Raw genomic sequence first — 144179 nt, 5'->3', positions numbered from 1 at the left:
AATAGGATTTTTTAAGATGATTTTAGGATGTTTTAACAATGTATATTATGTTTTAAGTCAGTTTTACGTATTTTATATTTACTGTTGTTCCCCACCTCGATTGGAATGGAGAGGCGGGTAAGAAATATTTTTTATTATTATTATAATTATTATTATTGGCTGGGTGGAGAAATTATGCATCATCACTTGTGCGTTTTGGCACAGACCACAATTTAAGACGCCTTTCTTGCTTCTTGAGCAGAAGACGTGCACTGACTCTTCTTGTAACAACTGCGAACGTAGTTTCGCCTAACACAGCTATCCTATCAACGTCCGCTGGGAAATTAAATCCCATGGAGCTCAGTGGGATTTACTCCCGGGTACGTGTGCATAGGATTGCAGCCTAAGGGCGCAATCCTATGCATGCTTAGAAGGGGGACAGTCCTTCAACTTCCCAACACTGAGCACTCCCCAGGCAGAGGGAATTGTAGGAGTTTCCCCGCCCCCGGTTTAAACATGCATAGGATTGCGCCCTAAATGTACTTTCGGATCGCCAGTAAGGTCCACTGAATCCACGTGAACTATGAAATCCGTGGGGCGGATATGTTAGACTGGGATGCTAGATAAAGTACTGCCCCGAAATACTTAAAATCACTCTTCCTGCCGATCCAGAACTGAGGCAGGCTGGAACCTGTCGCTGGGAGCCCCTCTGGGATCCGCACGCACGCCCCCCCCCCAAAGCTCGTGTGCGTCAGCGCTTCATCCTCCCTTTCCAGACGCCTACCAGCCAGCCATGCCTTTTATCCTTTGATGCCAGCCCAGTTCACACCTACACGTTGCTAGAAGGCCAGCCATTGTCCTAGAAGAAGAGCAGCCCTAACAAAAGGACACCATGCAGGGATAGGGGTGGGGCACACCACACGCCCTACCCCTCCTTTCGCTTTCCTTTCCTCTCTGGAGAAAAGGACAAGCGCAGAAGCCGAGCGAAGGAAAAAGTGGCATAGGCTGCAATCCTATATGGGAGTCAGAGTCCCATTGAATTTAATGCGGCTTACTTCTGAGTAGACAGAGAATTTCACCGCTAAACTGAGAACCATCTGCCTGTCCGAAATTGTCCTGGGCAGGACTTCTGCAAAGTTTCCCATGAGTCTCCAATACCTTGCTGCTCTAGTAGGTATAACTCAGCGACGAGATTATGGACTCTCACTAGTTTAAAGATCAAGAGCAACACAACTATAACTAGCTGCACCTCTCCTCCCAAAAATTGTGTATCATCATCTGTGCTCATCTAAATTCATCTTTCCCAGGTCTCAATTCATCTTTCCCAGGTCTCAAACGCACTTCCGCCCACAAATCCACGGATTTGAAAAGGAAGCTACATGTGTGTGTGTGTTGAGGGTAAAAGGAGGACAGACGGTCAAACCCAAACAACAACAACAACAACAACAACAACAACCACCTCTTAAAACCAAAACTGGATCACAAATGTTAATGTGTTTTCTATATGACAGTAAAAAAAATCTTAGGGGAAAGGGGGAGAAACTGTTAGTGCAGTTATATAATGTATATTGTGAAATGTAATTTTAGTGGAATTTTCTGACTAAGGATACTCCCCTTTCAAGGAGAGAGGGAAAGTTAAGCATGTGCTTAACTCTCTCTTTTAAAACAATGTGACATTACCATTTACTTAACTTTGATTTGTGTGTAATGTTTATAATGACCAAGCAACAGAAAACCATACAGTTTTTCCTAACTCTTTATGATTTTATTATGGTCTCTGCAGAAATAAAAAAGCAACAACAGCAAATCATTTTTAGATGCTTAAAAGAAGTTGATATATCTTATTGTTGTGGAGACAAATACTAAAATTGAGGATGAAATTAAAAACCTTAATTTATCCTTTTAAAAGTCACATGCTTCATCTTTTTTTAAAGTAACTACCATTATTTCAGATGGAAGGCCTTTGTCTCTCTCTCTCTCTCTCTCTCTCTGTTTGTGTGTGTGTGTGATTCTGTATCTGGTGAGCTTTTCTTGCAGGTTAAAAGAAAAATAACAGTAGTGAAAGCTCTGCAAATGTAGGCATTAAATATGTTAATAAGTTAAAAGAAAAAGGTTTTTTTTACTATGTTAATTATAATGTCACTTATAGTTAGTATTCCACTTATAGTGGAATACTATATAGTTAGTATTCCAATTTATAGTTATAGTTATAGTTAGTATTCCAATTTATGTAGGAATAAGGAACTTTATTTCAACAGATCATTATTGCAGCATTATATTGCATAAAAATGATTTTTCACATTATGAATATTAGTTCTCCCATTACCTGTAAATTCACAATGTTCCACCAATATGCTTGCCCCTGCCATGTTGGTGAAATGTTAATAACAGAATATTTTAATAATTCCCCACTCCTTTCTATAAAGACTGCTATCCTGTAAAAGTAATTCAAAGCCAAATTTAAAGTTAGATTTCTCATGAGCAACAATTTGCTACAAAATATTCCACAATTGATAGACTACGGGGTAGCCAAAGAGAATTGTCAGAAATGTAGATCAAAGGAAGTCACGAAAGAGTACATCACAGTCACAAAAGAGTATATTAGCAACAAAGAAATTTAAACACAGCAAAGCAACCTGAATCATCTCCTCCTCCTCCTCCTCCTCCTCCTTCTTCTTCTTCTTCTTCTTCTTCTTCTTCTTCTTCTTCTTCTTCTTCTGAGAAAATATGTTGTATTAATAATACAAACATATTATATTAGAAGCTCCTCACAGAAGCTGGATAAATTGCAGGAAATGAAGATAATTAATATATTATCTGTAATCACATATTATTATGAATAAAGCATTTTTGTTATGTGTGGATCTGGATTATGTCTTAGATTCTAAAATAAGTTAACTTAAGGAAGTTCACAGAAGAAAGTTTTCCACCTCCTTGTGAACAATGTGGGATCCAGGATGATGGGTGTATCATCAAAATTCAGGCTCAGATCATAAAATAAAGTAGTTTATGGAAGTAAATTTGCTATTCCTTCTTCTCCTCTGCAATCCACCACAGCTCATCCCAAATTGTTCAAGACGCCCCATGAAAGTTTGGGGGATGGGGGGAGGAAAGGATGGGAAACTATAATTGTATTAACACACCATAGGATCCAAGCCATTAGGAATCCGGTGGAAAATTTGCTGAACATGTCAGTTGTGTGCTACAGCAAAAGAGAAAGAAAGAGAAAATAAGTTGGAGGAGGAAGCAAGCTAAATGTTTGGAATCATTAGGAAAGAGATTGAAAATAAAATGACAAGTTTATATAAAAAAGCTATGATATTGCCACATTTAAAATATTGTGATCTCAAAAAAGGTGATGTGAAAATACAGAACGGGGCAATACAAATTGAAAAGGCTTGAAGCCCAAAGAGGATCCAGCTAGGTCTGGGCCTTGGGGCTGAGGGCCAGGGCATCACAGCCCTGAGGACCCCTAAAATAAATGTGCAGAATGTGACAGGGGATGGGAAGAGGGGCAAACAGTTCTGGTGTCAGCACCTGGGCTGGCATGGATGTGTGTGTTTTTCGTATTTTACAAAACGTTTTATAGTCAAGGGCCAGCCAGCCAAACATGTACATGGTTTAACTTTTTAAAATATATATATCATCCTTTTCTACAATGAAATGAACTTTATTCCCAGTTAATGTATTTAAAATCAGGGCAGCAGAGGCAAAATTCACTTTATTCCTGTTATCATGATGGTGCCATGATTTAAGTGAAATATGAAACTGCACACGTTCAGGGTGGAACCTACCTAAAGTCCTATTTAAAGAACACCTATTGAAATGAATAGAGCATAAGTCCTCCGAGTATTTATTTTTTAAATCACACTTGGCAAGCAGTTTTGGGACGGGGTTGTTCTAACATGTCAGATTGCAAAGTATGGAATTGTGTTGTGGGGCGGGGGGGGGGGGGAGAAGAGAAATGTTTGTTGTGCACTTCACAACCAAAGTAATACACATGGCCATTTAACTCCCCCCTTCTGCACACACACCATGAAGTCAAGGGTCAAAAATTACCTAGCTATAACATTGAGCACCTTTCTTATCAAGAAAACCTAATGTGCCTTGATGCTTTTTAGTTTAGGACAAAGGTTGATCAAATTCAGATTTGTAAAAATTATTGTCATTCTCCCTCCAATGCTTGTCTCATAACAATAGCACTTGGGATTGGGATCACAATTATTCATGGAGCTACAGACATTCGATTCAGGACTGAGAAAAGGAAGTATTTGTTCACATGCTGCATAAATTGTGAAATCCACTCCAAGATGTAGCATTGACTACTAGCTTAGCTTTAAAAGAGTCTAGAAAATTCTTGTGATAAATGTCTCTCAACAACTTTAAGCCATGATAGATAAATGGTATGGAGGCAATATACCTCTGAATTAGCATCCAAATATTACATTAATTTCACATATGTTCAGTCTTAATTCTTCAAGAACCATATTTCCATGCAACAAGTTTAGGATCAACCCAGATGCAATAAGCATTTGTTTATTGCTGTAAATTAAAATGTGTATGTGTGTGTTAAGAAGTAGATACCCTGGTAAATGATTGGTCTCCTCCTTTTCCTATCCAGAGTAGACCCAATCCCACTATCTTGCCTTATGATGCATTTGGCTATCCCTGAAGCCAACTTCTTTCTTAGGTAGGGATAACAAAATGGCACCTGGGAATGGAAACAGACTCTGACTGGGGAAATCCACAAAAACATAGAATAAAGCAGAACAATGTATTGTGTTGTGTTGTGTTGTATTATAATTTTAGGCCACTTTTCATCCCAAGTGCTTTTCAAATGTTTATAGGTTATAAAGATATAAAATCCAAGATCAAAACAGTCAAACAAGATAAAGCAAATGAAGACTCGAGCATAGCAATTTAATGATTCATTCTTCTGGAGCAATCTAGGCTACAATTCTAAACACACTTACTCTAGAGTAAGCCCCATAGGACACAATGGGGCTTACATCTGAGCAGATATGTATAGGATTAGGAGGGGTGGTGGATCTGATTTCAGTGGGGTGGGAATTGCATTCTGAGTTTTAGTTACAGCCAGCCAGAAATCTAAAGGAGATACCCAAGGTGAACACTATTATTTATTTATTTATTTATTTATTTATTTATTTATTTATTTATTTACAATATTTATATACTGCTTCACATCCAGAAGTTTTTGGAATAGTAAACAACAGATAAAATAATAAAAATAAAAACACAATATTAGAATTACTATTTTTAAAATAACAGAGTTCTGATAAAACCCAATCCCCAAAATAAGTCCAGCACCTTGGTGAGCTCTTTTAGACTTCTGGCTCATTGTAACTAAAACCCAGAATGGAATCTCTGCCCCACCAAAATTCGATCCACCAGCCTCCCCTGATAGGATTGTGCTGCTGTTCTCCACATTTCTTAAATCTCTCATGTTCTAAGTTTACAGCCAGCTTGAAACTGAATGGAAATATTTAATGTGCTTGGAAACCCATTTTCTTTTCTTTTCTTTTTCTTTCTTTCTTTCTTTCTTTCTTTCTTTCTTTCTTTCTTTCTTTCTTAAAAACTCTTCCCTGTCCTGTTTTGAGGCTTCATATAAGCTGCTTGTGTTTCCTTTGCAATGGGGTGAAAGGTCCAGTCTGAAATTGTGGAGCAATAGGAGTGCAAGATAAAGGAATGGCTGTGCCAGAGGAATCTTTCAGCACAACAACAGGTTGACAGTGAACGAAATAAAGACAAGGAAAACAGAGATGTCTTTGGATGAGAGCCGTCTTGGTCACATAAAAGTTCAACTCAAGCCTGGGTAAACCCAGGACAGTAAACTCTGAATTCTCAAAGCCAAAATCCTGACTAGCCAGACCACAAGCTCTGAAAATGGAAAATGGTATATCTTAGTAATTCCCATTTTTAGATTTTCATGTTCCAACCACCCAGACACAAAGAAGACATCTTTTCCAGAGACACAACAGGATCATTCTTATTCCAAAGAGCAAGACATCCAGCCCTAATGATGTTTCTTAATCACCCAGAATGGGTAAAATAAGTGATACCTCACTGTGACCAGACTACCTGGTAGTAAGCTGGGGGAAATCATGGGAACTGGTGGAGCATAGTGGCTGAAGAACAGAAAAGACTCCACAGTGCAAAGCAGCCACAAATGGCTTCTGAGTGGAAGATGTATGACTAGTAGGGAATGTACACTTTGTGTCAATCTCTTAAGCCCCACCTTTTCAAGATGGTGTATTATTTATGACCCTCTAGCCCTACCCCCTCTAGAGTTCCCACCCCTCCCCAGAACTCCCATCTCTGGAGGTCCAACCCCAGATAGTGAACACCTGATGGTGGAGTCATGTGACTCTTCTACAACCTCAACATGCTGCCATGGACCTGTAGAAAGAAGTTTGAGAACCCTACCATAAATGTGGGTGGTAATGACCATATAGGGATCATTTTCAATCTTCCCTTGATTGGCCCAGTGGTGTCATGTGACCCCCTCTATGAACATGCCCCATCACAACAGACAAATAGGAAGAGGTTTTAGGCCCCTGCATACCCTGTGGGGTCATTTGAAACCCCTCCCTGAATTGGCCCCTTAGGGGCACTCATGCCCCATCCCACAGACCAAGAGTAAGAATTTTATTCCCACCAGCCAATCATAAAAGGGGCAGTCAGATTTGAGAGAGGCAGCCATATTCCTTGCCCAGACAGTTTCTGAGGAAAAAGCATGGAAGTGTCAAGCAGTCCTACAGACCTAACTACACCTCCACAGGTTGCAAGCCTACCCCTGGAAATGAATGCAGCTCTGAATGAAAAGTTTCCACTGCCTAAACTTCTACATGAGGAACAGGATGAGATCTCCCAAATGTGGCACAATAAGTTGAAAGCCATTTCAACAGAGAAGCTGTAGTGCAGTAAAAGTTCAGTTGTTCCCTTTCCCTGGGGAGGATTGTGGGCTGTCTGAAGATTGCAAAATAGAGTCTTAAAGATTTAAATTACTAATAAAACATTTTCTTAAATTTCTAGGAGCTTGCTGTGAATACTGCAGCGGCACAACATCCTGGAAGGTCTAGTGAAACTAATGCAGGGGCCCTTTCTACACCTAAGGATTATCCCAGGAAAATGGAAGGATCATCCCTGCCTGCTCCTGGGAACCCCTTGCGTGTCATTTGGATGCACAGGGATGATCCCAGGATAACTGGCTGGTGTAGACACGGCCAGAGACACCATCCATGATAGCATTGTGGAAGATGGCTTCAATAGGAGATGTTCAGGTACAGTGGTGTGCGTGTGTGTGTGTGTGATTATTTCTGACACCTAGCATTAGAGACATGTTCTGTACTTTTAAAAATAAACATTTTAAAGTATTTTCTTAAATCCTTTCAGGAATCTGCTGCACTAGCAAGTAACTAGTAAAGTCCTGTTACACTGAAAAACATTCTAGGGTTGCAAGATGATGAAGCACTCTTCGCCAAGAAAATGCTGTACAGCAATATGATCCATTGGGAGTGTTGTAGGTTTCGGCATTCTGAAGCACTACTTTTCTACATGATACTTGTATTGGATGTACATTCCAAGCTCCTGGGGAGCCTTTGTAGGATTAACCCATTTTCTTCTCAACCATTTGTCTGCTCAAAACCTCCCATCCACCAGCTGCTTTTCTTCCTGAGACATAAAACATATCTTGTATGGCTTGAGGAGAAAAGCAGAAAGCAGATGGGGTTGAGGGTGAACAGCAGTCAAATGCCTAGAACAGAAAGGGTTAAAGACACACACACACACACACACACACACACACACACACACACAGATGGCTGGACCTCCACTCACTCTAAAGGCACCTGCAGCGGCTTCACCTGATTTTTCCTTTAAAAAAATGCTCTTGCAGTGGATGAAGGGTGGGGGGATAATCATGTAAGAGTCTGCTGTAAGAGCATGGAAATCCTGGTTCCAGTCTTACCTCATCCATGATCATACTAAGCAGCCTTAGGCAGCCCATCACTACTTTTTAGCCTCAGCTCCTACACTGGCACCATAATATTACTGACCAACCTTACAGGGTTATTTTAAAGCAGGGGTGGGCAGCTTCGGAGGGGTGGGGGCATTCCATAGATTGTTCCCCCCAGGAACCCTTTGGGGGCTGCATCCGATTGCTGCTAGACACTGGAGGAAGTGGTAATGAGCCAGGATCCCATCGATCATGCTGGGAAACAAGCAGTTTGGCGGACTGTGAGGAGCCTGATTCTGTTGGGGAAAATGAGGCCTATACTCCCAGAGAGCCTTGTTTTCCAGCCGAATTACTGCAGCATAATGGTGGCGATTTACAGAAGTAGGGGCAAGGCCATGTGTTGCCCAACCTTATTTTAAAAATTATTTATTTACTGATTTATTAAATGCTTCACATATTTAGGCAATGTACAGATTAACCAGTACATATTAAAAGTCCAACAGACACATACCAGCATAATACCATAAAATACACCATAAATTACAAAACCTGACCTGGGCCAGATCTACACTACTGCTTTAAAGCGCTTTACAACAGTTTTGATAACTGTATATGAACTGTGTCCTGGGCCCCAACATTTGTCAAAACTGTTATAAAGCACTTTAAAGCAGTAGTGTAGATCCTGCCATGAACAAGATTTAAAACCAAAGGGACTAAAATGCAGAACTTACAAACCTTGAGATAACAGAGATATCTTTGCCTTGTGGAAAGGTGCCAGGTGGGCTTCCCTAGGGAAAGCATTCCAAAGTTGTAGGGCCACCACTTAGAAAGCTCTCTCTCTCTCTCTCTCTCTCTCTCTCTCTCTCTCTCTCTCTCTCTCTCTCTCTCTCTCTCTCTCTCTCTCTCTCTCTGTGTGTCTCTCGGCCACCATTTGAATTTCTCATAGAGAATTGCTTCGTAAGAGATTTAAGGCTGCAACTGCCCTTGAAATCCCAGCAGAATCAGGCTCTCAACAGATGGTTTCCTTGCAGAAAAGAAAAATAAGATGCAATGGTGATGGAGAAAATGGCTACTTCACTGCCACAAAGTAGGCTCAATAATGGGTTCTTCCTAGTGCCTGATAGTATTTGCTCTGAGTTTTACTCTACAATCATTCTAGATGCCTCCAATCTGTATCATTGAGCTGAGTTCACTAGTATACCAAAGAACAAAATGGGGTCCTGCAAAGCAAGAAAATGTGCTCAGGAGTGATCATGTCTACTGTCCAGGTCATCTCTGCATTCCATAGATTGAACAGATCTTTGACAGGAGTGCCACCCATACTAACTGAAAAACCATCAAGAGCCCTCTGGAATCCATTAACTGATTAGTGTGGCCCCATCTCATAGAGGTCCCCCAGCCCTGCAGAGGGAAAGAGTCCTGCCAGTCCAAATCATAACAAGAAGTTATTTGATCATGATCAGGAAAAAGCCGTAAAATCCCCCCACCCACCCACCTTTAGACCACTATTCTCCTGCTCAGTAGAGAAAACAAAACCTGAAGTGTGCCCTGCTTCATGTGTTGGGCTGATGACATGTTGGATCAGCCCTGTGATTATCATGGCTGCCACCATGGGTCTGGCAGCCTTAGAATAACTGTTGAGACACCCACCTATCCAGGAAAATCAACTTGGGGGTCCTCCAAAGACTACCCCTATCAGCTGAAGCAGGGAGACCACTAGACAGGAAGGTGGGTGGTACAGCAGCAGAATTCCCAATATCACCCAGAACACCATAATGCACAAGAAGCACTTTGAACAATCCAAGCATGTTACATAAATACCTTAGACTACTGCTACAACTACCGCTACTTCTACAAGCAATAGCAATGGCAGTAGAATCCTGAAAGCTACTGTTACTACTACTACTACTACTACTACTACTACTACCAGTGGAGGCTGGTAGCGCCTATTTCAAAATGGTTTCAGCACCCTGGATAGCTCCTTTAGAGTTCTGACTGAAATACAAAGTGGATTCACCACTCAATTGAAATAGGACCCACAAGCCTCCACTGACCACTACTAACATCACATAGGAAAGAGAAGAGGAAGGGCAGGGCATGATCAAGCTTTTGTCATCTATAGCCTGCTGCTTCAATGAGAAAAGCTGGTATGCCACCTTGCTGAGGCTGATTCAGACCAATCTCCTATGCAGGGGGGGTGGGATTCTTTCTGTGCAAAAGTGACAAATTCATCAAAGTGTGTATCCAGTTTTTGCAGTCTCCTTACAGAAGAGATCTACATGGATTCCAGTCTTGTAATTTGTTCAGCATGTGGTCTACTTGCAGTTGTATTACTGGATACTGAACTCCCAATAAAATAGGTTACACAGGGGGTCTCCACAAAACAATGGCTGCAAATGTCATGTTGCATTGTGGGGGGGTGGAGACAATTGTGTGAATCCAGTCCAAACTCAGGTCTCATTATCAACCCACAAACTCTACTTTTTATGAGATATGCTGTATTTGTTATGTTTTGTTTGGGCTAATAACTGCTTGTCCCAGAGGAGTAGCCAAGTGAGCTTGTTCTGGCAAAAAATAAAAGATTCAAATGGCAACTCAGTGATTGTTGCCAGAGAGCCCATTTTATCAGATGCATGATATGGGAATCTCAATGGAGAAGCACATATACAAAGAAAAGAAAGGGGGAGGGGATGTTTTTACAAAGTGAGGCCAAAAGGCCAAGCAATGCAATAGATATGCCACCCATTACTATGCAGAACACAAATGAAAATGAGATCCAGTCTAAAGTGGAAATGATTCAATAAGAGGTGCCATCTGCTCCCAACTGGTGATGAGTTGGCAAAACACCTAATATGGGACTATGACTTTCTGTGAAGACAAAAGCAGTATTGGTGATAACAAGTCACTCCAGCATTTCTAAGATAACACATATAGTGGGACGGAAAATCATTGTCTCTAATCATGCCCAAACAGATAAAATCTCGCTTCTTGATAAGTTCTAATTCAGGAGTTTCATGCTGGAATCTCCCTTAAACAACCCTTACTTTTTTGTAGTGAGCAAGTCAGCCTCTTCAGCCACATCCTTGCTTTGCAATGGAGAGGTTTAAACCCTCATGAACTAGCCTAAGCAGTGTTCTCCCAACCTCCTTTTGCAAGGTACTCTCCTGCATAAGAAACATGGAGTGCAAATTCTGTTCTTTGTTAACACAGTTGCCAAACAGATACCCTTAGTACCACCAGAGGTAGACATCTGAGAACACTAAAAAAAAAATGTCCTCAGAGACAACAATCAATAGATACTGTTACACCCCCAGCCACACCTACTGCTGGAACATCCTAGAGGGAAGGCTGCAAGAAGACTTAAGCATACCACGTACAAGCAGTCATAGGAATTTGCCTGTACATTCCATGTTTATCTCAGACAAGCAATCCCTTTGTTCTAACCAGAATCTCTCTTTCACAGAGGACAGACCAATGGAAAAACCTAGAGAGGGCACCATATCAGCAAAAGCACAGGTCATTCATGGACGATAATAAGGCTATCAATGGCTGCTAGTCAGGATGGCTATATATTAGCTCCAGGATCAGAGGCACTATACCTCTCAATCTCAGTTGCTGGGGAAAATGAGCAAGAAGAGATGATTATACTCATGTCATGCTTGTGGGCTTCCCACAGGGATCTGGTTGGTCACTGTGAGAACCAAATTAGGGTGACCATATGGAAAGGAGGACAGGGCTCCTGTATCTTTAACAGTTGTATAGAAAAGGGAATTTTAGCAGGTGTCATTTGGATGCATGCAGCACCTGGTGAAACCCCCTCTTCATCACAACAGTTAAAGCTGCATGAGTTATACTAGGGTGACCAGATAGAAAAGGGAGCAGGGCTCCTGCAGCTTTAACTGTTGTGATGAAGAGGGAATTTCACCAGGTGCTGCATGCATACAAAAGACACCTGCTGAAATTCCCATTTCTATGCTACTGTTAAAGATACAGAAGCCCTGTCCTCCTTTCCATATGGTCAGCCTAACAAATGCTAAACTGCACAGATCTTTTGTTGAATCCAGCCCTTCTCTTCTTAACAAAATAAATCTGGCTGTCCTAATGTTATATGTGAGACACAGTCCTACTTAAGTAACATAAAAACAAACAGAACTACAAAATAGCCATTCTTATGCAGAGAACCCCCCCTTCCCATCCATACACACTGTTTTCCTTACATTTATATATGAACTCCTTAACTCCAGGCTACAACCTGTCAGCTCTGAAGTAGCGTTGTGGTCTTACCACAAAGTGCATTGATACAGAGACTAAATGTAGCCATTCTCAAAAAGGCTTGCATGTGCCCCCCAGACTTTTAACTTCCTTTCTTGAGACAACAGACCTCCATGTCATATCACAAGAGCTTTTGATATTTATTTGGGGGTGGGTGGGTTGAATGCAAGGCTATAAGCAGTGTGTTATAACTGCAGATATCCTATGTAGAACATTTCATAGCTCCAGAACGTTATGTTTTTCTGGTTCTTCTCATACTGCAGTGAAGCAGATGAGATCTAAAATGCAGCAGGCAGTTGCCAGATGTTTGCTTACAGGCTCTCCTGCTATGCCTATGTGAATTCTCTCTGTGGGGAAAGTTTACTTTGGTGGGAAGGGTTAGATGGGACAAGAAAGATGACTTGGAAAGACAATAGAGCCATAAAAATCCACCGATAACTTTTCCTTTTGGTCTCTTTTATTACAGAAGAGAGAATTATGTTTGGAAAAGTTTGTTCATGAAAAACATATACGCCCTTTGTGGTCCTACAGGAGAGCATGTTGTACTATACAAAGACTTATAGAAAGAAGTCTCCATACAACTAAGCTTGGCCATTTTGTAACTTTCCCTTCCTGGCTGGATAATGAACTTCAATACAAAGTTCTTTCAAAAGTAGTCCCTATCTAATGTCACTTGAGAATAATGGCCACATAAAAGTTGAAAGGTTAAAAGGATGTATTACAGTTCAGAGAAGCAGCCATTTGAAACAAACATGTTTCATGCACATGTTTAAGGTGAGATACAAATAGAAGAGTATGGTCTCGTGGTTAGAATGTTAGACTAGAATCAGGATGCCTAAAATCACTCATTCATGAGGCTCCTTCTCACAACATAACCTACCTTGCAGGGTTGTTGTGAGCACCAAATGGGGGATGGAAGAAAAATCTTATGCTATTTAGAGCTCTTTGGGGCAGGATGGCATACAATCTAATAAATAACTTTTAAAAATCTAATCAGATGTAGATTCTGACCAATATAGAATGGCTATGGTCCTCTCCAGATGTTTTAGACTACAAATCCCAAGATTCGTTGCCAGTGATCATGCTGGCAGAGACTGTTGGGTGTTGAAGTCCAAAATAACTGGAGAGCACCTGTGTTATCTTGGAACTTTGAGATACAGACTCAGAAAATGCTTTTAGAATGTCATGTGTGAAAAACCCCTTAAAGACAAACAGTATCTGTATGAGCCTTCCTTGTTATAGTCAAGGCTACTGCATTAGCACAACTGGGAATACCAAGCTCACCTATTGCCTTAACTGCAGTATTTCCCCCAGTTTTCATTTTGGCTCCCCCAGTTTTTATTTTGTCTTTCTTCCTGTCACCACTCTAAAAAACATTTTTTTCTGAAGTCAAATGATGCATCTCTGCAACAAAAATAGAGCATGGAACCAAGCATTTTGGATGTGTTAACAGTAATATTGAGTATGCTTCACTGCCCTTGGCAAATTGAGGCCTCTGATTCAGTTAGCAGAGATTATCAAATTAAGTTCCAGGAGGTTGTCACTCTATCCTGGGATCTTATAAATTTTCCCCTTGAATAAGAAGGGGCTTCCCTCATCTTCTGACCTCATTGTAGTACTCATGTTATCGGTAGTAGGGAACAACTTATGGCTTTGCTTCCAGAATCATGATTTTCTGGTATGAAATTAGTAAAACAAACTGCAAATCTAAAACATGCTCAGCTGCCTCCATGCAATTTCCAAGGTTTTCTTAGGGTGCAATCCTACAACTCCCAGCATTCCCCAGCCAGGACTTTTTTCTGGTTAAACGTGCATAGGATTGCACCATTAAAGTCTAAACTATATTCTACCACTTAGTACCTCTGAATCCTTTCATCATTGATGCCACAGACCAGCCGATCCCTCCTTGTGGCATTCATGGTGGCCGTAGCTAGACCTAAGGTTTATCCCAGGATCATCCCGGTTTCGTCCCTGCTTGAGCACTGGATGCCCTGTGTGGCACTTAGATGAACAGGTTTGACCTCAGGACAATCCTGGGATAAACCTTAGGTCTAGCTACGGCCGGTGTCTCCAAACTCACAGGCAACACAGTACTGCCACATACATCCCAGGAGAACATGAGAAAGTGTTAAATGTCAAATCACTCTACAATTTCCAGTGGTACGGGATTGAGACAACCTCAACAAATTCCTCAAAGGATTTTGCCCTGGGCTGTTCAGAAGCTACTAAACTTGTAATCACTTCTTGTTATCATCTTGATATCATTAGCAATGAAGTAATGGGGGTGGCTCTCTGAATATTGCACCTAGGCCTCCTGATCGGCATCAAAATCTTTCATAATCCCATAAGTAGCCATTTTCTAGATATGTTGTTACTTACAATGTGTGAGGAAACAAGGAAGACCAGTGTATAATCCAGTTTACCTTTATTACCAGTAAAACATTTGTAGGTTACCCCAGTAAAGTGAAACAAAGCTTTCTTGGTTTCTTAGAGTGACCATATGAAAAGGAGGAGAGGGCTCCTGTATCTTTAACAGTTGTATAGAAAAGGGAATTTCAGCAGGTGTCCTTGGTATGCATGCTGCACCTGATGAAATTCCCTCTTCATCACAACAGTTAAAGCTGCAGAAGCCCTGCCCTCTTTGTGCCTAGTCACTAAGGTAAGCACAGCAGACATTTACAACAACGTAGACAAAGCACTTCAGACAACAGACATGCAATTCATTGCTACAAGGTGTTCAAATGGCTATTAGCATATACATTTTGAACAGTTAGATAGTTTCATGGAGATAGGTCTAAAAGTGTCTGCTAACATGCAGCATCCATTTTAAGAGGTATAACTTAGACCAGCCATCCTCAACCTGGCCATGCTTGCTGGGATGATGGGATTTGTAGTACAACACATCTAAAGGACATCTGGTTGGGGAAAGCTGCCTTGGGCACTGGCGATCAGCGACAGGAGTTGTGGATGTTCTTGGTTCAACATCCAAGCACAAAATCATAAATGGAAGAAGAAGAAGAAGAAGAAGAAGAAGAAGAAATACCATGTGACACATAGTTTTTTATTCTGGCATTTCTCTTTCTTCCATGAGGTGTTGTGTGGATTAGTGGGATCATATGCTACCTAAAAGACTGCATTCTCCCGTATGAGCCTGCCTGGGTTTTAAGATGTTCTGGAAAGGCCCTGCTCATGGTCATGCCACTATTGGAGGCATGTTTGGTGGGGATACGAGACAGGGCCTTCTTGATGGCTGCTCCCAAAGTGTGAAACTCCCTGCCAAGAGAGGCTAAATTGGCTCACACTTGCTGTCCTTCTGCTGGCAGGCAAAGATGTTTTTATCCAAGCAGCCCTTTGTTGGGTATGCTGGTCTTTGGCTGAAGTGGATTCTACTAGGTTGGGTGCTGTTTTATTTATTTTTATTGTGTTTTTAATCTATTTGTTTTCATGGTTGTTTTAACTTTTCATTTTAATCTTTGTTTTATTATGGTTAACCACATTGAGTGTCATTTGGGTAGGGTGGAAAACTGGGGTAAAAATCAAAATAAATAAATAAATAAAACAAAGCACTTCCAAGGCCGGAAAAAGGCCAGATGGAGATGTCCTCAGAAGAGGGTATGGACATCACCAGCCTGCCTTTTTGGTGAGCCTCCCTAGGGACTATCTGTTTAATCACTGATAGAGAAGTAATGTTGAACCAGATGGAACTGGTCTTTCCCAATACAGCAGAAGCATATTGTATTGTGGGGACACAGAAGAGCTTGTGATACACGAGTGCTTAGCTAGGAAGTATTTATTATTACAATCTGCCTAGGAAATCCAGGAAAAACCCTTTGACTGGGGCAATGCAAAACAACAAACACTTATCCCAATTTATCTGTGGATTCAGCTCCTCCTGAATGAGTCACTGCCTCAAAACAGTTGTGCACGGTATATTGAAACACAGAGTGTTATCCGATGGGGGGAGCGAAATCGCGTTTTCCGACTGTCGCTTCCCCCTCCTGCTTCTGTCCTACAATACTTCCTCTTTCTTTCCATGGGGAAGAAAGAGAAAATAAACAACGACCACCTGGCCCATTCAGGGGGCGTTTTTATTGCACTGCTTTTCCTGCACACAGCAGGAAATGGTGGCACATTTCGCTTCTAAAACATAACGGATTTACCGGGGTCTTATTTGGTCACAGAAAGAAGACCAGAAGAAGCAGGAGACGTGTGGGAGGTGGACTGTGTCATCAAAAGGACCCGCAAAAAACTGTGAATGAGCATGCGATAAAACGCTCGTCTGATGATGCTCACAGTGTGGTAAAACTGCTGCAAAGCTGCTTGAATGCAGTACTGCTGACATGAAGCGTTCTGCCTTAAAGCACTCCTGACATTGAAAAATGTAGTGACAAACACACACGCCCACCAAAGCAATGGGCTGGAACTCAGAGAAAGCCAAGGAAGACTTCTCCCTTCTCCTCCCACACTTGCTTGTGACTGAATCAGTGCTGCTAATCTATTTGTATATTTGCAATGAGGTGAATGACAGTTCTTTGCCCACCAAATCACAAATGCAATGTTTCTAGTAGTTTTCCAGTGGTTTGCTCAGGGCAGCTTCACCACAAGGCCTCCCAGATTTTCTACATCTTCTCAGGGTAAACCCTTCTGCAAACAATGTCTGCCATTAGACTACCCTCTAAAAGTCCTTGAGCAACACCCCAACCCCCTTCGCTGATTACAACAAAGCGAATCAAGAGGTAGAAGCAAACCAAGCAACCTTCTTGTCGTCCTAGAGCCAGATGTAGCTGTCCTTTCTTTAATGTTTTACAACCAGTCAAGGGCAGATTAAAGAAGAGACTTGAGCCCCTTGGCTTCATAATCCCATGAAGCCCTGATGCAAGAACACGCATCAGTAGAAGCAGAGATCAAAGCAAGCACAGAATAAAAGGAAAGGCATGTTTGTTTGTTTATTTATTAGCTTTTATTTATGCTTTTAAAAGAGTTATCAAAGTGGTTCACATAGAGATTGAAGTATGCTAACAATCAAACACATTTAAATAAAAAATCATGAAAACCAGCAAAAAAGCAGATTATATCATTTAAAAAACAATTGTTCAATCAAAATGCCTTCTGGAATATAACATGTTTTCAGTATGCATGGATTTTTGGATCTCCTTAGGGAGAGAGTTCACCACTGAGATCCTTGGTATCCACCAATTAGAAATCATCTGCTAAAGAAATACTGGTGTGTCTGGCCTCCAATGCTGGACTCAAAGCTTGGGCAAGTTCATATGCATAAAGGCAATCCTTTGGATAACCTGGTTCTAGGCCAGAACTTTAATTTGAGCCCATCAACAAATTGTTAATCAATATAATTGAAGGAGGCTTGATGCAATATACTCTGACCATCTTGCTCTTTTGATGGCTGCATTTTGTACCAATTGCAATTTCCTAACCATCTTTAAAGGCAGACCTTGCAGGGAGCATTACAGTAATCCACCCTGGAGATAACTAGAGCATGGGTAACTGAGTCCAGATCTACATGCCCAAGTAGGGCTGCATCCCCCAAATGTGTACTCCATCCTTCACGGGCAAGGCAGTCCCTTATAGGACAGACTGCACACTCCCACCCAGACCAGTAGAAGCAGAACCCCTTGAAGCAAGAGAGTCTGGGGCTCTACTTTAATTTGGTTGGCTGGCTGACCAGCACAGTAGGTGAAGGAGCAACACATGTGTATGCTGTCTCTGCATGCACTCTGCAAAATGGCACCAGCCACATTAAGGAGCCTCTTATTAAGGAGACAAGCTCAAGGTGTGCATGCATTTGCATTTATAGCACACATACATGTGCTACATTACAAATGTAACCACTACCCTCACGCATTGCCTGAGCATGCATGTGCATGATCAGCCTGCTCAGCTGGAATTCGCCCATCCCTGACTTTAGCATCTTCCAATTCTGGCCACTGGCTAGGAGAGTAAAATTCTGGCCATGTCTTTACAGTTTCTGCTGGCTGGTTGAGAACATAAGAAGGGTCATGGTGGATCAGACCAAAGGTCCATCTCGTCCAGCACTCTGTTCGTACAGTGGCCAACCAGCTGTCGGCCAGGGACCAACAAAGCAGGACACGATGCTACAGCACCCTCCCACCCATGTTCCCCAGCAACTGGTGTTACCCAGAAACCAATTCCCATATGAGTGAGTGATTGAGAAAGGTAGAAGGAAGATCTCCCAAATGCCTGCTTGTCTTCCATAAGTATAGTTTCAAGGCTGGCCTTAGAAATTTTGACACCCTTGGAGAAAAGGCGCTCCCCACACTCAAAAAGCTTGGACAAAAGCTATTCATTTACCACTGTGCTTACATGCATCCTATCCTAACTCCCATGCTTGTTTCTGCTCTCAGATAAGTCACTCTAAGATAATTTACTTGGGTTTTATACCTGGGGGATCCAGTCTTATGTGCCTTTGAGTTTAATTGTACGGTGGATTTTGTTTTGTTTTTTATACGTTATCCTCAGAAACCTCTTTTGTTGGATTCATAAAAGTGAGAGAGTGAGAATCCAGAAAGTGAACAGGTAAAAGAGAGTCCAAGCTATTGAACTGCACACAAAACTCTGAGAGGAATAAAGTAGGAAAGTCTTGGGATGCTAAATGTTTAGTCCAATACCCTCTGGATGTTTTGGACTTCAACTCCATCAGCCCCAGCCAGCATGGCCAATGGTGAGGAATGCTGGGAGTTGTTGTCAAAAACATCTGGAGGACACCAGGTTTGGGGAGGCTGTTTTAGGGCAATAAAAGATATCACTTTCTCTGCAATACTCAAGGCACCTTTTGCTATTTCTGATATAACAGTGCCACCGTGTGGGAACTGAGAACAAAACATTCAAGTCCATGCTGGGTGACCTAGGATGTATGGAATGAAGGCAATGAAAATAGCTTGGAGGTCACTAGTGGCAGTCGTGACAGCCGTCATGGAGTTAGTTTCCCTCCCTAAAATGTGTTACATTCATTCGTAAATGAGCTGAACAAGAAAGAGTCTGGGGCTTATTCCAGATGATACTGTTCGTTGGTTGTTTAAAAATTATGCCCTGCTGTTTTCAATTAAAATAAATGTCCAAAGTAGTTGTTCATATCAATAAAAAAACACATTCCTAAAAAGGGCAAAAACGATATACAGCATTTTAAAAATACAGCACAGAATGCTTAGAATATAATTGCCTCCATGCATCCTTTGTGTTAGAAAACATAAATGTCTTGTTCTTGGCAGAAGTAATGTGTGAAGTGAGTTTTAGGGCTTATCTACACCATCTTCCAAAGAAGGGGGCCCAACTGTCCTACACTTATTCCATATATTCCTGTGCTACCCAGCTCACAAGAAAGAAACTTCTCTATGACAATAGTGCATTATCCTGTTCTCACAACTGTAATAAACATACACTGAGTGGGTCATGCTTTCCGATGGGGAGACAGGGGGATGACGACGATGACAGAATTATTGTTTTGCCACTCCCCAGTTCCTTCATCCCCTGACTCCTATAAAATCTAGAAGATGAAGCCAAAGAAGCCAACTGTCAGGTTGAAGGTGGTGGTGCCAGGCAAGGCACAGCTTCAGGAAAAGGCACTGGTAAGCACCAGTAGCAAGTCCCTTGTGCATCAGAATGGAGAACTGAAGAGATCCAGAGGATTTATTTAAACAAAAAGTCTAAGGACTGTCTCTCTCTGTCTCTCTCTGTATGTCTCTCTCTCTCTCTCTCTCTCTCACACACACACACACACACACACACTGTCATCAGATGAGCATTTTATCACACGCTCGTTACTGGCCACTCACAGTTTTTCACAGGTCCTTTTGACAACACCATCCGCCTCCCATGCATCTCCCACTCCTTCTGGTCTTCCTTCCGCAACAAATAAGATTCCAGTAAATCCTTAAAAAAAGAAAAGAAAGAAAAAGCGAAATGTGCCGCCATTTCCAGCTGTGTGCAGTAAAAGCAGCATGATAAAAACAGCCACTGAATGGGCCGCATGGTCATTTTAAAATCACTTCATTGGCTACCAATTAGTTTCCAGGCAAAGTATAAAGTGTTGGTTATTACCTTTAAGACCCTACATGGTTTGGGTCCAGGTTACCTGCAGGATTGCCTTCTCCCGTACAATCCGCCCTGCACACTCAGGTCCTCTGGGAAGAATTTACTTCAGTCAGTGAAAACTAGGCTGACAACCATTACCCAGAGGACCTTCTCTTCTGCTATTCCCAAACTGTGGAATGACCTGCCGGTAGGGATCTGCCAACTCAATAGTCTTTCTGAATATAAAAAAGCAATAAAGACTGATCTCTTCCGGCAAGCCTACCCAGTTGAATTTTAAGATGTCTGGCTGTTATTTTAATAATGTATTAGTTTTATATGTTTTAATCAGTTGTATGTATTTTATAATATTTTGTATTCTATGTTGTTTTCCACATCGATCCAAAGGGAGAGGCGGGTAAGAAATCATCATCATCATCATCATCATCTTCCTCTGTGTGAAAAAAAGAGGAAGTATCCTGGGACAGAAGCATGGGGAAAGCGATGGTAAGGAAACATGATCCCCCCCACCCCATCTGAGGACGCTCATAATCTATCTCCAGAGGCAGCTTCTGCCTGGACTGTAGTACCTGTGGATACCTCTTGTGATCAGCAGGTAGTGCAGGGAGTAGGGAACTGACACCTACTTCCTACAGGGAGTAGGGATTGATTGACTACTCCACCAGCATCTTTAGACTCTCATGGCACCTGACATACATCTAAGTGATACCTCTATCTCTCTCTCTCTCCCTCTCCCCTCTCTCTCTGTATAATGAACTGAACTGAGGGCAGCGGAGAAAAGGCAGGCATAAGAAATTGCACATTTTCCAGAATGATGAGACTACAGAACATGGACAACTGCTACTTAGGCAAGGAACACCCAAAATGATAAAACATCACAATTGCATTGAGAATTGTGGAGAAATTGGGCTTGTGTTTGAAAATGCACACAAATATTTTAGGTACTGAAACCAAAAAAAGTATATCCAAAAAAGGCTCTCCACAAGAGGATGCTTAATGGCTCAAGCACCAAGCACATGACCTTGTATAAAACATCAATACTAGAGACGAGGGAGTGTGGGTATGCCCAGAATATTCCAGTCTGTGATGGACTACAGGTGAGCAAGGGATGGGTAGGTGGGAGAAGTGTTGCTGCCCATCATAAATTATGTCCTCATCATACCTATGACACTTGCATACCGACAATCCACATCACCATCACCAAGGCAATGCATTGAAGTCCTGCATTTCCCCAAATAACAAACCAGAGTTCCTTGACTGCTGGGTGGTGGGGCGGAGGAGGGAGCAGAATGGTATCACTATTTTTGCTTATACAGTGCTTATACAGGTGTGGATCCAGTCCTCCAGTATCCACAGGCACTTCCAGTATTAGATGCAGTCACAATTTCATGTAAAAAGTTGGGGGATGCTGGTCTACCTGTATAAGCCTGATCATTGGCCATGTTGGCTGGGGCTGTTGGACGTTGTAGTATGAAACAGCTGGAGGACACCATGTTGGGGAAGACTGATCTAGTTGGTGGGGGTGCTACTCATCACCCCCAAATCTGTATTGGTTTTTAAAGAAAAGGAGAAAACATTGTGTGCAAAGGTCCTTTGTGCACAGCCATGTTTGAGGATAAGAGAGATGACACCAGGGCAGGATCTACACTACTGCTTCAGAACGGTTCATAATAGTTTTGACAACTGTTGGGGCCCAGGACACACACCATAGACAGTTTTCAAGCTGTTTTCAAAGTGTTATATCCTGCTTGGTGTAGAACTGGACTGATTTTAATGTGAACCATGATGAAGACATTGCTTCAAGCAACCGATTCCAGAGGAGCTACCACCCCGTCTCTATTTCAGCATGTCATTAGATAAAAATAAAAATCAAGTCTATAAAAGGGCATATGATCTGGGGCACCAGATCAAGTTTCAGGAGCTCTCTGGGGCAGTCAGATTTTGGAAGAAGAAGGAAGGAAGGTTCAAAGGCCTGTTCATATTTACGTCAGGAAAAAACTTAGCGTATTTTAAGAGCATTTATTATGGTTACATTTAAAATAAATATCATGGTAACCAGTGATATGGTGCTTCTGAGAAATTATAATACATGATCAGAAACACCAGGGAGGGTGGCCGCCCTCTGCTTCAAAAATGCCACTACACCTGATAGGAGCATCTTTGCCCCTTCCTCTTTACATGCAAAAACAACTTAAGATCATCAGTAGATGACAGAATACTTTGATCTGAGATTTTAAGACTTTTATTGCCATCTATCATTCCCACTGACTTTCATAATTAATCCATTCACTGGTTGACCTTACTTGTTTGTAATACTCACCTTTTAAACGAGTGTGGGCCAGCAGTTTAAAAATGTGCTATTGAGTTAGGAATTGATAGCGATCTTCTGAGCATGGGCAATCTGTATCTAAGAATACCATATCTATGCATGTGCTGCATTGGTTAGATTAAACATTTCCTTGCCTAATACAGTGCCACTTCCCTTCTTGTGGGGACTACTCTGGCTCCATGAAAAGGAAAAGGAGGACTTGGATGAGGACCCCTCATCCCCACTCCTGCTAATTTTTTAGCTGTTCTACAGTCTTTTTAGCACTTCCCTTATCTTTTCTGCCACCATCACTGTTCTGGCTCCAAGGAGGCCCTACACAATTCCAAATTACAGCTCCTAAGATGCACTTTGATATTGTGGATGTGCAAAAGCTCATTTACACAGAATTAGAATTCACCTTGAGGGAGAACTCTTGTCTGGGACTACATGAGTGAGTTCATTATTTTCTGAGTAAATAATGAACTCACGCCAGTTACGTTCGCCTATCACTATTATTAGGGTGAGCATATGAAAAGGAAGACAGGCCTCCTGTATCTTTAATAGTTGTAAAGAAAAGAGAATTTCAGCAGGTGTCATTGGTATGCATGCAGCACCTGGTGAAATTCCCTTTTCATCACAACAGGTAAATCTGCAGGAGCTATACTAGAATGACCAGATACAAAAGAGGGCAGGGCTCCTGCAGCTTTAACTGTTGTGATGAAGAGGGAATTTCACCAACTGCTGCATGCATACCAATGACACCTGCTGAAATTCCCTTTTCTATGCAACTGTGAAAGATATAGGAGCCCCACTGTCCTCCTTTCCATATGGTCAAACTACTATTATGTTTGGCCTCATCTCCTCTAGAAGGCTCTGTCCTATGCCAGCACATTCCAAGATGTACTGATGAACAGCTTCTCCCTGATGTGCTGACGGCAATGGAGGCGGCCCTCATTTCAATCCAAATCAAAACAATGCCAAGTATTTGGAGCACATTGTTTTCATTCCTGCAATCAAGTCAGTCAGATGAATTCCTTCTGCCCTTCTGCTTAAGGGGGCCAAAAGTGGCAATCAAAAAACCAAGTAAACAAACAAAAAGCAGAGGGAATGCTTAATGCCTATCCAAAAGGCCTTACACGCTCTTTGCAAATGTGTAGATCAGCCTTCCCCAACCTGGTGCCCGCCAGATGTGTTAGATTACAACATTCACCATTCACAACCAGCATGGTGCCAGGCACTACGTTGGGGAAGGATGATATATAACAAAACTCTGATGGCTTTTCAGAGAATCAGAGAATAGTAGAGTTGGAAGGGGCATCGAGTCCAACCCCCTGCTCAATGCAGGAATCCACCTTAAAGCATACCTGACAGATAGCTGTCCAGCTGCCTCCTGAATGCCTCTAGGGTGGGAGAGCCCACAACCTCCCTAGGTAATTGGTTCCATTGTCATGCTGCTCTAACTTTCCTGATGTCCTACCTGAATCTGGCTTCCTGTAACTTGATCCCATTATTCCTTGTCCTGCATTCTGGGATGATTAAGAAGAGATCCTGGCCCTCCTCTGTGTGACAACTTTTCAAGTATTTCAAAAGCAAGGAGGAGGAGGAAGGAGAGGACACGTTCTAGGAGCAAAATGAGAGAAAGAGAAGGTGCTTCAGTTCTCTACCTGCCATTTTTCTGCTCCGCGTCTCCCTGTATCCATTTGCAGCCTTTGGGGTGGGGCAAAAACTGATGAGGCACTGAAAATATTAAATAATCCCCCCTGCCCTACTGCTTCCCCACTCTAAATCTCCTCCTCCTAAAATTACTTTTCCCTTTAAAAAAAAAAGCTTGCTGGATTTTTATTACATGCATTTGAGTGTAGTTAGACACAACATCATGCAGTATTCTAAAATGGAATACCGAATAGCCCACATACAATGGTTATTTGACAGCATATGAAAGGGCTTTTTAATGGTCCTGGGATTTTTAATTGTTGATTGCTAAATGTTTTTATATTTTTGCATGTATATATAGTCCTGGCATCAGGAGTTGGCATTGATAGGTAGTAATAGGTAGCTGCCAAAGGCCCAGAGGCTTGAGGGGCCTGCTGCTCCCACCTGACCTTCCTCCTCCCACACCCCCGGCAATCCCAGGTTATATTTTGAGCACCAGCAATATGAACCAATCAGACACTGCCTTTGGAGGGGTAACTTGGCCAATCAGGCTACAGGGCTGACTTTACATTGTCCCTGTGCCATCACTGGCTGAGTCCTCCCAAAGAACCATCTGTTTGGTTCAGACGGCTGATACTCAAAACTTAAGTAAAAATAACAGCAACAACCTTTGAAAGAGTCAAGTTTTCAGAGCAGCTGGAGAAGCTGCTGCCATCACCCCCGGTAAAAAACAACAACCTGGGTGAGTGGGCAAGGGGCTTTGTTGGGGGGGGCAGTGGTAGGTGAGTTGGGGATGGCTGAGGATGAGGTAGAGCTGTAGGCAGGCTGTTGCAGCTGGTGGAACTTCGCCTGCAGTGGAGGGGTGGGTGAATGAGGGGCTGCTGCAGCGAGTGAATGTTTGTGGGTAGCAGCAGTTGGTGGGAGGGTGCTTTGGCTACAGTGAGTGAGCAAACAGATGTGGGGCAGTAGCTGGGGGGCTTCAGAGGCAGGGGGATGGAGACGCCTTCAGCAGCACTGTGCCAGGAGACCAGGGGACTCTGGTGCTGGCTCTGGGTATATATTATGCCTATATATAGTGTATTTTTAGGGTTTTTATCTTTGTAAACTGCCCAGAGAGCTTTCACTATTGGTTGATATATAAATGTAAGAAATGAAATGGTTAGAGCTAACAAGTGAAATCCACTCTGAAGGATATGAGTAAAGAAGCCAAGGAAAGGAAACCATCATTCCCCACTGGAGGGCCTGAAAAGTAAAGTTCTGTGGCACCCCTTAAGACTAGAAAATGTATTGTTCATAGGTAAGATGAGCCTACATAATCAGATGTATGTGACAGTAATGCTGAATATTATATGCACAAATTGGTCCTGTGTATGTGTAGTCCTGTCTCTCATTACCTTCTCCTGGAAGGCAATGGTGATTTATTTAGACATTTTATTTATGGGCAATAGAGATAGCTAGATATATTGATAGAAATAGTGACTGTGATAGCGATGTTGCCATCCTGACAATAGAATGACCATATATATGAATGTCCAACAGGATTGACTCACTAAGGCCACAGCTAGACCTAAGGTTTATCCTGGGATCATCCAGGGTTCACCCCTGCCTGAGAACTGGATCCCCTGTGTGTCACCTAGATGAATAGGTTTGACCCCTGGACGATCCAGGGATAAACCTTAGGTCTAGCTATGGCCTAAGACTTTATTCAGAAGTCACAAAATTTGATCTCCAAACCATTCCTTGGAGATTGGGAACTTGTGAACTCTCATGCTTCCAACTCCCCTCTCATGTGCTATTTTTCACTCTCTTCTGTGGAATAACCATGCTTTGCCATAATGTGCAAATTTAATAAACAGGATTAGCAGCACCAGTTAGGAAGTGCCAACAATTATGGTTTGAAACCATAATTTGAAGGAATGAAGGAATGAAGGAATGAATGAAGGAAGGAAGGAAATCTTTATTGCTAAAAGCTATTAGCCATCACAATTTGATGTGATTGGAGAAAGATGAAAAAAAGTGACGCAGCTAGATTAGAAGGACTGGGGCAGAGTTCTCAGTGCCTGTCCTGAATTACTTCTTCCCCATCTTGGGTTTGTATGAATCATCAATAGCTTAGTTAGTAAATAGTTAATCTTTCCAGAATGTAAGTGGCTCCAGATGTGCTGAAATGACTGGGTGACCGGAAGGCGCTGCTATTATTATTCACACTGGAGTCGGGCTGCTGCTCTGAGAACATGGATTCTCCCACCAAGTTTGTTATGAAAAGCACTTCAGTGAAGAAGAGTTCAGGGAGCAGGGAAGTCCACAGATGGAAGGGCAATTCCAGATGGTATTCTGCCGCAATATATTATTGTCATTGTCATAATACTACAAGAGTAAGGAAACTGCTTTTACCAGTAAGGGAGCAGAGCACTCAGATCACCTATCATGATCTAAGTGTTCTGCTCTTGAACCCTCTGCTTTTGAACCCTCAATGGGAAAGCCTCATTCTGAAAGCATGGGATCCTTACAATCTTCTCAATCAGGGGCTACAATTTCGAGTTCCAATTCAGAAGTAACACCTTCTTTTCTCTTGCCCATGTAAACAAGTGATATATCTTGTTAGTCACTGCTGGTAACAAAATGAGTGCTGAGCTGAAACAGGAAGGGAATGTTTCACAGTCCTTTTTGCCTTAGCAAAACGTACCTCCTTTGTCTGACCTTTTGCACCCCCTTGTGAAAGGATGCAAAGCTGTTTGCAAGTGGGCATTACCAGGACAACTGGACCAATGTGCTTACAGTCCAGTCCAGCCATGCATAATTTACCAAGTGGGCAGAATGAAAGAGGTTTATCTATTCAGATTTGCATGTTAAGGCACATGTCTACCATTAAAAGTGAACATCTGTTTATATATCTGAATGCCACCCATCCATCCACCATTACTTACGGCGGGATGTGTATTCAAATGTGCATCCCTATTGCTCCTGAACTATGCATGACTATAGCTGGACTTGTTTTTCATTGCTTTTGGGAAATAAAACCACCAGTCCAGTGCTGCAAAACAGGGATTGCCCATTGGATGGCCTGGGCAATAGGGATACATTTTGTCTTCCCCGCCATTCACAGTGAAGGCAATGGGCTGGTTCTGTATGCGCTCAGTGACAGTGTTTTGTAGCCAGATTTGATTGGCTACATGACATGGTGAATTCATTATGTTCACTATCTGATCCCTGATTGGCTGCAAACACACAGCCAATCACGCTTTACCACAAGGGTGTGGTAGTGTATGGTAAAGTTAGTAAAGGGTGCTGGAGCAATGTCAGGTAAAAATAATAGTTGCAAATGGATAAGAAAGAAATTGTGGAAAATTAGACTAGGGGATATTTAATTAGCTAGGGGGTATTTGTGACCCCTACAACCACCATCAGCTTACACATTGTACATTGAATTTATATTGCAAATTTCAGCATGTGGTGAACTTAAAACAATGTCCTGTCATGAATCATATGAATAAAACCAAACAGATCCTGACTGAGGGTTACATAGAACAGCTACTCCACGCTAACTTCCATCCTTGTAAAAATAAATGTGTAGAATCCTTTTAAAGATGTGCTTGGGACAATCTTGTAAAGCACAAAGAACAATGGCTTTAACTGAGACCATGGTTTCTTAGATAATTACTTGTTGTAATTACCTTCTGTTAATCAGTGTAATCTATTCACATCCCTGTCAAAAGCCTATTAAAATTGCCCTCCTGTCTACCAAGTTTCTCTTAAAATATTTACATTTGAATGAGAATTGACTGTGTGAGGAAACAGTTGACAGTTTATTCTACCTGATACCACCAACACCATCACCACAGGATGCTGTACAGCAGGGTTAGGCTACTTGAGGACCCCTATTCTCTTGTGTACCCCCACAGTGTCACCAAATTTGTGGGTGGCAGCAAAAAACAAAAAATCAAACCACATTTGTTTTCAAGCTAAATTTAGCCTTTCTAATAGGGATGTGCTCCACTCCGATTAGGAGCGTAGAAGCAGTAGCGGATTGGCCTGCTCCGCCTTACCCAGAGGCGGAGTAGGAGCGGACCGCGGACCCCCTAGAAGCAAGGCGAAGAGAAGCGCCCATTTTTCGGAGCTCCTAGTTCAGGCGGAGCGCTCCGGTCGCCATCTTGAAAACATTTCGCCATAGGATTGCATTGCGGCAAATAATCGTGCATAACTACGTTGTTTTTGAAGCTATCATTCTGAAAATTCTTGTGCACAGAGAGTCGTGGATGGGGGTCATTTTGAGACCACTCTCACCTCTCTGCGTTGTCTGGGTCACGTGCTATATTTTTGTGAAAATCGGGTCAACCGCGCGGCTCAAACGGCGTTTTCGGCTTTTCGCCCATAGGATTGCATTGAGGGAAAGAATCGGGGATAACTGGGGGGGGTTTAAGCTATCATTCTGAAAATTCTTGTGCACAGAGAGTCGTGGATGGGGGTCATTTTGAGACCACTCTCAACTTTCTGCATCGTACGGGTCGCGCGCTAGAAGTTTTTAAAAAATCGGCGGGAAAAATACCTTTTTCAAAGGGCTGAGGGGCAGAGTCAGCTCCCGGTCATGATGATCCCAAAGTTGGAGGAGGGCATAGGCAAAACAGGTAACTTGGGATTCTGGGAAACTTCTCTTTCTTCATCTGAACGGGCTTTTCCCCGTGTTTTTTAACACAGTAGCCCCACCAAATGCACAAACACAACCTGAAATCATATACTAAGCCAAGAATAAGAGATAGAAACACAGCACTGCTCCCCACCCTAACCTTGGTGAACAACTGAATCGATGTGGTGCAAGGGGATGAGCTCCCCTAGGGCATCTCATCGTGGACGTGCCCCCACTCTCTCCTGCACTGGAAGGCCATTAGAGCCTTCCAAAGAGAGTAAAACGGTGGAGCAATGCCTATCATGAGTTGAAGTGAATGGTCACTTTTCAGTGGTGGAGCAATGCCTGTTATGAGTCGAAGTGAGCGTTTTACTTCTTCTCAGAGCTGTTGGTGGCTGTCAGTGTCTTGAACTGGCAGCTACTTCCCCCTCCCCCGGGCACGTCCCCCTATTGCTGGTAAAAGACAGATATAGCCTTTTTTAAAAAAATCTTCTTGCTGTTTATTGAGCAACACTGCTGCTTTTAATTCCACCCCTCCTTTGTTTATTGATTGATTTATTCCATTTTATATGCATTACTGGCTTATCCTTGGCTCACTTCCTTATGCCCCCAGAAATGCCAGCTGCATGCCTGCCTGCCTTCCCTCCCTCCTCCCCTGCCCACCTCGCAGGGATGTTGTGTGTGGGGTGCCCGATTTTCAAAAATTCCCCAAAAATCAGGGGATGATGGGATTGCTTTGAAACTTGGCGTGCGTGTGTATATCCCCATGAGGTGTCATGGTGCCAAACATGAGGTTTCTAACTTGAACAGAAAAAAAGTTGTATAATTTTTTAGCTTTCAATGCAAGCCTATTGGGGGGGGGGAAACGGAGCTCCGGATCCGGATCTGGAGCTCCGGGCGGAGCGGAGCGGAAGTGGGCGGAGCGGGGGCGGGGCGAAGCAGCCCGATCTGGAAAATGGCGGATCTGCAAGTGAAGCGGAGCGGGGGGTCCGTGCACACCCCTACTTTCTAAGGCCCTGTGATAGCTTGCTGCTGAATTTCATCAAACTGCCATTTTGGGGCGCTGCCAGCATGCTGCTGAATCTGGCAACATGGCAGTAGCTGAGGTGTGGTCCACAAGGGTGAGTGTGTCCAGGGGGTGGAAAATGGTCCCCAGACCACCTGAAGTTGCCTGCCCCTGCTATAAACTATGGAACATAACATGAACAGTGACAAAACTCTGCCCACAGGCAGACATTCTTAATAAACAGTCAGAACAGGGAAAGGAAGTAAGAACCCTCTAGATCAGCGGTTCTCAACCTGTGGGTCGCGACCCCTTTGGGGGTCGAACGACCCTTTCACAGGGGTCGCCTAAGACCAACGGAAAACACATATTTAATTATGTTCAATTTGTAACAATGAAAATGCATCCTGCATATCAGATATTTACATTACGATTCATAACAGTAGCAAAATTACAGTTATGAAGTAGCAACGAAAATAATTTTATGGTTGGGGGTCACCACAACATGAGGAACTGTATTAAAGGGTCGCGGCATTAGGAAGGTTGAGAACCACTGCTCTAGATGGTTTAGACTACAATTCCCATCACCACTAACTCATTGGCCTTGCATGCTGGGGCTGGTGGAAGAATGCCCATCTCACAGTTCCATATTTGCCCTCCTCCAAAGCACAGTGATTGGAGCGCCCCTGGTAAAATGCCCCGTGAATAGAAAATGCCCCGTGAATAGAAATGCCCCGTCACTCAAACCCCTCCCCACCCATATCAGCATTTACCAGGAAGGAAAGCAGAAGGCACTATTTTTGGTCTCATGTCCTTTGCCTTTCTTCATGCAGTATCCAGCTTTGGTTCTGGGCACTTCAATGGGAAGCCCACTTCACTCTGGGAAGCAGAAGAAATGGTCTGAAGAGACCTGGTTCGGCTTGGGTTTCAGCTTGGTATGCAAATTGTGCTCATGTAGATGCCCAGTTCTCCACAAGTACAGGGCCAACTGGGCTCAAAGAAGACGAGGAGGAGGAGGAGGAGAAGGAGGAGGAGAAGGAGAAGGAGAAGGAGAAGGAGCCGCCTGGCCATCCAGGCACATAATTCCAGTTAATTTCTGAGGTCAATGCAATCGGCTCCAGACAATTGGTGAGGCTCCAAGACCAGCAGAGGGCCATGGCACCACTTCAACCGTTGCACAGAGTATCACTGGCAGCATGAGAGAATTCCTGAATACCCTTCCCACTGAAGCTGCCTTGCCCAAGGATTTTCTCAAAAATGCGTAACCAGCTTTTCTTCCTAGAAGGGCTCAACAAGAGTCAGCAGCACTCACCACCAGAACAATGTCTTCAGAACCAGGGATGAGTCTGATAATGCATGAAATAGGAAGAGGGTAGCCCTAGGCATCCAAGAAGTGTCTTTGTCTTATCATCAAAGCAGTGGAGGCTGGTGGCTCTGATGTCAGTGGGGTGGTGAATTCACTCTGGTATTCAGTCAGATAGCTTCACACCTTGGATAGCTCCTTTAGAGTTCTGACTGGTTCAGGTTTACCACCCCACTGACATTGGAGCCACCAGCCTCCACTACCTCAAACAGCTCCCTCACCCCAGGGATTAGAAGGAAGGGCTTGCTGGGTAAAAAGCACTACTTAAACCCCAGAGATTCCAATCATCATCATCATCATCATCATCATCCCTATTTATCCTTAATGGATGGTGTCCAATAGCTCAGTGATTTCTCTTTAGCCATCCTACTCGGATTCTGAAAGAACATAAAAAATATAGGCGTGCCCCCTTGAAAAACAAAAAAGACCTGTCAGCACCACATTAATACAAAACATAAGAAATATATAAGAATTAAATAGTGCAAGAAGGCTTTCATTTAAGCCTTGCACCATTCACTCTTCTTGATGAAGGGTCTGGAGATTTTTTCAGCTACTCTCCTCTTAAAGGGGGAAAGTCCACAAGGGAAGCTTTGAGCCTCATGGGAGAGCTCTACAGAACAGTTATTCAGAGCCTGGATACGTGATATCTCCTGACATCACTCCAGAACTTCCTGCCTCTCCGTGGGCTCCATTTCAGAATTTGCTGCTATCGCTGCAGATAAAATAAACTATTTGCTCTTTCATCTGGGGACCATATTGCACCAATTTCCAGCCTGCTAAAATGGTTCAAGATGCCGTCGTCTCAGCAGTCCTAAAGGCACCGTTCTCCAGCAGCTGAAACTCTCCCTTTGAAGCCTCTGAAAAACCTGTGTCCTCACCCACCCACAGGACTATTGTTGTTGTCCTTGTTGTTGCTGTTTGAGATGCCATCCAAGTATAGTCATAGGTGTTAATACACTGAACCAGTTGTCGCACCCTACTTGGGAATCTCTGGTTGCAATTTCCAAGCTCCCCTTCCACTTAGGGTGCAATCCTATGCATGCTGAGACAGGGGTGGGGAGTCCTACAACTCCCAGCATTGCAGACTTCTTTTCTCTCTTAACATGCAGAAGTTTGTGCCCTTAACATTTTAACTTCTATGGCATGCTATAAATATATTAAAGAGTTATTAATGGAAATCGAAAATACACTGGTTGGGGTTGTTGGGTTATAAAGAAAAGATAGGCAACTGGCAGTTGTGTTTAGACATGGCCTTGAAGCAATTTTATATGACCCCACCAAAAATGTTCTCAAGCTGCAAAAAATAGATATCCACCCTTTAACGCTACATCGTTTTTGTACTTTTATGTAAGATATAAATATTCATCTTTCTGTGTAATGCTGTGCTTCATCTGTAATTGCAACACCTTTCTTGCGACTTGGTGGCCAACTTTAGCACCAAGCTGACATTTTTTAGCCTGGAGCGCAGAGTGGCCCTTTTGATGACAAAAGCTGACCGATATCTATTTTAGATTAAAGTAGCCATGAACCTATTTAAAAGTGTATGGTACTACTAGATTTCCTATACATAATTTTTAATTTTATTTATTTAAAAACATTTTTATAGCGCCACCTTGCCATTTCTGGCATCATAGTGCTTTACAGTAAAACAATTTCCATTAAAAACCCTCAACCCTCATAAATGGCCTTGGGTTCATCCTTGCCTCCTGCATTCACATGAAGGATGTAGCAAGTGCTGAACTGGAAATACACATGCATGCAATTACACACAATTACTATGATAGCCACAGGGACCATAAAGTATGTCACAATTGTAAAGACCCTTTTCTCCCTCACTTTCTGCCCAATTGTCATTCTTCCTCTCATTTTAAGCAATATTCCATCATCATCCTTCCCATGCATACATGACACACATCAAGAGTAGGCAACCTTTTTGGGGGGTGTGGACACATTTGGCAATTTGAAAAACTGCCCCGGGCGCTACCACAAAATGGCTGCCATGGGAGGTGCAGCCTAGGACAAGTCACCTGCCCCAAAGACTGAATACAAGGTAGAGGTGGGATCTGAGTCCCAATGCACCAAACAACTCCTTTCAACCCAAAGTTTTCAGCACCAAGAGAAACTTACTTCACAGGGTAGAAATGCAGGGCCCTCCCATTAAAGAACAACTGTCAGAGACAAGATGGAAGCAGGCTCACGTGGCTGGAGCCAGCTCACAAGTGTTTGCTGAGCAGCACACCTGCTGCCACAGTGGGTTTTTGTGGGGAAGGGGCATCCGATGACAGATGTACTGCCAGGTGCAGGTCAAGGTGGCTCTGCTCACACATTGTTACTAATGGTAACGGACATGCTGATGATAGACATTGGGCCACACATAGAAGTACTGCCAAATTCCCTACACACAAATGTCCTCAACTCACTCCTGCCCACAGTAGTGTGTGGAAAGAAACACACACGCACACACACACACACACCTCTGCTCATATTAGAAGTTATTTCAAAATGCTGTTCTCCTGAGTTCTGCTTAATACCTTCTTAGAATTAAAAGTCTAAAAACTAGTGAACTAAGGTTCTTTATAGAACTCCCTGGGACTTTCTTACTGATTCTTGCTTCCTTCCCTCTGACATCCTGTCCCTGAGGTATTTTGGTTTTTTCTCATCTTGCTCTTGTTGCTGAAAGCAGTTTGTTCCCCTAAAGAGTTCTCAGGGGATTAAAACCAGTTTTCAAAATAAGTCCATTTGTAATATTGTTTATACCATAAAAAGACTCAAGGTCAGCTGCTTTGGAAACTAATCCTTTGACGTTCATTGCATCCATTCATAGATGAAAGAAGCAAATGTGTCTTATAAGAGGCATTCATTGCAAAAAATGAAACACCTTTGGCAAAGTTCTCTATGAACTCAAGGGTTAAAGGGTTAAGGGAAGAGATTATTGTTGAATGATCTTTCCAGCCAATGACAAAAAGGAAATATTTTTTCAAAAACCAGGAAGGCGTGCAATGCCACTGAAGAATGATAGGTCACTCCCTGGCTCTACGACACATAAATGATAGGGGTGTAGCCAAAAAATTCAGTCTCTTTCACTTACTGCCTAGATGAGTATTTGCTATCTAGATTAATATTTTCTTAGACAGACACAGTGAGGGCTTAATTTGAACTTCCAGAGAGAGAATTCCCAGCACTAGCAATCAAAAGCCATTGTTCAACTATGTATTCCATCTCCCCCCTCCCCACCTTTAGTGGATTTTCCATAGCAAGAAAAAGAGATGGAAGGAGTGATGGGAAACACAGAAGGGTGAAGTAAAATATGCAGGGTTTTGTTGTTGTTGTTGTTGTTATTTTGGCTCCACCCTTTTTGTCTTTGGCACTGCCCTCTTTTGCCTTTGGTCTCCGCCCACCAATGGAATGCAGCCCCCCCCCCCAGCTCCTCTGAAATGGAATTTGGTTGTTGAGCTGAAAGAGGTTCTGCATTCCTGTATGAGGGCATTGTGACAGTTGCCCAGCTACATTTCACACAGTGCTCCAGTTTCATTGGCCCTTAGCTGGACACAGGTTTGCATGTTCCCGTTGACACTCTGTTGTGCTTTCAGGGCTTGGTGAATGCAATAGCTCCCAAATGGAAGTGCTTCTTCAAGGGAAAACATGTGGCTCCCATGCAGAAAGTGAACAACAACATTCCTTGTTTGTTTTAAAAACAACAACTCAAGTAGCTCCCAGTTTTTATAAATAAGCAACTCAGCAGATTAGCAGCGTAAATGTATGGTAAAGCATCTGGAATACCAGAAAGGGAGTCCCAAGAAACTTTTAAAACCATTCATAAATTTTCCCCAAGTCATAATGCTCGCTTTTCACATGTGAAATCAAGAAGGACACTGCATGGCAGGAAGTACTTGCAACCTCTAGGTGCCAAATCCAGATTCCAATAAAAGAATTGTAAGTTTTGGAGACATTAAATACATGAGGAACCCTGTTGGATCAGACCAATGGTCCATCTTGTCCAGCATTCTGTTCACACAGTGGCGAACCAGCTTCCTGTGGGAAATCTACAAGCAGCACCTGCAATGAGTGCAACAGCATCTTCCTGCTCATGCTCTCCAGCAACTGGTACAGAGAGGCATGCTGCCTCTGATACTGGAAATACCCGGGAACACAAGAAGCTGGACTTATACTGAATCAGAGGGTTGGTCCATCTAGCTCAGTATTGTTGACACTGACTGGCAGCAATGGCTCTCTAAGGTTTCAGGCAGGATTCTTTCCTAGTTCTACCTAGAGATGCCAGGGATTGAACCTGGGACTTTCTGCATGCAAATCAGGGGCTCTCCCACTGAGTTATGGCCCTGATATAGATAGCACATATATAGCCATCATGACTTCTAGCACTGATTGCCTTATCATCCATCCATCACCATATAAACAATGAAGAACTCTGGAGAACTCAAGAGCTTGCTATTTTATGACATTTTGGTTGGTCCTAATGTGGGTTTTTTACTTTCCCCATATAAATGTAACATTGGTGAAACCTTTTATTGGTAAAATGTAATGTGTGAAGGGGCACAAGAGCTTTCTACACAAGGCTTTTATTCCTCACCAGCTGTCATTTGTTGGTCTTTTATACAACCATCATCCTCCAGAGCCTCTCCTGTGCTTTGCAACTATTATTTATTTATTTTATTTATTTAAGGATTTTTATGCCGCCATTCAGCCAAAAAAGGCTCTCACGGCAGCTTACAAAAGTATTTCTTGACAGTCCCTGCCCACAGGCTTACAATCTAAAAGACATGACACAAAAGGAAAGGGGATTGGGAGGGAGGAGGAGGGGGGAAAGGAAAGCAAATTCAGGCACTACAATCTTAGTTGGAAAGTTCAGCAGTTACAGTTGGTAGCAGGAGGGAGGGGGCTCTCACCTGGAGCTGGACCCAGGCACGGTGGAGAGGTGCCTGGCTGCTGCTTCCTCCCCCACTGGTGGCCTCTCCAGAGATAATTGGTAGCAGGAGGGAGGGGGCTCTCACCTGGAGCTGGACCCGGGCACGGTGGAGAGGTGCCTGGCTGCTGCTTCCTCCCCCACTGGTGGCCTCTCCAGAGATAATTGGTAGCAGGAGGGAGGGGGCTCTCAGCTGGAGCTGGACCCGGGCACGGTGGAGAGGTGCCTGGCTGCTGCTTCCTCCCTCACTGGTGGCCTCTGCAGAGACAGTTGGTAGCAGGAGGGAGGGGGCTCTCACCTGGAGCTGGACCCGGGCACGGTGGAGAGGTGCCTGGCTGCTGCTTCCTCCCCCACTGGTGGCCTCTCCAGAGATAATTGGTAGCAGGAGGGAGGGGGCTCTCACCTGGAACTGGACCCGGGCACGGTGGAGAGGTGCCTGGCTGCTGCTTCCTCCCCCACTGGTGGCCTCTCCAGAGATAATTGGTAGCAGGAGGGAGGGGGCTCTCAGCTGGAGCTGGACCCGGGCACGGTGGAGAGGTGCCTGGCTGCTGCTTCCTCCCTCACTGGTGGCCTCTGCAGAGACAGTTGGTAGCAGGAGGGAGGGGGCTCTCACCTGGAGCTGGACCCGGGCACGGTGGAGAGGTGCCTGGCTGCTGCTTCCTCCCCCACTGGTGGCCTCTCCAGAGATAATTGGTAGCAGGAGGGAGGGGGCTCTCACCTGGAACTGGACCCGGGCACGGTGGAGAGGTGCCTGGCTGCTGCTTCCTCCCCCACTGGTGGCCTCTCCAGAGATAATTGGTAGCAGGAGGGAGGGGGCTCTCACCTGGAGCTGGACCCGGGCACGGTGGAGAGGTGCCTGGCTGCTGCTTCCTCCCCCACTGGTGGCCTCTCCAGAGATAATTGGTAGCAGGAGGGAGGGGGCTCTCACCTGGAGCTGGACCCGGGCACGGTGGAGAGGTGCCTGGCTGCTGCTTCCTCCCCCACTGGTGGCCTCTCCAGAGATAATTGGTAGCAGGAGGGAGGGGGCTCTCACCTGGAGCTGGACCCGGGCACGGTGGAGAGGTGCCTGGCTGCTGCTTCCTCCCCCACTGGTGGCCTCTCCAGAGATAATTGGTAGCAGGAGGGAGGGGGCTCTCACCTGGAGCTGGACCCGGGCACGGTGGAGAGGTGCCTGGCTGCTGCTTCCTCCCCCACTGGTGGCCTCTCCAGAGATAATTGGTAGCAGGAGGGAGGGGGCTCTCACCTGGAGCTGGACCCGGGCACGGTGGAGAGGTGCCTGGCTGCTGCTTCCTCCCCCACTGGTGGCCTCTCCAGAGATAATTGGTAGCAGGAGGGAGGGGGCTCTCACCTGGAACTGGACCAGGGCACGGTGGAGAGGTGCCTGGCTGCTGCTTCCTCCCCCACTGGTGGCCTCTCCAGAGATAATTGGTAGCAGGAGGGAGGGGGCTCTCAGCTGGAGCTGGACCCGGGCACGGTGGAGAGGTGCCTGGCTGCTGCTTCCTCCCTCACTGGTGGCCTCTGCAGAGACAGTTGGTAGCAGGAGGGAGGGGGCTCTCACCTGGAGCTGGACCCGGGCACGGTGGAGAGGTGCCTGGCTGCTGCTTCCTCCCCCACTGGTGGCCTCTCCAGAGATAATTGGTAGCAGGAGGGAGGGGGCTCTCAGCTGGAGCTGGACCCGGGCACGGTGGAGAGGTGCCTGGCTGCTGCTTCCTCCCTCACTGGTGGCCTCTGCAGAGACAGTTGGTAGCAGGAGGGAGGGGGCTCTCACCTGGAGCTGGACCCAGGCACGGTGGAGAGGTGCCTGGCTGCTGCTTCCTCCCCCACTGGTGGCCTCTCCAGAGATAATTGGTAGCAGGAGGGAGGGGGCTCTCACCTGGAGCTGGACCCGGGCACGGTGGAGAGGTGCCTGGCTGCTGCTTCCTCCCCCACTGGTGGCCTCTCCAGAGATAATTGGTAGCAGGAGGGAGGGGGCTCTCAGCTGGAGCTGGACCCGGGCACGGTGGAGAGGTGCCTGGCTGCTGCTTCTTCCCTCACTGGTGGCCTCTGCAGAGACAGTTGGTAGCAGGAAGGAGGGGGCTCTCACCTGGAGCTGGACCCAGGCACGGTGGAGAGGTGCCTGGCTGCTGCTTCCTCCCCCACTGGTGGCCTCTCCAGAGATAATTGGTAGCAGGAGGGAGGGGGCTCTCACCTGGAGCTGGACCCGGGCACGGTGGAGAGGTGCCTGGCTGCTGCTTCCTCCCCCACTGGTGGCCTCTCCAGAGATAATTGGTAGCAGGAGGGAGGGGGCTCTCACCTGGAACTGGACCCGGGCACGGTGGAGAGGTGCCTGGCTGCTGCTTCCTCCCCCACTGGTGGCCTCTCCAGAGATAATTGGTAGCAGGAGGGAGGGGGCTCTCAGCTGGAGCTGGACCCGGGCACGGTGGAGAGGTGCCTGGCTGCTGCTTCCTCCCTCACTGGTGGCCTCTGCAGAGACAGTTGGTAGCAGGAGGGAGGGGGCTCTCACCTGGAGCTGGACCCGGGCACGGTGGAGAGGTGCCTGGCTGCTGCTTCCTCCCCCACTGGTGGCCTCTCCAGAGATAATTGGTAGCAGGAGGGAGGGGGCTCTCACCTGGAACTGGACCCGGGCACGGTGGAGAGGTGCCTGGCTGCTGCTTCCTCCCCCACTGGTGGCCTCTCCAGAGATAATTGGTAGCAGGAGGGAGGGGGCTCTCAGCTGGAGCTGGACCCGGGCACGGTGGAGAGGTGCCTGGCTGCTGCTTCCTCCCTCACTGGTGGCCTCTGCAGAGACAGTTGGTAGCAGGAGGGAGGGGGCTCTCACCTGGAGCTGGACCCGGGCACGGTGGAGAGGTGCCTGGCTGCTGCTTCCTCCCCCACTGGTGGCCTCTCCAGAGATAATTGGTAGCAGGAGGGAGGGGGCTCTCACCTGGAACTGGACCCGGGCACGGTGGAGAGGTGCCTGGCTGCTGCTTCCTCCCCCACTGGTGGCCTCTCCAGAGATAATTGGTAGCAGGAGGGAGGGGGCTCTCAGCTGGAGCTGGACCCGGGCACGGTGGAGAGGTGCCTGGCTGCTGCTTCCTCCCTCACTGGTGGCCTCTGCAGAGACAGTTGGTAGTAGGAGGGAGGGGGCTCTCACCTGGAGCTGGACCCGGGCACGGTGGAGAGGTGCCTGGCTGCTGCTTCCTCCCCCACTGGTGGCCTCTCCAGAGATAATTGGTAGCAGGAGGGAGGGGGCTCTCACCTGGAACTGGACCCGGGCACGGTGGAGAGGTGCCTGGCTGCTGCTTCCTCCCCCACTGGTGGCCTCTCCAGAGATAATTGGTAGCAGGAGGGAGGGGGCTCTCAGCTGGAGCTGGACCCGGGCACGGTGGAGAGGTGCCTGGCTGCTGCTTCCTCCCCCACTGGTGGCCTCTCAAGAGATAATTGGTAGCAGGAGGGAGGGGGCTCTCACCTGGAACTGGACCAGGGCACGGTGGAGAGGTGCCTGGCTGCTGCTTCCTCCCCCACTGGTGGCCTCTCCAGAGATAATTGGTAGCAGGAGGGAGGGGGCTCTCAGCTGGAGCTGGACCAGGGCACGGTGGAGAGGTGCCTGGCTGCTGCTTCCTCCCTCACTGGTGGCCTCTGCAGAGACAGTTGGTAGCAGGAGGGAGGGGGCTCTCACCTGGAGCTGGACCCGGGCACGGTGGAGAGGTGCCTGGCTGCTGCTTCCTCCCCCACTGGTGGCCTCTCCAGAGATAATTGGTAGCAGGAGGGAGGGGGCTCTCAGCTGGAGCTGGACCCGGGCACGGTGGAGAGGTGCCTGGCTGCTGCTTCCTCCCTCACTGGTGGCCTCTGCAGAGACAGTTGGTAGCAGGAGGGAGGGGGCTCTCACCTGGAGCTGGACCCGGGCACGGTGGAGAGGTGCCTGGCTGCTGCTTCCTCCCCCACTGGTGGCCTCTCCAGAGATAATTGGTAGCAGGAGGGAGGGGGCTCTCAGCTGGAGCTGGACCCGGGCACGGTGGAGAGGTGCCTGGCTGCTGCTTCTTCCCTCACTGGTGGCCTCTGCAGAGACAGTTGGTAGCAGGAAGGAGGGGGCTCTCACCTGGAGCTGGACCCAGGCACGGTGGAGAGGTGCCTGGCTGCTGCTTCCTCCCCCACTGGTGGCCTCTCCAGAGATAATTGGTAGCAGGAGGGAGGGGGCTCTCACTGGAGCTGGACCCGGGCACGGTGGAGAGGTGCCTGGCTGCTGCTTCCTCCCTCACTGGTGGCCTCTGCAGAGACAGTTGGTAGCAGGAGGGAGGGGGCTCTCACCTGGAGCTGGACCCGGGCACGGTGGAGAGGTGCCTGGCTGCTGCTTCCTCCCCCACTGGTGGCCTCTCCAGAGATAATTGGTAGCAGGAGGGAGGGGGCTCTCAGCTGGAGCTGGACCCAGGCACGGTGGAGAGGTGCCTGGCTGCTGCTTCCTCCCTCACTGGTGGCCTCTGCAGAGACAGTTGGTAGCAGGAGGGAGGGGGCTCTCACCTGGAGCTGGACCCGGGCACCGTGGAGAGGTGCCTGGCTGCTGCTTCCTCCCCCACTGGTGGCCTCTCCAGAGATAATTGGTAGCAGGAGGGAGGGGGCTCTCACCTGGAGCTGGACCCGGGCACGGTGGAGAGGTGCCTGGCTGCTGCTTCCTCCCCCACTGGTGGCCTCTCCAGAGATAATTGGTAGCAGGAGGGAGGGGGCTCTCAGCTGGAGCTGGACCCGGGCACGGTGGAGAGGTGCCTGGCTGCTGCTTCTTCCCTCACTGGTGGCCTCTGCAGAGACAGTTGGTAGCAGGAAGGAGGGGGCTCTCACCTGGAGCTGGACCCAGGCACGGTGGAGAGGTGCCTGGCTGCTGCTTCCTCCCCCACTGGTGGCCTCTCCAGAGATAATTGGTAGCAGGAGGGAGGGGGCTCTCAGCTGGAGCTGGACCCGGGCACGGTGGAGAGGTGCCTGGCTGCTGCTTCCTCCCCCACTGGTGGCCTCTCCAGAGATAATTGGTAGCAGGAGGGAGGGGGCTCTCAGCTGGAGCTGGACCCGGGCACGGTGGAGAGGTGCCTGGCTGCTGCTTCCTCCCTCACTGGTGGCCTCTGCAGAGACAGTTGGTAGCAGGAGGGAGGGGGCTCTCACCTGGAGCTGGACCCAGGCACGGTGGAGAGGTGCCTGGCTGCTGCTTCCTCCCCCACTGGTGGCCTCTCCAGAGATAATTGGTAGCAGGAGGGAGGGGGCTCTCACCTGGAGCTGGACCCGGGCACGGTGGAGAGGTGCCTGGCTGCTGCTTCCTCCCTCACTGGTGGCCTCTGCAGAGACAGTTGGTAGCAGGAGGGAGGGGGCTCTCAGCTGGAGCTGGACCCGGGCACGGTGGAGAGGTGCCTGGCTGCTGCTTCCTCCCCCACTGGTGGCCTCTCCAGAGATAATTGGTAGCAGGAGGGAGGGGGCTCTCAGCTGGAGCTGGACCCAGGCACGGTGGAGAGGTGCCTGGCTGCTGCTTCCTCCCTCACTGGTGGCCTCTGCAGTCTTTATTTATTATTGCAACTATTATCTTTACGTAGCCCTGAGAACTTAATGATATAGGATGGGATGCAAATGTTTTAAATAAATAAATAAAATAAATTGCTGGGGTGGGGGATTTCCTCCTTTCCTAAGGAGGAAAGTCTAGTACTATTCTCAATGGCATTATAGAAACCTAGTGTAATTCTGCAATTCTACTATATCACACTGCCACCTAGTGATTGTGTAATATAACGTATAAAAAGGCAGAAAAAGAAAACTTCCAAAACAACAACACCCCACGTGTAAAGGAACTGATCTTAATCCCGCAAACAATCTGGAAGCAGAAGCTTTAATAAAGGTGAAGGATAAAAGCCTCATGTAGAAAATCCCTGATTCACAATGGTGTTTAAATCTCTCTCTCTCTCTCTCTCTCTCTCTCTCTCTCTCTCTCTCTCTCCATGTATACTATAATAAAACCTGTATATTTTTCTGGTAGGGTGGGCAATGTTAGTCCCTGCAGATGGTTTATCCTATAGGGTGACCATATGAAAAGGAGGATAGGGCTCCTGTATCATTAACAGTTACATAGAAAAGGGAATTTCAGCAGGTGTCTTTGAGCTCCATCACACCACAGTTTTTCCTCGGGTTGTCCCTGCACTATCTGCCGCCATTTTGACAGGATGTCAAGTGCTGATCGCTTCCAGGTATGTGCCGTTGTTGCGTGAGATCAGTGCTATTTCAGCATGTGCATCTTTTCACCTGTGCAGGCTCGCATCACTATCATACCGCCCTGTCTCCTCCCTTCTCCTTCCCCTTGCAGTTCATCGGTTGTTGTGGCTGGGAGGTACTTTAAGATGGATGTGGGTTCCTTCCACCGCCCTAATTCTTATTTTTCCATTTTTTTGTTTTGTTTTTGCACAAATGCAATTGAATGCAATTCTGGTAGGCTGAAATGGTGTAATGATGCAATGGTGTACTTAAGGGATTAAGGGATTATGGAAAGACAACCCCTTGCATGTCCACGGACTGGTCTACCTATCCTCGTTTCAATGAAGTATAGTTCGTACTGTAAAACTTAGGAGAAAGGTGGGGGTGGGGGAGAGGAAAGAACACACAATGCTTTCCCAAGGATACTTATAAACCGAGTTCGAGAACCGAAAGTAGGTTGGATCGACTCAGTGAGCTCCATACCAACAATCCAGCAGGCGTTCCCAAGGAGAATGATGAGGAAAGGAAATTGAAATGGCGCACTGGAGAACCACTTCTGCTTTCCTCAGCGACACCACCTTACACCCATGCCCTTCCACAGACACATACCCAGCAGAAAAATTGGGACAATCCAAAATAGCATCGAAAAGGAAATTACATGGGAACAGAACAGCGATGTTATCATGCATGGCAAAAAGAACTGGACTTTCCCCTACGAAAATAAAATTTTCGCACCACTTCTCTTTCAGGCCTCCTTCAGAAAATCACTCTGAATATGCTAATTTCCGCAGGAGGAGGTCCCAGAAGCTGGATAGATAAACGGCCTTGCTATCGATGGCAAGCAAACAATGCACACACGTCCCACTCGGGCCTGTGAACCGTTTTACAGTCCCCTATTGTTCGAGTAACTCCCTTTTCTTTTCTTCTTTTTTTAAAAGGAGCTGGTCAACAGCGACTCCGCCCAGCAGCAAACGAAACAGCCCTGTAGCAAAAACCATATCTCTTGCGATAAGGGGCTGAGCGAGTCCTGCCGCGTCCGCTTTCTGTCAGGGGCCTCACTACAGCGCCCCTCGCCCACCCTCCATGCCCGTGCAGGGAAGGTGCCAGGGCCTGGACTGGGGGCGCGCACGGGGGGGTGGGCAGCAGGCGCTCGCAGTGATTTTGATATGTGGCGCCAGTTGAAGGCCCTTCTTAAATAAAAACATGAGTCAGAGGCTGGCGTGGGCAGCGGATTTTCTAAACGTCCCCTCATATCCTGAGAAAGGGGAGAAGAGAGGAGGGCGAGGGGAGGAAAGTATGGAGGCTTGAGGCTGGCGTGGGGGGAAGCAAAGCTTGAAAGCAGTTCACACACACACACACACACACAGAGAGAGAGAGAGAGAGAGAGAGAGAGAGAGAGAGAGAGAGAGAGAGAGAGAGAGAGAGAGAGAGATCCTTAAAAGTTCTGTCTTGAATGGAAACGTGGAAAACCCCACACTTTTGCCTCAGGGTGTTTTTGTTTTGCTTGGAGGAAGGAGCCGGGAGCTTTAACAGAGGCTCCCCTCACCCTCTCCTGCCCAGTTTTACAAAGTGAAGTTCTGCTTGTCACTCTCTCGCCTTGGCCTGCGCCGTGTTTGTTGTGTCTGCCAACTGAAGCTGTTCCTCAGATCTCCCTGTGTGTGTGTGTGTGTGTGTGTGTGTGTGTGTGTGTGTGTCCCTCTCTTCCAAAAAATAAAAAGCAAAGGATCCAGCTTTCTTCTCCTTCTCCAGAGTGGACCAAAAGCTGAGCCAAGTAGGATTTAGAACAAAACGGAAAAGCACCACCACAAAACCACGCATGCCTGGCTAAGACTTTCTTCTTGTTGCTGTGGAAGCCGGGCTACGGGGTAGCAGCACAGCCTTGGATGCTGTGTCGGATGCTGAGGGAGCGGGACGGTGGGGCGGGGAGGGGGGCAATAAAATGCACAGCTAGAGGCACTAACAAGGCGGCGGGAGCGCTGGACAGCGGGGAGTCGGGACGACACCCCCCTCCGCCGCCGCCTCAGCCCCGCCTCTCCGGGCTCAGGACTCCCTCCCCACACGTTTGGGAAAGGGCTGCCGAGCTCAGCTGAAGAAAGCGTCGGCCGTGTACTCAAGGCAACCGGGGAAACTTGAGGAGAAAGAGAAGAGAAGGGGGTGGGCGTAAAGGCGCCGCAAGTTCTGGGCACTCTTTGGCGAGAGCAGTTCTGCCCCTCTGCGGAGTAAGGTAAGCCCCAAGCGGTCTCCTTTGCTCTCATCAGTTAACCTCCGCTTTGCTTTTCCAGCCTGAAAGCGAGCTGCGAATGGAAACTCTTTTAGCAAATCCAGATGTGGAGAGCCCGCAGTGGCTGTTCCCTTCCAAAAGGCCAAAGCCAGCCAGTTTTCCTTTGCAGACTCCCGCGTCCGTCCTTTTCTGCCTCCCTTTTCTTTCTTTCGCTGCTTTCCAAAGGGCATCGCCGCGCAGAGCAGATTTCAGGGATTGTCTTCAAAGGGAAACGAGGAAAGAATAAGAGCTGAACCTTCAGCCCAATAGATACAATGGAACGAAGAACGTTGGGGATATTGAAATGGAATCTCCGTCTCCGTCTCCCCGTTTGAAAACGTCCCTCCGAGAAGCAATGGATAGCATTTAAACGAGGGAATTGTTCGCTGTATCTTGCAAGCTCCAGAAAAGAAAAAGGCAGTGGCGGGGATTGCGTCCGTGTGCGTGTGGGTAGGCAGCCTGTTGCTTCTTGCAAAGGTTGTTAACAAGACTGAAGAGTCCTCTGTGGTGCACACGCGCAGCAGACCTCTGTGCTTAATAACAGGAGAGAACTTCTACGCTGTGAGATACGAAGTCCTCTTATTAGGTCTGCTTTTGTTAGTAAAAGATAACGCCCATGAACCTGATGTGCGAAAATATTGTTCTGAAGCTCAACATCTTGGAAGCACCAAAAGGGATTGGTCTAATAGTACATGTCACTTTCATACAGGTGCTGACAATTGGACAGAGTGACCATAGCTACCACTCTAATAACCACAGGACGCTTATACCGATCAGACTATTTGTCCATCTAGCCCAATATTGTTCTACTCTGTGATCTCAGGACCAGGGTCTTCACCTGACCTGCTGCTACCTCCCTGATCCTTTCTTTCCTTTCCCACCCCCCTCCCTGCTTTTCTCTTTCTCTTTCCAGGAGATGCTGGGGATTGAACCTGGTATTTCATGCATGCAAAACATGTGCTCTGCCGCTGACCTATCTTTCCTTCCAGGCATCTCCATTTCTTATATAGGACTAAATGAATTCACACACCAGCGTTTCTCATGGTGTAAAAATGGATACACCATACTCTAAGAGACATGACCTATTGCCTTGGTACTTTAACAGCAACCAAAGTACTTGAGGATGTGCTGGTGTAGCACGGAGCATGAGCCCGGTGCTAGAAATTCTCAGCTCAATTCTCAATCCACCTATGAACTCTTAGGGCGCATTCAGACAGCATAATAACCAACCCTGCCCTTATAGTCCACTCCACATATCACTATTCACATGTTGCGCTTAGGCGACATGCTAATAACTCATCCATGGAGGAGGTTATAGGGGCAGGGTTGGCTATTGCTCTCTCCCCCCTCTCACTGAATGCCTATCCTGGTTCCCTTACCTTATGGGGTGCCACGATTCCGTGGGGAGGGGCAGAGGGTGGGAGAGATACTCCCCTGCCTCCTTCTTGCTACAATGGCAGCTGTGGAGAAAGATGTGCTGCGCCTGCCACCAAAGCAAGAAGTGGTGGACGGGTCGCCTCGCCTGTCATGGAGGAGATCCGTCTGCCAGGGAAGGAGGCAGTGGCATGGAGTAGTCTCATGCTGTGCTGCCTCCTTCCCCATTTGTTGTGCGACCGAGGGCAGAGAGAGATACTGACAGCTCTCTCACAACAAATGGGAAAGGAGGCGTTGCAAGGGGCATACCATCCTGGACTGGGGATGGTATCCCTCTGTAACGCCTCCTTCCCTATCTGTTGTTATGCAAGGATGTAGAGAGATGATGTCAGGAGAGTCACTCCTGACATTGTCCCCCCAAATCACCTTCATCGCAAAGTGGTAGCAGCTGGTGATGGGGAACACTAGGAGCTCCTGCCTCTCTGAAGCGGCAGCAGGAATGCCTAGCATCCCCTGTTCACAGTCACCAGCACCTCTGTGGCAGGGTTGGAGAAGAGGGCCATCCACATCCGTGGAACATGTGGGGTGCCACAATTGGCAGTGCCCCACCCAGGGACAGCATGTGCCTGTCCCAGGAAGGGCATGGGGCACCGCGGATCATGGCACCCCACCAAGGGATGGTATGATCAGCAACTCCCCAAGTGGGCTGGGCAGGAATGGCGGGGGTGTCTGCCTCTCTTGCCTTGCGACTCTGTAGACAGGGGAAATAATCAATGGAGCCCGCTACATGACACAATAATCAATGGTTGTGCAGGTAATCAACTCTGCACACAGCTGATTTATTGGTTATTTCTCGAAATAACCAACTGTGGCATAGTTTTCCCCAACAGATGACACAATACTCAACGGTGGACTATTTAGTCTACTGTGGACTATTTAATCAACCGTAGACTATTGTGTCATCTGAGCCCAATCTTAGACAAGCCACTGATCTCAGGTACTTCAACCCCAGTTTGTAATATGGTTGGCAACAACAGTTAATACTGGCCTGGTTTGCTGTGTGATGACGTTTGAGATAATGTATGTGATATGCATTGAGCACTAAGGGAAAACTGTAAAGGCAGCACCTTCCTTCTCTAGTGTGGTTGGGTATGATAATGTTTTACTGTCTTCACAGCCAGCAGTTCAAAAGACAATTTTTTATTGCGTGTCAGTAAGTTGACTGATGATTTACATCTTTGATCTCAACTGATGTGTAGTGTTGTTTGAGATGGGTACCCTTGTGATCCATACTAGAAAGACGTACCAGTGCCACTTGCTTAAGTGTCTGTATTGTGTGAGATTTTACAGTGTTACAGGAGTGAACATTTCAGTAATATTGTGAGGTTCTCTGCTTTAAAATTAAGTTTAAAAATAAAGAAAAGTCACATGGGCTGAAGTCTTTATAGAAATGTAGTTTACAGAAAAGGTTGTGCTGTAATACTATCTATATGTAATGTCATCCTGTTACTATGACTTCTTTTGAGCCATTGATTGTTATGAAAGTGGAATTAAGGTTATACTGTTATACTGTTATACTGTTGTGTGAAGTCCTCAGATCTGCAGTCATGAAGAACATGGGTGGGATTGAGTGAGAACTAGACAAAATACAGAGTAACTTCCATAAAGCTACTCAAGATAATAAGGATCCAAAAGTGTTAGATGAGAATAGCTCAATCTACAGTCCATACACACACAAAAACTGACAGCTTTCCAATCCAAGGCAATGAAGAAGGCAGTGCTTTAAGGTTTCAATTGTTTGTTCTACACCTCACCTTTCCCCCTCTGACAAGACCTCTCCAGCATAGCCCAGATGCCAAGATGACTCCAGGGCACATGCCCCAAGCCCAGGTATGAAAAAGGAATCCTGGGCCTTAGCTAGACCTAAGGTTTATCCCGGGATCGTCCCGGGGTCATCCCTGTTCATGCAAATGACACACAGGATATCCCAGGAGCAGGCAGGGATGACCCCGGGATAAACCTTAGGTCTAGCTAAGGCCCTGGCCACCCTACTTGATCCTCCAGCACTCTTGATCTTCAGGAGGCCAAGCAGAGTAGGTCTTAGGGGAAAGATTGCCCTCTAAGCTGCAGTTACAGCCTCAAGAGGGTCAGCTGACCTCCCAGCTTGAATACTGCCAGCTGACTATACAAGCCAATTGGAAAATACCAGGTCCTATAAAGCCCTTAACCAAGTCATCCTATCAGGGACCTTATAGGGACTGAAAGGCAGTACATAAATGATGTCATAAATAAATAAATAAATAAATAAATAAATAAATAAATAAATAATACAATTGGTCTTGAGTTTGGGGACTGCCTGGTCTCTTTTCCTGACTGCTGCTTTGCTGCTTGCTTTTGACCTTTCACCTGTTTTTGGTACAGCTGTCTATTGCCAATTTCTGCCTGGGTCTGCCTAGCTCTGACTCCACACTAGCCTCTGGCTCTTTACTCCTGGCATAAGTCTGCTTCATCTAGCCTAGTTTTGAGCACATCTCTGTCCCTTCTGATCCTCATCTACTTACACCCAAGCTGGACCCTGCTGTAGACCATTTCAGAGCTCAGCCAAGGCCTTTCTGCATTGGGCTTCATGTGCAAGGAAGCAGGATGCATGGGAGAGAAATGCACATCTAACACACAACTGCAGACACAACGTCCTTTTGCTGTATCAGAACTTGCAAACATCCTATGTTCAAATTATCTGTTCTGTCAACTCTGACAGCGATTACCATCCATTTTAAGCAAGGAGAAGTAAGGGCTCTTCTACTCAAGGCTGTTAATGCCCTGGATCTACTTTTGGTTTTGCTGCAGAATTGAGATCTAAGCACTGCATGAAGAACATTTTCTTTCCAGTTTTTCTGCCACATAACCTCTAGGTCACACTGTGGTATAATGGAATAGAGAAAACACACAAGTAGAAAAAGCATTTTCTTTCACTTTCACAAATAATACTGCATTTTCCCTGCTCTAAAAAAAACACCTCAACGAAAGTGCTCTTTAAACACAGAAATGAAACTGGAGGTTCATGACGAGTTTACATAAATGCCTTGAATAGAAAATTCAAGGATGATTCTAGCATCCCTTCCCTGTTTCCCTCTAAAGGATTATCATGGCAGACAGTGCCACATCTGTTCTGAGGGGAGACCTTCATGGATCTTCATGATTAGAGTAGTCGATCAACCCTAGTGAAAAAAAATTATTTTTCCCCCCAGTAGCAGCATTGGTTTTCTTTCAAAAGACTTTGGAAAATTTCCAAACTGCTTGTCACATTTCAAATGACATGTTGGTTTTCCCTAACCATTTTTGTATGATAGCATCAGCACATTCAATGACAGCATGTGCTAGCATCATTACCCATTCATTCACTTCTAAAACTTCTGAAATATTCATATTTAATGGTTGTTTAGAAAGAAGTTTAATTTCCCCTATCCTTTTAGAACATGCTTGTGATGAAGTCCCATATGTTTCTGCCTGATTGCTAATATCATCTTTGGATGCTCTTCTCTGTGTGTCATCATCCACAATGGTGCAATGGTGGCTACCAAGGTAAAAGCCTTCTCTGTAGTGGCCCCCTATCTGTGGAAGGCCCTCCCCAGGCAGATCCACCTGGCGACTTCTTTGCCAGGTTAAGACTGTCCTCTTTAAGCAGGCATTTAATCTTTAATCTGTTCCTGTATTAATTTTATTGCTGGCTGTTCAGTGTTTTAACCATTTATAATGCTTAATATTGTTTCATTTTGATACTTTTATTGTTCTACTATTTATTTATTTATTTACTGTTATTTTGTTATTGTTGTTTGATTTTATTATTGTAGACTGCCTTGAGGGTATTTGCCAGTTAGGCGGCATACAAATCCAATAAATAAATAGAGATTAATTTATATCAGAGTGTATACAAAGCTCAAGATGGTAGTTATTCCAGATGAATGAACACTGAGCAAACACAAAATGTGAACCTGTGAATGTTTTAGGGCTTTTCTTAGTATTCCAGGTAAACAGCTGGTCTATACAGTACTTTAATTCTATAAGTAAGCTCACCAAGTGCCAAGATCTCATGGAGAAACATACCGTATAAACTTCACTGATTATTGGATATGGACATCAGCACTTCCTGTAGCAGCACTGACACAGTCATCATGATATAGCAGGAATTGCCACTGGCTGTAGGCTGATTTGATCATTCACATATTACTTTTCTCCATGCAACATGTTTTCTTCACAAATAGAAGAAAACTATTGCTTTCATAAAGCTGTTTCCAAATAAGTAGACTGTACACTAGTAGTTCTACTGAGTTCCTCCATCCCCTCCAACTCCAGTGTGCCAACAGTGTGCTGTTGATGCTCCTTGCCCGCCCACCGCTCCCAAGGTTCACAAAACAACCAGGCCAAGCTGTAACTCTATGACCTGGGAATTGTGGTTTGTGTCCTTTATCCCTGTTATGCTTTTTTGAGAATGTTCTCATGATTTTAATGGATGCAGCCTTTGTTTTAACTTTGACATTGTTTTGGGCTAGCTTGTCCCAGTGAGGCAGAACTTGGAGCCAAATACTGCTGGGAATTCATTTTATTTATTTATTTACTTAATTTTAAAAAAGGGGTGTGTGAGAGACAAATCCCAAAGAGAAAACTTTTGAAGGGAATGTATGAACTGTGCATTGTTTCCTTAGACTGAAAGCTGAAACAGCTCTAGAAAGCCCTTTCTGAAATGACGAGAAAACAGGGCATAATTAAATTTATGCTTTGATATTCTTTGAATAGGACTCAGAAAGTGTAGGTCTGTTCTCCATGCTTCCTACATGCATAGCAATATTCCTAATCTTGCTATATGCAACCTGAAGAGCTATTTCAAAAATCAGCCTCCCTCTGCAAGAGTGATGTTTGATGTAGTACAAGCAGCTGTAGTTAGAGGAGGAAAATGCAGTTGTTTTAGTGCATAAATTGAAATGTTTGTAGGTGTGCATAGAGGTTTGGATTTACGTATTTCAGTTCAGGGTGCAATGCCACTGTGGTAGGTGGTAGCCATCAGAATGCTTAAGGGATGTGTATCAGCCTCCATTCCAACTCTGATAATCTAATCAGGTCTTGCTTTATGCTCCTACTCCACATGAGGTGTGAACTGTCACAGCTAGAAGCAGGGCTTTTACATCATTTCTCCAAGGCTGTGGAATAGCGTCTGCCCAGATGTGCAAAGTTCCCTCCTAGGGTGGCCACTTACGCATCATCAAAAACAGAAGAAATACAACACCAAAAAAAGAGGACAAAAGTGAGCAGTGATTTACATAAAATTTGCATATGGTAGTTTTTGTGTATTGGTGTAAATTTAGAAATAATTGCTATAATTACGGCAGAAGTACAATACATCTGAGCATACTGGGGAAGATTGACCAGGTGACCTGGGGGCTGTGTTGACAATGGTGCATTGGTGCCACAAGTCCCCAAATCCCCGCAGTTTCACTCCTGCAGGGTTGTGCCTCATTATCCCCATGCCAAAGAGTGAGTGCAGGGTTTATATGGATCATGGAGGTGGGGAGCCACCGCCGCTGCTTGTCCCTCCCTGGCTTTTTCTCCCTTACCTCACGGGGCTTGAAGCCAAGAGAAGGGAGAACTTCCCCCCAGCAAAAGAGAGATTCTTCTCCACACCTGGAGGCAGGGGTGTTCTGGTGGCCATTGGGCTCATGGGCCAGCCCCCTCCCCCCTGCCCAGGCAGACAGTGACCAATCAGGCGACCAATTCATCATGTATAGATTCATCATCCCTGCATTGTCTGGTTGTTCAGACAGCTGCTTCCAGGTGGTAACTGTGGATGGGCAACTTTAAGGCCCTTGCTGCTCATCCTCCTTATGGTTCCTTATCTTTGAATTGGACTTGGACCAGACAGCTCTTCAAAGCAAGGATGCTTTCAAACAGAGGACTGTCCTCTGACAATCCTTTAGTCATCCTCTGTAAAATAGGACACATGTCCCCCGTTTCCCCTCTCCTTGCTGGCTCTGGGTGTGCTGCATGATCATAGGCGTGCGCAGCACATTTCATTAGGGGGTTCAGCCAGGGATATTTTTTTTAAGGTAAACATTGATTAAATAATAAATATATAATAATAAAGGACTTTTTTTTCATTCATCAAACAAACAAAATAAACGAAAACTGAAGTAAACTGTATTTTTTTTAATTAACAAGTAATCTGTACTTTAAAAATACACATTTTAAAATGGAGACTCTGAATACTATTTTTTTGCTGTAGTGATAACCAGGCATATATAAAAATTAGGGATGTGCTCCGCTCCGATTAGGAGCGTAGAAGCAGTAGCGGATTGGCCTGCTCCGCCTTACCCAGAGGCGGAGTAGGAGCGGACCGCGGACCCCCTAGAAGCAAGGCGAAGAGAAGCGACCATTTTTCGGAGCTCCGAGTTCAGTCGGAGCGCTCCGGTCGCCATCTTGAAAACATTTCGCCATAGGATTGCATTGCGGCAAATAATCGCGCATAACTACGTTGTTTTTGAAGCTATCGTTCTGGAAATTCTTGTGCACAGAGAGTCGTGGATGGGGGTCATTTTGAGACCACTCTCACCTCTCTGCGTGCTGTGGTTCACGTGCAATATTTTTTTAAAAATCGGGTCAACCGCGCGGCTCAAACTGCGTTTCGGCTTTTCGCCCATAGGATTGCATTGAGGGAAAGAATCGGGGATAACTGGGGGGGGGGTTAAGCTATCGTTCTGAAAATTCTTGTGCACAGAGAGTCGTGGATGGGGGTCATTTTGAGACCACTCTCAACTTTCTGCGTGCTGTGGTTCACGTGCAATATTTTTTTAAAAATCGGGTCAACCGCGGGGCTCAAACTGCGTTTCGGCTTTTCGCCCATAGGATTGCATTGAGGGAAAGAATCGGGGATAACTGGGGGGGGGGTTTAAGCTATCGTTCTGAAAATTCTTGTGCACAGAGAGTCGTGGATGGGGGTCATTTTGAGACCACTCTCAACTTTCTGCGTGCTGTGGTTCACGTGCAATATTTTTTTAAAAATCGGGGTTTGGGGTTTTTTTATTTATTTATTTATTTTTTTGGAAGCGATGACAGGCACATTCAACTCCCAATCCTGATGAGAATTGATCTCCTCAGAAAGCATCCTCCTCCAATCCCAGCGTTGGAGGGGGGACTAAGGCAGACCCACCCTGAGAACTTTCTGTTTTGTGTCTCTTTGTGGGTTGGCGTTCGTGGAGGGAACACTTAGTTAGTTAGTGCTCCTGCTTTGGACTTTGGAGATAGATTAGGATAGGTTTAGTTTGGCGCGTGTGTGTGTTTGTTTGCTTCTTTCTGACTTGTAGCTTAGTTTGCCCTGTGTTTTCCCCTTACTTTGATTTAATATAAACTTTATTTTTGAATTTTGGAGTGTGTGGTTGGGTTGGTTGCCCCCCCCTTCCCTGTATTAAAGCCTGACTGTTCTGCTTTTGTGAAAGCTTTCTTTTGAAAGCATACACACACTTTTTGTCCCATTTCCCTACATTTATATTCTTAAACATATTTTATTATATTCTTTCACATAGTCCATTAGTATATATTCTCATACATATTATATTAGTATTCATATTTTGTTCTTCTTATAGTAGTGGTTGGTTCTTTTCCCCCCTCCCCTCTCTTAAATCCTGATTGTGTTTCCTTCTATCTTCTATATACCAAATATACCAAAAAAATTGGATTCTCTTTTTCTTCTCTGTGTAACTTCGACGGAGTGGGCTGCTTTTGTCAAGTTCAACAGGCAGCCACAGATTGAGCATTTTGGGGAAAGCATACGCACACCATTTCCCTATTCTTAAACATATTATTATTATATTCTTTGACATAGTCTTAGTAGTCTATTAGTATACATTCTCATACATATTAGTAGTAGTATTCATATTTTGTTCTTCTTATAGTAGTGGTTGTCCCATTTCTTGTCCCATTTCCCTACATTTATTAGTAATATTCTAAAACATATTATTATATTCTTGTAGATATTCTTAGTAGTATATATATATATATATATATATATATATATATATATTAGTATATTCTCATACATATTAGTAGTAGTATATTTTATTGTTCTTGTCCCATTTCCCTACATTTAAACATATTATATTCTTCTTATACATATTCTTAGTAGTACCTTATACATAGTATTAGTAGTATTAATATTTTGTTAGTCATCATGAAAAGAGGAAGCAGGCGTGCTGAAAGCAGCAAGGCTCAGTCTGCCAGCAGTAAGCAGGCTTCCTCTCCTCCTGTGAAACTCAAACGGGCAACTCCTTGGCTGACTGCTCCAAAACAGAAGCAGGACAAGCAGCAGGCAGAGCCACTCTCTTCTGCAACTTGTGCCCGGCGTTCTCTTTTTGAGGGTGGGAATGGGAAAAGTGCCCGTTTGCAAGAGGCACGTGGCAGCAGTGCCATTAGAGGAGGAGGAGTATCCCCAACTCCTTCATTCTCCTTTCAGCCCACGAGCCCGCTGATGGACCTAGACGAGGTCCTCAGCACAGTGGAGGGGGGGGAGGAGGAGGAGGCGGTGGGCCTCCAGGATGTGGGGGCTGAGGAGGAGCAGCAGCAGGCCGAGGCTCTCTCCCCAGTCTCATCCCACACCCCTGTTTCTGTGGCAACACCAGAGAGCTCAGGCGGGCAATTGGTGGTGTCACCACGGAAACGAAAGACAAGCATCGTGTGGGACCACTTTGAGTTGGGAGCGGATCCCCGCTTTGCTGTCTGTCGCCACTGCAAACTCAGCCTAAGCAGGGGTTCATCGACAGGGCATTATGGAACCAGCAGCATGAAGATGCATCTTCATAGGCAGCACCAGGCGATCTTGCTGGGGAAAGAGGCGGGCAAGGCGACTGGTTCCAGGGGAAAGCCGAAGGCTGCTGCTGGCACTGCCACTCTAAGCTCTCCATCTCCCATCCCCACAAGGGTTAGGCAGGCAACCCTGCAGGACATGGGGTGGGGGAAGTATTGACCCACAAGATGGCGTTTTCCAATGCCCACCCAGGGTGCTACTGTGTTGGGGCATCTGCCGGGACTGACTCCTCCCCAATACTAGATCTATGACATGTCACTCTGCCTGCCCCTCTGCTAGCCTGTCCTCCTCGGTGACCGACTCGCTGGGATGGTTTGCGTTTGCAATGCGTGACTAACTGCAATGCTGGCTTAGAAACCAGCCATCACTTCCTTGTGCCCCCAGAAATGCCCGCAGCCTGCCTGCCTGCCTGCCCGCCTCCCCCGGGGTGCTGCTGTGGTGGGGCATCTGCCAGGACTGACTCCTCGCCTACTCTGCCTGCCTCTCTGCCCGCCTGGTGCCTGGTTTGCTCCCAATCGTCCTCCTCTGTGCCCCTCAAGGCGTAACTGCTGGCTTAGAAAGAAAGAACCAGCCATCTTTGCCTCACTTTGCGCCCACTTATGGGTTGGTTTGCTATGCGTTAGTGCTCAAGCCATCCTTGCGGCACTACAATGCATGCTGCCTGCCTGCTTTCCCTCCCTTCTCCCCTTCCCGCCTTGCAGCGATGGTGTATGTGTCTTGCTTTGACTAAGGGGAGAAGTCCTTCCTGCGCTCACTTAGACTTTATCAAATTCAATAATCCCTTTTTCAAATGTGCCAGAAGATTTAGGGTTATCTCGTGGCATGTTGGGATTGCCTTGGAACTGGCCCCATTGAGCTGTCTGCAATTGCAACTTTAAATCCCTGACATACTGGAGTGTTCAAATTTCAAAAGTTCCCCTAACATCAGGGGATGATGGGATTGCCTTGAAACTTGGTGTCCATGGGGACACATGGGTAAGCTGTCATGGGACCAAAGGATAGGTTTCTAACGTGCAAATTGACGTAGTTGTAGAATGGGACTTGATTTGGGGTGAGTTAAAAAGTTTAAGCCGCGCCAAAAATCAGGGGATGATGGGATTTGCTTGCAACTTGGCGTGCATGTGGACACATGGATAAGCTCTCATGGTGCCGAGTTTGAGGTTTCTAACATGCAAATTGACGGAGCTATCCCAAGGGGTGTGAATGGGGTGCCCGATTTTCATAAATTCCCCAAAAATCAGGGGATGATGGGATTGCCTTGAAACTTGGCGTGCATGTGGACACGTGGATAAGCTATCATGGTGCTGAGTTTGAGGTTTCTAACGTGCAAATTGACGTAGTTGTAGAATGGGACAATTTGGGGTGAGTTAAGCCATGCCAAAAATCAGGGGATGATGGGATTTGCTTGCAACTTGGCGTGCATGTGGACACATGGATAAGCTCTCATGGTGCCGAGTTTGAGGTTTCTAACATGCAAATTGACGGAGCTATCCCAAGGGGTGTGAATGGGGTGCCCGATTTTCATAAATTCCCCAAAAATCAGGGGATGATGGGATTGCCTTGAAACTTGGCGTGCATATGGACACGTGGATAAGCTATCATGGTGCTGAGTTTGAGGTTTCTAACGTGCAAATTGACGGAGCTATCTAAAGGGGTGTGAATTAGGGTTATGGGAGGTGCGTTAGAGGGTAGAGCCGCGCCAAAAATCAGGGGATGATGGGATTTGCTTGCAACTTGGCGTGCATGTGGACACATGGATAAGCTGCCCTGGTGCCGAGTTTGAGGTTTCTAACATGCAAATTGACGGAGCTATCCCAAGGGGTGTGAATGGGGTGCCCGATTTTCAAAAATTCGCCAAAAATCAGGGGATGATGGGATTGCCTTGAAACTTGGCGTGTGTGTGTATACGCCCATGAGGTGTCATGGTGCCAAACGTGAGGTTTCTAACTTCAACGGAAAAAAAGTTGTTTACTTTTTTAGCTTTCAATGCAACCCTATGGGGGGGCAAAAACGGAGCTCCGGATCCGATCCGGAGCTCCGAGCGGAGCGGAGCGGAAGTGGGCGGAGCGGGGGCGGGGCGGAGCGACCCGCTCCGAAAAATGGCGGATCTGCAAGTGAAGCGGAGCGGGGGGTCCGTGCACACCCCTAATAAAAATACAGTCAATTTTCACCATCTTTAAATTTAATCAGATAATGACCTAATCCAAACTTACTAAAACAGATTCACATTTAAAACAGATTCTATCACATTAACAACAATGAGTGTCATCTTAAGTTCCAGCACCATACAGAGAATACACCATACATCAAATGCCCTAATAATGATTTTAAAAGATTGCCCTGTGTGCTGCTGAGCAAAGAATTTGGAATGAGGTCCAGGAAAGAGACTTCTGGGGTGAATATAGTGAGGACGAGGGGTGGCTGCGAGCCTAGCGTAAGAGAGGGCTGGCTGGCAAGATTTGGAAAACTTGGGGGAGTGTAGGAGATCTGGAACTAGGGGCATCTCTGGAAGGCCGCGAAGGGGCTATTGGCAGAAGACAGGAGATGAAGGAGAAAAGAGAGGATGGGAAACCGTCACAAGGGCACATCAGTCTTCTTTACTGATCAATTGTAAGCTGCTCCGGGAGACTTTTAGGCTGAGGTGCGGGATAAAAATACTCTAAATAAAAATACTCTAAATAAAATAAGGGCAGAAGAAGAGGATTGGCGTAGGGGGAAGCCCTGGGGAAAGAAGAGAGAGAAATGCCCCTATGTGTGGGGTAGAAGAGGGAGAGAGGGTGCAGACAGGAGAGGTATGAGTGTCCCGGAGGGGAAAGGAAACAGAGGTAATGTTTAGCCTTGAGGAGAAGCCTGAGGGGAGACATGATAACACTCCTCAAATACTTGAAAGATTGACACACACAGGAGGGCCAGGATCTCTTCTCGATCATCCCAGAGTGCAGGACACGGAATAATGGGCTCAACTTACAGGAAGTCAGATTCCAGCTGGACATCAGGAAAAACCTCCTGACTGTTAGAGCAGTATGACAGTAGAACCAGTTACCTAGGAAGGTTGTGGGCTCTCCCACACTAGAGGCCTTAAAGAGGCAGCTGGACAAGTATCTGTCAGGGATGCTTTAGGGTGGATTCCTGCATTGAGCAGGGGGTTGGACTTGATGGCCTTGTAGGCCCCTTCCAACTCTGCCATTCTATGATTCTATGATATATTGTTACCATCCTTGGGCTCAATTCTCTGCCTGTTCAGACAGAAAAAAAGTCCTACAACTTCCAGAATGCCCAAGCCATCTATGCTGGCTGGGACATGCTGGGAGCTGTAGGACTTTTTCTGTCTCCAAATCATCCCCCCAAGTCACAGAAAACTACAGCCACCCCCACTACAAACATGCATTCATTCAGTCAAACAACCAGGCATCCCATTCAGACATCAATACACTCACACTGTCAGCACACGTGTGCATGCACACACATACACACACTCAGCATCACTCACTCCAAAAACACACATACATGCACACGTGCATTCACTCCAAGACCCCATGCACCCCCACATTCTCTCTCACACACAAACCTCAGTCTTGCCTTCTCCTCTATCTTCTCCTCCTCCTGCTTGCTTCTTCTTGCTGCTTCTTGTGCTTCTTCTTGCTGCTGCTTCTGCTGCTGCTGCTTCTGAGCTGGGGGGTGGGGTGCTGGAGGCTGCATTGTTGCACGCAGCCCCCAACCCCTCACCTTGCTCTCATCGCCCACCCCACGCGGCGGCCATCTTGAATCTCGCCCGAACTCACGTGAGATCTCGGCTGTTGGCTGGGTCTCACAGAATTCCCAGCCAGCTGCCAAGATCTCGCGTGAGTTTGGGCGAGATTCAAGATGGCTGCCGCCACTCACGGGAGAAATTTAGGCCCGGTAATTTGGAGTTATGGTTGCTGCGGGCCCAGTAACCACAACCCCGGTATTTTGGCAGGGACGGGGCAAACATGGCGGCAGCAGCATATTAGGGGGTTCAGCTGAACCCCCTGAACCCCCTGTCTGCACGCCAATGTGCATGATACATCTTTTTCATTAGCCTTTATTTTCATTGACTAGTCTGTTGTTTTTCTTGCTTGATCACTATTCTGTGTTTTTTATCTTGTGTTTTCATCTATTTTAACATTTTGATGAAGCCACCTTGAAAAGGCAGCATTGAAACGTTTGAAATAAGTAAACAGCCAAGCTAGCTATACAGACAGACTACTATCTTTAGTAACCACGTCCATCTCATAGTCAGTGTTAAACAAATCACAGAACAAGGGAGACAATACTTTATTACATGTACAAGCAGTAAATTTTCAAGCAATATGGGATTGTTCTTTTTTCAGGACGAAAGCAGATTAACTAGGAAAGGAAGCAGCGTCCCAGCATTGCCACTATTTCTGCATCCCAGATGGTAAAGGGCAAAAAAAGAAAGAAAAGAAAAGAAGCAGGGAACAATGTCTATTGGACTGGGAAATGGCAGAGGCAAAGGAATAAAGAATAAAATTATTTTAATGGGTGAGGCATAAATGTACTCTTGAACCTGTCTTGTGCTATTTTTTCACTTACGATTTTTTTAAATTTTTGAGCAAATATTTAGAGAACAAAGTCATTATTATTATTATTATTATTATTATTATTATTATTATTACTACTACTACTAGTAGTAGTAGTATCCCACCTTTTGCCCAATACTGGGCCTCAAGGTGGCCTTACAAAATTTAAAACATACATTTTAAAACCTAGGAAAAGAAATGTAATTTAAAAAAAAAATACAATATTAAAACATGAAACGTTTAAAATACATGACAATTTTACAAGTCCTTAACATAGATGGAGGACCAGATTATTTTCCAAAGGCCTGCTGGAACAAAGAAAATTTTGCCTGCTTCCGAAAGCACATCAAGGAGTGAGCCAGTCTAGCTTCTCCGGGAAGAGAGTTCCAAAGCACTGGAGCAGCCACCGAGAAGGCCCTCTCCCATGTTCCCACCAAGCGCGCCTGTGAAGATGGTGGGACTGAAAGAAGGGCTTCCCCAGAAGATCTCAAAGCAAGGGCAGGCTCATAAGGGAGAATACGGTCTTTCAGATAACCTGGACCCAAGCCATAAAGTCATGGGGCAATAATTACATAGACACAAAAGAACGGAGCAAAGACTAAAACCTAAGATCCTAATATGACAAAATGCTATATTAAGAGAGTTTGAATCAAGATCTGAGATTCATATTTTTAGGGACTGAAGAGCTATTGCCCTAGTTTCCAGTGGAGGCTGGTGGCTCCAGCGTCAGTGGGCAGAAAATCTGTTCCAGGTTCCTGTCAAAGCAAAGCATCTTGGAGAGCTCTTTTAGAGTTCTGTCTGGTTCTGACTGAAACCCAGAGCAGATTCACCATCCCACTGACCTCGGAGCCACCAGCCTCCACTGCTAGTTTCTGTTCCTAAGAGGAGGCAATCCTGGACTACAGATGTTTTCAATGGCATGGAATGGGTGCTAGAGAATTGCTGATTCTTGTAACACTTTACAATGTCCTGGATTCTATGCTTGGATAAGCCTTTCTTGTATCTACTTGTTTAGTGGGAAACCATAGCCAGAAGATAGGCTGCCAACCTAACACTGCTAATGGTATACAGGGCCACTTTCCCGAGCTCTACCATCATTTTCTCAGAGCATGCAAGATTTTAAGGAACTGTGACTGAATTCTTAATGCTACCGAGACACAGTAATTGGCACCAATTAAATTGCTACATTCATGTTTGAATTGCTTTAACTGGCGAGACACACTGTCTTATTTATACTGAAAGTATGTTTGCTTGTGGTTTGCTCTGAATCAGGGCCAGGAGAAACTAAACCAACTTGAGCCTCTTTCTCTGAAGGCAACATTCTTCCTAAAGTAGATGCCATCTCAGTTTTAGGGCATTGATCCTTTCTTCCTCTTTTTTCTTTTGCCTTGGACAGGCTGTTAAATAGAAGACCTGCTCACATGAAACCTGGGAGTTCATTTTTGTGTGAATATGTGTTGTCCCCCTTTCCTAAAGAACTGCAGTTTTTCTTTTCCAACTTTGGGAACTTTCCAAGACATAGTTGCAGCTAGGAGAAGAATTCTTTCAAGCTGGGGAAAGCAGGGCATTAACTGTTCAGTCCCCAGAGATCTAAATCTCAGATCTTGATTCTAATTCTCCAGATCTAATATAGATAGTTGGCACAAGTACATTCTGAGAGTTGAACAAGAAAGGAAAACTTGATATCTGATTGGCTGTAGTCAGATTATGTTCCAGGTAAGCACTGAGATGCAAATCAAGTTTTTTCTACTCTGGGGATGCCCTGCAGCAAGTTAAAAATAAGTAGGGGTGTGATCCGCTTCTCCTTGGAACGGAGAAGCAGAAGTGGATCGGGGTGATCCGCCTCTGCTACAGGCGGGGAAGCGGATCGGGGGGCTGGAGAAGCATGGCGAAGAGAAGCAACCATAAGCGGATCGCTTCTCTTTTCGCAGAGCGCTCCACCCACCATTTTGGATTTTTTTCTCCCATAGGATTGCATTGCAGAAAAGATTAGTGGATAACTTTTTTGTTTTTCAAGCTATCTATTTGAACCTTGCTGTGCTTAGAGAGTCATGGGTGGGGGTCATTTTGAGCCTATTTTCAGCACTTTACATGCTGCAGCTTGCTTGCTATTTTTTTAAAAAAAAATAGGTTAAAAAAAGCATGAGAGGTACCTTTTTCAACCCCACAAGCCTCCGGCATGCTTGCTCCCAGTGCTGCCTGTCCTCCTCTGTGCCTGCCTCACAGGGATGGTTTGCATTACTGGCTTTGAAACAATCCTTGGCTCACTTCGTTGTGCCCCCAGAAATGTCTGGTGCATGCCTGCCTTCCCTCCTTCACCTGGGTGCTGTTGTGGTGGGGCATCTGCTGGGACTGATTTCCCCATAGATCTATGGCATCTCTGCCTGCCTCTCCACCCGCCTGGTGCCTGGGAGCCGTACTACATGATGGGCTTTGTGGTTCAACCCCACAAGCCTCTGGCATGCTTGCTCCCAGTGCTGCCTGTCCTCCTCTGTGCCCACCTTGCAGGGATGGTTTGCATTACTGGCTTTGAAACAATCCTTGGCTCACTTCGTTGTGCCCCCAGAAATGTCTGCTCCATGCCTGCCTTCCCTTCTCCGCCTGGGTGCTGTTGTGGTGGGGCATCTGCTGGGACTGACTTCCCCATAGATCTATGGCATCTCTGCTTGCCTCTCTGCCCGCCTGGTGCCTGGGAGCTGTACTACATGATGGGTTTTGTGGTTCAACCCCACAAGCCTCCAGCCTGCTTGCTCCTAGTGCTGCCTGTCCTCCTCTGTGCCTGCCTCGCAGGGATGGTTTGTGTGTGTCTTGCTTTGACTCAGGGGATAAGTCCTTCCTGCACTCACTTAGACTTTTTGAAGTTCCAAATAAATTTTTCAAGTGTGGAAGAAGATTCATATTTAGGTTTATCTACTCCCCAATTCATGGCATGTTGGGATGTCCTTTGAAATGGCCATAAAGAAAGAAAGCCCATTGAGCTCTCTGCAGCTTTAAAAATTCCTGAGATACTGGGGTGTTGGATTTTCAAAAATCCCCCAATGATCAGGGGAGGCTTGGATTTGCTTGGGACTTGGCATGCATGTGTATACATGGACCAGCTGTCATGGTGCCTAATTTGAGGTTTCTAACATGAAAATTGACTCAGTTCTAGCATGGAACTTGAATTAGGGTGAGTTAAAAGGGAAAAGCCCCACCAAAAATCAGGGGATGATGGGATTTGCTTGAAACTTGCCATGAATGTGGATCTAGATGGCATCTGTGAGGGTGCATGCTTCCAAGTTTTTATCTGTAAAAATGTCAGAGTAAATCCCATTTCTGAAAATGGGGTGTTGGATTTTCAAAAATCCCCCAATAAACAGGGGATGCTTGGATTTGCTTGAGGCTTGGCATGCATGTGTATACCTGGATCAGCTGTCATGGTGCCTAATTTGAGGTTTCTAACTTGAAAATTTATGGAGATATTGAAAGGGGTGTGAATTGGGGTTAGGGGTGATGCTTTAAAGGTTAAAAACCCCACCAAAAATCAGGGGATGATGGGATTTGCTTGAAACTTGCCATGAATGTGGATCTAGATGGCATCTGTGAGGGTGCCCACTTCAAAGTTTTTATCTGTAAAAATGTCGGAGTAAATCCCATTTCTGAAAATGGGGTGTCGGATTTTCAAAAATTCCCCCAAAATCAGGGGATTCTTGGATTTGCTTGAGGCTTGGCATGCATGGATAAGCTATCATGGGGCCAAGTTTGAGGTTTCTAACATTAACAGAAAAAAAGTTGTAGGCATTTTTGGATTTCAATGCAAGTCTATGGGGGGGGGGGGAAAGCAGAGCTCCGATCCGGATCCGGAGCTTCGCAGCGAAGCTGAGCGGACCATAGGCAGAGCGGAGCGGATTGGACCCAATCTGGAAGTTGCGAATCTGGAAGAGAAGCGGATCGGGGGGTCCGTGCACATCCCTAAAAATAAGAGACTTTTAGTTCCATCAGACGAGTGTTTTATTGCATACAGGCCACTCACAGATTTTCACGGGTCCCTCTCACAATGTCATCTGCCTGCCATGTGCCTCCCAACCCTTCTAGCCTTCTTCGTGCCACAAAAAAACACCCCAGTAAGTCCGACATTTTTAAAGACAGAAGTTGTCGCTATCTCCTGCTGTGTGCAGGAGAAGCAACGTCATCAAAACGGCCAACTGAATGGGCTACGTGCACATTGTTTACTTCCTCTTTCAAAAGAGGAGGTAATGAGAGACAAATGCACAGACGGAAAAGCGACGGTAAGGAAACACGATTTTCCCGTGTAATGACGCTCTCTTTTTTTCTAGTTTCTGTACTGAGGCAGTTAACAGAAACATTATAAGTTACTGAAGGATGAGATATAAGCTTCTAGTCCTTTGCTAGATGACAAAATGATAGTGACCTGTGTAACTATAGACACTATTAAGGATGAAATAATATTTTCTAGGTTGAAAGGATGTATTTTTCTGATGGACCATTCTCTTATGTTTTGGGGTTGATGTTTTGGGGTTGTTGTTGCTGCTGCTGCTGCTGCTGCTGCTGCTGCTGCTGCTACTTTCTAAAGTTTCGTACCATTTTCTAGTTCTGGGTGTTCTGATGTGATTATCATACTGCCTGCCTGGTTGAATTCCTTTCTGGCTGGAATCCAGTGGGAGTTAAGATCATATTGTCCTGTGCTGTGTGTGTGTGTGTGTGCGTGCGTGCATGTGTGTGTGTGTATTTTCCCATGACACCCTCAGTGCATTTTCTCTGGAAGAATCAGTATTCATATCATATTTAGGGCACCTCGTGAAAGAATGACAGTTATGTTTGAATTAACACCCAGGCAGTCACACCTGGAGTTTCCTTTCTATATCAGTTTGAATGATCTTGTCTATTTCTTATTTTTACATGTTAGCCAGTAAATCCCAAGCTGCCTTCACAATGGCATCATTATTATTAGATAGGGAGTAGTTGTGAATATGTGTGAACCCCCCACCCACCCCAAAATGGCTCAGGTCCAAACTAGATGTGGCATCGTCATGTGCTTCTTTTCCTTGGCTTTAAAAACAACAACAAAACAACAACAACAACAACAAACCCTTTGGAGGCTGTGGATTTAAGGGGCAGAACAGCCACATCCTTTTCCTGGTGGCCCGTTTTCTAACTCAAAATCACCCCTGGAGCGGCTTTTGTACTTGTTGGGGAAAAGATACAGGTACTATTAGTAATTGTATTATAGGGGTTTCATTACAGCTTCCTGCAGAACCTAGCAGAAAGTTTTCTACTTGACATTTTTCCCCAAGAAACCTGGAATTTCTGTGTGTGGTTGTGACTGATGTTATGCCATGCTTGGAATGAGTATGTCTTGGCTAGTTTCCTCCTTTCCTTCTTGTGGCTTTCATATCCCTGAAAGATGGAGAAGCTTATAGAACTAACAGAATGTTCTCTGTGCAGTGTCTACTGCTGCTAAGGAGAACTGACTGAGTTTTGATAAGTACGGGGCTGTAACAAGCCAATAATTTTGGCATTATTTGCATTGTCTGGGACACATAAGAAATAGGGAACTTGTTTAATTATTTTAGTAAGTGAGCAAGATGCGACCCATGAGTTGCATAATGAGTGAATTACCCTGTTTTAAGAGATAAGCATCACAGAAGTGGGATGGAAGAAAGAGATAAGGAGGGACCAACGTAACAGAAAAGTCAAGCAAGATCTGGGTCTTCCAATCAATCCCTAAAGTAACTTCACAAACAACTTTATCCTTTTTAGTCCAAATCTCATTTGGACAATAGCAGCCAATAAAAAAGTACATCTATGGGCATCATGGATATGCTATGGAACCTATAGGAGGTTTTTTGTTATTATGTGAGCCACTTTGAGTTCACTTAGTGAAGAAGAGCAGGATATAAGCTGTATGCATGGCTTTGTTGGGAAGAAAGTCTGTTTGCTCATTTAAAAATATATTAAAAGCAGGATATGTTGGTTCTGGTATCAGAGAGAAGGAATAAACTGTGTTTAAATATAAGGGAGAAGAGAAAAGCAAGTAATTTTATAGTATTTTAAAAATAGCTTCCTGCTATTTCAAGTATCTTTCAATATAGTTGCAAAACTACTCTGGGAATGGTGCCTGTGACATCACTTTGCTTCAGTGATGTCATATGCACTAGCCAATAGATGCTTGCAGCACAATGTAGCAGTTCAATTGAATCAGCCATTATTTTCTTTCTCCAAGGAGGAATTTAGTTTTCCTAGGTTCTGCTACTAGCATGCCAAAAGCCACAAAATAGCTTGTCCAGGGAGCACATTGAGACAGGAAATATATAGCCTTGTATTGCAGACAGAAATGCTTTTATCAAACCATCCTTGTTGCTTTCAAAATATTATCTGTCTGAGTGTGAGATCCTACCTCTTCCTATAGAAGGAGGAAGAGAGATGATCTTGTTCTAATTAAATTCAACATTTGTTTGTTAATTGGACCTAACCTTAAGTAAGAAAAAGCCACATTATCCTTTTTGTGATCAACAGTAATTGAGCCAATAATTTTATGTTGTAAATATACAAAGCAGACAAGATTTAAAACGGAATGGCAAAATGAATAAGCAGGATGGAAGCAGAGCTGAAAACTGAGGACAGGTCACCTGACCCTTCATCCATCATTCTAGTCACTGAAGCGCAACATAGCTAGAGTGACCATATGAAATGGAGAACAGGGCTCCTGTATCTTTAACAGTTGTATAGAAAAGGGAATTTCAGCAGTTGTCATTTGTATGCATTTGTATCTTGACCAGATACAAAAGAGGGCAGGGCTCCTGCAACTTTAACTGTTGTGATGAAGAGGGAATTTCACCAGGTTCTCCATATATACAAATGACACCTTCTGAAATTCCCTTTTCAATACAACTGTTAAAGATACAGGAGCCCTGTCCTCCTTTCCATAGGGTCACCCTAAATATAGCTCCAGCCCCTGTTTACATGCATATGGTGTTGACATGGGTGAATGGGATCATGCCTGATGGCCCTGCCCTTGACCTATGCATATTCAGCCTTCATTCTTACAAGTTATTTGTATGTAAGCTGTTTCCATATGTTTAAGAACCTTGAAGAAGGGAAAGTCTCTGTCCAGTTGGGCAATTGTAGGCTCTGTTCTGACTGTTGAGCCAATCAGCACAATGATGGGTTGGGGGATTGAGATCTCTCCTTTGTTCGGCCTCCAGTTCAACCTGAGGCTCCCAAAGACAGTGCTCCCATGTGGCTCCAGGATTGTAGTTGCTGACTTCCCCACCCACTCACTCCTGGTAGTAAGTTGTCTTGCAGTGGCAGAAGTAGTTGCCAGTGAATGGGACTGGGAAGGAATTTTATATGCACACCAATTGGAAAAGACTGTGCAGGGTTTTTGCCTTCCCAATTGCAAGATTAATTCTATTGTAAATAAGTTAATCTGTGTGGATGCTTCATTTTATAGCTTTTGTCACAACTTACTTTGGCCTGATAGGCATTGGGCTGGATCCATTGGTGAGGGGGAGCGGGATTGGCCGCCCTGCTCCCCCACAGTGAAGATTCCTGTAAGGTATCTCAGGGACGTGGCACCAAGACCAGGCCAGCATGGGTTTTGTGAGCTGGTTACGTCTGGGGATGTAGAAAGGGGTTCACAGTAGCAGTCCACACCGTGGTGTGCCCCAGGGTGTAGAAGGGGGTTCACAGTAGCAGTCCATGCTGTGGTAACGTGTCCCTGGCCCTACCATCCACCACCAGTGCACCTGGCATGTGGGCCAGGAAGGGAACCGGTCAGCAGGCGGGCAGGCCAATTACAAGATCCATGCCCTATGCCTCCACCAAGCCTATTCAAGTGAGTCAATAAAATTGTGGCCAATTTATTATCCATCCATGCCTGCATGTCTAATTTGTTCTCGTCCCTTCGCCAACCAGACCCAGTAAGCGCTACTCACACAAACAACTTACATAGACTAGAATGAATACAATGCATGTTGGGACTGTTATACATTCATCTGGTTTTCCTTATTCAGGTGAATTAGATGGATCTTTACGTTCTCTTTTACTATCTAGAATTTGTGCTCTTATCCTTAGTTATTATTGATAGAAATTCAGAGAGGATGGCTTAGATAGTCTTAGGCTTCCTGTTCCTTCATGCTAAACATGCTAAACCATTGCTCCATCCCACCCACTCAAACTATCTCTTCTTTTCCAGTTCGCTCCCTTTTTTCCCCTTTATCTGATTTATCTTTAGGGATCAACTGCAGCTGGAATAGTGCATGGGAATCTGCTGTTGGTTCAGTCTCCACCACAGTGGCAAAGCTGAAATGGTTGTAACCAAGCATTTGAAGGAAGCATCACGCCTACACACCAGTAGCATATCTCTCTCTCTCTCTCTCTCTCTCTCTCTCTCTCTCTCTCTCTCTCTCTCTCTCGTTCTTTCCTATTCCTTAGGAAAACACTTTCCTTTAATTAATAAAGGATGATGGATCACAGTAACAGATTTATCTTCTCTGCCTGTTCCTTTATACTCTAGTTGTGGAAAAGAGGCTTCCCACAACTTTAAAGAAAGCTTCCTTCCCACAACCAGGTGAACCTGTTTTTCTATCCAATTTTTACTAATTATCTGATTTTTACTTTTTCTCACCCACTTGAATGGATAGTCTTAGCCTTCCTGTTCCTACATGCTAAACAAGTGTTCTGATCCACCACACTTCTTTATTCTGATATTCTTGCTGTATTGCCTTCCACCATCTGCATCTCTAAGAGATTGTCAGCATGTTCATCTTCCCCATTGGGGAAATAATTAGGGATGTCTGGATTTTGTGAAATCTGTCCCACGTGTGTTTCATGGATTGTGTGGTGCATTAATTTCGGTGTCCATTCACAAATGGACTTGAATTCCACCCCCACCCCCAGTACGTGGAAAAATACAAAATAATTCCATATCAGGGGTCGCAACAATTTATGTAATTGATGTTAGTACGTAACATTTAGCATTCTGTCCCCCATTCTATTCAACTTTTGCACTCCCTCTGAAGGAGCAGGTTCGTAGCTTGGGGGTTCTCCTAGAACCATCACTGTCACTTGAGGCTCAGGTGGCCTCAGTGGCACGGAGTGCTTTCTACCAGCTTCAGCTGGTGGCCCAGCTACACTCCTATCTGGACAAGGATAACCTAGCTTCAGTTGTCCATACTCTGGTAACCTCCAAATTAGATTACTGCAATGCTCTCTACATGGGGCAGCCTTTGAAGACAGTTTGGAAGCTGCAGCTTGTGCAAAATGCAGCAGCCAGATTAATAACTGGAACTAGAAGGTTCGAGCATGTAAGACTCACTCTGGCCCGCTTGCATTGGCTGCCTGTACATTTCCGAGCCCAATTCAAGGTGCTGGTTTTAAACTATAAAGCCTTACACAGCTTGGGACCACAATACCTGACAACGCCTCTCCTGACATGAACCTACGCAAAACATCTAAGGTCCTCCTCCAGGTGCCTACTCCAAGGGAAGCTCAGAGGATGGCAACAAGGGAGAGGGCCTTTTCAGTGGTGGCCCCTCAATTTTGGAATGATCTCCCTGACAAGGCTCATCTGGTGTCAACATTGTTATCTTTTCAGCGCCAGGTCAAAACTTTTCTCTTCTCTCAGGCATTTAACAGCATATGGTGAGTTTTTTAACTGACCCCAGAATAGTTGTTTTAAACGGATATTGTATGTTTTTGTTTGTATTTTATGTTTTTTATGGTTTTAAATTTTGTATATTTGTTTTTAACGTGCACTGTTTTTAACTTTTGTAAACCGCCCAGACAATTTCCACTATAGGGCAGTATATAAATAATAATAATAACAACTTTTCCTTGTGTATATTTTCCAGCATGGCATATACTTGCATATTTTCCTATGAATAAATTTGCATGAATTTCGGGAAAGTAAAATAAAAAAGATCCAAAAGTCCTTAGACTCTGCAAAGCCTGAGGAGGCCAGTCCATGGCAGATTCCACAGGTCGGATTCTTAGAAATCCAAATTTATTTTAGTTCATCTCGGATTTCTCCAGCATCCCTAGAAATACTCTAGTTTCTTCCTCTCCTGCAAATCCCTTCTTTGATGTGAAAGCCAACCACATCAAGGGTGCACAACCTTTTCAGCCCCAAGGGCCACTTTTTGGGCTCTGGGAGCCACACACTTGTACACTTGTACACACACAATTCTGATACAGACCCCATTTATCTTGCCAGTAGCAGTCGTGTGGACAGAGCAATCTCTATAAGGATTGCTGAGAAATGTGTGTGTGCATATACTTGTATGTAGCCTCCAGAGCCCAAAACATGGCCCAAGGGCAATCCCTCAGTAATCCTGATACAGAGGGCTCTTTTCTCACTACTGCTACCAGTGAGGGAAGAGCAGCTTGTATCAGAATTCCTGGAGGGAATTCAGTGGCAGGGGGCTGTGGCACCATTAGGGTGAGTGTGGGTGTGGGTGCGCGCACACGCAATCCAAGACTTGGGGGCTACATACAGCCCACAGGCTTCAGCTTATGCAACAGTATTTATTTGGTATGTTTGCAATGTAAATGCTCAGCTATATTCAACCTTGTGCCACTGGTATACTCCAGGAACTTTGGAATGCTGTGTGTGCGGTATATTTTACTTTGTCAATAATCGAGATGAAAAGTCACCTGGCCACTAGCGTTTCGCTTCAAAAGTGGTTCTGCGAGAGGGGAGTGGAAAGGATTAATTGGTGGTCTGGGATTTGAACGCTTGCAGCCGAAATCGGTATGGTCAGCTGGTAGGTGGTTTTTCTTTGGGGCCTTTCTCTCTTCACTTCCAAAGGGCCGGTTCACGCAGTTTCTTTCCCTACATGTGAAAAAGCCCAGAGCTGTGTATGGCTCTCATGTGGAGAAAAGATTGAGCTAGGCTGTACATACAAATGCAGTTAGCAGGAATATCCATGATTGTGGTGGCTGGAAAAAGAGCTGCTGCAACCCTGGAAATTGTTGCTGGCTGTGTTGGTGTACAGCCCAGTTCATGCTAACTTTATCCCATGCCGTCAGGGATGTTTCATGACTTAGGATGGTTCCAGACTGCTTACATCTAGACAGGAAAGTAGCTGCTTGACCTGGGCCAGAGATATTGTCCTGCTTCCTGGTGCCAACACGGTTTTTTGGGATGGGGAAAGACAGTTGGAGTCTGGAGTGCAGACTATGCAGATGCTGCCAAGAGAATGCTCTGTTGCCATTCAGGGCTGGCCCAAGGCATTTTGCTCCCTGAGGCAGAGCAGAAAATTGCCTCCTTCCCAAGTGAAGGGGCATATTAAACAGGGCTGGTCAAGTTATTTTCACACCAGAGGCAGAAAATCATGCAGGTGCTTCTCCCGGTCCCTGACAGTAAAAATATAATAACATTAAGTAACTAGAATTTTGCTGCCCTGTCCCCCAAAATCAGTTGCCTGAGGTGGTCTCCTCACTCTTCCTAATGATAGGGCCAGACCTGGATGGAGAAGAGATGTAAATTAGCAGAAATAGAGCCTCTGACCAGCGCTGATCTATTTGGACCAGTGGATAGAAGCTCAGGAAATATCATTTTAGAAGCTACATCTATAGCAAATCTGGAATTATGGGACAGAAGAAAACTTATGGGCTGCTCACACAACAAGCTTACCCACACGCAGTGGTTGAGTGTGGGTTGTTGTTGTATGATGGCTTGTTTGTTGAACCATGGTTTATCTGAAACCAGGGCATTTCCCACAAGGTGGCTTGTTAATCACCCTGAACAACCCCACAACAAGCCATGGATTCTCAAAGTGGCTTGTTTGAGAAAAATAAGCTACACTGCAGTTAAAAAGCCATCCTGTAGAAAATGTCCAAACAACACACTAACCCACAGTTCAACAAACAACCCATGGTTCAACAACCTACTCAACCACTGACTATGGATTAATGTGTTGTGTGAGCCCATTGTGTTAGACTTGGTGAGCTATAGAAGAGCTGCAAGCATCCTTTGATCTGGAGTGAGAACCATAGGTTGCCTACATAGACATATAGTAGCATCATATTGTCTGTAACGGCAGAAGCTACCATGCTGTGTGGAGGCAAATCCAGCCCTTGTTTCCCCTTTTCAGCTCCCTAGTCCATCTTCAGGTAACTCTGTCCACATCCTCTGTGCCTGTCCCTTCAGGATACATAAGGATATTTTCCCACAGACAGTTCCAAGATTTCTTGCTCTTCAGAAGCAACCTAATGCACTAAGGGGCTGTTCCTTAATATGGACCTGGGGGCAGAGGAAGCTTGTGCAGTGAGTGGGTGAATATCAATGCTCTGAGACTTATTTATAACACTGGCACTTTGCCAAACAGATGTTTCATTTTATTTTTAAACTTAAACAACACAGGCAATTTCTTTTCTGCTTCTTCTGTAGACCCTGAATGGGATGGAGGAGGAAGCATGCTATGACTTGATCCCATATCCCCTTAAACTAGGGATGCTTTGTGCTCCCCTATGAAATGTGGTGAATAGACTCATAATAACTGCTTTAGCATGGGACCACACGTAACTGTCCATTCACATGCCCAGCTGTGCACTCAGATACTCTCCCTCTGCTATGTACAAATCAGACCCGTTAGGTTGATCCACACAAGAATATATATATTTTTAAAAGGTAATCTTGTACACACAAACTCACATTGAACCTTTGTGAACCTCAGACGGAGTCAGTTTTTGTTATGAGAAAATAATTAAGATCAGAAATGCTGAGTCACGCAACTGGGCCAATGCATAACACAGAAAAGCACCCATAATTGTTTCCAATAGTCATTTCCTCCATTGTAACTGTGTTGCTCATTACTAGTACTTGCCAAGCATTTTGAAAGGTCAGACACTCTGCACTGAGCAAGGAACATCTGGAAACTTAGGGCTGCTTCATGTGGATATCACTGTGTCTTACAGACCAATGCACACATCCACCTAGGGCTCACTTCACAGCATGTGGATGTGGACATCTACCGCGTCTTCAGCTCACTGCTTGCTGTCAGGATCAAAACTGCACCTACCGGGAGCAGGCAAAGTTCAATGTGAGCAGTCATCCTTCACGGTTCAATGGGCCACATAGCTGTCAGTCAAAAGTGCTGAAACCCAGACTGAACTTTTTCTCAAGCTGGAGGGTGGCCATTCATGAATCATCCCCCCCCCAAAAAAAGAGGACAAAAGAGTGTGGTGATTTGCATAACATTTGCATATGCTAATTTATATGCATAGATGCAAATTTAGAATGAATTATAATTTAAATAGGAATATAGTACAGCTCACCATAGTGTGGAAGCTACCTGTGTGTCCTTGCCTGTTCAGTCTGCTGTTCAGGCGCTCAGTGTTGATGAACAACAGTTCTGATGATTCTTTATTTTAAAACCAGAATTGGACAGAACAGCTCTTCAAATAAAGGATGTCTTCAAATAGAGGACAGTCCTCTGTGAAAGAGGACACATGGCTACCCTAGCTGAGTCATGAGGCATGGAGGGGTGCAGTGCTTTTCCCAGAATAAAGAGCAGAGGCTGATCCAGGCTGTTGTGAAATCAATCATGGTCACAGATCCCTGTGCCAGTAAAGTGAATACAGTCCGCTTTGTGGAAAAAAAGAGCCATTGGTGTCAATCCGGATTATTCTATTGCTCCTAAAAAATCAAAGAGGTGATGGCAATAAAGAGGATCGGAAGACGCATTGTGGGCCTGGTCCACTATTCCTCGTTGCAGTGCCAGCAGCAAGCCTGCCACGGGCACGCTACCAGAGATTATCTATCAGCAAGCACATTCCAGTGCAGTATGAAAGCCTCTCAGCCCTCATGATTCATTACCACATTTAGTCCAAGAAACAAAGCTGTTTCTTTTCTTTGTCTCCACTGCTAGCCTTTGTCTATAGCTGATGCTGCTATTTTATATTCTAGGCATCACTATATTTGCCTTGGTTTTGTTTTAATAGTCTGCATTTATTCAATAGTCAAATGAAAGAGGTGTGTGTAACAGACTAGAACCAGACTCCATCGGATGCTGGACAGCAACAGAATCAACTTTCTGCACCACAGATTTTCCCATTGACATTTGAGGCAGTTATATTGATCAGCCGCTCGCAGGCTGTTAGCTGCATCATCCTATTTATTTAAACATTTATATCTTGCCTTTCTCGTACAAAAGCATTACTTAAAAAAACACCATTTCATAAAAACCTCAGTAAAAAATAAATAAATTACCACTTCATAAAAACTGCAATATGAAATAATCAACCAAGGAGGCAGGTCTAGCATTATTATCTGCCACATACAACAAAAGCCTGCCAGAATAAAACAACCTACAATCAGGGGGGCAACTGTACTTCACAAGGCAAAGTGTTCCTTGATCTGGGTGCAGACACTGAGAAGGTCCTGTCTCTCATTCCACTCAAACATGCTTCTACCCTAGATGAGACACAGAGAAGGGCCTCTCCTTCTGTTCCTAGGGAGTGGCCAAGATGCTGTGGAAGGAGGCAAAGTACACTGGGCCTAAGGCATTTAGGACTTTAAAGGTAGCCACCAGCACTTTGAATTGTGCCCAGAAGCAGATCAGTACCAAGTGCTGATGTTGCAGGATTAGTATAGCATGTCCACCAACATCCTTGTAGCTGTATCCTGAACCAAGGCCAGATCTACATCAAGCAGGATATAAAAGTTTGAAAATGTTTTGAAAATGGCATATGGAATGTGTCCTGGGCCTGAACAGTTGTCAAAACCGTTATAAAACATTATAAAGCAGTAACATAGATCCTGCCCTACTGAACCTTATGAAGCCTCTTTAAAAGTAGCCTCGTTTAGAGCACATTGCAATCATCTAACCTGGCTGTCACTAAGAGCGTCATCACACGAGGGAAAATCATGTTTCCTTACCGTCGCTTCTCCGCCTGCACTTTTGTTCTTCCTTACTTCCTCTTTTGAAAGAGGAAGTAAACAATGTGCACGTGGCCCATTTAGTGGGCCGTTTTGATCCCCCTGCTTCTCTTGCACACAGCAGGAGATAGCGGCAAGTTCCATCTAAAAAATAATTCAGATTTACTGAGGTGCTTTTTTGTGCTGCGAAGAAGGCTAGAAGGGGCACACGGGACACAGACGTAGTCATGAAAAGGACCCATGAAAGTCTGTGAGAGCCCAGTAATGAGCGTGCAATAAAACGCTTGTCTGATGATTCCGTAAGTCATGGGTTACCATGGCCAAATTTTGTTGTCATGTTGTATGACAAACTGGGCCTCTTCGACAGGTTCATAATGCTGGGCTAGCAGCACTATTTGCACAGCCATTTAGATATGATGTTTTGCCTTTCTGACACAACAACCCAACCTATTTGCAGTGCAGCTTACTTCTCTGTATTCAGCAGGGGCAAGAAAGAGACCTGGGTATAATACAGTCTAGAATTGTGCAAATCAGGTATACAATTGAACCTCCGGAATCTTATATCTGATTAAAAAACAACGACCATAGCAGGTAACATCTTGGTCTGGATCCCTTTTCCACCTGCAACTACACCAGAGTGGCAGCTATGATTGTACACTGCGGGCAAAGACTCCATTAGACTTAAATGGTTGTGTTGTCCTCTGCATGGGATCCAAATGAGCAAGGACGAATGTGTTATCACTCTGAACTGAAGCTGCATAGAAGAAAGATCAATGAGACTTTATGTTCCACTGTATGCAGGCACCGAGACCACCAATTTCCTGAGATCGCCAATCTTGCTTGGTTTCAGATTTCAAACTTCTGCATTTTATCACCAATTGTTTATGCACGTTCAAAGCTGCCCCACATGTGCATGCTCTTCTTGACTTCAGCTAGTGGATGGGAAAATGGTTTTCTGATGATAATCTGAGCTATGAGTAAACATGGTGTCATGGGACTCTGAAGACCCCAGAGGACAGATGTTGCAATAATGGATGTTTCCAGCCAAAAGGGGGGGAGAGATGCTTTCATTTATTTAGATTATAGAGTGGGAAAGAAATGGACTCCCAGAGGCCCAGGTTGACAGGAAGAGGGATAGTTTGTGCTTCATGCAAAGGCAGATCCTTATGCTAGATGAGGGATTTTTTTTTTTTTTACAGTTTACCTTGGCTTGCTCCAGGAAGAACCATTTGTCGCCAAAAAGTGTGAAATGCTTAGAACTTTGTAATCAAACCAGAACCTGGCTTGAGTCCCTTTTGGTATGTGCCAAAATAATACTAGGGCTCCTACAGCGCTTCCTTATTACACATGGGCATCTATGATCTCACTTAATGACTCAGATGCATTTTAAAAAAGAAGAAATAAAATATATTTTATTTGCTCCTAATTTGCAACAGCTGTGTTTTGCTTGCTTGGCAGAGTCTCAGTTTAGCAAAGCATTGTGGGAGATCCTGAAAGTCCAGGCGGGCTGACTCCTTATAAAAGAGGAGAAAGGACATGGAAAAGAAGAGGGGGAAATGTTTATTTTCAGTGTGAAAGACATGACTTGCTAGGAATTATATAAGATTATCCTGTCATCAGCTGTTCTTATGGTTGCGCCTATCTTGCTTTGTTTCTGTTGAAAATGTACACCTATGATCCAGCCCTTTTGCCAGCCTTCCACATGTCTAAGTGGGGCATTTTGGGGGTGGGAGAGGTGCATTGTGCCTGCCAATTCCTCCCCCATTCACTGCTGGAGAGAGTTCTTCAGGTATGAATGAAGTTTAATCTGTTGAATTGTCTCACCCTCCCCCCCATTGTTGTTTGTTTGTTTGTTTGTTTGTTTTTGAGCAATTCCCCAGAAACAGCAGGCTCAAAAGCAGAACTTTGCCTATAGCTACAGTTCTCTTTCACCTGTAGTCTGTCCCTGTGTTCTGGGTCCTATTCCTAAATTGCTCCTGTTCTTGAAACAAGCCATCATTCTTTAAATGGAGGCTATTGTTGTCTGTCATGTCACTTATTAATAGGACTATCTTCCAAAAAAAGAAAAAATGCTGGGGGAGGGTTAGGGTTAGGGTTAGGCTTGTGGGGGATGGTGAACCCACTTGCGACACCCCGGCTACAGGGCTGCTAAGATCTATGGCATTTGTCTGATATCTGTGTGAGACAGAGGGCTCCTCTGAATGAGTGATTATTGCATGCTCGTGATTGGCCACTCACAAAAGTTTGCGGGTCTTTTACATGATGTTAATAACCAGGGCATCTCCCGCGCTATCCATTGGAAATTTTGCCATGAAAAGAACCATTTTTAACGAGGTAACATCCTGAAAAAAGAGGGATCTTCTGCACTAGATGGTGTTGTTTCAATGGAACTTAACCGAGGGGAAGTATTCAATCCAAATCAAGTGGATTCAATCCAAATCATTTCTACCCATTTAATGCCCATAACAATTGCGCCAAAAAGCAGGAAGCACAAACATCCCAGGTAAACAACATAATTTCCCCTTAATGTAGAAATGCCCAGAGAATATATAATTTTACCTCCTTCTGGAAGAAGGAACACAGGATAGATTTACAGACTTGATAAAGCCCACCCAGCAAGTTTGTGGTGAAAATTCAGCTGGTGACCAGCTAATTTTTGCTGTGATTTTTTTTTGGTCATCCAGGAAGTAAAAAATAAAACAGTTATAGAAACAAGAGGCAGCAGGAATATTTACATTTTTATCCCTTTTCTATAGGAGTCTTCCTGCCTTTCTTTCTGACTACATTCATTCTTAGCCTGTATGATTTCCATTATTCCATGATTCTTTTGTTTTTTGATTTGCTTAGATTTCCTAGCAATGTTTTACATGTGTTTGGCCTTGGGGATTCCAGAAAGAGAGAGATCTGCTATCCACAAGCTTGGGGGTACCCAACATTGGTACCTGAGAGTGTGTGTTGATCAAAGTTTTGCATTTTGGCTAGTTTCTTCCCTGTGCTCCTGGCTACTACAATTGAAGGAGCCGTAATAAACAGGCTGGATCATCTTAATCTTTGAGACAAGTGAGGTTTCTAAAGGCAGCAGGGCATTCTGTGTTATAGACTTAATACTGACCAAGTTCACACAATCACAGATGGTAAAATATGCCACAGTGGCTTATTTCACCGACTGCATGTGCCAGTTACATGCCGACATCTGTGTGTCTTTTGCATTATTACCCTCATGAGCACAGCTTGCTGTGTCATGTAAAACTGGTGAGGATGGCTTGTTGCCATGGTTAACAAGCCACCAAAACTCATGGGCTGTTGTAGGGTTCTGGTGCGACTTATTAACCATGGCAACTCATTGGATTTGCATGACATGGCAAGCTGTGCTCGTGAGGGTAATTTTGCAATTCCCCCTGTCATGTGACCAGCACGCATGGTGGGGGAAATAAGCCACCATGGCTTATTTCACCATCTGTGATTGTGTGAACAGGCCCAATGATTCTCTCTTGGTTATATTTGTATTGTAATTGCTGGTAAAATCATGTATAACTGGCTAACAACAATTTAAAACAATAGACATATTATAATCATCAAAACATTCAATGCAATTAGATTGGCCACTTATGAATTGCCAAAAGAGAGAGAGAGAGAAGACAAAAGAGGATAAATATTTGCATAAAATTTACATATGCTAATTTATAAGTATAGATGCTAATTTAGAAATAATCACTATAATTAAACTGAAATACAGTACATCTCACCATAGTGTGGAAGACTGTGAGCAGGTGACTTGTGTGCCTTGCCAGTCTGCTGCCCAGGTGTTCACTCCTGATGAGCAACACTCAGGTCCTCTGGGAAACATCTACTTCAGCTAGCAAAAACTAGATTGACAACTGTTACCCAGAGGACCTTCTCTTCCGCTGCTCCCAGACTGTGGAATGGCCTGCCAGAGGAAACTCGTCAACTTAACAGTCTACTAGCATTCAAGAAAGCTGTAAAGACTGATCTCTTCCGGCAGGCCTATCCAGTGGAATTTTAAGGTGTTTTTAGGATGTTTTTAGCAATGTATATTATGTTTTAATTCAGTTTTATGTATTTTATCATTTATTGTTGTTCCCCGCCTCGATCAGAATGGAGAGGCGGGTAAGGAATATTTTTTTAATTATTATTATTATTATTATTATTATTATTATTATTATTATTATTATTATCTTCATGGCCATGGCCTGCTCCTCTCCCTTCTAATGTTTCTTAATCTTTAAGATGGACTTGGACTGGATAGCCCTTCTATCAGAGCATGCTTTTACAATTTGAGGACAGTCCTCTGGCAGTCCTTCAGATTCAAATAGAGGACTGTCTTCTGTAAAAGAGGATACATGGCGATCCTACAATTAAGTGGTTAAATCCTAAAACAAGCTCAGGCTTGGATCCAACAGTGTCTTTCTGCCAGCAGAATGGAAACTTTTGGCAGAAGGGACTTCACCTCCTGGCCATACATTACCCCCCCCCCACATGCCCCCCCCAAATCTGCATTCAAGCTTCAGTCAGCAACTGAGAAATAAAATAGAATAACATCAAATGCCATTAAATGGTAGAGACTATAAAAATAGACTCACCTAAATGCAGTGAAGGTCAGTGCCTGACAAATTCCCAGTAACTTCTGACATCTCCGTAACTGAAAAGGCCCTGCTTCACATTGCCACCAAAGGCACCTCAGCAGGTGGGGCCACTCTGAGCAGGGCTTCTTAAGAGCATCTTAATGGCTAAGCAAGCTGATTTAGAAGCAAATGGTCCTTCAGAATGAAAGAGTAAGAGACAACCTTGTCTGCTTTGTTACAATTTAAAAAGAAAAGTGTGTGGGGGTGAGTAGGTGGGGTGTAGATGTTTATTTGTATTAAGGACAGCAGCAATGACCCAGTGGTAGAACAACTGCTCTGCATTCAGAAGATCCCAGATTCAGTCTTGGGCATGTCCAGGTAGGGTTGGAAAAAAGTCCTGCCTGAAACCCTGGAGAGCCATTGCTACCAGTCAGTGTCGACAACACAGGCCTAGATGAACCAAGGGTCCAACTGAGTATAAGGCAGCTTGTTATGTTCTAGTGGGCTCAAATTTTGGACTGAGTTGGGTTCTTCGGATAAGATTCCACCTTGGCCATAAGTTCATTAGTCACACAGCTATTTCTTCTCAGTCACATTTCCCGTCTTCAAAAGATACCAAACAATAACCCTGCTCATACACAGTTATGAAGAGGAATGAAATAAGGATTGTAAATCCCTGTGCTCATTGAAAGTGTCAGACAGATGATTACAGACCATATTGCTGAGAAAGTTACTGCCACACACAACAGATGAAGTGGGCATATGAAAGTTCATGACACACAATACATTTAAGGTGCCACAGGGTTTTTAAAGCCAAAAGCTCTAGTCTTAAAGATATCCAGTGCTTGGGCAAAAAACAGTTTACTACCCGTTGGTAGTTTTATGTTGTAATGCTGAACTAGAAGTGGTAGAAAAGATACCACAGGGAAGAGTTCATCATGTAGGTTGGGGTGTGTGTGTAAAACACTTGCAGTTGTATGATTCATGTTGACCCTACTAATCCACAGTCTGCCATTTGGCTAGCAGAGATGAGTAGAGGTGGCTTTGGCTAATAAAGGATAAACATAAAGGTTGGCACACAGTTTCCATATGGTCTAGAGGTGTCAGGAGTGCTGAATCAGCATACCATATATCTGGGGGGAGGGAGGACTCTGGCTGAAAATGCCCTTCAACTGGGTTCATAATTTCCTTCCTGATGCAAGGCAGTTTTTTCAGTCATCCTATAGCATATATCCATATGCACCCAAGACTTTTTAGGGGTTCAACAAATGCTCAGACTATGGATAAATCCATATTTGAACATCTTTTGTTGCTATTGCTGCTGTTGCTGCTCCTGTTGCTATGACCAATGACCCACAATCTAAACTATTCCAAAAGAAAATATGAATCCAGCCATGCAAAACCCTGTTTCTTGACCCAACCCTCCTAGCCAACCAGAACTCTCTGATGGGAAGCAGCACTTGTGCAGGAACATATGGAGCTAACTATGCTGCTTACAGAGATACCTGACATTTCAGTTGGAATCTTAATCTCGAGTGTATATTCCAGAAATTATTGTAGCATGTACTGTTATAATGTGCAACTGTAATGTGAGTGGCCAAATGAAGAGTGCCATATAAACCACATAATAAAATGCAAAAAATGAGCTGCATGTGCCCAGCATCTGCCCACACTTCGCCTACAGCAAGCCAGAATAATCTGTCCTTTGTTTACATTACTGTTGAAAAAGGCTTTTTGCAAGCTAAACTAGTCACACTGCATGCCCCCACTCTCTCACATCTCCTGTTTCTCTTGATACCAAGCCACTGATTGCAAACTGACACTATTCATCAAAGGGAACAACAATCCTGAGTGATTTATCTGTTGAGATGCAGGTATTTGTAAATTATGCAAGGCAGACTGATAATGAGATTAGGAAAAAGAGAAGAGATTTCAGTTTGGGAATTGTAAAGTCATGTGAAGAAATGTAGTTTGCATCCATGTTTTGTCCTGGTACATAATTCAGTGTAGCCCTAGGGTGGGAATGGGTTACATAACACCCTCCCTTGACTCTCCCAATGAACTTCCTAGAACTTATGAGTGAGTTGTAGAATTCCCTTTAATTAAAATAAAAGATATATGTTTCTAGCCCTCATGGTTCTATGGATATGTTTCAAAGCATGATGTTTGAAAACAGATTTAAAGAAAACTGGAGTAAAAAGCATTTTCAAATATCTTTCTAAACCGAAGTTTAACTCCACTTTATCATATTTCAGCAGGGCTGGCCCAGGACATTTTGTTGCCGGATGCAGGACGAGAAATGGCACCCCCTCACCAAGTCAGGGTGCAAAGGATCCAAAGTCAGGCAGGTTATTGGACACATGAGGCAGGAAATGCTACAAATCCTTTTCCTAATCTCTGGCAGTAAAAATACAATAATTAACTGAATAGTTAACACTTTGCTGCCCTTTCAAATTTGCTTCCTGAGGTAACCACCTCACTCTGCCTAATAGTAGAGCCAGCCCTGCATTTCAAGAAGGGGTGTGTGTGTGGGGGGTGTACACAGTAACATATTGAGCTACTATTGTTTGGCCATCTATCATATTCATGCAATAATATATTCATTAAAATATATAATTTTGCAGTGACAGGCCAGTATGATGTATTTCAAGTATTATTCTCAGTGCTGAACATGTTGCCAACTCATGGGGATCTCAGATGTAAAGATGTCTCTATGTTCAGTGGCTAGTTTAGTTATCTAAATCCAGGGCAGGATCTACACAACTGCTATATAACAGTATTGAAGTGCACTGACAACTGTTGGGGCCCATTGACACATTCCATATACTGTTTTCAAGCCGCTTTCATAGTGTTATATCCTTCCTGGTGCAGATTTGGCCCAGGATGCAAGCCAGGCGTAATACAGATTCTGCAGGCCAATTATTCATGCTGTTATGTGTAACCAGGCCTGTTGCTGGCAGCATAAGTGAGCAGGAGGTAGACCCATGCATATGTGAGGAATTTTACATGCTGTTATTGTTGAGGTGGTACAAAACTGATCTGAGCTGTTTGCAGCAGCTCCATCTGAGAGTGTGGTTTGCAGGGAGTGAAGGGCCTGTTTCCCATTCAGATCAGGCTGTACCCCCAGAGTGAAGTGACCTCTCATCTCCTCTTCTAGCCACATTCCTTTTTTAAAAAAACAATAATAAACAAGTATGTAAAAAGAAAAAAGAAAAGGACCTTCCCATGATAGGCTGCTGCTAACGATTTCCCGTTGTGCAGTCCTGTGGCAGGGGCAAAGAGGGGGAGACAGCCTGCTTTAACCTGAAATGTTTCTGTTGATACAGTATAAAACCAGTAGGAATAGTGTTAGCAGGGAGGGAGAAAGAGAGTGTATCATTTCTTTCTGGTTTATGTGGCTCTCATCATAGCTGGTGGTGCTCGGATGTGTTGTGAAAAAAGGTGACCATTGTTTCCCTCCTTTTCTACTAAACTCTTGATTTGAGTAGCAAAAAGTCACATTGAAAGATGCCTAAGTAGTTATACCTGGTTTTGAAGTTCTGTTTCAGCAAGGTGCAGGGTTTTGGCATTGCTGGAAAAACCACCATCTTTTTCATAATGGTCCCTTCTCACTACCTTCCCCCCCCCCCCATCCAACCTAATGCAGCCACAGTTTATCATTTTAACCCTTTTTATCATCTCTTACTCATCCACAGACACCCCCGCCACTTCCTGATAGGCCTCCCTATCTCCAAATGCAAAAGTGTGACGTAAATTATTTGTACTCCGTCTGGTGAGGTCAAACAAGCAGCATTTGATGGAATCCACATGGCTTTTGAATGAAACATGGATTCTTTGAATAGGCATTAAAGCTCTTTATATGAAAAAGAGGGGCAGAGCGAGCCACTTTTGTGAGTGACAGGAAGATTGGTTGTCTGTGAATAATGTGGTATATTGAACACTTCTGGGACAGAGCTGTATAAAAGAAAGGGACATTGCTCCCTTAAAAGGAGTGGACCCACTGTTATTCTCTTTTTGCTTCTCTCAGGCACAAAGTCAAAACCATAAACAGAAGGAGCTAGAAATAGGGACCACTTTCATAGAGACTGGAAACCCCTGATATTTTCTCAAGGTCTATATCTTTAACTCACTCCACCAAGGCAGATTAGAAAAGGGAGCGGCTAAAGAGACCCAGACAGATTTTGACACCCACTCGGATTATGAGCGCTACTTTCTTATAAATAGCAGTTTTATTAAAACAAGTTAGGAATACAAACAGCTGGAGATATGAGAAGACAGTCTGGAATAAGATTTTTATTGATCACCTCTTTCACTGCTGATGACTTTAATCTGCCTTTTAAGCATATTTGAGCCTCTTTTGTGCTATTTGTGCAACATGCGAATTTTGTTAACACAGGACAGAACGTGGTAGAGAAACAGTGATCTCTCTTATGTGCAATAATCTTTCTAAACTGGGATTAGTACTGATTCTTATACATCAACATTTCTTGATATTCTCTAAGGGTGTATTCTCACCAACACTCTACTCATTGCATTTTTGTGATTTCATGTAATTTCCTTTGCTGTAACATGCCTCACTTTTTCCTGAAATAGTTTTTTTTTAATCTCACAGATTCCACTTCTTCCAAGATTGCATGTCTATGTTTTTTAACAGGAGGTATATTTTTTGGAGAGGTGATGCTCAGCCTGTTCAGGATAGGGTTGCACTCTCCCTAAAGATAAGGTTCACAGTCTGAGAATATATTGTCCCCAGTGACATCCATGGTACACAATGTTGGATAATAGGAACAACTTTTCATGTTTCCGTACACAAGGGGCTGTTAGGTAATGTCCAGTAGTTTGATCAGTTCCTATTTCCTGCTCCCTCCCCTTCTTCTGTCTGAAACAACTGCTATGTGCTGTTTCTGGAAAGGAATCAAGTAAACATACTTCATGCCTTCACTTACTTAACTCATGCACCCAGCTTTAGGGGGTTCTTGTATACAGTGTTAGATACCATTCTCTGAAGATGGGTATAAAAGCACTATAAAGAAGTTGATTTGAACTTCTAACTGGCTCTAGTCTGAATTTATTGCCTCTAATACTAAATGTGTGATGCCATGCTTTCTCTGTATAAAGCAACTCTGCTGTAAGTCACACCAGACTTTCCAACACAGTGCCTTCCAGCAGCACCAGTTGGTACATTAAGTGCAATGCCTCCTGGAAACAGATACCCCAACTGCAATTATCTGTGCACTCATATTCTCTTGATTCTCTACCTAAGAAGAGCCCTGCAGGATCAGACTATAGGCCTATTTTGACTAGCGTTTTGTTCACACAGTGGCCAACCAGTCGCCTGTGGAAAGCCCACAATAGGACATTTGTGCAATAGCAGCCTCCTCTAGTCATGTTCCCCAGCAATTGGTATACAGAGGCATACTGCTTCTGATTCTGGAGGGAATATATGTACCCATCAGGACTAGTACCTATTAATAGCATTATCCATGAACAGCTTTTAAAGCTGTTCAAGTTGGTCACTACATCTTGTGGTGGCAAATTCCATAGTTCAACTACATGTGATGTGAAGTGGTACTTCCTTTTACCAGTCTCCCATCATTCAGCTTCATGGGATTCTAGTACTAGTAGCTATGTCAACATTTTCATCACGCTCTCCTCCACACCCACTTTCCCTACTAGCTCAAATCCCATCAATGTATCATGAAGCTGTGGGGTTTTTTGCACAACACGCATCACTTTATACTTACATTGAGCCACAGTTTTGTGTCTCTAACTGTCTGTTTGTATTTCCTTTGTGCAAGTTTGTGTTCCTTTTTATTCTCCTCATTTTGGCAAGACTTCCATTTTCTGAAGAAAGGTTTCTTTTTTCTTATAGCTTTCTTGACACTGCTTATTAATCTTGCTGATGATCTTTTGGACTTAGTACTACCTTTCCTGACCTATCATATACATTCTAGCTGAACTTCTATTATTGTGGTTTAGGGTTACCTTCAAGAGTTTTGGAGAGATTTAACTCTCTTGCCTCCCCCTTTCAACTTCCTTTTTACCAGTCCACTCATTTTAGAGAAGTTTTTTCTTTTAGTCAAATTTGACTGTATTGGACTTCCTTGGCAATTTCCCACTTAAATATATATTAAATTATAGCATTGTGGTCACTGTTTCCAATTGGTTCCACAACACTCACATCTCACACTAGGTCCTGCAAAGCACTCCTTAGGATTAAATCCAGGGTCACTTCAGGTTCAATAGCCATCTGGCACAAATTTGGCCATCACTTTGCGACAGAGAAGATTTTTGTATTTGCTCAGGACTGCCGATACAATCCAGTATAAATCTACTGCATTGTAATGGTTTTACGGCTGCTGATTCTATGCATTTATTTTTGGATTTGTTTTTATGCTGTTTTAATTTAATTTTATTATCAGTTGTATGCTGCCCTAGGAGTTTTATACTGAAGGATAGCCTAGAAATTAACTAAATAAGTAGGTCTGATTTATTGTTTTGAATGTTGAAGCTGACACTATTGTATCCCATGCCTCTTTACGCTGTTAAGAGTCTTCATTCATAAATGCATACAGCAAGGAAACATCAACAACAGTTTTTAAACCTGGTTGTTGTTGTTACTGCTGTTGTTGTTTGGTAATATGAAATAATATCTGTTCTTCAGGCAGACTAGCTCCTGTATAAATATGAATTGTTGCAAGATTTGCATTTTAACTTTGGGAAAACAACATACAGGTGGGGAAACTCAGGACCAGGGTCTCCAGGTGGCCCCACCCCCTTCCTCTGGCCTCACCCCCTTTCCCCAACTACCAATTGTTTGGCAGTTTTCCAGCTTTTATGTAGTTTGAAATGCCTCTTCTAAGGTTTAGTTACTAGCAGTAAGAGCTATAAGCTATAATATGCAAGTATCTTTGATACAAGTGTAAAGTCCATGTCACTATGGGCACTAGCAGTCCTGCTCCTTTCCCACTTTTTTTGCCCCTCAGTCCCCTCACCACAGAGGGGCTCATGGATAATGCAAATATGGCTCATGCATAGTGAATCCCCCTCTGAAATTTGCACACCCCGGCCCCTCTCGCGCATGCCCAGAATGGGCACCTCCATCCTCTTCCCCCTTCCCAGTAACAGCGACAACCTAACCATGCAGCTGAGCTGGGGCTGCCTTCCTGCCACACTGATTGGCCAAGCAGGGCTGTCTGTCATCCCGCTGGTGGAGTGGCTACCCTGCCTGTTTGGCATGGAGGAAATTAATTGCTATTAAAGCTCAAGTTTTGGACATTTTTGAAGTTTCAAATTTTTCTTCATGTCTAGACTGCTCAAGTTTCAGTTTAAAATAAAAATGGGCAAAATTGGTCTGGTAGATCTTGAGTAGTAAGCCTTAAATGATCATATTCTTATATAAGAATTTGGCCCCCACCCTCTTCACCTCCTGCCCAATCCATTACTGAAATGCAGGTCCACAAAGTTTCTCTGAAATGGAATTTGGTCCTCTGGCAAAAGAGGTTCCACTTCCCTGATACAGAACAGTCTACCCCAACCTGGTACCCTCCACATGTGTTGGACTACAACTCCCATCAATGAACATGTTGGCTGGGAACGATGGGACTTGCAGTCCAACACATTTGGAAAGCAGCAAGTAGGGGAAGGCTGATACAGAATTCCTTCATAACTTCTATTTGCAATTGACTTGAGCTTCCATCGGAGATACATGTAGATACAACTAGGTTTCATAGAGGGAATGTTCCACAAGCTAAGCAAACAGGAAGTACATTCCTCCTGTGATAATTTTCTGGGAAAGCAGAAAAGAAAGAATCCCAAGGCTTTGGGAAAAGTTGCTCAATAAATCAGAAGCACATTGGGATTTACTGGTAAATCAATTAATTCAAGCTGAAGTGGCAGAATAAGCAAAATAACTGATGAACACACATCACTTTAAAAATAATTTCCCCCTCAGTGTTGAGCAGGCAACTATGAAGCCAAGACACACTGTACCAGTTCAATAACACACAACTCCTGCTGTAGTCAAGTCTGCCAGCTCTGTCTTTGGGAGCTGTGCTGATGCAGAGCAAGATTCTGGCATGGCAATAGGGGCTTTCTGATTTAGTGCTTGTTTTCCACAATTCTCTCCTGTGGTAACTAGTAGCTTCAGTGAGCAGACTGTGGCATGGGGAGAAAGGGTTAAACCATCCTTCACATGTGCCATAATCCAGGCCCTGATCCCCCTCACCATGTGGCTGTTATTTAGTTATAAAAGCAAGTATGTGTATTGCCACACTGTGCATTTAATGTAATGCTTAGCTTATCCCTAAATTAAGCCAGTATTACTATCCATATATTATCAGTAGAGAACTGGTCACTCCCAGAAGTTGGTGGGTCGATTTCATGAAGTTGTGAACAAACAGGCTATCTCCCATCCTTTCCCCCAGCAACCCTAAATTATTTTAACACAGATATAATCCAGTATTAATTTATGATGGGTTTTTATTCCACCACTAGATGGCAACGTTTGATTGCATCCTATTCTTTTCAATAACATTCCCTAATCAATTAAAAATCATGTGGTCGCTGTTCATCACTGTCTGAAGGAACCCATTTTGAACATGAAAACATCCAAGACTGGGGGCTTGTGGTAAGAAATTAGGGTGTGTGTTTTTCTAATGTAGAAAACCTCAATGAGTGAGTAGTAGTTGTCTGAGCTACCAGTTCATTGCTGAAGTTTAATCTGAAGCAGGAATTTTAGAGATCGTCACCTACATGCTTAGCCACAGTGCAATATAAGCACAAATTGGGTTTTTATATGTTTTGTCCAGTGTAAGGGTGGACATTAGGCAGTACCCAATGGGGTGCAACTGCTAACATATTTTGCGTTGAACCATGTAAACTGTTGTAGCAAAATGACAATAGCATTAGCTGTTGCACCAATTTCCCAGGGAAATTGGCATGCGAATGAACGCTACTGACATTGGGCTAGAGTAGTTTATGCTAGCACGAGGTAATTTGCGTTACTGATTGCACCCTCTTGGATACCACCCATTATCCTGAAGAAAGTCTGTATCCATTACAAATTCATGTATAATTCATACTCTGCTAGTGTAGAAGGGCCTCTGCCACATGCTACGGCCTTTCAGCCAGGAAGCTTCAATATAGGATTTTGCCCTAACGTATTTATTGTAGCATAAGCTTTTCTGTCTCTGCATCTGATTAACTAGGCTCTAGCCTACCTGTGTCACAATAAATGTCTTTAAGGTGTCACAGGCCTCTGTGTTGTTCTTGGTATTTCCGGTCTGTCAGCCTTTTATCTGTACAGTGGAGCAGCTCCCCCTAGGCGTTGTGAGGATAAAGATGAATGATGAAGCTATAAAGCTCTTATTTATTTATTTATTTATTTAAAACATTTGTATCCTGCCCTATATCATTAAGATCTCAGGGCAGCGTACAGAAACTCAGGGCGGCGTACAGTTTAGGGCAAGTATCAGCGTTCAGTTTCTAAAAATTGATGACCAAATTTGCTTGGAAGCCATATCCTGTGACCTAGGACCTAAAAATGTCTGCTTGTTGTTTTTACCATAAATGTGAATACTGTTAACATAGGCTGTTTCTACGCCTGCCTTTTTCCCCCAGGATCGTCCCGGGATCATCCCTGTGCATGCAAATGACACGCAGGGGATCCTGGGAGCAGGCAGGGGCGATCTCTCCATTTTCCTGGGATAATCCTTAGGTGTAGAAAGGGCCATAGTTCATCCAGGCTACAGATACAATGTTGTGGCCCTGCTGATGTAGTCCCGCGGTAGCCCTGCTGTAGAGGGAATAAGTCTACTGTGCTGGTTTGCCATTTTAATTTTCTGTTTTTTAAAAAACAAAAACAAAACCATGCCCTATTGGTGATTACCGAAGTGGAGAAACCCGCTGCCAAAAACCAAAGGGAAAAGATAAGCACACTGTGAGGAAAGGGTTCTCTCACTGGATTGTTTTCAAAAACGCAACGGCTGCATGAGCCTGCTGGTGTGATAGAGCAGGGAATGCTCAGCGTCCAGGAAAAAAAAGTATTAAAAATGGACGAAGTTATGTTTAAAATGTTCTCCCCAGTAGGTGCCCATGACACTCATGCAAGGGCCTTCTGCAAAATGGAATGGAAACACTAGTGGGTGTGGGGGGAGGCTGCATTTCCCAATAATATCAGCTTGTGGACTGAAAGCTGGTAAAATGAAAGGTCCCCACAACTGAAGCAATAGCTGGAAGGGAAACACTGGGATTTCCTGTGTAGCTGAGTGAAAGTATACTCCCTTGAGACCGTTGTCCAGAAAGATCTCTAATCTTGATTGTGAAGAGGGAAAGGCAGGCTGGGGTTGTTTAGTGGGGAGAGAGTAGTTATATGCTTCTCTTTTTCTACTCTACCACAACTCAAAGGCTTGAGTGGCTAAGGAAAGATAAGGAGCACCCAGCAAGACAGCATAAAATTCCATTAACCAAACCTGCCCCCTTTAACCACCTTAGCCATAAAAGACAGCCCAAACAGATCACTCTCCTTACACAGTGCTTTCAAAAGGTCTGCAGCTTGGACTTTGACAGGTCTGCAGGGTGAGAGAGCTCCATATCCAGGGAGCAGCCACTGAGGATGCCTCTCTTTACACCTTCATTGTTGGGTGCTACCAGATGGCATCATAAAGAAAGTGTTCTTGGCTGATATCAGAGACTATAATGGGACACCTAGGAGGAGGAGGCCTTGAAGGCTAGGAGTGGGTAGAAGGTAGGTCTCCAGAGGTGTTGGGCTTCAAATCCCAGATGTTCCTGCCAGCATAGCCAATGGTCAGAAATGCTGGGAGTTGAAGTCCAAAACATCTAGAGAGATGATGATGATGATGATGATGATGATGATGATGAAGAAGAATAAGAATAAGAATAAGAATGATGATTTGACTTGTACCCTCCTTTCTCCCAAAAATGGCTCTCTCTGCCCAGCTGTGGCCAAAGCCATCCAGATGTTTTGGACTACAATTCACCAGGATTCCTGACCGTTGGTCATGCTGGCTAGAGTTGATGGGAGTTGAAGTCCAACACATCAGGAGGGCACCAGGTTGAAGAAGACTGTTTTATACGCTAAAAATAGGAAACAGCAGGGATTTAGTATAGGCATTAAATCACTGATGCTGGAATATTCTTTATGTGGCTTGTGCCAATCGCATAAAGGGGAGCCAAGGCATCCAATTTTATCAACAAGAGGAATGTGCTGGTGAAGGGTTCCACATCCTCTCCCAATGGAGCACATTCAGGTATTGGAGCCCAACTGAGAGAGAAATGCTCAGGGTGAGAAGCTGTGAGGTGACAGGCCTCATGTGAGCAGCAGAGCATTCTTTACCCCTGACAACTGCACCCCTGTTGCTGTCAAAATCTGATCCATGCCACCTCTTTTTATGTTGGGGTAGTTCTCTGCTGTTGCCATGCATAGTTTGGCCCCAAGTGACAAATTTGGCAGTGCCTTTCAAAACCATGCTCCCTCCAGATGGACTATTGCAGCAAGAACAAGTCAACTTTCCCCCAAAGCTGATTTCTTTTCCCAGAAATCTGCTGTCATCTTTACTCTTGTACAGCAGGGCAGCTTCCCTACCCCCGCCTTCCATAGTGACTTTTGGCTCTTTGGTTTTGATTTTCCAAATGTTTAACCCAAGCACAAGAGGAAGTAGAGGAGGAAAATTGGTCATTTTAGTGAGCCAGACTAAACAAATTATTTTGCTTGTAATGATACAGTCAAACACTTTGGGATATTCTAATCTGGTGTACGAACTAATAAACACAAAATTGGTTTATAATATTCTGTTCAAACAGGGAGAGAAGGACAGAGAGAGTTTGAAAGAGATGGGCAAGAGGGTAGAGGAGGAGTTTAAGCCAGACCTACACCTTGTGTCAAATCATTACGAATGTGGAATAAAAAGCAGGAAATAATACTATGAAAGAGGTATATGGAATGTGTCCCAACAGCTATTCAATACCGCTATAAAGCAGTAGTGTAGATCTGGCCTAAGAAAGGGAATTAGCAGCTTCGACATGCTTGGAAATGTCTAGCGACTTATTATTTTTTTAAAGATTTTGAGGGGGAAAAGTGAAGAGAGGGCTCTGTATTTGAGAATGTTCTTTGGAATTTCTTGTTATAACACAGAAACTTCTGGATGAGAGAGACTGGGTGGAACTGCTAAAAGCAATCATCTGCATTATATTTACATTGCTTCATTGATGGCAATGATTTATGTTGGCTATCACATGCTGGAGTGCAATTCAAAAGGGGTTGTGTCTTTGATGGAACCTCTTTGCATTCTTTCCTTTTGAGAGTATCTGATTTGTTCATGATTGTTGCAGTTCAGTTAATTTTGTTGCAGTATTATCAATAGGCAATAGGTTTTCAGAGACTTGGAGACAGGTTTGTAGAGCTGTCCAGAGTATACCCTGTCACTTTGTGTGTCTCACTTGATCTCTGGTTTATTTATTATTATTATTATTATTTATTTATTTATTTATTTATTTATTTATTTATATAGCACCATTTTTCCAGGCCTTCACAGTGCTTCAGGGTGCAATGTGACAAGTTTCCAGAAACATGACCAACACTGCTGCAATAGACTTACTTAAAATTTGGTATGACAATCATGGTTGCTTATTGAGTAGAACCCATTATTAAAGACATACTTCAAATTCCTACCTTCATGCTGAAGCTCTTGGAATTCTGTTTTAAAAATTCTTTTAAGTCTAATTAATTGATTTTAGCATGTGAAAGGATGAGTTCAGAACATTCACATGTAACTCTTTCCAGTAGGAATGAAATTGACTAGAACAATGGTAGTTCTGTAACATCATCTGATGAATTTCATATTTCTCTCGTTTCCCTCTTTGAATTCTATGGGAATAAAGGGAGCATCTGTGATTGGGCAAATTGAATTAGTAGGCATTTCCCCATGCAGGGAGATTCTCACCATCTACCCAAATTATAATTGTACAGTTTTCAAGCTACTAATGTACGTTGAGGGTGACTTTCTCTGTATTCAATTTCACATGCAACCAAATAAGTGTGTACAAGGCTATGTTTGTTAGAATTATGCATTTATTTATTTTTGCAATGTTTTCACGCCACTTTTCAGGCATAATGGGTCTCAAAGCAATTACCCTTAACAGTGATAGATCTGGAAACTCAGATGCTATCAATAATACCAAGTGGCGATATTGTGTGTAACTTTTCTGCTCCCTCAAAGGGTTGTGGTGAGAAAGGGAGATCACAGGAGAGGCCTCTCCCCAGTCCAATGGGTGTTCTTTCTGTCTCTGATGCTCCGGGTAAATGGTATTATTGGCTCTCAGCTCTTAGAATCACCCCCAACCAGAAGGGCCATGTTGCTGAGGATGTTGGAAATTGTAGTTTGACACATACGGAGGGTGCCAATCTAGAGTAGACTACACTATAGTTCATAATTCTAATCACTCAGATTATGGAACTATAAGGATTATAGCAAAATCAATATGTAAACACAAGAAATACGATGAAAAGATGGTGGGACAAATTAAAACCTGCAAAGTTCTAACCTCTGCATGTGAGGGGGAAAATGCCTTGAAGGCACATTTTTTCACTTGCTTAAAAATAATGTGCATCAAATTGGGACATGCTAAAATGAGTGACATCAAATGCCCATTGGAATTCATTGATTCTTTCTGAAAAGCCCTAACAAAACACTGAATTCACAAATGGCAATAGGAATGTATTAAAAGCAATGGTGATTGTTTGATGATTGTTGTAAACCGCCCAGAGAGCTTCAGCTCTGGGACAGTATATAAATGTAATAAATAAAATAAAATAAATAGTGGTCTATGTAATAGCCATAGGCATGCGTAACATATTTCAATATGTATATGTGGCAACCCTGAAATAGAAGATTTAGCCCACTATTTACTTGAATGATGTTTATATTCAAAATGTAGAGAACACTATCTATCTATGTTTTTAATATGCATGAGAGACTGGACAGCGAAGGATAAATTGTCCTTTCTCTTACGTGGTTCTAACTATTTTGTGACCCAGAGGGTTGCTCTCTTCGCTCTTAAAGCAGCCAGCATAAGGGAAAAAAGTAGAAAAAATTGATTAATTAATAGTTTTTATCAAATGTTGTAATATACAAGGGGCCTTATTAACTGTCAGTCATATATAATATATCATATAATACGAACTGTATATTGTTTTAAAATTTTAAATCGTAAATTTTAAGTAATGTCTGTTTGTTCTTAATGATTGTGTGATTTTTTTGAAATGGTCGGAAGACTTATTCAATAAAGGTATTCATTCATTCATTTCAATAGGGTGTGCACACAGGGATTTTTTTTTTAAAAAAAAGGGTAACATTTATTGAATATTCAATCATAAAGGACATTATTTTTATTCATTTATTTATTAAACACTGTAGACACTGATGCGCTACTCGGTGTTTGGCTTGCCTGACCATGGGAGGGCCATTGCAGGTGGGGGGCAGGGGAATGAGGAGACGCTCCTCAAGCCTCAGCATTGGTGGGGCTTTGTGGTGACACTGCTCAGAGGAGGGGCTTACAACGCGATATTAAACCGCAGCTCTCAGCAGAGAGGCTCTCAGGAGACCAATTCCTTTCGTTCCTGCTGCTGATTGAGCTGCTCCAGCAGAGGCCTAGTGGCCAAGAGGGCATGGATCCCAGCAGAGTGATTCCTTTTTGCTCCTGCTGCCCGGAGCAATGGTGCTCTCTCGAAGGCAGCGGTTCTTCAGTACAGTTGCAGAGCAGCTGGAGGGCAGCCGGAGGACCATTCCCACTGCATCTGGATCCCTACTCAATGCCCCCTCAATTTGGCACATATTGCTTGAGGCATTAGGGTGTGCCTGGGCACACCTGGCACAGCCCTTGCACACGCCATAGCTGAACAGAAAAATATTGCCCATCTTGTCTACAGCAAACACAGAAAGATATGAGCTTCTGGGTAAAGGATAAAGTTCTGTCACAGAATCCCTGATGATGAATCCCTTGGGAATGGGATCATGATTAGAACAAATGCCATAGACCTGACGGCTGTGTACTTAGATGGGGGCAGGGTCTTCTGGAATCAATCGCTCTCCCTATCTAGGCAAAACCAATAGCCCAACAAATGGCAGCATTATTTTGCTCACGTGCTTCATAACTTTCAACAAATGGTGAATATTATGACTAATTCACACAACTGTTTAGATGTGATTGCCACATGTGAATGTACCAACTTACATTGAGGTTTTGACTTGCGACATCCTGGCTCCTGTGTTCCCACTCTGCAGGAGTATACCTGTGAACTCATTCCGCAGAGCTATAATTTGCTAAGTTCTTGACTTTGCAGCAATTAAAAGTACTATATAAATGCTAAGTATCAGGAAAAAGAGTGACGTTCACATGCACAGGAGATGTGTTGGAGCCTGGAAGATGGATCACCACATACTAAAAAAGAAAAAACAGATGCAGTGGTTTCACACATACGCACTCCATACACCCAGTATATCCAGCTGGTAGAGCCAGCTGACTCTTAGTTGTCACAGGAAATACAATGGGTGGTCACAACATACTTCTTATCTCATTAAGCTGGAATGTTGTGGTGATGATCCATTGCCAGCACTGCTCCGAAACTAAAGTTGAGCAATCATCCATGATCACTTCAGTCTGCTGCTTGGATCCTGTGGTTCTTTCCCATCAACATACAGGCAGTACAATAAATTGGACTTATTGTGGGGGCGGATAGCAGAGACTGACTGTTCATTAGTACTGAGCCATGTGCAACCAGCCCCAGGATTTGCACTATGTGGGCTTGCCTTGCGGATGGGGCCTGCTTCAGTGTTCATAATCAAACCATTGTCAACCAAAGACAGCCAGAAAGCTTCTGAAGCTCAAACTTATCTTGAATTTCCTTTGCCCATTTCCTCTATTGACTTACACTGGTGGTCCCTGTCTGGGGTTGAGGAAAGCGCTGTCACTAAGAAGATCTAAAAGAAGGAGGTGGCTTGTGGGATATTTATTGCTCACATGTGTATTCCACTCGTTGTACAAGGAACGTGGGTTCTCTCCAAATTCCTACTCATCATTGCTTGCGTTTTAACAGGGCTCTGCTTGCTGTAAAATAGACTCCCATGATGCTACATCTGTCTCTGAAGATGCTCATCTCCTTGCTCCTCTTTCTAACAGGTAAGCCAATATCTGGACATACAAAGGGTGCATAAGCATTTCTGTGTGATCTACTCATGGAATTCCCACAGTGACAGAGGTGGATGGGGAGAAAGGGAGGCACAGGTGGATTAACTCTCATGTTAAAAACAATTGTCTCCATTAGACAATGTACATTCATTATTTATTTACAAGGACTTATATGCCACTCTATCTCTGATAAGATTCCCAAGAGGTGAGTAATAAAAAATAAAAGAAAAGGGGGATAGACGGAAGATATGGGTCTGCCCCTTGCTGGGTTGAAAAAGTCAGGGTAAGTGCCCGACCTTTTAAAAGCGGGGCTTCAGGAGAATGCCTCAGGAGGGCTTCACGATGGCGGCTGAGTCATATAGATTAGGGATGTGCTCCGCTTCTAATCGGACCAGCGAATTAGAAGCGGAGCGGGGTGCTTCGTCTCCCCTTAAGGCGGAGGCAAAGAGGATTGGTGGGCTGGCGGAGCGTGGCGAGGAGGATCGAGGTGAAGGCGGATCCTTCGCCTCGATCCGGAGCTCCACCGGAAAGGTAAGTGGGGTTTACTGGGCCCTGCCGCTGTCACTGTCGCCCATGCGGCGACAGCGGCAGGGCCCGGTAAACCCCCCCTCCTCTCCCTTACCTGCCTCCGTCCGGGGTCCCTCGGCTTCTTCAATTGAGCCCGCGGTTCAACCAGGAAGTCTAGGCCGCACTTGCAGCCCAGACTTCCTGGCTGAACCGTGGGCTCAATTGAAGAAGCCGACGGACCACGGACGGAGGCAGGTAAGGCCCCCCTCCCCCTTGGTCCCTTACTGGGCTCTGCCGCCATCACCACACGGGCGGCGACGGTGGCAGGGCCCGGTAACCCCCCGCCCTCCTCTCCCGGCCTTACCTGGCACCACTCCCCTCCACTGCGGAGCTCCGATTCGGAGCCGGAGCTCCGCGGCGAAGAGGAGCGGAGTATGGGCGGCGCGGAGCGGGCCGATCCGAAATTTTCGGATTGGCCCGCGGGGTGGAGCGGGGGGTCCATGCACACCCCTAATATAGATGGTCTGCCGCCATTGCGGATCCACCCCAGGGCAAACTCCTCATAAAGACAGGCCCAGGGCTCTGTTTTGGTATTGCATTGCTTCAATCATCTGGAAAAACCTATTTTATCAGTATTAACAATAGGGTGAAAGGAATATGTGTATAGCAGGGCTGCCAACTTTTCAGTGGGCTATATGCAGCTTGATGTGCAAACATTAACACATGCTCACTTTGTGAAACACTACAACCGCTATTTTCTGCCCATCGTGCTTCCATCAAAAGGCACAAGAGCAAGCCGTGCCATTTGTGGGGTGGGTGGGGGGAGTGTCAGTTGGCAATTTTGATGTACACCATGCATGGGGGAGGGAGCCTGTCTTGAATCACTTTCAATAATGTCTTGCCTTCTAGTCACATGCATCCCCCCCCCAAAAAAAAAACAGGAAAAGAAGGGGGCTGTTCAAGCACTTGGTAGGTCACAAACCATTGCCGTTGGGTGGACCGTGTTCATCTTAAAGGCAGGCCAGCTGTCTTGGTCTGCAGTAGTGCTTTGCTACACAAATGGAAGATTTCTGGCATCTAGAGAAGCTGTCTCTCTGACATCCTTCAGGCAGGGGACCTGCAAAGTAAAGATGCAGAGCCTTGGCACCCAATGAATCAACACAAACACCTCCTGTTTCTTTAAGAGCAAGAGGAATGCCAGGGCCCCTGCCTAGGTGTCCACTCCTAAACCTCATTGCTTCAAAGTCTCCATTGCTAGCTCTCAATCCTGTTTTATTCCTGCAATAATTACACCATTTGTTCCTGATATTTTATAAATGTCCTAAACATAGTGGGTTTCTGTTTCTGTATTTGTGAGGAACATTTTAGACCAGCTCGAAGCCTATTGAGATGTCAGGAAACGGTATTTAAAAAGCAGGTCAAGGTTGTTATTGTTGTTGTTGTTTTTAAACTGAAACAAAAACAAAAACACACACAAATCTGATGATGTTACGGCTTAGATATTTTGGATCTCTATTGCAAACATATCTTATCCATTGCTATTTAGTGATGTTGCTGGTTTTGTAATTATTGGGTTGAGTCCATAGCTGTGCAGAAGGGGAGGGGGTGGGGAGGCAATTTTTATCATTTCTCCTCCCTCACTACAGTCCCCTTCTGCCCCTAAACATCTGCTCTGGAGGATCAGGGGACCCACCAGAACAGTGTGTGAGGTGGTGCTGAGGGCTTCCAGCGGAAGGAGGAATCAGTGAAATCGCTACTCCGCCCCCTTTCCTCCAGGCAGGATCCTGTTTCCCTCCACCAATGGAAAGAGCCCTTCTCTTTGATGGTGGTGGTGGAGGCTCGAGGTCCAACACGTTTTTTAACATTTTTAGGCTGCCTTGACCATTTCAGTGGAAAGGTGAGATCTAAATGCCTTTTAAAAAAATAAACCTGTCATTCATGTTATGGAAGCTCATTAGGGTGACCCTGTGAAAAGGAGGACGGTGGGGCTCCTGTACCTTTAACAGTTGTATAGAAAAGGGAATTTCAGCAGGTGTCATCTGTATGCATGCAGCACCTGGTGAAATTCCCTCTTCATCAGCACAGTTAAAGCTGCAGCAACTATACTAGAGTGACCAAATTTAAAAGGGCTCCTGTGGCTTTAAGTGTTGTGATGAAGAGGGAATTTCACCTGGTGCTGCATGCATACAAATGACACCTGCTGAAATTCTTCTTTCTATACAACTGTTAAATATATAGGAGCCCTGTCCTCCTTTCCATATGGTCACCCTACCTCCAGATATTTTAGCCTACAACTCATATCTACCCTAGCCATCATAACCAATGGTGAAGGTTCCTGGTTGTTGTAGGAACTAGGATCAGAAATGGAAGGAACATGTTTATTATTGTATTTATTTGTTTGTTTAGTTAACATTCTATCTTCCCACAAAAAATGCTTCTCAAGGTAGCTTACAATAATAAGACAAGATTAAAATAAAAGCAGCATGAAAACAAATACATTAAAAGCACAATAAAAATATATAACTGTTGAACTACCTTAAGAGTGAAATCATAATCCTTTTGGCAGAAGTGTCCTTAAGACTGGTAAATCATAGATATTTCATGAAAAATAAATTCACAGCCAATTGACTGGATGTGTCTCCACCTAGTGTGTTTATCTCTCAAGAGGAAGAGCTGGGTGTTGAGTTTCAGCAATATATCCTTACCTTCCTTCTGCACTATGACAGGACGAGACATTATTTAAGGAAACAAGGGGTTTGATATTTGCTCAGTTATGATTGCATGATGTGAACAGATAATTCAATCATTATGCATGGGACAAATGGAAAGTCCCAGAAAAATAGGGGTATTTTTCCTTGCTGCAACTTGCAATATTCTAGTTCGGGTGTTTTTTTTAAATATTGAATTAAAGGGAGGGAGGAGAAAGGCTACAAACCAATGTATTTCCTACATGGCTGTTTTGAATCATATGCTTTCAAAGTCTAGGAAGCGTCTGCCATGGCACAGGTTTCTATAATGTGGTTTGTGTTGGAGAGATCTGATCAGGATGTGAAAGAAAAATCACAACAAAACTAAACATAAAATTGGCAAGAAATCTTTGGGAAATGATAGGGTGTACAATGTCTTCCTGAATTACTTCCTATGAGCCCATCGTAGCTTCCTAACTGTTGTACAGACCTCCCAATATTACTAGAGAAATGTGGGAAGGCATGTTGAAGGACTTGATATATTTGATCTTATCTAGAGGAATACTGTCTATTGGGTGTACAGCCCATTGGGCTCACTCCCAGGTAAGTGGATATAGGATTGTCAATGTAATAGTGCTTCTCATGGTGTAATTCAGCTCCCACAAGTAGTGCATTGGCCAAGGGAGCAGGAAGTGGCACCGTTTTCAGCCATAAGCCATTTCCCATTGCATAGCATGACAGAAAGGGAAAGCAAAACACTTCAGTTTAGAAATCTTCACTGAAGACTGTCCTTAGAAAGATGGAACAATCCCTGCAGATATTATCAATAGGCTGCCCATCCATATGGTATTGCCAAACCTAAGTCATTAATCTAGCATGACCATATGGAAAGGAGGACAGGGCTCCTGTATCTTTAACAGTTGTCTAGAAAAAGGAATTTCAGCAGATGTTATTTGTATGCATGCAGCACTTGGTGAAATTCCCTCTTCATCACCACAGTTAAAGCTGCAGGAGCCCTGCCCTCTTGACCAGATACAAAAAAGGACAGGAATTTTAGCCTGCTGAAATTCCCGTTTCTATACAACTATTAAAGATACAGGAGCCCTGTCCTCCTTTCCATATGATTACCTCACAAGTTGTACCCGTCTCAGCTATGAGGAACCTAACACTAAACTGTGAGCCCTGTCCAATGATTTGCTTTTCCACATCATTTCTTCAAGGATTTCCAGAAATCAGCTCCCTGGAGATCTCTCCCAGTGACAATGAAGTTATCCTCAGTCTCTACAGTGATTTTTCCCTGACCTGCTCAGGGCAGAATGAAGTTTTCTGGAGAAAGGATGGCAAAATCCCTTTAGACAGCATGCTGGAGAAAAGGGGCAGCACTTTTGTTAACACGCTGACACTCAGGAATGTAACTGGCTCCAACACGGGCGAGTATTCCTGTACCTCCGATCAATCCCCAGAAGAAAAAGCCATCTACATTTTCGTACCAGGTACTGGAGTAATTGCTCCATTTTGATTCTTTTAAGCATCTGCCTGTGCTTCTCTATGTGCATATGTGTTGGTTTCTGGGAGGCTTGAGTCTTTAGAATACAGGTGGGGAACCTCTGATCCATGGGCTAAGTGCGGACCTCCAGGCCTCTCAATTCAGACCTCCAGAGGCAATGCCCATCATCAGGCCTGCTCTGTCCCGCTCTGTCTCCCATCTACAAAGCTGATGGGTGGGACCTTGCACAAGTGGGGGAGGGAGAATGCAAGTTGGGGAGAAAATACTGCCTTGCCCAAACCACAGATAGAATCATAGAATCATAGAATAGCAGAGTTGGAAGGGACCTACAAGGCCATCGAGTCCAACCCCCTGCTCAATGCAGGAATAAAATATGACTGCTGTATTCCAGTACCACCACTAAACCTCATGCTGCCATTACATACTTAACTGTATCTGTCACTTTTGCTCATGTTGATCTCCCAACTTACAGCTAGGAGGCTGTTGGAGCAAACTCGTCTGGAATTATCTTCACAGCTATCCTGTGTCAGAAATCAACGTTTGTATTCTTTGCTACTGGATATTATCCTTCCTCTTGCTTAACTAATTGATTCCTCTCCATCCTCTTCTTTCTATAGACCCCTCGCTGCCATTTCTACCAAACACTCAAGAAGACTCATTCATTTTCATCACGGGCTATGGTGAGAGCATTATCCCATGCCGTGTGACAAACCCCAACACTACAGTGACTCTTTATGAAAAAAGGGTTAATGACCCAGTTCCTGGCACTTACGACACACAACTAGGCTTCAAGGGGCACTTTGATGACATGACCTACATCTGCAGGGCAACACTAGGAGATCAGGAGTTTGACTCTGCACCGTACTACATCTACATCATCCAAGGTGAGCCTTTTCTCAATATGGGCAAAGGGATCTGTTTCAATGTGAAAAGCTTCAGCCTTTCTATACTGTAACACAGCACCCTAGCTGTCTTTTCCAGGGCCAGTCCCACTCAATGAACAACTGGGAGGAGAACAGGTAGTAGAGAAAGGGTGGCCATGACAGAGAGGGTCTGTTTGGGGGTAGTCACCCAGCTCCATAGGGAAACTTGCCTGGCACATACATTGTTGTCATTCTGTGCCAGTCAAAAACCTTTCTGTTCTCCCTGGCCTTATAAGAATTGGTTATCTTAATCTCTGTGGCATTAATAGGGTGACCATATGGAAAGGAGGACAGGGCCCCTGTATCTTTAACAGTTGTATTGAAAGAGCCTCCTTGCTCTAAAACCAGCTGTATTGTGGACTGAACTTGGGGCACAGCTTGGACTTAATTTCATTCATATGAACTCTAAGGAAAAAGGTTTTCTGTTCACATTTTAATGTGAATTTACCTGATTTTGCAAATGAATACATAAATTGAAACTCAGGTATCCTTTAAAATTTGCATTTCTCCAAATTTTGCAATGGAGTTGCAAAAACGTTTATATTAGGGGAAAATGTACACAATATGTGTATATTAGTGAACATAGCACTGAAAAATGAATTCATATTGGGAAAACTGCTTGCAAAAACTGTATGTTTGTCAGTTGCATAGAAAAAATCGTGTAATAGGAGAAAAGTATATAAAAATGCATATGAATTTTCATGTGAACTCCCCCCCCCCTTTTTTGGATGTGCCAAACTTAAGACTGGGAAAATGAGAAACTGAGAGAAATCAAACTTCCCAGGTTTATCTATCCCTAATTAATTGGCCCTCCTGTAAGTTGTGGTTTCGCTTCCTTCCATATTAACTTGAAATTTCCCCTCTGTAGTTTCTTCCTCTCCTACCTCCCACTTCAACATTACTATCAGTGCGGTGCAAACTGTTGTGAAGCGAGGTGAAAACATAACTGTGACGTGTGCAGTGAGAGGCATTGAGTTGATCAGTTACGCCTGGCATTATCCTGCCGAGAAGGTAAGTGTGTGTGTGTGTGTGTGTGTGTGTTTGGAGTGGGATGTTTGCTTGCAGAGATTTCTCTCTCGCCCCACCCCAAATCTGGACATTGCAAGCATGCTAGACTAAATGTGAGGTTATCTTCTCTGTAGACATTTGGGCAGACATTAAAGCACAGGGGCAACTAGTGGAGTGTAATAACTGGGCCACAAAAGCCGTGTGTGCGCACACCCTCTCGCAATCAGTATATGAATAGCTTTGGGTCAAGCTTCGGCTATTGGGCGGTATAGAAATGCAATCAATCAATAATCATCACTGAATGCAATTAACGTGCATTGTTTTTTGTTATGTAAATAGCAGCCACTGGAAAGCCAGAGCAGCCTTAGAACCATGGGATGGGATGCAATGGTGAGGAGCCTCCATTGCTGGCAATGGGAGCTTCTGTGAAATGTAGGTAGCAGCTTCTGATAGATGGATTTTGTCAGGACTGAAAAAGGAGACAAAGGGTTAAACTCTTCCTCCCCCTATTATTCTGAGGCTACTCAGGCTTCCATGTGGCTGCTATTTATGTCTTTGAAAGCATTTTTCTTAATTGCATTTATGCAATTAATGGCACATCAGGTTTGTCCCTGGCATATTCCTATGATTTCTACTGACTGTTCTAAGGTACCAGTGTACAACCACTTTATCTATACAAAATACGCATGCGCGCGCAGACACGCGCACACACGCACACACACACTATTTCCTTATAGTTTTTTGCTTGGGAAGTTAAAGCATCTCAAGGGCTCAAGTGATCCAAGACCTTTCCTTGTTCCTTTGAAATGAGCAGGAGCACCGCTGGTGAAACTCTCAGTTTTGCATGATATGATATATTAGTTATATGTGGAGTGGCCCCCAAACATTAATTTGAATTAGGAATGTTTATTTTGAGAAGCATAAATCTCTGGACTAGGCACATTTAGATGTTTTTTCTGAAAGTATGTCCTAGTGAGTTCAATGAATAGACATGCATAGGTTTGTGCTGTCATGATTATAGGGTGACATATGAAAATTTTAAATAAATAATTAAACCCTGAGGACCTGGGATATGGTGGGATGGAAATATGATTGAATTCAGTGCTTGCTCAACCTCTTGGAGTGTTATCTTCGTTTTAGCTGAAAACAAGGGGTTGAATCCAGATTTAAGTGTGAGCATCTGGGCTGATGGAAGGCTGATGGAAGTCGCCAATCTAGCGAAAAATTTGTGGATGGGGAGGGAAGAAGCCTGGGGTAGCCATAGGATTCTTTGTATGGCCAGTGCCCCAGTCTCCTTCCCTACCCGCCCCTGGAATATCCCCTTTTCCCATCTAGTGCTCCATTTCCAAGCGCGGAGATGTAGCCAGTGCAAAGAGAACTGCGCTAGCTACAGGGGAAGGAGGTGGGAGTGCAGTTTCTGGGCTCCAAGACCAGAGCCCTGTTTCTGACCTCAAGAGGCCATAACTGAATAATCCTATGTCCTCCCAGTTCCTGTCCGGAAGTCACATTATTTCAGCACCAATCTGGGCCTGCTTCCTCCTGAGGACTCTTCATCATCAAATGTGCTCATTTGTTAGATGACAGGCCCCGTTCTTTTTACTTGGCTTGGACCAACCCTTCACACCCTTGAACAACACCTTTATTGCTACGTGTTTACTGTTTGCTATCCTTTGCAGGTTGGGAAGAAAGTACAACCACTGGCAGATATCCCACCAGGTGCCCGTCACTACACTAGTTCCATCCTAACCATCCACAACGCAGGCCTGGAGGATGAAGGGCTGTACACCTGTGAGGCCACTGACACCTACCATGGGCAAAAAGAAACACAAGACATCTCCATCAGAGTGATCAGTATGTTTGACAAAATATTTTGTTCATCATCAACCTGACATGTTCAAATTCCAAGGCTTCCAGAAACAGCAAAGAATTTTAAGGGTGATTTGGTTGGAAAATTAATTGGTTTGTCTTCTGTGAAATTAAAATCTTAGTAATAATTTCAAAATTAACATATACACGTATAAATTAGCATATGCAAATTATATGCAAACTGGTGTCTTCTTTTTTTGATGTTGTGGCTGCAAAGGTCCATTTACACAACATTAAAGGTGTGAATGGAGCATTGTCACCTTTAATGTTGCATAAATTGCTGCTATTTATGCAACTTCAGAAATTTGCACTTTAAGGAGCTGCCATTGTTGTATACAATGGAGGCTCCAGATGAGGGCTGGTAGACCTGCGGCTTCATTGAGTGCTCTCTGGGCTGCAAAAACACCCTCTTTTTGGCAATGCCTATGTGGCCACGTTACCTGTCCTTGACATCAGCCCTGCTGACAAGCACTAAGGTCAGAGCAAGATCCTAGCCATAGTCCTGTTCTTCCAACCACTACATCCCATCAACCTCCATAAAAGTCAAACTTGCCTTTGCCATCATGATCACTCAACAAAGATGGATGGCAACTCCAAGGAGGGTCACTCTGCTTCCCTGTGACTTTTCTGTTCCACTCTTTCCTACCTAGAGCATGGCTTTGTGACCTTCCACACTGCTTTCAATGAGACCATGTTTGCTGAACTGCACAAAAGCCACACCTTCCATGTGCGGATTGAGGCCTATCCAAGTCCAACCATCATCTGGCTTAAGGACGGTCAGCCCCTGACTTCAGAGAGCAACAGTGAATTTGCCATCAGCAGCAAAAATTCCTCCGAAACCAGGTATATGGTCTGGAATCAACCAAGCTAAAGCCTAAAGTTTAAAAGTGCATCCAGCAAATCAAGTCAAATGTTTTTCACCACCCCAGCATTTCTCTTTTATATTCTTTTCAAAATTAACCAAATTATCATTTTTAATTTACATATGCGATGCAAAAGTTTTCTTTAGCATTTCTCTGCCCCCATCCCTCGTGGAAAGGAAACGCAGCTTCAGCCTGCTAGATATTGGATGAATATTCACCAGAGTGTCCCATAACTGGCTGTACAACAAACTGCTTTGTAGTCTCAGCATGCATTCTGGGCTGAATTAAGCCAGACCACATTTTATACTCCAAGCTTTTCTACACAAGGTTGTTAATCCATTGTATCTGCTTTTGTTTTCACCACAGAATTGAGATCTCAGCATTACACAAACAGCATTTCCATTCCTGCTTTTCTGTTACATAACCTCTAGGTGCCATTGTGGTATGGCAGAATAGTGCGATTACACAACTGGAAAAAGCATTTTCTTTCACTTTCACAAATAATACCACATTTTTCCTGCTCTAAAAGCACTCGACAAAAGTGCTGTTTAAAAACAGAAGCAAAACTGGAGGGTCACAATATTGCCTAAAGAACCCATAAACAACCCTGAGTAGTGGATGACAAGCACACAACACATGCTTTGTGTAGAAAAGCTCTCTGGGATGATGATGATGATGATGATGGTGATGATGATGATGATGATGATGATGATGATGATGATGATGATGATGATGATACCAAATGCAACAGTGGGGTGTTAATTTGATTGGGGAAATTTCACAAAAGTTAAGGGAGTTTAATTCTTTTTCTCCATGCCAGTTTCTTGATCAAAGTCACCAGTTTCCTGAGCTCCTCTTTTCTCCAGGTGTGGGTAGAAATACAAGAATGAATGGGCTTCAAGACAGGCATGGCAGAGGTAGCTAACTGTTTCTTTTCACATGTCTGCCCCATTCACAGAAAATATGGCCTAGCCTTTAAACATTAAAAGAAGCCCACTGGAGAGAGGTATGGCACCCTCTGCACCTCTTGCACACGAATGCCTCTTTTTGCATTGTTCAAGCCATTTTCTGTGTTCCTAACTCTGATATCAGAAGTGAGCTGGGAATGGCTTCACTGAAGGAAATAGGGTTGTCTCTATGGGTATAAACATTTCCCCTTTGAATACAACAAGCTTTGTGCTTCTTCTGCCTGAGATGATCTTCTTTTCCAACATCTTAATTTCTGTAATTTTTTCTTTCCTCCAGGTATCAAACTACTTTATCCCTTGTAAGGGTGAAACAGAGTGAGGGAGGTTTATATACTGTGCAAGCATTCCATGATGATGACTCCAAGGAGCTCTCCTTTTACTTACAGATTAATGGTGAGCACCTCTCTCTGCAGAATTGACCTTGCACTAAATATATTTTCCTTTAGACTGGGCCAACTCAGTTTTTAGACAATGGCTACTCAAAAATCCTAGGCAGGGCTGATAGGGGTGTGGGGAAAAACAAAATTCACCGAAGTTTTACCTAATTCCATCTTGAAGCTTGTGTGCTTTTTTTTCCCCACATGAAAATTGGTGTTAATCTTCCAATGTAGGTCAGGAAATAGAAGAAACAGGTTCTCGGGATGCAAATAATTTATTTCACAAAGCCCAACACATTTCGGCCCTCAGATGGTTATAGTAGACAATCATTTTGCTAGAAGAAATTCTGCAGACTCTAACTTCTAGCAACCCCCTAAGGAAGGCCTTTGAATAAAGTACAAGGCGAAACACATCTGGCTTCATGAAAATAAATTATTTGCATCCTGACAACCCATTTCTCCTTTTTTCTGACCTGGCTTAGATGCTCTCCTCCTTTTGTTTCTGTTTTTTCATCTTTAAATGTAGGCATACAAAGTGTATTTGTGCACATTTTTAAAGAAAGTATGCATGTTTCATGCACATTTTTAAAATGTACACATGCTGTTGAACACTTTTTTTTTCTTTTTGGCCCGCAAATCACATTGCAAGCTCAGAAATGTATAGATTTTGACTGCAGACCGTTTATGTTCAGTCCAGAAAGTGTGAAATAAGTAAATCCTGATAGAAAACAAAATGAAATGAATTTCTCATACATCCCTACCACCAATGGGATTGCCACCACACTTTCACTTCTTTGCCACTCAACAAATGAGCCAAAGTAGATGTTAGGTAGACCAGAGTTGGGCAGACTTCAGGCATCAGATCTACTTGGTGTGTTACTAGAACTCCTAGATCCACCAATCAGAGGCAGATGGCACAGAACTGAAGAACAGGTGGCTTTAAGCACCTTCTGAGCCTAGAAATTTGTTTTCAGTTTCAGAACTGAACTGAGCATACAGTCCTTTCACACAAGCTCACTCCTGGGCAGGATCTACACTACTGCTTTATAACGGTTTATAACAATTTTGACAACACTTGGGGCTCATGACACATTCCATATGCAGTTTTCATACTGCTTTCAAAGGGTATATCTTGCTTGGGGTAGATCTGGCCTGCTTACCTGAAATGTTCTTTATTTCAGCCTCCTAAAAGTCATTTTGTTGTTGCTATTATGAAACAATTGGGTGTCCGAAACTTTTGCTGATCTACTGCAAATCATCCAGAAATCTTCCAGAAGATCTGATCTATGTCATACTCACCCTTGGTGTAAACCATGGTTCAATGCCTAACCATGTGGACCTTATATACAAGCTCAGTCATATTTTATTGCATTTATCACAAGTGGTAGCCCATTCATATGGAGTTCTAACATGTCTAGGATTGGTGGTCCACATGGGCATGGCACTAGTATTGCACATGAACTGGCCAGCCCAAGTAGCCAACTGCGTTTAAACATGACAGGGCATGTATCTTGGAACTTTTACACAGATAAGTCCTTTACCTACGGCCTGTGTCAATTTCTTTCATATGTGTGTATATGTGTCCTTGGTAAGACCATAAGAACTGCTTTGCTAGATCAAACCAAAGTCCAATGAGTCCATCACTCTGTCTCATAATGGTCTGGCCAGACAGAATATCCAAACTGAGCAAGAGGGAAATAGCCATCTCATTGTTTCCCCAAGTATTTGACAATCCAAGATATGCATCTCTTGAAGATGGAAGTTCCATCTATTGATATATCTGTTCCCCCCATTAATTCATATATAATCCCTATTAAAAGCTATGTAAGTGTGTAACCATCACATAGCCATGGTAATTAATTGCATAAGTCAAGTGTGGCTTAGTGGTTAGAGTGCTGGACTGGGAGTCGGGTGATTCTGACTTTTAGTCCCCACTTGGCCATGGAAGTTCACTGGGTGACTTTGGGCCAGTCACAGACTCTCAGCCCAGCCTACCTCACAGGGTGGTTGTTGTGAGGATAATGGAGAGGAAGAGGAGGAGTATTATGTATACGGCCTTGGGTTCCTTAGAAGAAAAAAGGTGGGATATAAATGAAATAAATAAATACCCCTTGTTTGTCCTGAACATATGGATAATGAATATTATCTGAGATACCCCAAGTTTGAGTGTCTTGACAGCAAGAGAGAGTGAGAGAATGTTCTCTGCTCATTCTCTCCATTCCGTTCGTAATATTTAAAACTGTCATTTTCCTCCCTTCCAGTTGTCTTGTTTCTTCAGGCTAAGTCCCCTAATGTCTGATAAATTAATGTTGATCAAATCCTCCTTAATCAAGTTTCCCCCTTTCCATATCCCATCAGTTCTACAGTATTCTTTTGACTTGGAGAAATCAGTGCACAGTATTCTAAATGTATATGCACCATTATGTAAATACATTTGGTCTCATTGGCTGACTAAAACTCGATCCAATCCCTGGTTTACACCAGGGATTGGATCTGGTTTACACCAGGGATTTATAGGAAACAAAGAGCTTTTCTAGGTGAACCTGTTAACCCACTGTATCTACTTCTGGTTTTGACACAGAATTGAGATCAGATCTCAACACAAAGAGGTTTTTCTTTCCTTCCTTTCCACTATATAACCCTAGGTGATGCTGTGGATTTGCAGAATAATGCTATAACACTACTAGCAACTTCGGGATAAAAAATAAAAATAAAAAACCCTGGATTTTCTCTGCTCCAATATAACCTGCGAAAGAGCTCTTAAAAACAGAAGCAAATCTTCTAAAGCACCCATAAACAACCATGAGAGAGGAATGATGAGAGCCTCATGTAGAAAATCCCATTGCTCCCTTGCACTAGCAGCCTTGAAGAAATACTGACATCAAGGATCTATGCCAACAAAATATCAGGGTTATGACCGTGTGGTGTAGATTCCTAAAACTGGTGCAGGGGCAAAAAATGGATGGCAGTAAAGAAGATCAGGAATAAAGAGAGGATCATGGGTTCCCATAGACCCACGTTATGCTGACAAAAGAGGTGGTGTAACTCAAAACAGTCCAATTGAACTCAACAGAGAGCCAAACTTTTACAGGCACTTCATCTCAGGACTCCAGAGACAACAAACCAACAGGAAACTCTTCTTCACTCCTGGAACTGGGGGTGCAAGGACAAAATAGACCACCACACAGGTAAGCAAGTTCATGCCTCAACATATGAATTTTGCACATCCCTCCCATATCCCCACTCCCACCTCACAATAGGGGAAACTGGGTACTGACTAAACAGCATTAGGTAATAGAAATCCTTCCCACGTTGGGGACACAACACATGGATGAACTGGGCGGGAAGAGTGAGGGCCTGCTGGCCACAAACCACCACCCTGTGCTGGTAAAGGCAGTAGAAAGCATAGCCATCTCCGCTGGGAAAACCATGCATTCCACTTCACCCACTGCTACTCATATCCCCTTTTTTTTTTGCTTTATGCAAGCAGGTCCTTGGAAGACATATGGAGAAGAACAAACAATAGCTGTAGCCAGAGGTCCACTACAAGTCCCTACAGGGGTTAGGTGAGTATTATCCCAACAACTGCATGTATCTATCACAACCTGGTGACTCCCCAAATGAAGATGGGGATGTCTAATAGAGGGCCGGAGGCATAGGAACTGGAAGCACTCTGCCTCCATCCGTTACTTGCTCATTACCATCTTCCGAGGCCAGGAACTGTTTGTCACAGTAGAGCTGTTAGCCACCACCCACCCCTGCCCCTGTCTCTCTCTTTCCAGGCAGCCTCCGAAAGGTGCAGACGCCAGGCCCGATCCCCAGCCCAGCACAATGCAGACCATAATTGAGGCCTACAACAAGACCAGCCACGGCGACAGCGACCAGTGTGAATTCACTTGTTCAACCTCATGTGGGGTTGCCAACATTTGTTATTGCCTTGCCTCTCTAGCTGCGCAAGCTGCTTGACAGACAGTTATGCAACGGGTACACACACACTTTGGCATGGGGGATGCAGTAGTAGTGAAGGCTGCCTCTGGCATTCCACTACCTGCCATGCAGCTTTCAAAGTCTCAGGGAGTCTTGCTGGAACAAGAAAGTTTGCTGGAACCCTATGTGCCCATCTTGCTTTAAGAAGTTACTCTACCGCTGATGCTGCCCAATAAAAGCATTGCTTGTTTTACAACTGTTTCCGTGTAGTGATGAGACTCTAGCTCCGCCTCCTTGTTACTCACCTTTGGCATAAAGCTCTTAATGGGTGCATTCACTGCTGCCTTTCAGAGCTCAGGCTCTTCATTTTGTCTAGCCTCCCCTAGTTATTCTTGATAAACCTTGGCGCTGGGGTGTGTAAAGTAAGGACCGTGTGTGAGAGAGAGGGAGAAGGACAGGCTGATGTGTAGGGTGGAGATAAGGGGATTCAAAGCACCATTTGCAAGGACCCCTGGAATATGTCTGTTAGTGGACTCGTGCTGATTGTACCACAATGGTTTGTGTCAATGAAGGCACTGTGGCATCTTTCTATCTGCCATTTGTGTGTCCTGTCCACGTGGGGAGACCTCATGGAGGCATTCTGCTATGGTCAAACATGAATTGGTTCCTTGATGCATAGTGACAGTAGGGGGTGCCATTGGTACAGCAAGCCATGACTGATGGTTCTGCAGTGTTGCCATGGATGCTATGGAAGAGCTCGTACAAAATTATGCATGGTGTGAAGAATGTGGCTAGGGAGACATTTTTCTTCCTCTCTCATAATACTAGAACCTAGGCTCATCCTATTGGTGGGATGGATAAAAGGAAGTGCTCCTTCACATAGTGGGCTCTCCCACACTAGAGGCATTCAAGAGGCAGCAGGACAACCATCTGTCAGGGATGCTTTAGGGTGGATTCCTGCATTGAGCAGGGGGTTGGACTTAATGGCCTTATGGGCCCCTTCCAACTCTACTATTCTATGATTCTAGTGCAAGATGAAGTGTAGTAATTCTTTATTTGCAGTCAGCAAGACCATTAAAACATCATTGAAATACAAGTATAGGAGAAAACATGAACACAGCTGAGGGATAAGACAGGGTCTGCAAAATACAATTTTAGGGAGAACAGGCCATCATATGTTATCTGGTAGAGTTGGCCAAGTTCAAAAATTTGGCCACCAGCACTGTGATTAGCTTATTGGAACCTTGAAGCAGATTGATTATGACAGACTCTTTAGAGCAGCCAGGGAAGGACTGGGAGGCAGGTTAAAGAAGGTCCTTTCTTGCCCCTTGGTAGTAGCTACATTGGAAAAGGACATGTGAAATAGACTCCACCTTGGCATTGTTGCAGGGACAACACCTGTTATTCAGTGGAATTTTGAGATATCTTCCAACAAGTAAATTAGAGGGGAGAACATCGAACCTTGCGAAAGGGAATGCCCTTCTGTATTTAGGAATATTAAGCCACCCTAAATAGGGTATTCTACTTTTCCATGGGAGGCCTGAAAGACCCAGTGCTTGAGGGGAACAAGATCCCATTGCAGCTTCCTGGAGTTCCTGGTAATCTATGTCCTATAGCCTCCGTTTCACAATTCATTTCACATTTCCTAATTCCAAGGACACCAAAAACAATGATGACAGACCTACAGAAGTAACTTTCTGCACCACAGCCTTTGTCCATGGAGATTCGAAGGAGTCTAACATCACCTTGGGGACTAAAGATTTAGTGGTTGTCATAAGGTTGCATTGAAGCCACTACTGAATAGAGAACATCCAAGCCTGACAAGGGAATTCAGGCCAGTCTCCAGATTGAGAGCAGCTCCTGCTATACATTTTGGGACTCTGAATATTAGTGTAAGAAACAGGACTGAACACCTTCTAGGGAGCTCTTGGAGTAAGGGAACCAGATTGGTGCCCCAAAAAGAATCTGGGGAACGATTTTAGCTTTGAAAACTCAAATGGCTGTTCGGAGAAATTTCCTGCCCTAAGTAAAATAAATAAATTTTAAAAATAGGTTATCACCTATTTTTTGTTCAGCTTTAGTTTTGACATATTTTTTGCAAGCTGTAGTGATGGCCACCAATTTGGATGGCTTTAAAAGGGGATTGGATAAATTCCTAGAGGAGAAGGCTATCAATGGCTACTAGTCCTGATAGTTATGTGCTACCTCCAGTAGCAGAGGCAGTAAGCTATGTACACCAGTTGCTGGGGAACATGGGTGGGAGGGTGCTGTTGCACCCGTGTCCTGCTTGTGGCTTCCTGGTCAACAGCTGGTTGGCCACTGCATGAACGGAATGCTGGACTAGATGAACTGATGCAGCAGGGCTCTTCCTGTGTTCTTACGTTCATTAATGTTGCTGGGCTTTCTGTTGTTTAAAGTATTACCAATTTGCTACGGACTGGGCTGCTGGCATTGCAGAGGATCATGACTGGAATACACTAGTGCTTCACCAATCATTGGAGCCCACAGAACCTAGGTTTGCGCTTTAACTGATTGACTGGCTCACACATGTATCAAAATTGCTAGGGTACTTCTGAATGAGCTTGAGCTGTGAAATTAATGTGCATGTAACCAACAAATCTGGAAATGGGACATTTTATATAAACATCGCAATAGGGGGTCTCAAATTATTCTACGTACAAGGTGGCTAACAGCTCATATAAAAACAGAACAACATATGAATACTCTTGAAATAATAACTCTAAAATTACATATATACAAGAGAAATGCAACCCATCACTACAATACCAGAAAACACACAAAACACCTGCCACAAAACCTTCTACAAAGAAATACGTCTTTAAATTTGGCTACTGTGACCTAATCTACACCAACCAGGATATTGCACTATGAAAGCGGTATATAAAAGGCAGGAGCCACACTACTGCTTTATAGTGGTATTGAAGTGCACTGGCAACTGTTGGGGCCCATTGACGCATACTTTATACCACTTTCATACTGCTTTCATAGTGAAATATTCTGCTTGGTGTGGCTCCTGCCTTTTATATACCGCTTTCATACCACTTGCACAGTGCAATATCCTGCTTGGTGTCGATTAGGCCTGTGTTTTCTGTTTCAGTTTACATGATAAGTGAAATGGTACTCCACTGCTTATTCCTGCCATCTCCTTCCTGCCTTTCTTTAACCAGTTATGTGTTGTGTTCTTTCCTTCAACATAACCAGTCCGAGCTAAGGTGACTGATCTGAGAGAAAACAGCAACACCACCAGTGGGGAGCAAACAGTGACGTGCATCACCGAAGGAATGCCCCAGCCGGAGGTTGCCTGGTACATCTGTGATGATGCCAAATGGTAAGGAGATCATTTTCACAGCACATATTTCACCTTTTGCTCAGAGTAGAAAAGGATGGACTTCAAGACGTTGGCATGGGATTCTCTGCATGTAACTCTCAGGAACTGCATTCCACAGATGGTGGATTCAAATCACCATGCTGCTCATGAGAGGCTTGCAATAACCACATGGCAAGGGGGACCTGCACCATATTCTCACCTCCTCATAAGAGTATTGCTATCTAGGGTGGCACCTGACCATTCCACCACCTCCCTGCAGATATCCAGGGTTGTTGGTTTTTCAAGGGACAGTCAAATTCCATTGGGACCTCAATCTTCAGTTTGGGAGGGGGGATTTCCATTTTATCTGTTTATTCTTTAAAAATAGTTGCAGTGGGCAGAGGGAGCTGATGGTCTCTGCCTGCTCCTGTCTCCCTCGCTTCTTCTCTCTTCACTTACAAGTAAACCTTATTGAGTTAAGTGGGACTTATTTCTGAGGCGTATGATTGGGCTGCAGTCAGTACGGAGAGCATGAATTTATCAAATATCTGAAGATGCTACTTAAACAAGGCTCTCTTCCGTTGGCTGATGCCTTCCAAAACAGGTGTGACAAGGAAGCCAACAGGCTCCTGGGGAACACCTCCTCTGGAGAGATGAATCTGCAAATGAATGCCACGTATCAAGATGACCTGAAGATTTACATTGTGACAAGCAAGCTGCACCTCCATGGAGTAAACGAGCCGGTCTTCCTAAGCTGTGCCACTCAAAATCTCTTGGGTACAGATTCTCAGAGCATCACCCTAGTCCCACACCGTGAGTCCCATAGCGCATGTATTGCATAACGTTTGTGTGCATGCGGATGTACTGGCATTGTAGAAATGGTGCCGTGTCTAGAACCATTGAGGTGCCATCCTTCCCAAACCAGAGGAGGCAGGAAAGTAATCAGCAACAGACTGTAGGGCCGTCTTACATTGCTGATTCATTTCCTGTTCTTCTCTTTGGCTCTGTATAGCTCTTGTTTCTCTTACGTCTTTGTTGTGTGACTACATGAGCATATAATGTGGGAGCTGCTTCACACGGCCCTGAAGGAGCCCTGGGAGATGAGATGAGTGACGATAATGGGTTTGGGTGTATGGCAAAACAGTCATTTTGCAATACACCCCAGTCCCACAATTTTAAAAGTTCTGGGTTGTGCCACATGGCTGCAGAGGCTGGGCAAAAGTAGCAATAATGTTGGCCTATAGTCAGGATTGGAATTTGGACATATGGCGGTAAATCAATCTCAGCCTGCATAAACTGAACCTGCATTTCAGCTTACTTTCAAGCTCATGTGAATTGGTTCTAAGGGGATGTAGTTTAGCCACAAGCCCCTTTTGGACAAATGTGGAGGAAAAAGCAGGGGGATGCCTAAAGACTTGGGCAAGCCCTAAGTATCTGGAATTGTGCAATGGAGGGCTAATTTTATTGTATTGTATTGTACCTCACTTTGCTGCCAAAAAGTGGCACTCTATGCAGTTTTAAGAGCTTACTATAAATATGGGGAGTCAGGCACCCCACCCAACCCTCCTTTCAATGCTTTTCTATGATGTCTAAAATGCTGTCCTGCTGTAACTATGAGCAGGAACCTGTGGGATACTCCAGGTATCGGAGTCTGGCTTCATCAAGAGTTGCAGGACTCTGGATAGCTCCAAAGTGGACGAGCTGCTCCTACAAGGTCTGGAACTCAACCGTGCCATTTTATCCCTCTTGTGCGAGATTAGCCTTCCCCAACCTGGCAGCTTCCAGATGTTTCAGATTACAATTCCCATCAGCCCTAGTAAGCATGCCTGTAGTGAGGGTGGTAGGAGTTGTGATCCCAAACATCTGGAGAGCACCAGCTTAGAGAAGGCTGGGTTAGATTAACCCCTTCTCAAGAAGGAGTGTGCAAGAGGAGCTAGACGAGGCCTTCTGACAGTGCCCACTTGCTTGCTGTTGGTGTTTTGGAATGAGATGCAACACTACTAGTGTTTGTATATTTTGTTCTATAAATGAATTCCTCTCCTCCTCCTCCTCCTCCTTCTTCTCCGTTATTGCTTTCAAAGTTTATACTGTTTTATGTATGGTTGTAAGCCACCTTGGGAGGGCTTCTGCTCTGAAAGGCAGCTAAGAAATGTTTTAAATAAGTTCCTCCTCCTCCTCCTCCTCCTCCTCCTCCTCCTCGGGAGCCTTTCTGGCTGAAAAAAAAAGGTTGTAAAAGTTAAATAAAAATATGTTTGAGTATCCTGGACATAAACTAACATGGAAGACTAATGGTTCTGTATATGCTGACTGTTTCAGATTTGCCCTTTAAAGTGATCATCATCTCAATTATCTTGGGCTTACTGGTGCTTATGTGTCTTTTCCTGGTGATCCTCTTTGTGTTGTGGCGAAAGGTAAGCATCCACTCACACCCTTTCTCAGGGAAAGATCTATTAGTGATCCAAGTTCTCTGATCTTAAGCCAACCTAAACTGAATGACTTTCGCAATTGCTGGGCTGAGCAACTGCGAAGACTTAACTCTTCATGTATGGGATGCTGGAGGCTGTAGACTCTGGGGCTTAAGGCATCATAGCTGATAGGCTGACGTACAGATACTGTATAGGATGTCAAGTGCTGGACATAGTCAAGTAGAATAAACCTGGAATACAAATCAGAAATTATTCATAAAAAAGTTGCCAATGCAGAAAAGATCCCAGGACTGTGAGAGATTCTCAGCAGACTCATTATTCCAGATTCAAAAATCATTTTCCTCATTGTGATTTTCCAACTTTTTTTTAAGTGTGTATGCCCGGGGTGGGGGTGGGGAGGGAGGTTTTAAGGGAGAAATTAAACCATTTTAAAATTTGAACAGAATAGTTCTATTTTGATAACATGAAAGCTAGCAAAGGAAGTGTAGCTGCTTTCTAACAGTACTGCATCCTGCAGGGGTGGGGGGGAGAGAGAGAGAGAAGTCATAGGCTGCAACCTAGAACAGTTACATTTACTCAAGCCCTGTTGATTTCAATGGGACTTAAGTGTGCATAATTGTTCAGTGGTTAGTGTTGATATTGCAGTGCCACTGTCTTCAGTTGGTTTGTCTCTTAGGGGAGGCAGCATCCCTAACAGAGAGGCCTTGGGCCAGATCTACACTACTGCTTTAAAGCGCTTTATAACAGTTTTGAAAACTGTATATGGAGTGTGTCCTGGGCCCCAACAGTTGTCAAAACTGTTATAAAGTATTTTAAAGCAGTAGTGTAGATCCTGCCTTGGTCTATGGAGACAGAGCACGTGTGTGGATCTGAGATGCCTTCTGGAAACCATCTGGGGACCTTCTTCCTCGGCCTCTTGAACCTGTCTCTTCTTGTGGCTATGCTGCACCTGACATAGCACAGCCATTTCCTAACGTCTCCCCTTCCCTCTGCCCAGAAGCCTCGCTATGAGATCCGCTGGAAGGTGATTGAGTCGGTCAGCTCTGATGGACATGAATATATCTATGTGGATCCCATGCAGCTTCCTTATGACTCCAGCTGGGAAGTTCCAAGGGACAAGCTTGTGCTAGGTGAGGAGAGGAACAGGCCAAGGGGGAGGGCATAGACAGTTGGCTCCACTAAGCAGGTGAAGGGCGGATCCTTCCCATGACCTCTCCTTCCATTGGATGGCCACATGTTTTAACTGTAGCTGCTGTTGCTTCTTCCAATGCAGTTCTGCAGGAAAGGGGGAAATGTTGCTGCACCCACCACCCCTGCCCCCCTCAGGGTAGTCATCTTCTTCATGCCTCTCCACTAGGGCTGGGAGAGAAATTGGATTGGCTCACATTTTAATGCAAACCAAAATTTGCTCTTCCCAAACTAATGTGAAATGCAGTGTAATTATGCTTTGTTCTTTGCACTTCTCCAAATTTTCCAATGCAGTTCTTCAATAACAACAACAACAACAACAACAACAACAACAATAATAATTGCATGTGTAAACAGCAAAGAAACACCATGGCAAGTTGCTTGCAGGACAAAATTTGAGTTAGGTAATGGGAACACCAAAGCAGATTCAACATCCCCCATAAACTCACTATTGGTGAGGAAAGCCAAGGGAGGTCAGGCTACTTCAGTCTCAGGGCTCATCTACACCAAGCAGGATATTGCACTATGAAAGTGGTATATAAAAGGCAGGAGCCACACTACTGCTTTGTAGTGGTATTGAAGTGCACTGGCAACTGCTGGGGCCCACTGAGACATTCTATATACCGCTTTCGTACTGCTATATGCTGCTTGGTGTGGCTCCTGCCTTTTATATACCGCTTTCATAGTGGAATATCCTGCTTGGTGTAGATGTGCCCATAGACAGGCTTTTGGCTTTTAACAACATAAGAAGAACCCTGCTGGATCAGACCGAGGGTTCATCTTGTCCAGCAGTCTGTTCGCACAGTGACCAACCACCTGTCCACCAGGGACCAACAAAGCAGGACATGGTGCAACAGCACCCTCCTGCCCATGTTCCCCAGCAACTGGTGCACACAGGCTTACTGCCTTGGATACTGGAGGTAGCACATAGCCATTAGGACAAGGAGCCATTGATAGCCTTCTCCTTGCAAAAGTAGGTTGTAACTGGTGATCTTTTTTAAAAAAAAATTGTTTGCATTTTTGTTTTAATTATAACTTTGCATTCTGTAATGTGTTTTATTGTTGTTAGCTTCCTTGAGCAAAATAATTTGTAGGGAAAAGGTGGGATATAAATTTTACAAATAAATAAGAAATGAATAAAATAAAATAGATGATAAACAAGGCGGTAATACAACAAAGATTCTCCTCCTCCCACCTGAGTCTTTCCTACCTCCAACCTGTCATAAACAGTATTAAACTGGTAAAGGAGTGGCTAGAATCACCTAAGGCTTGGGAATACTTGGTATCTTTTATCACATACACATGATGCTGTGAAGAGCTAGGGGACTTTGCACACACACACACACACACACACACACACACACACACACACACACAAAGATTTATTAGCAGGCCTAAATACTGCACTTCACCACAAACTGATAGGAAAGGTTGGCTATGAATATCAATCAATATTGTCAGGTCAATTCATGGACCTGACAATTAAGCCTGAACCACCGTGAAGAGGAAGGCATCCATGAATAGCTGAGATAATGATGAATGAACCGCTGTGGAAATTGCGATTCGTTCTCCACCTTGTGGTCACATGTAGAATGTATGCAGTGTTAGATGGAAGAATTGCATTCGGAGCACAGTAGCCTTACAGCCAGGCAGAAAATGCAGGCGTTTCCAGACAGAGGGCTCCTAGCACTACTGCTCAAAAGGCATTGGGCAGCTATCATTCCCTCCTTAATGCATTTTCTATGGTAAGGAAAACGAAGAAGCAGTGGGGAAACATGGAAGGGTTGCAAGTTCAAGATGATGCCGTCTGAACCACCCTTCTCCCTAAAATCCCATGCATGAGGCAGGGCGACGGCATGATGAAACCCTCATCCGGAAGCAATGCATCCCTTGCCCAGGCATTTTATCTCCCAACTTTATTCATTTCTCCAGTGGAATAACTCCTGCTTTCCAAACTTTCAAGTCAGAAGTGAAACATTTTCCACACAGCTGTTCTGTGGGCTCCTCCTATGGTGGTTAATAGCTGGCAAGGTCTAAAGTCGATGATTATTTCATATGTTACTCTTGATGAGGAATATGTCTCTATCCATGCATCTCTCCACTACAGGGCGCACACTGGGCTCTGGAGCCTTTGGGCGTGTGGTGGAAGCAATAGCCCACAGTCTGAGCCACTCACAATCCACCATGAGAGTTGCTGTGAAAATGCTCAAATGTGAGTCTGGGATCTTTTCTTTCCATCATTGTACATGCCCATCCAAATGTTCACCCTCTCTTCCCATATCACCTGCCTTTCTAATTCATTTGTTTTGCAATATGTTTTCACCATTCACCACTCTTCTGCTTGTCTATTTAGTGATTATTGGCCTTGATCACATGGGAGATATATATATATATCTCTCTCTCACACACACACACACACACACACACAAGAAAAATGCAAGGTAAGCCACAGTAACCCTTTGTCACCTCCCAAACCCAACGTGCTGTGGAATCACTCATGGTTTATACCTGGCCTATGTGGTAAACACAATGTAAACACTGCCAGATGGGCATAAAAATGGCAACGGCCAAGTGAGTTAAGTGAAATCTGAATCATCCTTCAAGAATCCAGGACGGGTTTGTCCGTGTCTGTATCAACACTCTGTGTTTCTTTCCACTGGTCTCCCACTGAACGTCTCTTTGTATTTTCCTGAGGTTCGTATTTTTCTGAAGACCATGGATGTGTCCAGGCCACTTCTCTCCTCTGGTACTTTTATGAAGTTCTTGATCTGTATTTCATCATTTGATTCGTTCACCTTGCAGCTACTGCCCGAAGCAGTGAGAAGCAGGCGCTAATGTCAGAACTGAAGATCATGAGCCACCTGGGGCCTCATCTGAACATTGTCAACTTGCTGGGAGCCTGCACCAAAGGAGGTACTGGCATCTTTCTCTTCCCTTCACCCAGGCCATAACCCTGTGCCCTTGCCTTTCTCCTCTCCTTGCTGCGCCTTGAATCCTTGCCCAGAGTTGATAATCAGTAGGTCTAGTCTTAACATGGATAACATTAATAGCCAACATACCTTTGGGCAGGAAGAGGGAGGTTCCCTGTTTTGCTCTTCCTTCACAGTTGATTTGCTGCTCTTATTCATCCATGTGGCTGTTTCCTGATGGAAGAAGAAAACCTGCCAATTCCCCAGTCACTATCCACATCTCTGTATGACGAAAATGAGAAAACTGTCACCCACCTTCTCCCAGCATAGCGCTACACCCTCTGTAGTGTATGGAAACCTGTTGTTTTCAAGGAATCCAATATTCTCAAAACCACATTTTCATTTTGTGGTTTTGAGCTATACTAGCACGACCAGATACAAAAGAGGGCAGGGCTCCTGCAGCTTTAACTGTGGTGATGAAGAAGGAATTTCACCAGGTGCTGCATGCATTCAAATGACACCTGCTGAAATTCCCTTTCATTACAACTGTTAAAGATACAGGAGCCCTGTCCTCCTTTTCATATGGTCACCCTAGGTGCGTCCCCACCCTTGCAGGCTGAAATGACTTACCAGTGAAGCCATAGTTGAGGCCTATTTTTGAACTCTAGGCAAGGAAACCTGGTCTCGGACCCTGCTGATTATCTTCTTCTCTACAGGCCCTATCTACATCATAACAGAATACTGTCGGTACGGAGACTTGGTGGACTACCTGCACAGGAGCAAACACACTTTCCTGCAGGGCTGCAGTGAGAAAGCCAAGCAGGAATCTGAGGTGTATGGAAATACTCCCAGTGAAGACCGGGTGAAGAGGTGCCTGCGAATTAACACTCTCCTCATGCTTCAGTGCATGCTGCTATTATTCTGCCAGGGTCATGGCCTTCCTGGTACACTCAAACAGAAATTTTGGGATTACCTCCTCTATGTAAACAAGATTAAATGACGACAAATTCCGCATAGAACTGGCTTTTCATTATGTTTGTGTACTTATGTAATTTTTAGTTTTGCATATCTAAAGCTGACTTTGTTGTTATCAGTATCAAGCAAGTCAATGACCTGGTTCGCATGATCACAGGGTGGTTAAGGAGCCACTGGGGCTTGTTAACCACCCTGCACGTGCCAGGGGGGGATTAGCATAATTACCCTTGGCAGTGCAGCTTGCCGCGTCATGGGAACCCTGCCAGGGTGGCTTGTTGCTGTAGTTAAAAAGTCACCCATAACTTATGAGATATTGCAGGATTTACCATGCTTGATAAACATGGCAACAAGCTACCGTTTTAGGCATCTGAGAATAATACCATCTGCACAAGCTATGGAATATTGGTTGGTAGGTTATACTGATTTCCTTTCAGATACATTTTCCCATTGTGACCCATTTACTTTATTCCATCACCACTGCATAAGTTATTACCATCTTTTGTCAAAAGATGCATTTTGTTGCACTTTTTTATTGTGTTTGTCTTTGAGCAGCTTTGGACATTGTAACCAAGCAGGGGGAGAGGAAGCACAATTGAGACATGCTTCCTGTCTTCCTGACTTTTTCTGAAGTGTCTCTTCTATGTCATAACTCTATCCTAATGTGATGAATACATCATTTGAATAAACCTCCTCCTCCTTTACAGCCATACTTCCTTATCTGTGGAAAGTGATGGGGGCTACATGGATATGAGTAAGGATGAATCATTGGATTATGTGCCTATGTCAGACATGAAGGGTGAAATCAAGTATGTGGACATTGATTCCTCCAATTATGGTACTCCTTATGAGCTGGACAGCTATTCACCATCAGGTAGGTAAGCCTTACCCGGTAAGGGAACTCACAGGAATGCCACATGCACAAGTGTCCTATCACATCAATTTGAAAAGGTTTTATTGCCTTGAAAACCAATGTAGAGATGTGAAGATTTTGTTGTTGTTGTTGTTGTTGTTGTTGTTGTTGTTGTTGTTATTATTATTATTATTATTATTATTATTATTTACCTGCCTCTCCATTTTGATCAAGGTGGGGAACAACAATAAACGATAAAATACATAAAACTGAATTAAAACATAACCAACATTGTTAAAAACATCCTAAAAAACATTCTAAATAACATTCATAACATGAAATAATTCATTACTTCATGCAGGGGTTCACAACCTTTTCCGGGTTTGGGCTGCACTTGGTTTTGGGTGACTTAACATGATCTACATGCCAAAAGGGGTGTGTGTTCAGAGCTATTATTTTCAATAATAATAATAATAATAATAATAATAATAATAATAATAGTAATAATTTATTTCTTACCCACTTCTCCCTCTGGATCAAGGTGGGGAAGAACATCAAATACAAAAATACTATAAAATACATAAAACTGATTAAAAACATATAAAATGAATACATTGTTACAATAACACCCTGGCATCTTAAAATTTGACTGCATAGGCTTGCTGGAAGAGATCAGTCTTTGTAACTTTTTTAAATTCAGGAAGACTCTCCTGGCAGGCCATTCCACAGTCTGGGAGTGGCAGAAGAGGAGGTCCTCTGGGTAATGGTTGTCAGCTTAGTTTTCACTGACTGAAGTAAAGTGAAAAGTGTGCGGGGCAGATTATATTCCAAACCAGTCAATGTGCAGGTGATGCAATGTGTATGATTCAGCACTCCAAAACAAATGGCCATGAGTAGTGCATCCAGTTTATAAATTTTATAGTTTTTTTTAATGTTATAGGTTTAAAAAATTATAAACATACAGTAACTGAAGTTGGTGTTTTCTACTGAAATGTTTTACATTTTAAAAATGTGATAGATAGGGTGTGTGTGTGTGTGTGTGTATGCATGTTTATAATTTTTTTAAAATCTATGAAATTTAAAATTTATAAACTGGATGGTCATTTGTTTTCTTTTGGAAAATTTATATTCCATTACCTTACTTTCTCTCAAAGATTTCCTCCAGCTACACCATGCCCCCCATATATTTAAATTTATTCCAATTTATTTTAGTTAATATTTCAATTGCTTTGTGATTTCCTTCCAATCAAGTCAGTGAATGCTTTCCTTTCCTACTGACCTTTGAAAAGTCCGCTCCTGTCACTCTCCTGTCAAAAGCAGCAGCAGCAGCAGACGCAGAGTGCAGGAGTCAAAGAGCCCTCTGAGACCGGCTTCTAGAGCTTTCCCAGAAGTAGGCAGCATTGAAACACATCGCATCATTGGAGGAGATGGTGCTGATCGCCAATGGAGGATGAGGGTGTGGGGTGTGCAGTGGTGGGAGGAGGGGCAAATTGTCAGTGGCAGAGGTGGCAGGACAGGGAAGCAATTGGTGGCGGTGGCAGCAGTAGTGGGGCAATAAAACTGGTGGCGGCAGTGATGGGGTGGGAGTCATCAGGGGCCCAGGTAGTGCACTGCTTATTTATTGCTTCTACCATTGCTGGGTGAATCCAGCCTCTAAACCTTTCCTCCTGAGATCTCTTTGCTTTACATTGCAAGGCTTTTATAGTGTGTGGAGTTAGATGAATGTTGTGTGCGTAACCTATCCTTAAGCGGGACAGCCACCTGTCAGGGATGCTGCAGCTGCATCCTGCAGCGCAGAGCCTGTATTGAGCAGGGGGTTGCACTAGATGATCTCTGAGGTTCCATCCAACTCTAAGATTCTGTGATTTGGAAACCAAATAACAAATTTTTTTTGTGTCTCTGCTCTATGTTCCCAGCGTCTGAGAAGGTGACATTGATAAATGAGTCTCCTCTCCTCAGCTATGCAGATCTTGTTGGAGTTAGTTTCCAAGTAGCCAATGGAATGGCGTTCCTGGCTTCCAAAAACGTAAGTATATTTGTGTATTCAGAATTATGTAATTATATCTAGGGATGAATGGCTTTAGAAGGGAAGACGTTGTTTGTTTTGTGCTTGTTTGTGGAAAAATAGACAAGGAGGTAGGGGGAGGAAGACAAGGGTACATCAGTAGTTTTCACAGGACTTTTGATTCATGCATTATTTGACACGGGTATAATAATGCTCTTTAGACGTTACTGCTTCCTTTTTTCCTCAGAACAGGCACTATTTACCTAATCACCCTCGTGTGTGGACCAGAGCCACAGCACTCCGTGAAGCAAGACTGAATATTGTTGCGTTATAATAAGTTATCTCTTCCAGACTTTAATGCTGCAATGTTCAGTCCCTTATTCAAGATGTTGCAGGTCTTCACATAGATAATATTGGAGAAACTGGATAATCTTCCCCAGTGGAGGCTGGTAACTAATTTTGGTGGGGCTGTGAGTCCATTCTGGGTTTCAGCCAGAACTCTAAAGAAGCTATCAAAGGTGCTCAACCCTATTCCCAAAATAGGTTCAGCACATTGGATAGCTCCATTATTATTATTATTATTATTATTATTATTATTATTTATTACATTTCTATACAGCCCCATAGCCATGGGTAGTTTACAAAAGATTAAAAAATTAAAAATGATGTACAGCATTTAAAACCATAAAAATATACAACAGACAGTATACACAGAGACAACATATATCTAAAAACAACTTTTGAGCTGTTAGGCAAATCTAAAAACAGATAGAAGATCGATTAAAACTCATCACATGCCACTAAATGCTGCTAAATGCCCAGGAAAAGTATTGACCTGAAGCTGAAAAGATAGCAATGTTGGTGCCAGGCGGGCCTCGTCGGGGAGATCCAGAGTTGGGGGGCCACCACTGAAAAGGCCCCCTCCCTTGTTGCCATCTTCCGAGCCTCCCTTGGGGTAGGCACCCAGAGGAGGACCTTAGATGTTGAGCATAGTGTATAGGTAGGTTCATGTTGGGAGAGGTGTTCCATCAGGTATTGTGGTCCTGAGCCACATAAGGCTTTAGAGTTCTGACTAGTTCTGACTGAAACCCAGAATGGAACCACAGCCCCACCAAAACTGAGGTTGCCAGCCTCCATTTATCTTGCCTTCATCTTAATCCCAGACTGATGGTACCACAAGCAATGCAGTTGCCAGAACGTTTCCTGAAAACAGCCTTCTTCCAGGCTGAGAGAGTGCCTTTCTCCAGTTCTGTTACAGCAGCCACCTCCAACCTGGTGCCCCCGAGCTGTGCAGGGCTCCTAGATTGTCCCCACCAGCCACAGTGGCTGGAGCATGCTGCAGTTGTAGTCCAACACAGCTAGAGGGTATCTGGCTGTGTTGCAGAGACAGCTAAGGCTGTGATTAAAAAACCTAAAACTTCTGCGTCAAGATAACCCACGTTCTGCACCAAGAAAACCTTGATTTTGTGACTAGGGTTCATTTTGCAAATTAGCCAATGTGCATATGCTTTGCACAGCTTACTTTGGTTTTGGTCATCGGGGGGGGGGGAGGCAAAACACCCATGCAGTCCCACCTCCTGACCACAGCAAATTCTATTCTAGTTGCTTGCTGGCTTCTGCAATCTTTAAGACAATGAAAAGAAGGAAAGGTTTTCATGATTACTAATTCCACACCCAATTTGAGCTGATGCACTTGTGCTGCACAATCATGAGCTATGCACAACTCCAGCACATGGTATTAGACAATATAAGCTAGTTTTGCAGTAGAATTGCAAAATAATAGTTGTTGCCGCAAACTAATCCAATGGCCATTTCACAGGGCCGACTTCAGGCACAGTAAACCATCCATCAGCATTTCAGGGATGCCGCCTCGTTCTTGATCATTGTTGAGACATCCTTTTCACCAATACTAATAGCTGTGGAGAGAGGAAACATGGTAAAAGTGGTAAACACTTCATCAGACAAGGTCACCACTAGGAGTTACCACACACAGGTGGTTGTTTTCCAGGATGTCCTGTGTGACCTGTGCAGGCATCACAGCTGGTTGTAAGCACTGCAGGGCAAAAGCAATTCCAGCAAAAGGCCAAATTTATTTTATTTATTTCTTTATTTTTGCATTTATATCCTACCTTTTTTCCTCCAAGGACCCCAAGGCGGCATACATAATCCTCCTCCTCTCCATTTTATCCTCACAACAGCAGCCCTGTGAGATGAGTTGGGCTGAGAGTCTGTGACTGGCCCAAAGTCACCCAGTGGGTTTCCATGGCCAAGTGGGGACTAGAACCCGGATCTCCTGACTCCCAGTCCAATACTCTAGCCACTGCACCACAATGTCTCTTATAAGGAAATAGACACACATAAGAGAAGAGAATCATTGAAATAGCTGGAGGATTCTGTGCAAGGAAGGTGTGATCCCTCAAGAAAAGCTCTGTATCCGGAAATGAACTTGGGGTTACGAAAGGCACAAAGGCTCAAGATAACATGGAGATAATTCCATAATGTTAGATTCTCAGGCTGTGGACATCGCTTATTGCTTTGGAACCTTGGCCATAACCTGGTCCCATGGCATGGCATGGCATGGCACGTCAGGGAGCTTCCTTCCCCTGTTTTCCTGTTCCTGATTCCTAATTGCACCTTCATTCCCCCCCCCCCCGATGCTTCTGGGCTACAGAATGGGGCTCAGCAACATTCTTAGGAAATGGAGACAGTGGGTGGCGCTGCCTGATGCTTTCCTCTGCAACACATCCAGCCAAGAAAGAAAGAAAGAAAGGAGGCAAAGAAAAAGAGACTGAAAACTATGGCTTCAAAGGAATTGTTTTGTATGTTGTGGCTCAGACCCCTCCACTCTCTGGTACACAGGTTCTTTGTGTCTAGCTGCATCTCCCATTGTAGCCATTTTGTGGTGGTGCCCACGACAGTTTCTCAAATTGCCAAATGTGCCTGCAGGGCCAAAGAGATTGCCTACCGCGGTGTAACCTTTGTTATTAATAAAGGGCTTTTTACAAAAAGTTCTTGAATGATGGCCCTCCACTTTCCTCACTCTTTGAAAAGAGTAGCATATTCGTGGATGTGGGTATGCACTCATTTCCCACACACACACACACACACACATAATTTTAAACCAACCCTCCCCTGCTTTGAGCAATAGATAACTGTGGTAGTCCTGTTAAAAGTAAAGGAGGCCCGCCTGGGCAAAGGGCTCAGTGGTCAAGCACCTGCTCTGCATGCAGAAGGTCCCAAGTACGATCCCCATTATTTCTAGGTAAAGCTAGGGAAAATATATACCTGAAATGCTGGAGGGCTGCTGCCAGTCAGTGCTGACAATACTGGGCTAGATGGGACCCATGGTCTGACTCAGTATAAGGCAGCTTCCTATGTTCCTAAAACATATGCATGTCTCCTGCAGCTATTGCTAATTGCCCTTTTAGGGTCTTGTTTCAGCTTTTGCAGAGTATAGCTTGAAGCATTACAACACTCTGCAAAACTGAAGGCCGCAGCACAACAGGAGAGAGAGAAACAAATTTAAGAGCTGCAGGCAATAACGGTTCTGCATGAGCTCCTCCAAGTCTCTGTAAAGCTGTGGTCTGAACACAGCCTCCGCGCACTCCATTACTGTTTCGCACGTGTGAGGCTTTGTTCCGAAGAAGCAGGCTGCAGAATGCAGTCAGACTTTTGGCAGGGCGGGGGAGGGGGAGAGTGCTAACGCAAACACGCAATGTATACCCAGTGTGTCTTTTTCCTCTCCCGCAGTGTGTGCACCGAGACCTGGCTGCGAGAAATGTGCTGATCTGCGAGGGGAAGCTGGTGAAGATCTGTGACTTTGGCCTAGCTAGAGACATCATGCGGGATTCCAATTACATCTCCAAAGGCAACGTGAGTAGCAAGATGACCTGGTCCTGAGCCTATCTTTGCCTATACAGGAGGAGAGACCAGGTTAGAAACGCTTAAAGCTTTGCACTTGAAATTTGGGAGCTAGTTCCGAAATGGTGGGGCAAGCGACATGAATAGGAACTGCCTTGTTATCTCTGATTATTATTACTTATCATTACTATTAGATTTATGCCCCACCTTTTTTCCTCTTGTAAGGCAGCTTACATGGTCCTCCTCCTCTCCATTTTGTTCACACAACAATCCTGTGAGGTAGGTTAGGCGGAGAGTCAGTGACTGGCCCAGAGTCACCCAGCTTCATGTCCTGTGTTGGGACTAGAACCCAATCTCATAAGAACATAAGAAGAGCCCCACTGGATGAGACCAAGGGTCCATCTAGTCCAGCATTCTGTTCACACAGTGGCCAACCAGCTATTGACCAGGAACCCACAAGCAGATCATGAGTGTAACAGCACCCTGCCACCCATGTTCCCCAGCAACTGGTGTACATAGGCACACTGCTTCTGATACTGGAAGTAGCACATAGCCATCAGGACTAGTAGCCATTGGTCTCTTGAGTCCAAGTCCAACACACTAACCACTACACCACACAGACTCTCTGCAGATCACAGATCAGGGATAACAAGGGGATTCCAATTGGGAGGGGAAGCCGTGCAAGCGCCAGCCAAGTTTGCTTTGTTCCTACTTTATGTTTCCTGTCCGACTGGGAAGGTCCCCCAGTTGGGATGGGGAACGGTCCACAAAGGGGGCGACCGGCCAACTGAGCCTGACCAGCATCCTCACTTTCCTGCCCTTGAATCTGCACACCAGACATACTCCTCTTGAAGAGCAAGGCTGTGGATGCATCCTCTCCAGCTAAGGGTTCCTCAGTTCCTTTTCCCTGACAGTCAAAACTGCTGTGGCCTCCATCTTCCTCCTCCAATTCTGCCCTTTGGCTCAGCCCTACAGTGGTTGGCAGGCCATTCCAATCTCAGTGCATCTACTCTTTGCCAGGGTGCTTGTTAGAGCATTCAGTCAGTTCAGGGACACTGATCCCTCTCACAATGTAGGCCCCACATCCATTGATCTACATCTTTATCTACATCAGAGCCCGCCATGTCCTGAGGTCAGTAGCGGACGCCTTCACAATAGCATATACATTTCCTCTCTTTGCTCTAACTCCATGAGTCATCTGAAATATACTAGACAGCAGGACTCCGTGCATCTTAACAGGCCCATGCTGGTCATACCAAGCTTTGTTTCCCAAACTTCCGGTCCTTGCCACAGGCCACGCATGCCCTTTTCTTCCCAATCTCAAGATCCAGTAATACCTGCAAATCTCTGCTTGCTTCGTATTTCCTCCCACCTTTCATCTTGCTGAGTGAAGAGCTGTCGGATTTTATTTGGACCACACCTAGCTTAGCCCAGGTTGGTACAGCAAAGCCTTCAAGCAAAGATTAGCCAGATCTACACCTGGTGTCAAATCATGATGAATGTGGAACAAAATGCAGGAAATAATGCTATGAAAACAGTATATGGCATGTGTAATGTGCCCCAACAATTATCAGTGCACTTCAATGCCGCTGTAAGGCAGTAGTGCAGATCTCGCCTTACCCAGCCCTCTGCATTGGGCACACTGTGCCAAGCCTGTGTAAGTGCAGTAAAGGCTGCTGGGAGCCCTAGGCCCAACCTCTCCCATAGTACTATATGGGACTCCACAGAAAGCCCACTGAAACAGAGAGGCAGCTGTATGTTCCCCCTCCTTGATATGGTAGCCTTTGAGAACTTCTCTCATTTCTTCAGATCTTGTCTTGCACAAATAAAAAATTCCCCTATAGATGAGACTCAAAGCACTCTGCACTGTATGAGTGTTTTGTGACCATGCTCGCCATAGAATGCTCACCACGATAACCATGTTATGAATGGCCAAGCGTCGCCATGACCACCATTTTGTGAGAGCACCCATGACTACGCTCCCTCAGAATTCCAACCGTGCCCACCAGTCCCCAAAGGCTGCTATCCTCAAAAGCCTCAATTGATTGTTTTCTCTTGAACCAATTGTGCAGATGCACAAGCTGATGCTTTCTAACTGAGATCCATGATGAGTCACTGTGCAGGGCTGGGAATCAAACACACGTCTCTGAATGTCCTTTACCCAGTCACTCACCCTGCTAAATGGGAAATGAAACCCTCTGGCCCTTCGCAATCCTTCCGGGCAATTATTTTTGAGGCTGGTTACGCAAAGGAATGGCGGCAGGGAAGCAGCACGCAAACTGCTAGGGAGAAAACCAGAAGCATGCTGGTTTCATGTGCCACAAATAAATGTGGGCTGGGGGCTGAGGAGACAAGCACAGGAAATGAGGGGAATACATCTCACCCTCTTTTCAAGGCCTGTGATGCTCATCAAACTCTTATTTGTATCAGATACCTTGTCGGTCTTGAGCATTCCAGTACAGACTAGATGTGTTTCTAATTAATGCGCTCGAATTGCTGGGATCTTACTAACCCGTTTTATGTGTTATGCACATGATGAGGGTTTGCTGAAGGCCCCGTCCCTGACTTTGGAGGGGTCCCGGTCTGACCCCACCTCCCAGTGTCCACACGTTCAGCGTGGACGTCGGAGCAGGGGAAACCTACACACATAGACCTCTACGTGTCCAACTGGCAGGGAAGCCTGCACACATAGAGGTCCTTAGTCAGACATCCATGCTCAACATGTGGCTGTCAGAGGGTGGGCCAGTGAGCTATGCAATGCTGTAGGTAGGCACTGGTGGCCACAGCCCAGAGCTCGCAGCCCAGGGGGAGCCCAAATGGCCACATAGAGAACAGAGGGTAATGAGGGCAGCAGAAGCAAACTCCATTTTATGCTCATAATCATTGGGGAGCTATGGTTTTAGTGTGTTTAAAATACAAAGCTTCACATGCTCAGAGGATTATTTTTTTTAAAAAAAAAATCAGGGTCGGCAGACAGTTTCATTGTTGTCCCTACATATCAGGAATGTAAAAGTCGTTGTAAAGTATAGCGTGGTGGCTGGGAGGTGGGGAAGAGAAATGTTAGTTGTATGTCTGGGATGCTTTAAACTGGAGGTTGGATGCGATGGCTTCACTCTGTGAAGCTATTTAAAGGAGGTGGGGTTAAGATCAATCCAAATAGAAATACTTGTGCACGGGTGGGGGTAAGGCCAGCCATACGACCCACGGTTTGTGACCAACCATGACTGTCCTTTGTGATCTTCTGTAACAACGTAAAGATACCTGCTGAGACTTTATTTTCTCCTTTTTTATCCTGAAAAAGAACCCTACATTGCTGGGTTTGTTGGAAAGTTTGCATACAAATGCGACTGAGGACATTTGGTAACACCCCCCCGGCGGGAGAGGACTGCTCATATAATAGCACTCAAGAAAGCTTATCTACATCCACAGTTTCTGAGCTCTAGGACAGGAGTGGGCAACCTTTGTCCCGAAGACCGATGTGGTCTTCTTCACCCTAATTTCATACAGCCCCTGGCCTAATTTTAAAAGCCTTCTGCAAGTGATCAGTTCACACCTCTGGCAAGAGTGACCTGTTCCTCCCTTTGTAGCCCACTGGGCAGGGAGGAAGAAAGCGGGAGAGAGGGAACACTGGCTTCAGCCTTGATCACTACCAAGATGCAGCCCCATTACCACTGAGGGAATGCAGCCAACAACGACAACAAGAAGTTCCCACTCCTGTTCTAGGAAATGGAATTGCCTTCTTATTTAAAGTTTTATGAGGGCCAGAATTTTAGAATTCCAGGTCAGAATTCTAACTTCTATTCTTTGTATTAAATGGCCCAGGCTGGTGGAATTGAGGACAGAACCAGGAAGATCCAGGTGGGTGGGTTCAGCTCACTGAAATCGCCTTTAGCTTTCATGTTGAACTTTAGGGTGACCATATGAAAAGGCGGTCAGGGCTCCTGTATCTTCAACAGTTGATTAGAAAAGGGAATTTCAGGAGGTGTCCTTTGTATGCATGAAGCATCTGGTGAAATTCCCTTTTCATCACAACAGTGAAAGCTGCAGGAGCTATACTAGAGTGACCAGATGCAAAAGAGGGCAGGGCTCCTGCAGCTCTAACTGTTGTGATGAAGAGGGAATTTCACCAGGTGCTGCACGCATACAAATGACACCTGCTGAAATTCCCTTCTCTAGTCAACTGTTGAAGATACAGGAGCCCTGTCCTCCTTTTCATGTGCTCACCCTAGTTGAACAAGACTACCATTAACCATTTATGTTCATAGATGAGAATCACCTCCCTGCCCGGGATTCCTGGCAGCTCTTCCCATGCTCCATTAGAAGTCACAGGCAAGGCATTGGTTGTTGCCAAAGAGATGACGATTCATGCCAGATCACTTGAAAAACATCCCTGCTGTGTCTTTTCCTTACAGACCTTCTTGCCTTTGAAATGGATGGCCCCGGAGAGCATCTTCAACAACCTCTACACCACCTTGAGTGATGTGTGGTCCTTTGGGATCCTTCTCTGGGAAATATTCACGCTCGGTAAGTCACATGGATCAACATTGTCTAGCCTGCTTTTGACAGATCCTGCTTTTCCGATTTCCTATGTACAAAATGAAAACAATGTGCATGCCCCTCCATAATCTGCATGACAAAAGCCTCCCTCCCAGTTAATGACCTACATAAAGAAAACAATCGACATGAATCACCTACATGAAGAAACATCCCCCTTCCATTTCTTCACACAGATAAAGTATTTTCACCCTAGTTCTGAATCTTCTGTTTCTCAGACTGGGGGTGCGGGGCACCGACAATAGCTCATTTCTATTGCCAATGTTGTACTGGAGATGAGAAAGAATTGGAACAGAAAATGTGGTGGCAACGGTGGTGGCATTCACATGGCATATAAGGAAGTTTTCCCACTGCCCTGTTTGCTTAATCTCCTTTTTTTATTCCTAGGTGGGACTCCATATCCTGAACTGCCAATGAATGAGCAATTCTACAATGCCATTAAACGTGGCTATCGGATGTCGAAGCCGACCCACGCATCTAACGAGATGTGAGTGTAAACGGTTTGCATTTGACTATCTCACACTGGAAAAGGGCCATCCTTTCCCCCAGTGCAGCATTTCCCAACCCTGCCCTTTCCAACCCCCCTTCCTTTTATGTCTTTCCAGCTACGAAATCATGCAAAAATGCTGGGAAGAGAAATTTGAGATCCGACCTTCTTTCTCTCAGCTGGTGGTACTCATGGGGAACCTTCTGGAAGACACCTATAAGAAGGTAGGATATGGCTAAGCAGCCGGAGAGGAGGAAGGAGATGGAAGGGACTGTACAGGACAGCCTTCCCCAACCTGGGACCTTCCGGTGTGCTGGATTGGCTGTGCTTGCTGGGAATGATGGAAGTTGAATTCCAGTGCATCCAAAGGACACCGTGTTGGGGGAGGTTGGTACAGGAGAATGCCCCTCTTTCAAACCAAATAGAGTTCATAACTGTGGTTGTTATATGTTATTGTTTTCATTACTCACTGAATTGCTATTTTTAAACCCCAGTTATATATATTAGATCTCCTTGGAAATAACTCCCACTGATTTTCAGTAGACCTTACTTCTCTTTAGGATTGCAACTTCAATGTATTCATGGTTATCACTCCATTCAAGATCATCAGAAACAATAACAATTCGGTGTCATTATATTTACTAAATTGCTAAGATCTTGTCCCTGTGTAATACTGCAGGCTCATGTCATATGTCATGTTACATGTGACCTTTATGCACTCAGAATCCCTTTCTGTTCTGTTTGCCTTATATGAGAGCAGAAGTATCAACAGGTCAATGAGGAATTCTTGAAAAGCGATCACCCTGCTGTTGTCCGCACAAGGCCCAGGAACGCAGGACTCTACAACTCCAGGTCCACTGCAGATGATAATGCCAGTTCAAGCTCTGTCCTCTATACAGCTGTGGAGCAGAATGGACTGGACAATGATTACATCATTCCTTTGCCTGACCTTAAACCAGAAGGCGCCAATGACAACCTTCAGGATGCCTCCAGCAGTCGGGCAAGGTTAGCATCTCCCTAATTCTTTCTTCCGCTATGACAATACTCAGTTCCAAATGCCTGTCTTTGTGGTATCTGAAAGCATCTTTTGCCCAACCCATAGGCATGTGAAATGATGAAGTGAAGAAAAGTGTAATGATTATGCAATAGGATGGGGCAGTGAATCTGAGATCCCAAAAGCTGAGGAATAGCCACAGCTTTGGGGATCTCCTCTTTTTTGTCCTCAGAAATATATTCGTCAAATAGCTCTTCAAAGACGTCTGCTAGTGTTTGATATATCTTTGCTTTATTTTGGAGCCTGGGACTTGACTTTCTGAAACTTCTCAGGAAGTTATGGGCTTTTTTAAAGCAGAACTACTTTCAGAAATCAAAATGGCTGCTCTTCTCCTGCTTAGAGCTGAAACTTAATTCTCTTTCCCTTTCTATCTCTTAGTTCTACATTGAATGAAGCAAACACTTCATCTACCATATCCTGTGACAGCCCACTATCCGCTCAGCAAGAAGAAGAGCAAGAAGCACCAGAACTAAAACCAGACTGCTAGGGTTCCTAGAGCTCTCTCTCTGTGTGTGTGTGTGTGTGTGTGTGTGTGTGTGTGTGTGTGTGTGTGTGTAGGGGGGGAACATGCAGGCACATGTGGTGGTGCTGGGGGTTTCCAACCAAAAGCTAGTACATCCCTCTCCTTCAGCCCTATAGTGCAGTTGAAGCTTGCCTTTCCTTCCTCTTCAACTCAAAGCAGAAGCCAGGAATTGTAACATGGAAGAGACTTCCCTGTGTCCGATAGTACATCTGTAACTTCCAGTAAGATTGCAGACTAAATCAATCCACACTTCTTAATTGGGACTGTTTTCATTCCATCACTGAATGCAGATGTCATTCTCCATTCATGTTCCCCTCTGATAACTTAGAATGTCATGAGACTGAGTGTGGAATCTCACCTTTCACTTAACAGCTACACTGCCTTATTGCAGGAGAGGGAGAAATTTATGGGTAAAAATAGTCTCTTCTCCCCACTGTAAAACATGCCTGCATTGTATCAGGCAAAAGACAAACTCTCCAGGGCTTCCATTGGGGAGTACCATGACCTTTTCCCACTTTGTATCTTTGCAAGTTTATTTTTGAGGCCAATAGCTGTTCATGATCAAATCACACCTTTCAACACCTGTCCTGAAAGTGTGGATGGGTGGTGTATGGATGGACAGACAGAGCCTGGGCATTTCATAAAAGCTGACTAATGAGACACAGAGAAGTGACCTGCTCACAAGTTCAGCCAATTTTCAAACACTGAATAGATTGTCTATTCAGAGCAGTGTTATGATGATGACCAACAGAAGCGCAAGCCCGGGCATTTGAGTTGGAGTCTGCTCTTACTTTCCTGGGTTCTCCAGTGCTTTTGCTGTAGGGCCAGCACTACAAGAATGATGGTACAATATTGAAAGTCCCATGGATTAAAGGTACTCAGAGATATCAAGCACCTGCACTTGTCTAAGCTAGACCTAAGAGGCATCTTTATTGGACGAGGGCATATGGAGCAAATGGAGACTGACAGTAGAATGACTCTACTGTACCAACAGCAGGACATTCCATTGGCAGGTGTCTCTGGGGCAGGGTCATTAGGGGTGGGGCTTGCATGTCAGCCGCTTCCCCCTCCCCAGTTTAGCCCTCCCATGTGGCAGGTGAACACCTGCATGAAGCTCTAATGCTATGTGAAACCTGTGACTACATTTCATGCATCTGTATTGATTTTAAAAAAACCAAAATGGTTGCTACATGGGTGGGACTATGGGGAGGAGGTTAACTCTTCCCTGTCTTCCACCCAGTCCTGATGAAAACTGTTCACCCCCACAACAACATTGGGTTTTTCAATCCATGTACTGATCCACCCCTTTTTTTTTAATTAGACATCTCCACCTACCACCACCCCTCCACCACTCCCAATACTGTATTTGCTCTTTCTTTCTTTCTTTTTTGAACCATTGCCAGTATTTGTTTATTCATTTAGATTAAGAATAATAATAGAGGCCAGGAATGTTTTCAAAAGAACATTCTGTTTAAAAGGAGCACTGTTACTGTGGTCAGAAAAGATCTCCTGTAAATCATGGTCAGTGCAGGGTTGATCTCTTTCCAGTCTATAAGACACCACCTTTGCAATCAGCCTTTGAAATTACACTGTGAATAGCAAATGTTTTCCTAGTTAGTCACTCACCTAATTGGGCTCCTCTTAACGAGCAATTTATTGCACGCTCGTGATTGGCATGAAGTTTTCTGGTTGATTTCATGACGTCATCAACTGCTAGGACATCTCCCACTGAATCCTCTGGAAATCCCAGGATAAAAAGAACTGCTTTTACAGTGGCAATAGCCAGGAAACAGCAGTATCTTCCACCACTAGGTAGTGCTGTCTCAATAGAACTCAATGGAACTGCATGAAGAGGAAATACTCAGTTCATAATAATAATAATAATAAAATAATAATAAAATTTATTTCTTACCTTCCTCAGTAAATATAAAATACATAAAACTGAATTAAGATCATAATATACATTGTTAAAACATTCTAAAAACATCCTAAAAATTCCCTTGGATAGGCCTGCTGGAAATGATCTTGAATGCTAATAGATCGTCAAGTTGACGAGTCTCCTCCAGCAGGCCATTCCACAGTTCAATTCCCTTGTCAACCCTCTCCTCCTGTGTAATTTAGCCCATATCACACCAAAGAACCAGGAAGCACAAAAGCCCCAGGTAAACATTTCCCTTAATGTAGAGACATTCATTGGCTATGTTGCCCATAGAAATTATCTATAGCCCTACAGTATTCAGGCACAGTATCATAAGATCTCTAGGGCATGCCGGGGTGGGGGTGGGGGGCACTGTACCATGCTTCTCAAGCACTTTGCATCACAATAACTACACCATGTTCATATATCCCTAAATGTTGCCCATGTTATGGTAATTTATATTTTCGCCTACTACCTTTCCAGCTGGAGAGTTTCTTTAGTAAATCTGAACTCCCATTGCACATTTATCCCAGGCTAATTTAGAACATTTTATACTGATGGTCTTAATATTTTGTCATGGTCAGAGACTTGTAGCTCAGTGGTAAATCACAGGGTTAGCATAAAGAAGATCGCAGAATCAATCCTTGGCAACAGTTACAGGTCCTGGATAGGGTCTCTGCTGAAATCCTGAAGAGCTGCTGTCAGTCAGAGTAATCAGTACTGGGCTAGACAGACCTGGTGTCAGGCTAAGCTGGTATTCAGTAACCTCCTACATTCTGTGATGGTATTTTGGTGCAACCTGACATGTAACCCAGCATTTTAATCATGTATAGCTCATCAGTTATATCGGTAACTAGGCGGATACGCACCAATACACTTGAGCTTCTTTGACAAGGATGAACAACCTGATTTGCCTTCTGCTCCACTGAGCTAAATAATTTTTCAGTTTCATATCTGAGTGAGGCAGTGCAGCTAAGGCTTGTCAATGCTGCAAGAGAAACTAACTCCAGCCAGGGTAAATGGAGCTGCTAGGTGACCCCACCAATGTACATACACACACACACACACACATATACACATACACACATCTTCCCAGGTTGAAGCAGCATTAGTGGTTATTCCCATAGCTAATGCATCGTGGTCCCAAGCATTTGAAGTTGCCCAAGGATAAATGTTTTTCAATTTTCCACATTGATCGTTTTCTAGCTGCTTTTCCAAACTCCTCCTTAGTCAAAACCTAAATGCTGGCAGATTTGTCACTAAGAAAACAGACAGGAAATGCAACAGTTGCTGGACATTCCATTCACTAACCCCAAAATGCTCAGGCACTGTGGCATTTCAAAGGCTCTCATTCATTCTGATTTGGTAGGTTCCAGTTAGGTATGTCCGAGAATTACACACCAAATTCAAATGAGTTCAGATTTTTATGAATCTGACTTCAGGTTCTGCAGCAGACCAGCTTTTTATCATTTTTTTTAAAATGGGGGGGAGTTGTGCTCATTTGCCAACAGAAACAAAGTTCTCGCATACCTCTTTTTTTAAAAAAAAAAAATCCAATTCCATCAGTGAGCGAACAATGGAACAAAAGACAACCGATAGTCTGCAAAACTTTGACGGAACAGATTTAACAAAATCCAAAGATCCCTGGTCCCAGTTGCCAGATGACACCAGGTCCTGTGAGTTCTAGCTCATAAAATGCTCATACTAATGGAAGAAACCCGAACTGTGCAGGTTAGACCCTGGCATTGGCAAGACTGGGATCAAGGAGAGGAAGAGATGCTTAACAAAAGACCCCATCTGTTGCCACATAATTTGACCCATGATTTTCTCCCCGAAGAGGACCATGCCGCCTTATTTGTACTTACATCACTGTCATTTGGGCTTACTTGATTTTATTTTACATTTTTAATAATACTGGCTACAGGTGAGTCAAAACAGAATCCCTATATCGTGACTGAAGCATGCTAAACTTCGGAATGCCTAAAATCCATTTTTTGTTTTGTGTTTTGCAAGTTTGGCCTCGTCTCTGGGGTATTATTTTTTTTTCTTTTCTGTAACATTTTAATCTACAGCTGTAGCAATGTTATCAGCTCAAATATATGCACCTTCTTCCAGCCCGCCACTACTGTTATGTAGCCAGAGTATACAAGAGGAATATTGTCACCTTACCATGTTTTGTTTTCAAATGCTTATGAGATTGATGTGTATACAGTTTTTAGTCTTTGTCTTTCCTTTTCTGTTTGACTGTGTCGTTTTTATTAAGTGAGGGAAGTAGAGTAGCACAGAGTTTTATGTTTGTTGTGGCTGTGTAATCCAGAGCACAATGGACTTTATTTGTAATAAAGGAGTAGCCTTGTCCACTCTTCCAAGGGCCCACAGGTTCTTTGAAGGGCGGGAGATAGAAGTGCAATTAATCGTTTCATGGATGTTGGCCAGTTCTGGCATTTAACCCCACCCCCTCCAAACATATCATCACCAGCTCCCTGAAAGAAGCAGGCCATTCAATTACAGTATGGAGTTTAGACATCAGTTATTCAATGGGTAAGGAAATGAGGGATTGTAGAATCAAGCTGGTGCCCTTTGATTTGTAAACTATTATTATAATGTCTCTGCAAAAGGGGAATCCTTTGTTGGATCACATTATTTGCAGATAATTATTTTCATTACTTCTTGCCATTGCTGCAGGTTTTGCACCAATCCAAAATGCAAACTCAACCAAATCAGGCAGCACCATTCCCTATACCTCTTCTTACTTATGTGATCTCTCAAAATGAGTTAAATCATTTGAGTACTGAAAGCATGTACATCTACAGCAGAGGAAATAGTTTCTTTGATCTGATGTGGTTTCCAGGGAATATTACAGGGGTGTTTGCCTGACTTCTAGGATTGGCCCAGAGAGCTGGTGATCCTAAATAAGACATGGTGGCTGTTGAATTTCCATTCAGAGAGCAAGGTTGTTGAACGGTGATTTTTGACAGTGGCTTCCTGTAGGTGGAAAATGTACTCCATGGCATTTGGTAAAAGCTGGGCATTGTTGAAAATTATTTATTACTGGCAATTGTTCAAAGAGCTGGTGCTGTCCACACCTAATTTCATTTTTTGTTCTTGATTATTCCTGCTTTGTGTTTTTCTTCATTTGGTTTTGAACAGAAATAATACATCATCCAGGATTAGCAGTTAATCTGCAGGGGCATTACATGAAGTCCTTTTTTTCCAATAAGCACCCACATTTCCTTTCCCTTTTCTAAGGGTGCAATCCTATGCATGTTTAGACAGAGAAAAACCCTACAACTTCCAGCATCCCCCAGTCAGTGGGGATGTTGTAGGACTTTTTTTTATGTCTAAAGATGCATAGGATTCTGCCCTAAAATAACTTTTGATTTGAGCAAATGCATCCCTGCACCAGGTCACCTTGCTAATTTCTTCATTTCATTTCCATTTCTGGATAAGATGGAGGAAGCTGTTGATAACTTTGCACAACTCCAGCTTCTTCACAGTTCCATCTCAAAATCTGCCCCATCTCCTGAGAGAGTGAATGTTTAGGGTTGAAGGTGCAGATTTGGTAAAGCAGTGATCCCACAATCCCAAAGGTAGAAATAAACTGTGTAGCAAAAATGCATCAAGTCAGGCATACTTATTACGTTATTTCTCTAGTAGTTTGGTTGCTACTAAGAATGTGATGGCATTCTGCCCAATTGTCTTGGCAAAACAGCACCCTTCTCCTTCAGAGATGTTAGCTGGTGTGGCTTAAAATTGGTGCAGAAACATGGGTACTATTTCACATAATGGTGCCTACATGGCCAGAATAATGTATGATACAACTAAAATGAAATGTCACTGAACGATATTGCAATTGTAGACATTCCTTGACTTTCTGGAACCACTGTGGCAGACAAGAATGATGCAGTCTCCTCTCTCCAAATGGTCAGCAACCCATTTGCTGAATGAACTAGGCTGCACTTAAGTTAGACTGGTCTGATTGAAATTCACACTAAGGTCCCATCTACTGAGAGTGATTTGCATACTGGAACAGGTTTCTGTGTGTTGCTCGCACACATCCACTGTATCGTGCATCCAGCAGCCCAGCTAGTGCATGCTGACGCAGAGACCTGTGTGTACAGTAGCAGAATATGTCCTCTGTCCCTGGGCTCATGGTGGTGCCCTACTTTCCCCATTGCTGGAGGAGATGGAATGCAGTCCAGGCACTCTCCCTACCTGCCTTTCATTCCTAGGAAAAGAGAGCAGATCTACAGGCTAGCAAGAGTGGGCCAAATTTTTTGGTTTGGTTTTGAACTACAATCCTATACTGACTACATAGAAGAAGTGCAATAGAAATTAATGGGGCATCGTTCAGGTAAGTCTAACAAGGTGGTGGGAGAGACATTTGCATGGGACAATCGGCTGGTCCAACTTCCACTTCACAATGTCTGCCTTCTCAGCTTCTTTTCCTTTGTCCAGGCTTACTTACAGTTTCAGAGCCCTGTTGTAGGGCGGTGTGTGTGTGTGGGGGGGGAACAAAAGCAGATGATTGCTGATAGTATTGGTAGGCAGGAGAAGGGCTAAGCACCCCCTCCCACCAAACATTCCTCCACCCTATGGTTCTGGTGCAAGAGGCTCATATCCTTCTCATCTTCCAGCATGTTTTTTTTTTTTAAGTATCATGGACAAGTCCACCAAATCAGCCTTTATTGCAGGAAGATCTCGAACCTGGATCTCCTGAGCTCTAGATCTATGCATTAGCCATAGACACTTTTTCCTATAGCAACTGACAGCACTCTCTGAATGGGGAAGAAATAATCCCATGTCTTTCCTTTTAATCCTTTCCTAAGCCATCATGGGGTTGAAATACAGAAGTGTTTGAACTAAGGTACCAAAGATTTAATATTATACTAGGTTTACAAATGTATCTTAAGACTTTCATTAAGTCACATTTATACCAGTGAGATATTATTTTTATGCTGTACACTTGTCATATGTATTTTTAAAGATTTTTAAAATTAAAAGAGCTTCTTTTGAAAGCCTGGCACTTCTCTGTGATCTTCTTGTAGCCTCTTCCTTGAGCTCTGGAAACATGGAGGTTAATGTTTTTCATGGGTTTCTCCACAAATAAATGCTAAGAGCATTAAACAGAGGAATGTTAATATGCTTAGTGTAACCCCAGGGCTTAGGGAAAGCTTAGCTGTGGTACCAAGAAGAGAGAGACAGAGATGGCGTATATAGCCAAAAGATATGCCAAAGGGTATAATGGCAGAGAGAGACTGCAGGTAGTTCTAGAGATCTTTGAATAATTGAGCAGATGAAGACTCACTGCCCTGTATGGAAGAAGGTAAGTGGAAAGAGGGGTTGGAGTAGACCCACTGAAATCCATGGGACTTGAGAAAGGCATGACTAACTTAAGTCTCATTTATTTCACTACTTACTCTAAGTATGACTAACCCAAGGTGCGTAAGCACCCATCAAGCAGGGCTGCCAATAGGGTCATCTAGGTCTGGTAGGCTGTTTTTGTAGGCTACAGCCCCCCACCAGTCTGGGAGTTGCGATCTATGGACCAAGTAATATTACATCTAAGTAATATACATCTGGGGCATGTATTTGGAACCCCACCAATAGGTTTATCTGTACTCTGTGTGTCTGCGGCAGTGCATTTAAGTAGAGGGTTAACTTGCCAGTAATGCCATAGCTCAAACCAGCATTGGAAGTGAGCCTGAGAATGTATCTTCTGTCCTTCAAACCTGATCTTTGGGAGCTGCATCAAGCATGATAAATATCTCTACACAAAAAATGCTTCATGTAGGAACTAGAATGCAAACTCTGTGTTCATCTTCACCATCAGGGGATAACCACCACATGCATGCATTCAGTTCCAGCTTCTAACGGCATGTGAACAGCATGTGTAGACTTGGCAAAATACACACGTGTGATTGGTTACATGTTACCATTTACATGTGGGTTGCATGCTAATTCCTACATGTGCAGCAGGAAGTCTTCATCTTTGAATCAGTCTAAGCTGCCAGTTCCCCTCTGGCTCCCAATTCCCCTCCAGGGATGGAATATTGCGTTTGTCTTTCACATCCAAGGTTAAGGATCAAGTTGCAGTTCTGGTGTGATCTGCCATCACATAGAGATGGCTAAGAAAGGATTATCAGCCCACCTTTCCTAAAGGGAAAAAACAGTACATTGCTTGCTTTTCATGTGTGTGTGTGAGAGAGAGAGAGAGACAGAGACAGAGACAGAGACAGAGAGAGAATTTCTAAATCAGCCCTCCCTGATGCAGCACCATGGTGGCCAGGGCTGATGGGAGTTACAATCCAAACCTCAGGAGGACAACACCTTGGGGAAGATTGTTCTAAACCATTGACTAGTTGTGACTCAGATAAAAACTTCACCCAGCCAATAGGCAAGAACCAAAACAAAAACAGCAACCAGTGAGATCTAAAAATATCTAGGTTTTGAACAAAGACCCAGACAACTGATCTTTTTCAGAGGATGAAAGGACAGGTGCAGAAAAAATAGCTTGGCCTGGGAGCATCTCATCCTCTTTCTAAATGACTTGGGGGGATCTACACTATTGCTTTTAAAGCGCTTTAAAGCACTTTGAAAACGTTTTGAAAACTGTATATGCAGTGTGTCCTGGGCCCCAACAGTTGTCAAAACTGTTATAAAGCGCTTTAAAGCACTTTAAAGCAGTAGTGTAGATTCCCCCCCCCCCCAGTTGTTGCCAAAGCAATTTATTTCCCATTTGCTTGGCACAGTCTGTATGCCATCCCTGGAGTTAGGTGAGTATTATGTTTCCTGTGCATGTTCTGGATCCAGTTTCAAGTTGAACTGTTCTAGGTTCTCTAATGCAGCAGTGGACAGATTTTGTAGTCAAACGTTTAAATGATCTCTTTTGCAAACTTTAGTAAAAAATATTTAGCAGTGCAAAACAGCTGTTTTAATATGCCTCCATGGATGTGTACTAGTGAACTGTTTGTGCAGGTGACTAATGAAATGGTTAGTGAAGCCATCCATTGGTTTCAATATCCATTGTCTTTAAATCTCTGTAGTGCTCTGCTGGTAGCGTACAGTGTTTGGCCCACTTTCCGAGTTGTGGAAGTTTCTAGCCAGGTTAGCCAACCCAAGAATGTTGTCATGATACAGATGCATGTATGAAATAAGGAGGCAGCAACTCAGCCTTCCCCAAGCTGGTGCCCTCCAGATGTGCCAGACTGCAGCTCCCATACTTCCTGGCCAGCATGGCAATTTGATCCCAGTCTTCAGTCCCAAGAAACTTTCCTGTTGCTGACCACTAATCTCGGGTGCAGATGAATTGCTGCCGAGACAACAAGAACAGCTTGATGGCTTTTTCATTAGAGGAGAAGACCTGATTCATATGGGGAGACTGAGCTGTTCCAGTCATAACTGGCAATGTTTTGTCCATCAACAGTCAGTAAGAGTTGAGTCAACAAGAAGGAAACATAATACCCATTCCCTATCCAGAAAAGTGTTTTTTTTAAAAAAAAAAAAAGAATAGAAAAAGCAAAGACATGTTTATGATCTCCTGGCCTAGCTCTCTTTTTATGTTTAGGCCTTTTGTGAAAAGAAAAGTACTGATCAATCTCCAGTGGCTATGGGGGAGATAATAGGGCATCCATAACATGTAAGCAGATATCAAGTGAGCTGAGAATGCTGGCATCTTCAGTCATTGGGGGAGTGGGTAAGGGTGTAGGGTTAAAATGTTATGGGAGGAGCCATAAGTTGCTCTGCCCTCTTTTAAATCTGGTCACTCTAATATAGCTCCTGCAGCTTTAACTGTTGTGATGAAGAGGGAATTTCACCAGGTTCTCTATATATACAAATGATACCTGCTGAAATTCCCTTTTCTATGCAACTGTTAAAGATACAGGAGCCCTGTCCTCCTTTTCATATGGTCACCCTACATAAGTCAATGTGGTAGAGCACCTGCTTTGCAATCAGAAGGTCCAAGGTTCAATCCACAGCTTCTTCGGGTAGGGTGAATACTGCCTGAAACCCTGGAGAGCCTCTGCCAATCAGTATCAACAATACTGGACTAGATGGACCAATGGTCTGACTCAGACAACACGCTGAGCCATGGTTTGGCCCCTAACCCTCTTGCAACAAATAGTCAGTGTGTTTTAACTGTGGTTATGTAGCCACTATGGTTAAGAACGGTCCACATGACACACTAAGCCATAATGTTTAACTCAAAATGCTTAACCACCGTGACTTAACAGCTAGCACTTAAATAGTTGAAGTGAAATCCTGGAATCTGACAAGCCCCTTAGAAATGAAGTTGGATTACTTTGGATTCAAGTGACCTTTGGACCTTCACACCTGAACTGGGAGCTGGTTCTTCAGTGGCACTATTGGAATTGTTTGGTTTCAGGT

The 144179-nt window shown here is 44.3% G+C and overlaps 1 protein-coding gene across 1 annotated transcript; it reads left to right on the top strand.

Moving 5' to 3' along the window:
* Window positions 1-44448: 44448 nt before the first annotated feature.
* PDGFRB (platelet derived growth factor receptor beta) lies at window positions 44449-135745 on the top strand. Its single transcript, XM_063120858.1, has 24 exons — window positions 44449-44587; window positions 94989-95071; window positions 99495-99767; window positions 100399-100665; window positions 101573-101715; window positions 103389-103563; window positions 104229-104421; window positions 105687-105802; window positions 112936-113062; window positions 113646-113854; window positions 115358-115452; window positions 116465-116597; window positions 118763-118867; window positions 119458-119568; window positions 120281-120434; window positions 121244-121410; window positions 123306-123415; window positions 127145-127267; window positions 131668-131779; window positions 132197-132296; window positions 132415-132520; window positions 133057-133301; window positions 133729-133868; window positions 133909-135745. Exons 2-23 carry the CDS (start codon window positions 95017-95019, stop codon window positions 133835-133837), a joined length of 3228 nt encoding a protein of 1075 aa, XP_062976928.1. The 5' UTR covers window positions 44449-44587; window positions 94989-95016; the 3' UTR covers window positions 133838-133868; window positions 133909-135745.
* The last annotated feature ends 8434 nt before the right edge of the window (window positions 135746-144179 follow it).

This window comes from Elgaria multicarinata, chromosome 3 (genome assembly GCF_023053635.1).
Source record: "Elgaria multicarinata webbii isolate HBS135686 ecotype San Diego chromosome 3, rElgMul1.1.pri, whole genome shotgun sequence".
NCBI classification, from domain to species: domain Eukaryota; kingdom Metazoa; phylum Chordata; class Lepidosauria; order Squamata; family Anguidae; genus Elgaria; species Elgaria multicarinata.
This window is presented reverse-complemented; position numbering and strand designations above follow the sequence as displayed.

What these genes read in the sequence shown, in the direction of transcription:
- PDGFRB (XM_063120858.1), top strand. Translation starts at nt 95,017, where the DNA reads ATGATGCTACATCTGTCTCTGAAGATGCTCATCTCCTTGCTCCTCTTT. An exon ending in CATCTACATTTTCGTACCAG is followed by an intron (nt 99,768 to 100,398) that starts GTACTGGAGTAA and finishes TTCTTTCTATAG; the next exon opens with ACCCCTCGCTGCCATTTCTA. An exon ending in GGCATTATCCTGCCGAGAAG is followed by an intron (nt 101,716 to 103,388) that starts GTAAGTGTGTGT and finishes TATCCTTTGCAG; the next exon opens with GTTGGGAAGAAAGTACAACC.